This window comes from Anoplopoma fimbria, chromosome 15 (assembly GCF_027596085.1).
Source record: "Anoplopoma fimbria isolate UVic2021 breed Golden Eagle Sablefish chromosome 15, Afim_UVic_2022, whole genome shotgun sequence".
NCBI classification, from domain to species: Eukaryota; Metazoa; Chordata; class Actinopteri; order Perciformes; family Anoplopomatidae; genus Anoplopoma; species Anoplopoma fimbria.
Genome location: NC_072463.1, coordinates 5,410,068 through 5,514,221, shown reverse-complemented (window position 1 = coordinate 5,514,221; position 104,154 = coordinate 5,410,068). Strand labels below are relative to the sequence as shown.

At 38.7% G+C, this 104,154-nt stretch overlaps 10 protein-coding genes across 11 annotated transcripts; 7 read left to right on the top strand and 3 right to left on the bottom strand.

Annotated features, from left to right (window-relative positions):
- Window positions 1-6,078: 6,078 nt before the first annotated feature.
- On the bottom strand, window positions 6,079-8,404 carry oip5 (opa interacting protein 5). The gene is made up of 5 exons (XM_054613516.1): window positions 8,157-8,404; window positions 7,498-7,564; window positions 6,853-6,975; window positions 6,510-6,591; window positions 6,079-6,304 (listed from the first exon to the last, which is right to left on the bottom strand). The coding sequence occupies exons 1-5, from the start codon at window positions 8,326-8,328 to the stop codon at window positions 6,212-6,214; spliced, it is 537 nt and encodes a 178-aa protein (XP_054469491.1). The 5' UTR covers window positions 8,329-8,404; the 3' UTR covers window positions 6,079-6,211.
- A 636-nt stretch (window positions 8,405-9,040) lies between these two features.
- On the top strand, window positions 9,041-12,628 carry nusap1 (nucleolar and spindle associated protein 1). The gene is made up of 12 exons (XM_054613496.1): window positions 9,041-9,204; window positions 9,322-9,390; window positions 9,503-9,718; window positions 9,816-9,996; window positions 10,155-10,259; window positions 10,414-10,526; window positions 10,652-10,702; window positions 10,785-10,936; window positions 11,294-11,457; window positions 11,555-11,668; window positions 11,754-11,859; window positions 11,963-12,628. The coding sequence occupies exons 1-12, from the start codon at window positions 9,130-9,132 to the stop codon at window positions 12,048-12,050; spliced, it is 1,434 nt and encodes a 477-aa protein (XP_054469471.1). The 5' UTR covers window positions 9,041-9,129; the 3' UTR covers window positions 12,051-12,628.
- Window positions 12,629-12,729: 101 nt separating this feature from the next.
- Window positions 12,730-15,637, bottom strand: ndufaf1 (NADH:ubiquinone oxidoreductase complex assembly factor 1). Of its 2 annotated transcripts, none has more exons than XM_054613509.1 (5): window positions 15,431-15,637; window positions 14,301-14,843; window positions 13,415-13,600; window positions 13,162-13,236; window positions 12,730-12,987 (listed from the first exon to the last, which is right to left on the bottom strand). In XM_054613509.1, the coding sequence occupies exons 2-5, from the start codon at window positions 14,817-14,819 to the stop codon at window positions 12,847-12,849; spliced, it is 921 nt and encodes a 306-aa protein (XP_054469484.1). In that variant the 5' UTR covers window positions 14,820-14,843; window positions 15,431-15,637; the 3' UTR covers window positions 12,730-12,846. The 2 variants fall into 2 exon arrangements, with proteins under 2 accessions (XP_054469484.1, XP_054469483.1); XM_054613508.1 differs by having other exon boundaries at window positions 14,301-14,846; window positions 15,431-15,633.
- A 239-nt stretch (window positions 15,638-15,876) lies between these two features.
- Window positions 15,877-25,262, top strand: rtf1 (RTF1 homolog, Paf1/RNA polymerase II complex component). Its single transcript, XM_054613492.1, has 18 exons — window positions 15,877-16,042; window positions 18,206-18,316; window positions 18,425-18,575; window positions 19,457-19,658; window positions 19,836-19,953; window positions 20,184-20,295; window positions 20,382-20,520; window positions 20,616-20,793; window positions 20,962-21,044; window positions 21,151-21,238; window positions 21,381-21,488; window positions 21,581-21,658; window positions 21,784-21,905; window positions 22,244-22,301; window positions 22,871-22,948; window positions 23,065-23,166; window positions 23,599-23,713; window positions 24,170-25,262. Exons 1-18 carry the CDS (start codon window positions 15,959-15,961, stop codon window positions 24,274-24,276), a joined length of 2,034 nt encoding a protein of 677 aa, XP_054469467.1. The 5' UTR covers window positions 15,877-15,958; the 3' UTR covers window positions 24,277-25,262.
- Window positions 25,263-26,451: 1,189 nt separating this feature from the next.
- On the top strand, window positions 26,452-33,262 carry golga5 (golgin A5). Its single transcript, XM_054613483.1, has 13 exons — window positions 26,452-26,600; window positions 28,463-29,119; window positions 29,499-29,720; window positions 29,810-30,029; window positions 30,123-30,246; window positions 30,348-30,551; window positions 30,727-30,897; window positions 31,145-31,273; window positions 31,426-31,524; window positions 31,623-31,845; window positions 32,483-32,582; window positions 32,696-32,759; window positions 32,835-33,262. The coding sequence occupies exons 2-13, from the start codon at window positions 28,471-28,473 to the stop codon at window positions 32,913-32,915; spliced, it is 2,286 nt and encodes a 761-aa protein (XP_054469458.1). The 5' UTR covers window positions 26,452-26,600; window positions 28,463-28,470; the 3' UTR covers window positions 32,916-33,262.
- Window positions 33,263-35,748: 2,486 nt separating this feature from the next.
- trip11 (thyroid hormone receptor interactor 11) lies at window positions 35,749-57,976 on the top strand. The gene is made up of 21 exons (XM_054614057.1): window positions 35,749-36,292; window positions 39,374-39,450; window positions 40,195-40,305; window positions 41,173-41,475; window positions 42,253-42,321; window positions 42,636-42,801; window positions 43,072-43,398; window positions 44,125-44,165; window positions 44,263-44,361; window positions 44,570-44,773; window positions 44,918-47,959; window positions 48,460-48,600; window positions 49,272-49,465; window positions 50,512-50,675; window positions 50,815-50,918; window positions 51,033-51,132; window positions 52,411-52,492; window positions 53,263-53,377; window positions 54,931-55,053; window positions 56,160-56,304; window positions 56,474-57,976. The coding sequence occupies exons 1-21, from the start codon at window positions 36,154-36,156 to the stop codon at window positions 56,683-56,685; spliced, it is 5,958 nt and encodes a 1,985-aa protein (XP_054470032.1). The 5' UTR covers window positions 35,749-36,153; the 3' UTR covers window positions 56,686-57,976.
- A 369-nt stretch (window positions 57,977-58,345) lies between these two features.
- fbln5 (fibulin 5) lies at window positions 58,346-71,195 on the top strand. Its single transcript, XM_054613928.1, has 11 exons — window positions 58,346-58,687; window positions 58,823-58,877; window positions 59,084-59,132; window positions 59,940-60,221; window positions 65,252-65,374; window positions 66,006-66,122; window positions 66,394-66,510; window positions 67,036-67,158; window positions 67,682-67,808; window positions 67,914-68,109; window positions 70,332-71,195. The coding sequence occupies exons 1-11, from the start codon at window positions 58,644-58,646 to the stop codon at window positions 70,491-70,493; spliced, it is 1,395 nt and encodes a 464-aa protein (XP_054469903.1). The 5' UTR covers window positions 58,346-58,643; the 3' UTR covers window positions 70,494-71,195.
- A 1,170-nt stretch (window positions 71,196-72,365) lies between these two features.
- LOC129103592 (tandem C2 domains nuclear protein) lies at window positions 72,366-86,033 on the top strand. Its single transcript, XM_054614128.1, has 12 exons — window positions 72,366-72,425; window positions 73,546-73,620; window positions 73,706-73,900; window positions 75,032-75,202; window positions 75,877-75,956; window positions 77,898-77,967; window positions 78,658-78,758; window positions 79,573-79,689; window positions 79,907-80,098; window positions 83,088-83,202; window positions 83,308-83,507; window positions 84,400-86,033. The coding sequence occupies exons 2-12, from the start codon at window positions 73,554-73,556 to the stop codon at window positions 84,508-84,510; spliced, it is 1,419 nt and encodes a 472-aa protein (XP_054470103.1). The 5' UTR covers window positions 72,366-72,425; window positions 73,546-73,553; the 3' UTR covers window positions 84,511-86,033.
- A 4,277-nt stretch (window positions 86,034-90,310) lies between these two features.
- On the top strand, window positions 90,311-95,598 carry plek2 (pleckstrin 2). The gene is made up of 9 exons (XM_054614627.1): window positions 90,311-90,364; window positions 90,514-90,678; window positions 91,662-91,846; window positions 91,967-92,058; window positions 92,987-93,174; window positions 93,328-93,429; window positions 93,937-94,020; window positions 94,541-94,619; window positions 95,471-95,598. Exons 1-9 carry the CDS (start codon window positions 90,311-90,313, stop codon window positions 95,596-95,598), a joined length of 1,077 nt encoding a protein of 358 aa, XP_054470602.1.
- Window positions 95,599-97,755: 2,157 nt separating this feature from the next.
- si:ch211-10a23.2 (Galectin-related protein A-like) lies at window positions 97,756-101,575 on the bottom strand. The gene is made up of 4 exons (XM_054614618.1): window positions 101,549-101,575; window positions 101,172-101,257; window positions 98,953-99,133; window positions 97,756-97,899 (listed from the first exon to the last, which is right to left on the bottom strand). The coding sequence occupies exons 1-4, from the start codon at window positions 101,573-101,575 to the stop codon at window positions 97,756-97,758; spliced, it is 438 nt and encodes a 145-aa protein (XP_054470593.1).
- Window positions 101,576-104,154: the final 2,579 nt, after the last annotated feature.

Genomic DNA, 104,154 nt, shown 5'->3' with positions numbered 1-104,154 from the left:
GTGCTGTACTACTTACTAATTTAACTGCTACTTGTAACAACTGGGGTAAACTAGTTCACTAAGCCAATGCATGAAGTAAACTTAAATAATTAGTTATATATATATATAGTTATATAATTATTATATATATAGTTATATAATTATTATATATATATATATATATATATATATATATATATATATATATATATATATATATATATATATATATATATATATATATATAATAATTAGTTGACTAATCGAGTTGTCAAATGACAGAAAAAAACATTTTGTATACAGTACCAGTCAAAAGTTTGGACACACCTTCTCATTCAATGGTTTTTATTTTATTTATTTTTTTCTATATATATATATATATATATATATATATATATATTATATATATATATTTTTTTATATATATATATATATATATATATATATATATAATAATGATATGATGCTACTAGACGGCTTACTTAAACACTAACCTACAGTTGAAATAATTATTATATGCCTTTTATATTTGTCTGGTCATTGATGTCATATGAAGGCAGTAAACGCACCACAAAGGGATAAATGTCAGAAGTACATCCGGGGCGGGCCTTCAGTTTGATTGACAGGTCATCGCAACAATCGGAACGCTCCTCCGTTGGCTGGTAGTAGCAGAGCGAAAATGGCGTAGAGCGGAGGGGCGTGCGGAGACGGGGACGAGGGGACCTTCTCCTTTCCGGGACGCAGGGGAGGAGAAACAAGGGCCCCTTGTTGGTGGGTTATCGGTTTATCTTTCTATCAATGTGTTCTGCTCCCCCCAGCCCTCCACGGAACCTGGCGTACGAGCACTTTGGGAGACCTGAATTGTCACCGTAGAAGAAGAAACCCCTCTGGCTTTTGTTTACCACTGTGAGCTGCAGCAGCTTGAACCCCAGTGGAAATACCTCTGCATCATTTCAGACCAAGGTCAGTGCATAGACGGATCCTTTATGCACATCTTTTCTCGTTTCTGGGAATTGACAATGCATTTAAAAAGGAGAATGTACTACTATATGAAAAAACAGACAATGAATCCACAAATAATGTTTTGCATGATAAAATCCTTTAATTTAAAAAGGAAGGATTTCATTCACAGTTGTGGTCCTATTTTGCATACTATATGAAATATAGTAGTACATCTATAGTAAATCTATCTTTATTTTGTTGTATAGTATGTGTATTTATTGTCTGTGTAGTTGTATAGTATGTGTATTTATTGTCTGTGTAGTTGTATAGTATGTGTATTTATTGTCTGTGTAGTTGTATAGTATGTGTATTTATTGTCTGTGTAGTTGTATAGTATGTGTATTTATTGTCTGTGTAGTTGTATAGTATGTGTATTTATTGTCTGTGTAGTTGAGCTGCTGCAACACTTGAATTTCCCCCATGGGGATCAATAAAGGAATATAATAATAATATAATAATATAATAATATACATTTTGCTTACTCAAATGATAATTCATCACTGCAATCAGTATCTGCAAAATCAGACAACTCTGTCTTTTAGCTGGACGTCAGAGCACTTCGATGGATTTATTGACCCATTGATAATCAATTTACAACATCTTCTTGTTGTTTTAAGGATATAGATTAGAGCTGGGGCACTTAGTTGATAGATTGATTAGTCGATCAACACAAAAGGAATCTGCAGCAATTGTGATAATCTGTTTAGTCCTTTATGTTTGGGTTTTGGGTTGTTGTTTAAATGAATAAAGACATTTGAAGATGTCCCATCGGGTTTAAGGAAACTGTAACATCTGTTTTTTTTTTTACTATTTCCTTACATTTTTATAAACAATCAATCAGTTTATTGAGAAATAATCATCAGATTTTCTAGACAATATTATTAATGAATTGTTTTGTCTTTGAGATGCTTAAGCTTTAGAAGAGACTAAATTGTATAACAAAGAAATTAAATGTACATTTTTACATTTAGGATGGCTTTTCCAGTCCACGCAGTTGTGAAACCAGCCAAAGCCCGGACTGGAGGAACATCTACCCTTCAAATCAGCACCATCGACCGGTCACCTCCACGACCACCCGGACCTGTGGAGGTAAAGGACGAAGAGTCATTGTGAGGATGACCTCTTCTGGGATTTTGGGACACGGGTGCCCTCCTTCCTGCTGTTGCTGGGACATTGGCCCTCTCTCCTCCACAGCATCCCCCCCCTGTTGTGACCTGTTTCTGCCACATGATCATCAGTCAGGACATCTGCCAAGGTTGTGGGCTAGTCTGACTTCCATCACGCACACTCTGACTACGTCTACATGCAGCCAAATGTCTGAAAGTCTCCATTATTTGGGCATTTTCAGTCAGATCTGGGTTGGACTGTAATCCTGCTGAATGTTGACGTAGTCACTGATGCTTCCTAAACAAGTAAACTGTAATTAGGTCAAAGCAGTTTGATAATGAACAAACTGCTCTGTTTTCCCTTGGAAAAGAGTAAAGACACGAGATACTGTAGCATAGATCAAGGCCTGTGATTAACTTAAACTCATAGGGTGTTTTCTGTTTGTTTTTTGCACTACCTCATTGCCATAACAAGCGTGATCAGTACAAGTAACTTAATGGTTGTCAAGCGCCACAGCAGTTAAATGTTGTTCCTGGATTCATTTAGTGTTGGAGGGTTTAATAAGTGAGGTTGTTGACGGGTGAATAGGAGAAGGCCAGAAGCACATAATGCACACTGTCATTTACTGTAACTACAACCATTTTGAGGGAAATTGAATCACTCAAACTGTGGTGTCCTATGCATCTGTTCTAAAGGCAGGTCACAATGTATTTTTATTCGATGCTCTCATTTTTGCACTTCGGTGCTCTCCTTTGTCAAGTCTGCAGGTTTATTCAAAAATGTAAGGTAGAGACAGAATTGGCAATATTCCCCTTGCGACTTTATCCTTGATATCCCTAAAATACGGCAATTTGCAGTGTTTGAAGTTAGTCTTTCGTCCCTTTTTTGTTGTCTTCATTTTGTCTTTGACTTACTTTTATGTTGATTCTCTCCGTGCATATGTTCTCATTTAGGCCTTTCCCTCCTTAACATGATCTCTCCTATAAGAGATGTAGAAATAGAACATTATTTACACACTGCAGGTAGAGACAGAACTGACAGTTTGATTCCTTTTGTGTAGGTAAATCAATGTAATATATTGTTTTTCGTGATGACATAATTTGTCATGATACACAAGAATGTCTAAATTTATAACAACAAGCACATGTTAAATTCAATTTCTCAGAAAATCTGATTATTTGCACTACAGTTCTTAATTGGATCAATAAATAGTCATTTTTCATAATAGTATACAAAACAATGTGGTCATTTAATAAACACTATTTATTTATTGAATTACCAGAGAACATACTTAATCGTGATAATCCTCGTCTTCATGATATGAAATGACTATTATCAGGGTAGAGGATTTTTTGCCGTGCCCTACTTTTGTGCCATTAACCGTGAGACAAAATAACTCAAAAGTAAGTGAATCTGTCGTATCAAACATCATTCTTTGTCTCTGCCTGCAGTTTTTTTATGTGTCCAGTAAGATGAGAGATACCAGTGCTGAAATAGCAGCTCCTTTGTTCCTTGGATTTGTCCTTACTGAAAGGAAACCCTGGTCTCATTCCTTCAACTTTTATTTTCCCCTTAATTTTTATATGAAAAAAAAGAGAGGAGAAGAAAAAAATCACATTTACCGGGATTTGTGCAATATTTGATCTTAACTGTCATGTTGTTGACCAAACTGTATATTGTATAAACAAGTGACAAGTTGTTTGAAAGCAACAAAATCACCAATGTCTTCCATTAAGATATGTATAGACTCATGTGCATTAGCTTATTTAGCGGGACTGTGGTGCCAGCATCACAGTAGCCATGCATGACCAGTAGTGATGCTTGCTTCATGAAGAATAGTGAAAAATCGATTTCTAGACTTAGCTGGAGCTCAAAACTTCGGAAACCATTTCAGTCAATTAAAGGGTAGATTGACGTAATATGCCTTTTTGATTAAACCACATATAGATACAGCTTTGTTCTACAATTTTAAACTAATGCAAGATCTCCCTTTTATTCCATGTTTAGGGTGTAGAATAAGTAGCGTAGTGAAAAAAATAGAATAAAGCATGACTCAATCAGGATATGCAGTTAATACGTATTAATTCAAGTTTATATATGCGCAATATGAGTAAGTGCTTTCTAAAAGAACTGCTGTAGGATTCTTATCTGGAAAGAAGCTTCAGAGATATCCTAAATTGTATTTCTAAACTCTCAAGTACTAAAATAATTCGATAGTTATTATGCGGCAAAATAGCTCCCCCACAAAAAACAGTCTCAAATTTGACATTGAAACCTTTTATAGAAATGTTCTATTATATAAGAGTAGTGATTTAACCTTAGATTTGGTTATATATTTGGTTTGGGTCCGACGTTATGTTTTAGCCTTAGAATTAAGATCTCATCATGGCATTGTATTGTACATAATACCTCATAGTTTTGAGATTCAGAGCGAGATATTTTAATCCATAAAATTGTATTTGATTATAGTTTTAGAAGCAATAACCTACAATAATGCATGAGTTTAGTGCCAGGGGTGTAAGTGTTTAAAGGAGTCTGTAATGTCCCCCCTCTCTCTCTTTTTTATGCATAAGTACGGTAGCTATCTTTTAGTCACTTTTTGTGGGAGCCGTATAATATTTGGCTTTAGAATACAGTATGACTGATGAAGGGTTTGGGATACTTCCTGAAGAACAAAGTGTTTGTGAGGACAGCCGTAGCATCGTGTATTTCACAGACAGATCAAAGTCAATACTTACATGTTTCCCTGCCTTGTATTCTTTCAACACCAAAAAACAATAACGTAAACCAACCGGTACATGAGACGCTTTAAAGATTTAAATCCTTGTAGCATTTTTACGTCCACAAAGCCCACCCCGTTCCTTGTAGACTTTCAGTAACTCTGTGGCTGCAAAGGACTTACTGAATGAACTTGACACTTGTTTGAAAAGCACTTTCTCTCGATGTACTAACTTGCACTGTCATCATCACCATCCTGTCTTTAATACTGTGTTCTAAAAAAAACCTGTAACGCTCTTTTGTGGGGATTTATAATCACAATTTATAAACAAGTAGCCGTCTCGCAACATGAATATATGGGGTTTAAAAAAAAAAAATATGCATGATTTAGCGGAAAAACGAATGATTTGTATTGCATGCAATAATCCAACTTTGTAATGTGACTGAGTGTAACTAGGCTGTTGAAATGTTCATATCAGATGTTCTGTGACAAGGTGACAACCTGGGGACGGGCGTTTGACACAACAGCAAGCATGTTGAAGTAGCTTTGATCACCACTTGTGGTTTTTACAGAGTAAATTGCACCAAAAAAAAGAAGTAACGGAGAGTAGTTTTACATGTTTCTGCTCTCTCTCTCCGTTGTGTCGAACATGAACATGGCAGAACAGCCACAGTGCAGCTGAAAAACACTGATCAGCCTTCGTTCCCATGACAAAAAAAACTAAACTAAACAAAAGCTTCAGTTAAATGATTAATGACATTACTTTCTTGGTCATCTTTTTCCACTGAGGAGGTGGACTGTGTAGAAACTATGCACTCCAGAGGGAGGAAATGGGCATGCTTATTACGTGTGAGCCTCTTGTCTGGTTTTGTATTAACAAAAAAAAAAAAAAAAAGAATCTGTATCAGAAATTGAGCAATAAAATGCAGCATGGTGCCAATTGGATGACTGCGTGTTGAATGTTTTTTTTGTTTCAGTTGCAGGTTTGCATTTTACATTTCCCAGAAATCTAAAGCAGGTACACAATGTAGAAAGTCTTTGAAATCGTCCTTCTCAACTCCAACGGAACAAATGTTTATTTAAAAGTTAACAGTTTTACGCCTTTGAAGAAAATCCATCATGTCATTACAAAATATTTAAGCTTAAAGTCCCAAAACGGATTCAATTCAGTTTAAACATCAGTCAGAAGGAGTGTGTTTATACTTCACCACAATAACGCTGCAGGCATTGATCAAAACTAATGAATGAGACCCAAAGAGCCGTTCTTTGCATCATCAAAAAACGTTTAATGGAAACGCAAAACACGGAGAAGAAACTATTTACAACGCAAACTAGTCAACAAGAGGGATTTAAGAACAGAGTAGAGAACACATTGACGAGGTAAAGGCCAGTTGCCTCTGCACACTACTTGACAAATTCACTGTTAACACTCCTGTCAGCCAGTCTGCTCTTAATGCGTGACATCTGATCCAACTGCGCTTCAAACTGCTGCCTCACCTGCAAAGAAAAAAAAAAGAGTTTCTTACATACAGTCTATGGAAAAGACCCAAAGCATCCATCACACCAAGTAAATTAAACCATCACAGAACAAGTGAGTGCTTATCATATGAAATGATGAGATTATTATGAGAGTATTAGATCAAAGTGAAGCACTGCAGTTGTACATAAAAGGTATTAACAGTATAAGATCTGGTTGTGTCACCTTATTCATGCTTTCTCTGAGGGGCTTCAGTTCAAATGACAGTGAGGACGCTGTCACCATTGAGCTGCGGTTGAGGATATAACTGTGGAGAAAAAAAAGGAAAGAGGTTTTTTTGAAAGATTGAGGATGTAGCCGAAAATATTTTCATACTAACAATATGCATAAAATAAATCAGTCACTAATGTAATGTCTAATAAACATGACTTGGCTGTTTCATCTCTAACCTGAGCTTTAAAAAGACAATTAATGCACCTGTTTACTTTAGCCATCTAGACAGCCATTTATTAAACCTGCACACAGGAAGTCAATATGCTTTTATGCTCACAGAGGCAGCACAGCTTACCAACTGATGTTTGCTTTGTGGAGGAGAAACATGGAGCGAACCGTGGACAAACGCGACGGGGCAGAGTGAATGACTTTCCCCACAGCACAGCGGCAGGCGCGACATTTTAGAGAACTGTAGATGCTGAAAGGAAACAAAAGGACACTGACAGAAACCTTTTAAGTCACCACAGTGGAAACAAGTTCCGTGATCACAGTCGACAGCATGAAGGTGACGGTGAATAGAGGTTTTATGTGGGACTCCTTATAACCAGAGTCATATGTGCTTATTGAAACAAACAAAAAAATGTTTATGCTCCCCATCCAGAATTTAGATCATCATTTCAACATTTTAAATATAAATCTGATATTATTTTATGCTGTATGGGGATGTAATGTTATGTGCATTACTTTATTGTTTAAAAATATGTGTGTTTCCTACAAATGTTGAATTCAACAATGTTCTTAAGACGTAAATGCTAATTAATAGCATTAACAGAACTGTTTAGTGAGTAAGGTTAAGACAGGAAAACTATAATAATAATAATAAATTAGTATTGTTTAACATTATTTAACTTTCCCCACATGAGTTGGGAAGTTGTCTACTAAAACTGTGTTTTTAAGCCATATTTTGGAGCCAAACACACACTTGTTTTTTTTCACTCACCAACTAGCCATTTCCCCTTTATGTCCTGACTCCATGGCATCACTGATGACCACATCATCGGTTACTCCTGAGAGGAGACAAGCAGCAAAGTATTGATTAATGTCGTATTGGGATAAAGCATGCCATCATCAGATGTGGGAAGGGTACAAGTAGCCCTGCAAACACACAAACTAGAAGTCTTACCAGGAAACAAACTGGCAGAGATAAAGCCAGAATTACATTTCTGCGAGAATGCAACATGTTTTTTAACATTTAAAAAATAAAAATAAATCCTAAAAACATATACAGTACCAGTCAAAAGTTTGGACACACCTTCTCATTCAACTACTTTGAAGAATCTAAAATATAAAACATATTCTGGTTTGTTGAGCATTTGTTTGTTTACCACATAATTCCATATGTGTTCCTTCATAGTTTGGATGTCTTCAATATTAATCTACAATGTAGAAAAAATAAATAAAAATAAATAAAAAACCACTGAATGAGAAGGTGTGTCCAAACTTTTGACTGGTACTTTATATATATATAAAATTAAAAAATATATAAAATAAAAATAAAGAAAAACTTTTGACTGGTACTGTACTACTTACTAATTTAACTGCTACTTGTAACAACTGGGGTAAACTAGTTCACTAAGCCAATGCATGAAGTAAACCTACTTATACACACGATAGAGTCCAGACTTTTAATTTCCCCACATATGCCGAGGGAGTCCCCCAGGACAGCGTTGCACTGCTGACAGTGGAGAGTCATGCGCTGCTTGTGTTCCGTCTCTGAGGCCATCTTTGCAGCGTGTGCAAGTTGGATTATGAGGCTCTCGTCAAACTCCATGTTAAAGTAGTTTTACAGAGGAAAGGTGGCTGTCCCGCTGGAGGGTTTGAATTACGTCACGCACCAGAGAGAGTGACGTCACTTCCGTGTATTTTGTATTTGCTCGGTGTGACACTGCCGCCACCTGGTGAGACGCAGGGAAACTCCGATAACATCCGTTTAAAAAAAAAATATATAATAATTATATTTAATAAAAATTAAAGGAAAATTGTTTTATGCTCAAAATACATTTTTGTTTTAATTATATTAGGCGTCGAAAGTCAAGGGAAAACGCCAAAAATCTATCTTCGCTCTGATTGGCTGAGAGGTACATCCGGTCTCGCACAGGAGCCAATCACACGGCTCCCGCTGCTGTGTTATAAAAATTAAAGGAAAATACTTTTATGCAGAAACAACATTTTGTTTTAATTAGGCGTCGAAAGTCAAGGGAAAACGTTAATCGGTCAATATAAAAGTCTCAAACGAAAAATAAATAAATAAAAATAAATAAAAAAAATAAATAAATAAATAAATAAATAAATAAATAAATAAATAAATAAATAAATAAATAAATAAATAAATAAAAAAGGCTCGTTGACGATGACGATGTCGATTGGCCGAACGCCAAAAAACTATCTTCGCTCTGATTGGCTGAGAGGTACATCCGGTCTCGCACAGGAGCCAATCACACGGCTCCCGCTGCTGTGTTTTGAATCGGAGCGCTTTTAACCGTCAGACGACCACAGCTCGCTTTGAATGAGAAAGTAAACGTGTGTGTGCGCTGATTTCTCCCCACGAAACGGAGTAAACTATCACTGAGACATGGATGTGGACTCCATGAAATATGCAGAGCTGAGAAGCCTCGCTAAGGAGCTCGGGCTAAAAGGGAATATGAAGGTAACGTTAGTAGAGGTTTCACTTTGTTTTGCTGTTTTCATAAATACTTGCGGGCTTTACGTTAACGGCTCCAGTAATCAGTGTAAGTCACGTTTGAATTGTTTACTTCAAAAACAGGCCGATAAGCTCCTGAAAGCGATCAAGCAGCAATATCAACGAGAACAGGACAATCAGGAGGAAGGACAGGTAACTTAAGCATGGCCAGTGATGCTCTTTTACCTCAAAATCTGTTTTAAATGATACTGTTTTTGTTAATACCTGATGTGTAAATGCGTTATATTATTGTGTTGTTTTCCAGGGACAAGATAACCATGATACTAGCGTTCAAAAGGACGAAACTGGGACACAAGACAGTGCTCAGGAGACTAAAGAGGCCCCCTGCATGGAGGACGTTTTCAGCCCCGCTGTGTTTGTGAACACACGCAGAGGCAAAAGAAACGGTACCAAGAGGAAGATCTCTGATACTGCAGCAGTGACTGAGTGTGATGACAAGCCTCCTCCAAGTGCTACAGAGGTACAGCAACACATAACATCCCCATGCACGGGGTTCCTTTGCTGCAGGGTCAATGCTTTGATTAAAGACTGTTAAACAACTGTTGTTCCCTTTTAAGGTTGACACTGAAGTGGCTGCAATTAGTCCACCCTGTGATGCAAGGGGTGCTAAGAAGAGACGAGTGTCCTCTACCAAGGATTCTGACAAAAGGGAAACTGAGCCTCCTCAGGAGACTGGCAGTGAGCAGCAGCAGCAGCAGCCTGACATTAAGGATGAAGCACCTGTGCAGGATGACAAAGGTCAGTAGTAAGAATGTGTAAATATTAATTTCTTCTGCTTTGAATAGCCTGTTCCTTCTGGAGCCTTATGTGTTGCTGCAGCCGTTTTTAACATATTATTGGCTTCAACAAGAAGTCGTGATCACGTGTTAATCCTAACTTTGACATGCATTTTAAAGGTCTGTTTCCAGAAAAACCACCCAAAGTGGCCAGAGCCGGTAAAATCCCTCGTTACCAAGGACGCCAGCAGAAGAACAAGCCGGTGTTGAACCCTGTCACCCCGAGTAAGTTCTTCTTTTTTGTTGTTGTTGTTGTTGTTGTTGTTGCTCACTCCCAATCTTAAACCAAAGATTCAGAGGATCACATAACAGTAAGGCAGTGGTTCTCCAACACAAACTAATCAAAATCATTTTTGTAAATGATTTCTCCTTTTTATAGACTTCAAAAAACTACATGAGGCGCATTTTAACAAGATGGAGTCGATTGACACTTATGTCCAGCGAAAGACCAAGCAGATGGAGACTTCCAGAAGTGCAGTTAAAGAACTGAAGGTACTAAAAGCTTAAAGACAGCCTCAGTTGACTTTATCAAAAAAATATTTTAGTTCTCTTTTGAACTTGGGGTTTTGGTTTGTTTGTTTTTTAATTTATGTTCCATCTGATCTTTTTTTTTTAAGAAGCTTTCAGCCAAAACTAAACTGCCGCAAGTTGAAGCCAAAGCTCAAACGGTAGGTATCCTCACCTGTTTCAGTATATTGACCACATCCAGAGTGCAGTGAAGGTGACGGACTGAATTCATGTGTTCTACAGAAGGCAAATGGGAGTCGTGTTTCCTTGTTCAGCCCTGTCACGCTGAACAAGAGAGCAGCTGAGGACAGCAAAGCTCCTCCAAAAAAACCTGCAGGGAAGGAAGATGCTCTGTTCAGACCGTCTGTCCTTTCCACTCGCAGGATCAATGTTCGGTGAGTCGCTTTACCCTCAGTCAGTTGTATTGATTTATTGTTTAACAACATTGCTTCAAAGGGCACGTGGCTTTTTTGACCCTAATCAACAGAAAAGTACCCTTTGATTTAGATTACTTTGTAGAGATCTATTGTCACTGACATTAATTTGAAAAATAAAAATACATGTTTGCATAGGACACCGCCCACTACTTCTATCTGTATTAGTTAAAACATCGTAAACATTCACTCCCTTTTCATTTTGCCATTAAAGGATCTTTTTCTTATGATCGCTGTCAGAAGAGAAACATTAAATCTCCTTTTTGATTCAATGTTGTAAAGCATGAAAACGCTTTAACAGCCACATGTGTTTTCTAGGTTTTCAGAAGCCACTCGTGACAACGAGCACAAGAAGTCTTTGGTGAAGACGCCGGCGCGCATGTCGCTCTGTGTGACCTCCAGCACCCCAAAAAAACAGACCGCCAATGGAGAAAAGCCCAAAAATGTCAAGACTTCAACTTTCTCTGCCACAAAAACTCCAGGTACCTTTGCCGTTTAATCTTTGGAAATATATATTTATTTGCCTAATGAGATGCGTAGAGTGTGATTTTAATTTCCCCCCACTTAATTCCAAATTAGCATTTGTTTTCACCGGCAACACAAGTACTTCAACGACCCCCGGAACACAAAAGAAGTCAAACTTTGATCTGAAAGCGAGCCTCTCTCGTCCCCTCGGCTACAAGCCTCACGCAGGTACAACACCAGGTTTTAATTTCTCTGCTTCACTGAAATATAGAATCACTAGACGTACCCTGATTATTCTTTTTATGTTTTATAGGTAAACTCAAGCCGTTTGCAGACAACCAAGAAAACGTGGCAGCAAACAAGTCACTGATTGTTAACTCCCATCAGAAGAATTACAAACAGCACCAAGTCCAGACAAGGTATGTTTGAACTGAAAGCACACACTGGCTGCAATAGATTAGTTTACCATTACGAATGACTCTTACATTATTCTTTTAATGATGTTTCTGTATCTTATTTTAGGGGAGAGAGGAGAGCAAAACAGGTTGAAGACCGGAAGCAGAAGAAAGAGAGTATTCTTGGGGCAAGAAGAGGTCTCGTTTTGATGTAAACAATATCGTGCTTGTTTGTAGACGTTTTGTACAGCCTGTTTCGCGCAGTGTAAATATTTTGTCGTCTGCAGCTTACCCTTTCATTTCTGCAGTCTCTTTTAGTCTGTTAGGAAGCTTTCATTTTCTGCTACTATCTAACCTACCGTACTGTGTCTTTAAGATTTGACCCATGGTGTAGTGTTCACACCTTACAGCTCTGAATGCTTTTTATGTGTTTTTATAGAGAATCAATCTCCTGTTATGCTGCATTTGAAACTTTCATTTTGTTCTTATAATTTGATGTGCTTTGTTTTTACCCTTTTGGAAAGACCGATAAAATAATCCCGTGTCTACATTGTCTATTTTGTAGTTAAAATTGCTATCGCAGTTTAGTCTTTATAATATAACGAAATCTGTTTCACAAAAAAAATGTTTAAAGTCACATGAGAAGCATTTTATTCTCAATTGTTCTGGTTTTAGATCTGGTTGGTTGACATGAACTGTTGGAGGAAAATACATACAGGACTTGAAACTTTTTTTGAAAAAGCAGCAAGATGGTCTCAGTTAATGTCCTGTTATTAAAAGATTTTAGATGTCACCTGCTCCCATTGTGTTTAATCTCATTCAAAAAGTCCTGAATTGGCCACGTGTTGGATGCTTTCATAACCAGTAACATACTTCTTCCTGCAGCTGGCACACAGTTACTGAAGTATTCCGGTCCATGTACTAGAATCCAAATATATATATATTTTTTTTAATGATAGTTTCCGTATAACCTCAATAACAGTTTTATCTGCAGTGTTTTAGCAGTTGCTCTCAAATTTCAGGATTCCTCTTGTACACCTCATAGGCAAACTCCTCAGTGTGAGCATAGTCTTTACAGACGGCAACGAAATCAATCTCCAGCTGGAACGGACCGTCTGCTTTATCCCCCAAGGTAAATCCAATGGTGTTAATCTGCAAATACAATACAAAAAAAGAGAAGGTTAATATTAACTAATTGGCACATAAAGTGAGCACTAGACTTCTACCGTCACAGGTTTAAAAAATATCTTTAGGCAGTTGTTACTTTATGGCTTCCCTTATTTCTGTATTTGATGCCATGTCGGTATGACTTTAACTTTGCTCTACCTTATCCAGCCAGAGAGGATGCTGGTCGTCTTGTATCCTCCCACGATGTGTTAGGAAGAACTTGGAGAAAGGTATCTGTAGATGAGTAACACATGAGTGTTAGAATGACTGCTTATATTTCATATTAGACGAAAGAAAACCCATCAAACAGCTATTCCTGAAAGCAACATTGCTGTTTCCTTCTGACATTAACATATATCATGGCACTCCTCAGTAGAACCCTCATGGAGGGTTTTAATTAGGATTTGCTCACCTTGACATCTTGCCAGTAGGGTCCTCCCCTGGTGTACAGGAAATAATTGTATATGTCGTCTTTCTGGTGGGAGTAGTATGTATCTGTGGCAATGTTGATCATCCACGGACGGCCATCACCGCGTATCCGCAAATGCAGGGTGTTGAAACTGGACCAATCATAGGGCTTTTTTCTATCGAATGAAGCCTAGGAGAGACAAAACGTTTAGGGGTTAAGTGCAGGTCTAGAGCAGCTGTATCAGTCAGCTAACGGTCACTTATAAATGGGAATTAATAATGATGGCAGTTGGTGCACAGATTTCTGGCTCCCTGCCAAAGTGGCTGGCGGTGGATCTATCCGCATGCCACATAAAAGTTTCACATTTATCAATCAATTATCCAAATATATCTGTTTACTTGGAGAAAATGACCTGTTACATTATCTTGAGTGTGAATTCACTTCCACTCACACTAAAACAGAATAAAACATATCATAGATTCATAATATTAAAAATGTTGACGATCAATGAAAAACACATTTCCTGGCCCTTTCTGCTAGAGCAAAAAAAGAAAAAAAAAACAGCTGCAGGCAAATGCAGCATAATCTAATTACATTATCTGTATATTTTATTTTCCAAAGCCTGTTTTCAAAGACTTCTCCTCAAAGGCCAAGAATACAATTCTGGTTGGGAAATACCTGAGCCTATATTTATGTATTTATTGGGCTAAAGAAGGCATATTTAAATGTATATTGATTTGTGAAATAGAGACACTTCCAGAGGAAAATACTGAGGACATGACCTCAGTGTCCTCGATTGTCCAGGATTCTATTACAGTAACACCCGACCAATTAAAAGTGAATGTATGATTCCACAAACATCTGGAGGAAAAAACAGCAGGACACTAACCAGGGGTTGCTGTGAGCGCATGGTGCAGTAGCCACTGTAGCGTGTTTCTCCATCCCGTGGAGGAGTAGAGCTCAGATTCCCGTACAGAAAAGAGGTATTATTGTTTCTGCCGAGCTTCAGGTGAGCTTCACTTTGGCCTCCTATCTCACTGTCTGAGGACACCGTCCACTGCTCCAGGCTCTCTGGGCCTCTGAACTCCCAAATCACTCGGTTTTGCTCCAACATGTGCTCAAGGAGCGGTTTGCCCTCTGGACCAACCCAGCGGTCAGAAAACTCCTTCTTCAGCAGTTTGAAATGCTTCTTTATCCCCTCCAAACCCTTTGAGAAGCCAAAGTTAACCGGCTGCAATGGGAACTTGACATTTTTGGGCTGGCCGGGTCGTCTGTATTCACCCTGACTCACAGCTCTTCTGGACACAGTGAGAGGAGTGATGGAGGGGAGCAGTAGCTGCTGGTGGTGGTGGTGGATGGAGCTCAGCAGCCTCACTGAGGGGAGACGTGTGATCTTTTGCAGAGACATTTCAGTAGTGAAATGGACGGTTCACTGCTGGAATACATCACACAGAAAAATTGTGTAATTTAGACCTGAGTTACAGAGAGGTTATGGATTATCAAGGTTAAGTATCTTGAATTTACAAAATAATAAAATGTATAAGAATATGTCATTTTCAACTGGCTTGACAGGTTGCAATCAACATGTATGTTCTTTAAATAATTATTTGGTTTAGGGAAAAACATTTCAGACTAGTGCTGGATCATTTCCTAACAATGTTTTGCTTATCTTATTGGTTCTGTTACAGAACGTGGATTGGATTAGTAGTAACTCATTTAATTGCATTTACTGTCTCACTTTTTGGACTTTCTACACTAATGCACACACTTATGTCCTCTTGGCATATATGTTCATAATAGTAGCCACATGGCTTTATAGTGCAAACCAGTTTCCGCAATGGTAATAAATAAAAACTATATGTATTTGCTGAAAAAACTGATGACACTTTATAATCTATTGCAGTTTTTTTTACCTAATCAATAGTTAAATTACATACAGTATAAAGACATACAAAACATTGTCTGGTCTGAGCTTGGGTTAGTGAATGAATGTTTATCATAATATCTGTTTCTACTTACTGTGATCATGCTGCACCAAAAGGTGACGGATGGATATTTCACCGACTGTCTGACAAAACCATCAAGTTATCTCTTTAAAACACTTATGGATTGACTGGTCGTGTTTTTCTCATTTACAAAACCCCCAAAAATGCAACTCAACTCCCAGAACTACCGATTTAGCTCCACCAGTAAAAGGTGTATTTATCGCAGACCTTGAACACAGCGTAGTGCACCAAAGAATTCCGTCCTGACTGACACACTCACTATCAACACATAGTTCCATTCTCAGCTAACCCTCAATGTCCTCGTATCACGGCCCCACGTTGTATTTATATAAACTCTATATAATAATTAACATAATAAGTGAAAGCATGTTTTTATATCACTGTCAGGGCCATAAACCCAAACAGAAACTATGGTACAAGAGCGAGCGCGCATGCTCAGTGCTGCCTTTGTGTGTCGGACCGCAGAGTTAGCAGCAGCGGCTAGCCTCTAACATTTAGACGACACAGCGGGTAGCTAGCAGGGTTAGCCGCGCAGCTAATCATGGTGAATGTAAAGAAGCGGAAAGGTCGAGTCGTGATTGACTCTGACTCTGAGGACAGTGCTAGTGATGATAACTTAGATCAGGTAGGTCCGCGTTTTTTATTTTTTACCACTATTTAGCCAAGTTGTGAGCACTTTGAGGCGAAGCTAACGTGTGCTAGCCGCTAGCTGCTAGCTGCTAGCAGACTGCGGTGCGGTGTGCCTCGCTTGGACAAGCTGAGCGTGGGCCTGTGTTATGTGCAGCCTTTGCTACCTTTCTCAGTAAACACTCTCTCCCAATGACAAATAAATGTTGGCTTTCCCCACCACAAAAAAATGTGTATTTATGCATGCAGCATGGACGAAAGTGTGCAGGGTCTCTGCAGGCAGCTAAGAGGTGCTAACGTTAAGGTTACACTCCGAGAGATGGGCCTTTTTAATGGTTTCTAGTTGTAATCTGCTTGACTACGACAGTGCACTGTGTGTGTGGGGCGGGGGCAGGATGTGTTTGTTTAGACGTGTGTTTGTGTACACACTGTAGTGGAGAGGAGAGGAGTCACACTGTGAATTAGCCAGAAGGAACCCCAAGAACCTTATCTGCCCAATGACGTCATGGGCGCAGAGCTCCAGGTCTATTTCGGTGTTGTTGTCAAACAAGCTTTCTGGCAAGCTGGCTGAGAGCTCTCCTGTGTGAGTCTGAGGAGCTGTACAGGACTCTGGGATCTACATTAAACCCCCACACATGTACAATACCTCCACTCTATCAAAGACAGACACAGGTAGTGAGTTGGGAGAACTTTAGTAAGCCTTGTTTCCTCAGTTGCCCAAATAATCAGGATTTTATTTGAGTGTGTTTATGCACTGGTTAATGGTCGACATTTGTGTTTAAAGAATACCTTGATGAAGACAGCTAATGCAGAGGAAACGTTTGCAGTATTTAATACACCCTCTCGTACTATTGATTATGATACTTCTTCAAATGATACAAAGAACGAGGGTTGCTTTTATACACCGTCTCTCCCACTATTGATTCTGATACTTCAACTTACTTCAACAGGTACAAAGAACTGATTCGATACGAGACGCGTTGCTTTTAAAACTGCAAACCTCTATGCACGAAAGCCATTTGAATATTATTTATGTAATGTATCGTGAGGTCGGGGATTTCTTTGCCAGTATAAACAGAGTCTTTTTGCCATCAGCCCGTTGTGACTGATGGCAGAAACACTGTATTCTATAATAACACAGAAGAGGTAATGTGTATCGGTCACCGATGCACTCCACTGGATCAGTGCATCCCTACTTTGGTGCCATCTCTACAGACTGCAGCGTTTCCACAATCTTACAGCAGAGAAGGAATTCAGATATTGGCACATACATTTGCAGGGTTTTGTTATTTTGCTTCACAGTCTTGCTTCAGTGAATGATCTTGCTCGAAGATGTATTCAGGTCCTGTTTAGAGAACTAGAATCCGAATTTAGACAAATCGCTGCTCACTTCTCCCATCAGAATGTGTTTTAATGACAACTTGTGACTGGATTTTGCTTCTTTGCTCACTTGTGTTGGGGCGGCTGTGGCGTAGTGGAGAGCAAGGTAGTTCTCCAATCAGAGCGTCGGTGGTTCGATACCCAGCTTTGGCAGTCGATGTGTCCTTGGGCAAGACACTTAACCCCAAGTTGCTCCTGAAGGCTTGCCATCGGTGTGGACTGGATGTTGCATGAATGTTAGTTAGAGTCTGATGGTGGCACCTTGCATGGTAGCCTGTCATCAGTGTGTGAATGGGTGAATGATATGTAATATACTACTGATTGTAAGTCGCTTTGGATAAAAGTGACTGTAAATGACTGTAATGTAATGTTATTTCACCTGTTGGGAAACTGATCAATGCTAAATAATTTGATCCTGCCCCCTCAGCTTGTCAGTAAGCTTTAAAACCCTTGGCTTGGCAAATGAACTGTATTTGGGAGGTTTGTCCTGCAATATGCTTATCAAAAAGTAGACTATTCAGTCCTTAAATATAACCAAGGGCCATATGCATCTAACCTCTGCATCGGTCTTAAAAATTGGATCCCAATGCATCCTCCATGCAGTTATGGTTTATTTACACCTGTATTTAAGATGTTCACTCAGGATTAGATCCAAGACACATTTAATGCCAAGTACGAGCAGGGCTTTACTTGCTGGAGACATTTTCCCACTTTATCTTCGTGTGATTGTGATTTAACTGGGTGCTCTTTCTGAACCACATCACTGCATTCTCATTTTCAGGAGCTCTTGTCTTTGGCAAAGAGGAAGAGGGTTGATTCGGGTGATCAGGAGGAGCCGGTCAGCAAACCTGCAGCTTCTACAGACTCTGAGACATCCGATAGTGATGATGAGGTATGGGAGGCGTCGTAGTAGTCACCTTTCTGTTTGGGACATAACATTATGTTGGATAGTTACAGCTGTTCGATAAATTTAACAGAGTTTTTCCCTCCTTTTGTCTAGTGGACTGTGGGTGGCACCAAAGGCAAAAAGAAGGTTAAGCCAGGGAAAGGGTCTGAGAAGAAGAATGCTACAAAGAAGAAGGTTAATAAAGCAACGGCGTCCGGCAGCTCCGATGGAGGCAGCTCAGCCGAGAGCTCTGCACCAGAGGAGGGTACGTCTTCAGCTTTAATATGGGGGAAATGATCTGCTCGACAAACAGACTTACTCTATTTTATGGGTGTAAAACCATAAACGTTTCAGTAACCATGTATGATAAGAGTCAAGGAACTCGCTGTGGTGGCAGTTGTACAGGTGTGAACAAACAGCTCAGCAAATTGACACACACGTCCTCAGGTTAATGGCATCTTACATAAAGGTCAAAGCGGAGTGGCGAGACATATTCTGAACTGTAGATTACACACATCACCAGGGTGCCATGTCCACGGGTATCAGGTGGCCTGGATTAGGTGACTCACTCACTCATCCCTTTCATCCGAGCCGGCACACAATGTAACATCTAAACTGTTATTTGTTAATTTGTGTTAGATTGTCAAGCTTTATACTGGGTCCACGTGTTTATGGAAAACGTGGAAATGTCTTTGAGACATAGTATCCAAGATGATTTAAGATATGCATGACACAAAAAATGTCCTGCATCAAAACCTCTCTTTAATTGCTTCCATTCAATTTAATAAAAAAGCAAAGTAAACATTGTATAAATAGCTCTGAAAAGTATTACTAACTTTAAAATCAATTAAGATGTGTCCTTTATATTAGTACCATGTCATTTTGAAAAAATCTCTGACTTTAGGCATCATAACCTTCACAAGTAGCACTTAGACTGCCTTCATTTTTCAGATGAAACACAGTTTGAGTTCATCCACTTTTTAAAATACATGTCTCACTGCGACGAGCTGTATGCAAAATATTTTAGGAAACATCTTAAATTGGTGTAGACGGAGCACATGGGGGTTAAGCACGTCAGTAGAATTCGGTCTGTACTGAACTCCGCTGAATGATTGCTGTTCGTGCCAACGACTCTCTCTTCATCAGGTGAGGTGTCTGATTCCGAGAGCAACAGCTCGTCCTCCAGCTCCGACTCGGACTCCTCTGAGGACGATGTGTTCAGGGACGGTTACGACGACGACTTGATGGGAGACGCGGAGGACAGAGCTCGCCTGGAGCAGATGACAGAGAAGGAGAGAGAGCAGGAGCTGTTCAACAGAATTGAGAAGAGAGAGGTGCTAAAGAGACGGTGAGTGGGAAAGAATATTACATTTGTTTGAAGACAGCAGGGGTTCTGCTTTTACTCAAATGTTCCTAAATCCTCAACAACATACCTGCAATAAGAATAAGAAAACATTCATGCATAAGGCAGAGTCTGGCATTGTAACAGTGCTCGCATTATTCAAGACGATGTTTGTTTTGACAGTTTTGAAATCAAGAAAAAGCTGAAGACGGCAAAGAAAAAAGAGAAAGAGGAGAAGAAAAAGAAGCAGGAGGAAGAGCAAGAAAAGAGGAAGCTATCTCAGGTTCAAGACACACAAGTGGTGAGTCCAGTTTCAGAGATATTTAAATATTATACAGATATTGTATGACAAAAATGTGTTTAACCGTGCTCCACTTTTAAGAATCATGCTGGAGACACTGAACTTGTTTAAAAATCAAAAGAAACAAGAACTTCAAACTATTTTGTCAATATTTTTATAGATTATTAAAGTTAAAGTAAAGCTAATGCAGTGTGTGAGTGTGTCTGATTGTTATATCCACCCGTCTCTAGGTTATGTCACACAACAAGGAGAGACGATCCAAACGTGACGAAAAACTTGACAAAAAGTCCCAGGCCATGGAAGAGCTGAAAGCTGAGCGCGAGAAGAAGAAAAACAAAACAGGTTGGTTTGATTTTCACTTCTTTGTGTTTTGTTGTGACAATTCAGTCCGTTCGAAAAGATGACCTTTTTGTCTCTTTGGTGAGCAGCGGAACTGCTGGCCAAACGTCAGCCCCTGAAGACCAGCGAAGTTTACTCCGACGATGAGGAGGAAGAAGAGGAAGACGATGACAAGTCATCAGTAAAAAGCGATCGGAGTTCCCGTTCATCGTCTTATGACGACGACGAGTATGTTTTTCTTCTGCTTCTGTTGATTTAAGCATTACACAACCACAGTTTTTTCTTGAATTTAAAGTAACGTCTTGGCTGTGTTCTGCTCACAGAAAAGAAGAAACTCCACCGAAGTCACAACCTGTTTCACTACCAGATGAGCTCAACAGGGTCCGCCTGTCCAGACACAAGCTGGAGCGCTGGTGCCACATGCCCTTCTTTGCTAAGACTGTGACCGGCTGCTTTGTGAGGATAGGGATTGGGAACAGCAGCAGCAAACCAGTTTATAGGGTAAGCTTGGGCTCTAGGGAACGTTTCTAGTAGGGTGTTCAATATCAGATGATGTGCTCTTTTATAGTGGTGATAGTGAAGATCCTGGGAGTCTTAATATATAGATTTAGTTCAATAAAGTGATTGGTGAAGTTTCATTTAACTTAAGTCCTCCCTTGTTGTTGAAAGGTTGCTGAAATTGTGGATGTGGTAGAGACGGCGAAGGTTTACCAACTTGGAACAACGCGAACGAACAAAGGATTACAATTAAGGTTGGTATACTTTATTCACATTAATATTAATGTAGGCTATCAAGAATCTTTTCTATCATCCCTGCTTGCCAAAAATGTGACCTTTTTGATCGTCTGTCTCCCTCAGGCATGGCGGCGACACGCGGGTGTTCAGGCTCGAGTTTGTATCAAATCAGGAGTTTATGGAGAGCGAGTTCATGAAGTGGAAAGAGGCGGTAAGTGTGTTTTTTGAAAAAGCAAAAATATGAGTGGGATCTTCAATTTGTGTGTGTCAAAGAGACACACGACGAGCCATATGTTCAGCCTGTGAAGAAAGATATCAAGTTTGGAGTTTTGATTTTTGTTCTGTTTTCCCAGATGGTTGTTGCTGGAATGCAAGTTCCGACTCTCGACGAAATCACCAAAAAGGAGCAGTCCATCAAAGAAGCTCTGAATTATAAGTTCAATGACAAAGACATAGAGGATGTGAGTCTTTTTCTCTAGAAGTTTATTGATTTATCTGTCCTTGTGCATTATGCAGTGGAACTAAAATATTTTTTTCTCTTTACTCGCTGCAGATTGTTAAAGAGAAGGACAGATTCCGAAAAGCGCCGCCGAATTATGCAATGAAGAAAACGCAGCTACTCAAAGATAAGGTAAAATAAATGACTGTGCTAGTGCTGAAACAACTCTCATAGATCCGTCCGAGAATGTGTAGTCACCCTAAATCTATAATTATCAGTCTCTTACTTACTAATATTTACTGTACTTTTGATTGAAGGCCATGGCAGAAGAGAGCGGAGACGCCGACAAAGTGAAAGCGATCCAGGATGAGTTGAACGAGCTCGAGGAAAGAGCAGAGGCACTCGACAGACAAAGGACCAAGAGCATCTCTGCCATCAGGTACACAAGCAAAATCTTTTGGTAAAAAAAAAACGGGTTTGATTTTAATGGCTTCAGAAACATGGTTGTTTTTTCCATAGCTGCAAAAGCTTAACCTAAAATTGTTCTTGCTTTCATTGGTTGAAAAAAACATCACAGGTTGCTAGGAAGGAAATAATGGAAATTACAACTTTTATTTAACATTAGGTCCACAGCTTCAACAATCAAACCATACAAAGCAAAGAACGCAGGAGTGTTTATGTCATATTTCTAGAAAACACACTTCTTAACATGATGAATCTTTATTTGTAGCTGATTATGTTTTAAGACCTTAATGTTTTTTATTTTTTATCATCCAGCTACATCAACCAGAGGAACAGAAGCTGGAACATCGTTGAATCTGAGAAAGCGCTTGTGGTGAGTGTGTTTCTCCTGAAGCACCACCTTCATAAATATGCTTCTCTGACTGAAATGATTATTGATATTAAGGCTGGTATGGTGAAATGTGTGTCGGAATTGTGCTCTTAAATACAAGATGTGAATATGGAAGTGCTTAAGAATGTATTTGTTTGAAACATCCATGTTGCATCCTGTTCACATCCTGTAGTCCTGTTTGCACAGAAGGAGTGTGACACAATCACAAAAAAAATGTTACTGAAAAAAATGTTACTGAAGAATTGGAAGGGATGGTTCCTTCTTAACAAATAAATTGTGTTTTCTGAATAGGTTTTTTTTAAGGTATTTACTACCCACCAAGATCTTGAAACATTACGCAGATGTTAACTCAAGCACACTAACAGCAGTGTTTGTGAGGAGGCCGGACTTCTGTGTGTCTCATACTGCTGTAACATAAAACCCCCAAATCTCCCATAAGATTGTGTCTATTTTACTGAGTTTTTTATCATTACAGATCAGTCAGTGGTCCACGCTATACTGCTGTTAAAACAATCTATTTTTATTTACTTTTTTTTTTTTTTTCCTCACAGGCTGAAGGACAAAATGCCAAAAACCAACAAATGGACCCTTTCACACGAAGACAATGCAAACCCACCATGGTGTCTAATGTAAGATTTCTATGATTATTTCATGTAACATTTCCACAATGTACAAATTAATAAACACCGATGACCAATTCATTTTTTTTTTAAAATCTCTAAACCTGCTCGTTTCGGTTCTGCAGGCCAGAGACCCGTCAGTCCATGCAGCTATTCTTGCTCACCTGAACCAGAAGTACGGCTCTGGATCAGCATCAGATGCTGCCGGCATGGAACTGAGCATACAGGTAAGAGACACTCCCAGTGCTTTCATATAAAAGATGTTTGGATCCAGATTGTTATGTTCCAATGCAAACGGGAAGCTGCATGCTTGTTGCACCATCTTTGTGCTGATGCTCTGGTTGTGGCACGTTTGGTTTTTCCGTCACCTTTTAAATCTTTTGTTGATGGATTTGATAGTTTTTCGGTGAAATGTTATCAAGAATACTTTGTTAAATAGTAGGCACAAGACTTCACCGTAGTCATTAGCTGAACTAAGTGCCATTTTTTTTTTTAATTACTTGATGTACACCAAGAATTTATCTATCTTTTTTTCGTTGTTTGATATGTGAAGTAAAGAGGATACGAAGTGAAAAATAACTTTACTTTTGCAGGAAGGTAATAATATTTTATTTAAAGAATCTAAATGTCTAATCTTTCCTCTGTTTGTTGTATTACAGGGTCAAGTAAACCAAAAAGACAAGGATGGCCCCAAACCGAACACTGACCTCTCAGAGGACTTGTTTAAAGTTCATGATTTTGACGTTAAAATTGACCTACAGGTTCCCAATGCAGGTGAGATTATCTTTTACCAATGTTTTTATTTTTTTTACTTGCTTATATTTATTTTATCAGGGCTGGGCAATATGGAGAATACCCCTTTTTCTTGATATTGTGACGATACTGTAGGGTTCACCTTTCACAAAATATTCACACAATGAATTTTTTTATAAATAACCATAAGTGATGTGGATAAATTGACTAAGAGGGCAAAGGCAAATGATAGAACAGCTTGAAAAGTCTGGTCATTTCAGAAAATTACATCACTTTACTGTAATGCATCCTTTATAATCAAGGAAAGAACTTATTCAATATTAAAATATTCAAAATCTAAGACGATATCTAGTATCGTGATCTAGATATATTTCCCAGCCCCGTTCTTTACTCGGCTACAGCACGAAGTTGGTTGTGGTATTTTAAAGACAGCACTTTAGAAACGAGACGTAATAATATTGTTCTTGTGTTCTGCAGAGGCAAAGTCTTTGTCCGTGAGCTCCAACGCTCTGCCGGTGAAGGACGGCGCCCCCCGCAGGTCCCTCAACCTGGAAGACTACAAGAAGAGGAGGGGGCTGATCTGATGTGGTAGTCCATCACTCAGTAACCACATTGCATGTGTAATTGACTGTGCAGGAGAGAGAGAGAGAGAGAGAGAGAGAGACAGCGAATGTGTGTGTGTGTGTGTGTGTGTGTGTGTGTGTGCGTGTGTGTATATGTGTGTGGATGAGAGAGTGAGTGGGTGAGTGAGTGACTCCCAGAGGACGTATGTTTGAATGTCGATACAGACTGTTCATCTGAACACAGAGGAAATACTGATTGAGCAAAAGACAACATTTTTCTCAAAGGATCTCTCTCGGAGGAAAACTTGTCCAGATATTTGTTTTTTTTTTGCATTATCACACACAATCTTGTATATTGAGTTGTGTTTTTTTAATGTATTTAACGTCTTTCCCCCTTCTTTTGGATCTTCTGGCGCCCACTCCATTTTTTTATTTTTTTTTGTCTTTTTTTCTGAAAGGACACAGCTCTTGTGGATTATTACCTTGAACAAGGACACTATGTTAGAAGACTTAGATTGTTGAGGTATTTTATTGGACTGGTTACCTAATGGAGCTGATCAGCGTGTCCTCCTCAACCATGAATTACTGTCCAAAATCGTCTCCCCCTACATGTGTGATCATCTCCTCTGCCCTTCCATCCTGAATTTTAACAGCCTTGTGGGTATTTTTTTGCAGAGTTTAGATGATCACCATCTCTGACCCCGACCGTGTCTCTGGCCCTCCATGACAAATGTGAAAAGTTCTGGACATATATCACTTTTTAAGTCTTTGAAAACAACTCAATTTCAGAGGAACCCTTTTCTATGACTGGTTATAAAAGTGTTGCTTCATTTCTGTTATCTCTTTGTTGGTTGTTTATGGGATAAGTCCCCTGCCCTTAACTCCCAGAGCAGATTCTCTGTGTTATCGATTGTGTCCATAGTCAGTTCCTGTATTGATGTGGCATGCCATGTAAATATGCATTTTGGAGTGAGTGCGGAAAAAATAAAAGAGGCACTGTTTCATAACTTTTGCGTCAGTTTGTCTATTTTCCAATATAAAGTCACCAGCTGAGGTTGTTATTTTATCATTATAACATGCAAGCATTGAACTTATTTAACCAGACTGAAATAACCTAATTTAATTTGACTGTTGTTGCTGTAATTTCTTACCTTTTTTAGTGTATGTTTCTGTTTAAATGTGGGATTATTTGGTTACTCAAGTTCAATTTAACTGAGCCTAACTACAGTTAACATGACATCCATTATTACACCAGAAATGTTGGATCTCACAAGCATCAGATATCGGATATGTGGAAACATTTACTTTATCAGTAAAGAAAAGAAAGCGCTCTGACCTTTGTGTGCCTTATTTTGCAATTTCCACTGAAAAAGATGAAATCTGAACTTTATTTTTAAGGGCTACAATATTCCTATTCAATTTTAAGTATTTTATTTGTTTTTACTCCTGCAATAGAAGTGAAGAATATTATTACACCAAGTCTTGTTCTTGTTCTACCACTGTTAACTCCATTTAAAAACTCTTAATATAATCAACAGTTTTTGTTTAGGTGTAAATTTGGTGAATAAAGTGTCATATCTAAATATATATCAGCTGTTTCTACCATTGTTTATATATGTACAGTACCAGTCAAAAGTTTGGACACACCTTCTCATTCAACTACTTTGAAGAATCTAAAATATAAAACATATTCTGGTTTGTTGAGCATTTGTTTGTTTACCACATAATTCCATATGTGTTCCTTCATAGTTTGGATGTCTTCAGTATTAATCTACAATGTAGAAAAAAATAATAATAATAAAATAAAGAAAAACCATTGAATGAGAAGGTGTGTCCAAACTTTTTAGACTTCTCATTCATCTACTTTGTACTATTTGTTTGTTTATAGAAACATACTCCATTGGTATGTTGTTGATACATTTGTAATAAAAAGGTTATAGCTCTTAAATAGTTTTCATAGTTTGGATGTCTTCAATATTAACCTACAATGTAGAAAAAAAATAAAAAATAAAGAAAAAACATAAACACTTCAATATAAAATATCTAAATATACATCAGCTGTTTCTACCATTGTTTATATCTGCATATCCAGGAGTCCACAAACATACATGAGGTCTGTGTTGTGTATTTTAACTCTCATTGGTTCATTTCTGATCAGGCGCCTCCTGGTCGCTCTGTTGTTGGGTCCTTCCGTGCAGCGCTTCCTGCTCCACGTATTGAGAACATCACCAATATCGTCTGTGACAGATAATGACATATAATCGTGTATATATAAACGACATTTCTCTTGCATGTCTAGCCAGCTGACCTGAGACGTTTTGGACATCTGGACGTCGTTTCTCTCGGTACGTTAAAGCCTTTCTTCTTAAGTAGCCTGCTAGCATGTTAGCTTTAGCATTGCTGGAGTTCATCCTGTACCAACTGTGTTTACTTTATGATAACGTCATCCCAGCTGCTGACGACTCCTGTAATAACTCCTGTGTAGACATATATGTGTACCAGAAACAATGCTGTGTTGTTATTGGAAGTATCCATCCAGCTTTGGAGGTTTAGTTTGTGAGCTAACATGCTAGCTGTGCAGACATGGTGCATCCACTGGGGAGTCTGAGTCCAGAGTCTCTGAGGCAGCTAATCCTGATGATTATGACCATAACAACATCATCTTTGCAATAACTATCCATCAGCTGTTGTTGTCATCATCCTGTTCAATCAAAGGATGTTGCACCATCATTGTTAGATTATTTAACTCTTGCTCCTAAAGTAAGTGTTATAAATGCACCTGCTGCAAGTTGCATTGGACTAATTTTACAATGTAATGGTATATAACTTTATAGCCACATACAGTACCAGTCAAAAGTTTGGACACACCTTCTCATTCAATGTTTTTTCTTTATTTTTATTTTTATTCTACATTGTAGATTAATACTGAAGACATCCAAACTATGAAGGAACACATATGGAATTATGTGGTAAACAAACAAATGCTCAACAAACCAGAATATGTTTTATATTTTAGATTCTTCAAAGTAGTTGAATGAGAAGGTGTATCCACACTTTAGACTGGTACTGTGTAGAACTTGTTATGTTGAACCCCAATAACCTGGTTGTTAGGATCATCTGTGGAACAAGTTGTTGTTCTTGACAATTCCCATGACAGAGGTAACGTCATGCCAGAAATAAGAATAACATGTCCGGTAGAAGAACAAGATGTGTTACCAACAAAGGTTATCATGACATTTAAGAACAGGATTCAAGTGGAAAGCTGGATGTGTTTTGTTCTGGTCCACTTGACAAGATGTGATTGGCTGGTGGGATGACCACAAAAGTATATAAGATATGATGAAGGGACGAACGTGTTGAATTTAGTTGTAAGCTCGTCTGCAATAAAATATCCCCACTGGTTGCAAACTCCAAGAACTGAGTCTCTTCATTGGTTTTCTGCCACAACATTAGATGCAGGGAATATATCTATGATGAAGTATATATATGACACAGATTGGCAAATGTTATTTAATAAGGCTCAGACACAGTCAAGAAATACAAAATAATCACAAATGGTTATTTCACACCAGTCTTGCAAAAGTTTCCTGATTTTCCATATAACTCACCTGTGTTTTAAGACATGGACAAAAGACCAGACTGTCTGTGTGTACTGTATATTTACCAAGAAGACAATGTTGTGACTATATGGACAATACCAAATATTTAGAGAGGTGTGTGGGTTTTGTTCAGCTTGTTTTGGAGATATTGATTACATCATTTATTTATTCTAAGTATTGTCACTGAACCACAATCTGATCAGTTGGCTACTGAACAGGTCCTTCTGGTTGAGGGCCTTGCTAAAGGGCACTTCCGTGAAGTTAATGAGGGGGGGGAAGAGATAATCTTTCAGTTTACCTGTCCAGATTTATTCAGCTAGTCCTGGGGTGAAATTGGTAACCCTTTGGTCATTTCTCTGACCTGAAGGCCACCACTGCCCTTAGTCATACTGTTAAAAGGAGAGGAAATAACTTCTTTGTTGAGCCCTTGCATCACACTTGAAATAACACTCTGCTGTTTTTTTTTTCATCCTTTCAGAGGGCAGATGTGTTGATACTTATTTTATATGCTAAAACTAAAACCATAGCATGTTGGTAGCTGTTGGGACACACTCGGCAAAAATGCCCATTTCATCCTCAGACTGTGCTGTTATCGTTTCTGTCAATAGGATACAAAATGTCCTGGTTTACTGACTTGGCTGGGAAAGCTGAAGACTTCCTGAATAAAGTGGACCAGGGAGCTGCCACTGCCCTGACCAAAGAGAGAACCTCTTCCTTTTCTTCGTCCTATGGAGAGGAATCCATTGTCAAACCTGAATACAACGCTGCAGAATACAAGACCCATGCAGCTGCGACGCATCACGCCTATGCATCCTCTGATGATGCACCCAGCTTTGTCACTGCAGCGGCTGCCAACATCAAGAGATCCGGTGCTAACCTGCTGGGTAGTTCTGCCAACGCGGCCAGTATTCCCTCTGTTTCTAGCAGCAGTGCCCCCAACTCTGCCAAGACCTCGTCTGGCTTCGTGAGGCCCAAAAAGAGCGAGCAGGATGTGGACGACGACATGCTCTTTGACTTTCTGAACAGCTCCGACCCTCCAGACAGCAACAGGAGGGATTCAAGGAGAGAACTTGTGAAAGTGGCAGTTCCGGTGACTGAGGCCCAAAACCCGACACCTCCTCCTTCCACCACCCCTCATACCATCCCCTCGGCCCCGTCGACGCCCCCCTCAACCCGGGCTGTATCCAGGGCCTCCAGCATGAGCTCACTGTCCGCTCACAGCATTAAAACATCAGAGGAGAGCTCTGCTAGAGAACACAGCCATGGTATGATTTTCAGTCGGAGTTGGAAAAAGTGTTAGGTTTCCTCATTCATAATTCCAAGATGAATATTACTCTGGTAATAATAAAAATGTAACTAGGTGTTTGACATCTGTAATTCATTTTGTAATACACTAGATCTAAAGTTCTCGTTGCTCATGAAAGATACTGAAATGAGAAATGTATTTTGATCTCTTTATACTGCCATCTTATTGTGATATCAATATCAAAATAATATTTTAAAGACATTTAGAAAGTATGAATGTGTAATTGGTACTATTTATTATTTTCTAGCAGTAGATGGACAGTGGTACAACACAATTTATTGTTTATATTCTAAATGTATTTCTGTGTTTTTCTCTTAACCCCCACCCGGCCACCACAGACACACCTGAGAGTTCAGACTCGGGCTTGGCTGTCCCGCTAGAGTCCAGCAGGCAGGAGCCTCCTCCTCTTCCTCTTCCTCGTCCTCCTCCTCCCATAGAGGAGCCACAGAGCCACATCCTGTCCAGTTTGCGTCTGGAGAACCAGCTGCTGCGCAGTGAGGTGGCCTCCCTCAACCAGGAGATGGCTTCTGTCATCCAGAGGGCAAAAGACTTACAAGACGGTAAGAGATGAGACAAAAACAAGAACAAAGACGACCTACAGTTCTGCACCCGTCCCTCTGAATGATTAAGTGTTTTTCTACTCGTGTAGAGTTGAACCAGGCTCGTCTACGTGCAGACAGATGGAACTCTGAGCAGTCTCAGACCGACCGGATGGTACGGGAACTTCGGTCAAAGGTCGATGACCTTACAGAAGCCCTGTCTGCCAAAGACGGTCAACTTGCAGTCCTGAAAATCAGACTTGATGAAGCCGATCAGATGCTGAAGTCCCGCTGTGCAGCGTTAGAAGAGGCACAGGTGGAACGATCAAGGTGCAATATTCTAACCACCTTTTGAAATGAAGATCAGATTCAGCTTTTCATGAATTGGGTTGGATATTATTTTCCTTGTCTGTTTTTTTTTAGAATTATGCTAGACCAAACAGAGGGAAACAGCATGCAGTCCCAAGCTCTTGAAACGATACAGGATAGACTGCGAGAGGCTGAACTGGCCCTCAGGAGGGAACAGGACAGCTACCGGCAGATGCAGGTGCACATGAAGCTTTTCATCCTCATTTTTATATATGACATTTAAGTCTAGACTGAACACGTGGGAATGATTAGACTTCTTAATTCTGTGTTCTTGTGTAGAGTGAGTTTGCCGGCCGCCTGTCCAAAGTGGAGGCTGAGAGGCAGATCCTGGCAGAGACGGTGACTGCAGCAGAGCGGCGAGCTGCAGAGGAGAAGCTTCGGGTCGATGACGTCCAACTGCAATTTAAAAGTGTCAAAGCTGCAGCTGAGTCCGCTAAACAGGAGTTACAAGACTACAAGCATAAAGCTTCACGCATCCTACAAGTAAGACTCCATTTATTCAAGCTGTTACATACAATCATTGTTTTTTTTAAACATACAGATTTAGAATTATTTTAGGATTGCTTTTCTGTCCATTTGCAATTCAGTTTTTTTTATGTTATTAGGCTTTTCTGCTAAGCATAAACTGTTGTTGATAATGCCTTAAATGGTCCTGTAGTCCAAAGAGAAGCTGATCAGCAGTCTGAAGGAGGGATCTGGTCTGGACACCCTGGACGGCAGCGGGGCCATCGCTCTGGAGATGGAGGACCTGCGTCACGAGAAGGAAATGCAGAAGGAGGACATCCAAAAACTACAGGGGCAAGTGCACACACTTCGGATAGAAATACAGGTGAGACGCGAAAATATTACCAAAAAAAAGTGTAAATTCAAATGAATGTGATACTGTGTTGGTCCATGTGTGGTTGACATTTACGCTGGGAGGTTTGTAAATGTTATTGTCTAAATGATGTGAGGCGCGTTTATGATTTCTGTCTAAATTTGGTTTGAGGTTGTTGATTGTATACGATTGCATCATTTTCTGCAGTTGAGACATTGTTATTGCAGCTGTACAAGTGAGACGTGTTTTTATTGGGCAGGATTTGGAGAATCAGGCCCTGACGGAGGCAGAGACATGGCGGGAGCAGCAGATGCAGTTAGAGGAGCAACAAGCCTTACAGAACAGGGCGAAGCAGGAGATGGAGGCTGAGGTCGAGCGCTACAAACAGGTACGGAGGGTGATGATTGCCTAAAATGGCAGATATAGAAAATTGCAAAATGTCGCAGATTTATTAATCCCGAAACCTCCGGCATAATTTGAACATATCTGATCAAACACCTAATTTATGTGGGATCTTTCTGTATTTTTCTTTGATTATAGGAGCTTCACTACCTAGAGGAAGAGAACCATCGAGCTAAAACAACTCTGCAGAGCAGAGTCAAGGACAGAGAAGATGAAATCCAAAAACTCAGGAACCAGGTCAGTCACTTTATAATTACACAATGCATGTAAATGGGCTTCATGACAAACAGAAGCATGGTCAATTTCGACAAACGGTGTTGATGATGTACTTCCAGTTGACCAACAAGAGTCTCAGCAGCAGCAGCCAGACAGAGCTGGAGAATCGTCTCCACCAGCTGACGGAGACGTTGATCCAGAAGCAGACGATGCTGGAGGCTCTGGGCACAGAAAAGAGCTCCCTGGTGTTTCAGCTGGAGCGTCTGGAACAGCAGCTGAAGAGCAGCCAGGGAGGACAGAGCGGAGGGCCGTCCATCAACATGAGCGGTCTGGAGGGACCAGGTATGAGGTTTACATGATGATCAAAGCAGCAAAACGTATCTAAGCCCCCGCTGTCTGCTGTAGGTAATAAACTCTACATCACCACTTCAGAACACCTGAACTATCCCTTTAAGGGGCAGTGATAAGGATTTTTATTTTTTCAATACTAATTTGATATTTAAATGTTCAATACCTGTATGAAACAGGAGAGCGAAGAAGAAAAAACATCAAGCAAGATGGTTGAAGATGATAGTTCAACATATAGAACACATTTGATTTAAAAAAAAAAAAAAAATTTACTTCAGGAATTCAGAGTTGAAATCAGTCTTTTGAAGATAATTTGTTACCATAGCAACATCAGATGATTTACCATGTTGATCCACTTTCCTTGTTTCTTGTTTTTGTCTTTTATTTCTGCCATTTTTTAAATTTATGTCTCTGTTTCAGCTGTCACTTTTTTTTTTGGTCGGCTTAATATAGATATATGTAATTAATAGAATATAACAGCACATACATTTAAAACTGGATATGTGCTTTCTTGTTTTGTCAAACGTTGGTTCACTCTGTGTTTTATTTGGATGAGAAGCTCAGCAGATTTCCTTCTCCACTGGTAACTTCTTTACTCATGGAGTCGTTCTTTGTGTGTGTGTATTTGCAGTCGCACGACAAAGAAACACGCCGGTCCTGTTCAGTGATCAGGACAGTCCAGGAGTTTATGGCAAAGTACGCAAGGCAGCTAGCACCATCGACCGTTTCAGGTAACATTTCATATTAGTGTTTTTTTTCTCCTTACCATTACTGCATTTGGATTCCAGTGTTTCCTGTGTAAGATATGATCCCCAGTAATAGATGGAATATGTTTTCATTTCAGCATCAGACTGGGTATCTTCTTGAGGCGCTACCCTATTGCCAGAGTTTTCGTTATACTGTACATTGTGAGTATTTAAAATTTGATGTGCCGTTTTTTCCATCTTGATGAACTCTTAATCTCAATTTTTTTTTTTTTACAGGCGCTACTGCACCTGTGGGTCATGATTGTTCTCCTGACATACACACCAGAAATGCACAGTGTTCATCCTGATGGAAGATAGAAGGCTTGAATTTTAGAGTTGGGTGTTTAAAATGTGTTTGTTCTACAGCCTTCAATGTAAGGATGGTACTAGCTGCTGGAATATGGGCTCTGGGTCCTCACTCTCCCTGTTTTGCACAGAAATGCTATGAATTAAAGACATTTCCATTGATTTATTCTTTATTTTTACAACTTAAGATTGATATCTGACAACTACATTGAGTTTTAAAATAGTTACAGAGTGATATATTATGTCAGATGTATTGGTGGTCTGCTCAAAGGACATTAAATCAAACATTATCTCACATCTGTTCTTCTTTTCATCTGCTTTAGACCTCTGGTCTATTAAGAGATTGTATTTAACACTATGTAAAAAAAAAAAAAAAAAAAAAAGAATCTTTTAATAAACAAGTTAGAAGAAACAACACAGCCTGGCACTTTTCTAATAGATTATGTTTGTTTTGTGGATCAGTTTAAGTTGACCTTCAAAGTTGAAGTCAGTTTACTGGTCAAGAGGAGTATGACTCAGGTGAATAATGTCTTCTGTGGTTCTCATGCAAACATGCTATTGTTGCATTAAGGGAAATGTAAAATCCATAATTTGGTGCTTGACCCACAGTAGAAACTAAATGTCAGGATATATCTGCCACTACTAGTTTGATTTGTACAATTCTTTCTCTTTTTTGGGTCCCCAAAATTAATGGAAGTGCAGTACTAAATGTCTTGCATACTCCTTTAATGAATATGTATTTATATTAAACCTATTATTATACCATTTTGGATAATGTCTGTGTCTAGAAAGTCAGAATTTATATCTTTAACCGAACTTAGGACACTCAGAGCTGCCAAAGTAGACAAAGCTGACATGCTTTCATGCGGTAAATATGTTAAAGTTCATGTTAAAACAGAAGAGGCATGTACGGACTGAAAAGGTGTGTAAGATTTGTTCAGTGGAGCAATCACTAAGCATTAATATGAGGACTGCTGGTCCTGTTCTCTACTTGTACCTATTTATATACCTTGTCACCTGTATTTATGATCAGATTTCACTGTTAATATATTATTTCATTACAGGACCAGTGATCTATAGCTAAACCAATATGTTGCAGTAGGTCAATTGCGTATTGGAGAATCATGGTTCTAAGTAAAGTAAATGTAATATGATATAATAAAACATTTTATTTGTGCAGCAAAATAAAAAATGGAATCCAATTATATGAAATAATAGCATTATAAAAATAAAGTAAATAAGTATTAAATGTTAGTATTATACAATAAGATATTAAATTAACAAAACAATAGACATTTATTATTTTCCATACACAAAAAGCAAAAGTGCATTTAAAAAAAATGTTTTAAGGTGATTTAAAAGAGAACAAAGATGGTTCTTACCTGAGATAAATATGAGGAAAGATTTACACATATATGAAGAAACATACTCCATTTTTTTTTGTATTTTTGTATGTTGTTGATACATTTGTAATAAAAAAGGTTATAGCTCTTAAATATTGCATTAAGGTGTAATGGGGTGTATGCATAAACATTTTTTTCATTAGTCATCTTACTTAAGCATAAGTATTAAATATTAGTAATTAAACAAATAAATATTGCATTAAGGTTTAATGGGGTGTATGCATAATATTCAATTTTTAGTTTAATTTACACATATTTTACATTTGTCATCTTACTTAAGCATAAGTATTAAATATTAGTAATTAAACAAATAAATATTGCATTAAGGTTTAATGGGGTGTATGCATAATATTCAATTTTTAGTTTAATTTACACATATTTTACATTAGTCATTTTACTTAAGCATAAGTATTAAATATTAGTAATTAAACAAATAAATATTGCATTAAGGTTTAATGGGTTATGCATAATATTCCATTTTTAGTTTAATTTACACATATTTTACATTAGTCATTTATTAAAGTTTAGGTATGCATAAACTTTAATTTTTAGTTTAATTTACACATATTTTACATTAGTCATCTTACTTAAGCATAAGTATTAAATATTAGTAATTAAACAAATAAATATTGCATTAAGGTTTAATGGGGTGTATGCATAAACATTTTTTTCATTAGTCATCTTACTTAAGCATAAGTATTAAATATTAGTAATTAAACAAATAAATATTGCATTAAGGTTTTAATTATAATGGGTTTGTATGCATAAATTCAATTTTTTTAATTTTTAGTTTAATTTACACATATTTTACATTAGTCATCTTACTTAAGCATAAGTATTAAATATTAGTAATTAAACAAATAAATATTGCATTAAGGTTTAATGGGGTGTATGCATAAACATTTTTTTTTAGTCATCTTACTTAAGCATAAGTATTAAATATTAGTAATTAAAAACAAATAAATATTGCATTAAGGTTTTAAATATTGCATTAAGGTTTAATGGGGTGTATGCATAAACATTTTTTTCATTAGTCATTTACTTAAGCATAAGTTTAAATATTAGTTTAAACAAATAAATATTGCATTAAGGTTTAAAGGGTTTTAAATTCATTAGTTTAATCTTACTATTTTAAGCATCTTAAGTATTAAATATTAGTAATTAAACAAATAAATATTGCATTAAGGTTTTAAGGGGTGTATGCATAATATTCAATTTTTAGTTTAATTTACACATATTTTACATTAGTCATCTTCCTAACCTTCCAATATGCATCATATGACCATCCTCTATACTATTTTTTTGTCAAAGACGACACTTGGCTTTCAGTGGCGTCCTCTTGGTCCTTGAACGCACCTCGAGTATCCCACAATGCACCGCTCCCTGTTCCGTGTCCACGTCAAACCTGACAGCCATCGCCGCAGCCGAGCCGATATGGCTGCAGTCGAGGTGGCACTTTCTGGACTCTGTGTTGTTTAAAACCGAACAAATACCAACTTTAAACGACGCAGACCTCGACGTGAGGACGTAATCTGAGGTTGTAGCTGTTTGAATGGGATATAGCGTCGTTAGCTTAGCTTAGCTTCACACATTCCTCAAGGCAAGCGATCAGCTGTTATTAGCCGGACCTGGGGGTCTGTCAGCCGGGGGAAAGCGACTTTTATTCCGGGAGATTGAAGTGGATTTTGAAGCTAATAAAGCCCCAGTGGTGTAGAGTTTACAGCTCAGCTTTATGAGCAAGTTTACTGGATAATCTCTGGAGTTTAAGATAGACTAGTCCTCCTCTTCCTCCTCCTCCTCCTCCTCGGCCCTGCTTTGTTGTTGTTTGGTTTGCAGCCCCCTCCAGGATGTCCTCTTGGCTGGGTGGGATCGGCTCCGGCCTCGGTCAGTCTCTGGGCCAGGTCGGGGGCAGCCTGTCCTCCTTCACCGGGCAGATATCAACCTTCACCAAAGACATGCTCCTGGAAGGGGTGGAAGAAGTGGGAGGTAAGTTTGTGTTCCTGTGTTTTATTGTTTCTCTTTGTTTAAGTATTACATTTTTTTTACATTACAGTCATTTGGATTCAATTCAATCAGTAGTATATTACATATCATTCACCCATTCACACACTGATGACAGGCTACCATGCAAGGTGCCACCATCAGACTCTAACTAACATTCATGCATCCAGTCCACGCCGATGGCAAGCCTTCAGGAGCAACTTGGGGTTAAGTGTCTTGCCCAAAGCCGGGTATCGAACCACCGACCCTCTGATTGGAGAACTACCTTGCTCTCCACTACGCCACAGCCGCCCCATCAGTAGCCACATCATCAGACTCAATGTTTTGAATGACACATCTGGTGCAAAGAGTGTTTTGGACACATATGCATGAGCTGGTAGTGTATCAACCTTTAATGAAACACCCACAGGTCCCAGGTCCTGACATTCAATTCAATTCAGTTTATTTTGTATAGCCCAGAATCACAAATTTGCCTCAGAGGGCTTTACAATCTGTGCACATGCGAGATCCTCTGTCCTTCCCTCACATCTGCACAGGAAAAACTCCCCTAAAAAAACCCTTTAACAGGGAGAAAAAAGGAAGAAACCTCTGGGAGAACGACAGAGGAGGGATCCTTCTCCCAGGATGGACAGAATGCAATAGATGTCATGTGTACAGAATGAGCAGCATAACAGAGATACAACACATTCAATGTATATGACATAAATGATTCATATAATAAGACTACTTATAATAACAGCAGCAATTATTACAGTAGAATTATAGTTATGAAAATAGGGATAGTAATGTGATTAATAATAATAATCGAAGACATGACAACCTGCTGGTCCTAAAACACAAAAGATTTAGGTCTTTAGTAAGATTGTAAACATATCTTGCCTCTCTTAGGAAGCATTGGAGACAAATAAAGCCATGACATTGATTAGTAGAAGATTTCTTGCAACAAAAAAAAAAAGACAGAGACATTAACTGAAAACTATCTAAAATAACTATTGCTGACATCATCAAAAAGTAACCGGCGACTGGAAAACTACCATCAAGGTTTTGCTGATTTGCTGTATGAGATGTGAAGAAACAAGTAGACAGTCTAGACACACGTGTATATTGGGTTGTTGGTGTTTTAGTGTAGCTGCCAATTAGTCTTAAATAACATTGTAACACACTAAGCTGTCATCATCAAAAGCAAATGTCAGCTCATGTGAGTTTCTTGACCCAGTGCAGCACTACCTTATTTTTTCATATTTATTATTGATGCACCAAATTGGTTTTATGTATTTAGCTGCTTTGTTTGTCTTATGTTTTAAAGATAATTTTGTTCTCATGAGGAAAGCGGATAAATGTAAACAGACCTCCCTTTTCTATTGCTGCTCTGTTGACACTGAATGAGAGTTGGACTATTTGCAAGACAATAGAGAGCTGCAGGGATGACTTATTTTTGTAGGCAAACCAAGAAAGCCAACGGTATTTTTCCGATGGACTAAAGCGTTAAATCTTTTAAACTTCTTTTAACCACATCCTTATTTCAGGCATTAAACCAAAAACATATTGACTTTGAGACGAAGGAGCTGGAAGTGCAAAAATGCTAACTCGTTTTCTGGTCCTAAGTGTTTCACTCTTAGTTTTTTCTCTTGCTGCACTTTCTAGCTTGTTAAAGTTTGAGACAGTGGGTCGTGTCTTTTAAATACTCCACCTTTCCACATCACCACTGCACAGCATTTTTGTGTCAGTCTTGAATGCACCATTCCGATGTGTAGATAAGACAAACACTAATTCACAGTTAGTTATACTTCTGAGCTTCAAGCCAACTGAACAAACAGGATTATACGTCGTTCTTTGTTAAACACGTGGGAGAGTCCCACTTAAATTAAGCCTGTTCAACCACACAACGGTCTAACTTTTTCCAGTCAGGATCACATTATAGTGTGAGAATGAACTTGGAAAACAGATTGAAGACCTCTAGAAAAACTGTTTCCTGTTATCCTAATGGATGTGCAGCTACCTGTAACGTGGGTAAAATACCTGTTTCTTACAGTCTTAAATGTAACCCCCAAATTTATTTTGATAGATGATGGTGAAAGATCTTTTCATACATGCAGACATTTTCCTCTTTTGCAAAATCAACCAAAGTTTAAGTTTAATGTAAGAGTTATTTGGGTGTAAAATCTCAGGCAGACATTCCCAGTCGATGCCGTCACCCCCTCATTCATCGTCAGTGGAGCCTAATGGAAACACAGATTACAGGGTTCATGATCAAATCACATTCTAGTGATGCTCCCTTTTGAAATGTTGATACCAGATTCTAAATGTAATGCTTTTAATGTTACCACCAGGTCTATACCTTAATCCGGGCTCAGCAGTATTTTATGACGACAGCAATGCGATAATTATGGAGTTTCTATCAAAAGGGCTCCATCTCATTTGGCCAGTTGAACCCCAAAGTACCATCACTCTGCAGCAAACAGACAACAAGTGATAAAGCAGTGACTCAAAGAGAACTTTGACCGCAGATCTCCAACTCACAGCTCTAATCAAACACCAAAAATTCTTATCACTTAGTACTGAGCACAGCTGTTAAAGCTCTCTGCATCTCAGGCCTTACATCTTTCTTTAGATTTGCTTGTAGGCTTCAGTCTAGTTTGTGTAGTAATGTTTTGTGTTGGCTGAGCTTCGTCCAGCTGTTAAGGTCACATAACTCCGATACGATCTCCAGAAATGTCGGCCTGCTCAGCCTTGCGTGTTGTTTGTCATGTGAGCCGGGTAAAGCAGATCTGTGTGGGTGACTAAGATGGAGAAGGAAAAAAAAGTCACCAGTTGATATGTCTTGAGTGTGGTGCTAGATTAACCTGAAGAACATTTATCTCATTTTGAAATTCTTTTTTATCAGAAAACTGATAAAATCCCATATGTTTCTTTTTCTGTGTACATGGAAAAAACATGAAGCTATATTTATGGATTATACTCACATTTAACTCATGCTGCCTGTTTTTTTTTGTATTTTTTTTTACTGTAAACTGCCTTATGTATATTGTGATATATTCAACGTTATTATTTTCCATGTAACTGCAGATGCTGCCACAGAACTGCAGGTGTCCAATACCAAGTTGGCTGACATTGAGGCTTCATTCTCCTCTCAGAAATCTGAGGTGAGTTTCTTTGTGCATTTTTTCCAGAGTCAAGGGGTAAAACTGTAACGCCTTCTCACCATAGACGTGTTGACTTGTCATAACAGGAAAAGAACAGCGATAACTTATAACATGGACTATGGATTTGTTCAGTTTGTCCCAGTAAGCCAGCATGCACTACACTAGGCGGAGTTAATGTTTTTTTTTAACTAGCCTGGTTTGGCATATTGGTCAGAAGTCTACTTACCTGGATTACATGTTACATGTTGTTTTATTTATTGGCAGTTATCAAATAACAAAAAAGACTAAAAGTTCATTATTATGTTTTATCCGCCTTGCTCTCAAATTTGCATAAAACTGCGCAACACATAAATATTTTCGTTGTTTTTATTTTTACCTGTGCTTGAAGTCAAATGTCTCCAGTGAGAAAGGTCTATAAACCCCAGCCTCAGGAATGCACACTATGGTCCTGATCTTCAGTACTTCAGGATGCTAGAAAATGCCAGTGTTGGAAAGTGCACTCACCATACAAATGTTTGCACTGACAACTGTGTCTGCAGAGGAAAACTTTAAAGCTATAGAATCCTGTTAATGAGCAAGAAGATGAGCTAGCAAGATGTTTTTCTTTTCGTCATCATATCCTTTTAAAAGACTAAAACCAAATATTAATTGAACCTACGTAAAGCTGACAAGATAAATGTTATTTTAATGCATATATATTTGATGTGTGACTGACTCCCTCCCTTCTCTCTCTTTTTGTTGCAGTACGACAGACTAAGAAAGCTCCATGCAGAGCTTGAGGAGAAGCTGGAGGCAGCAGAGATCCAGATTAAAGGGCAGTCCACAGAGTACAGAACCCTCCTGCAACAGAAAGATGTATGTACATTTGTATTCATAATTAAAGCATTTGCATAATATTTGTGTTAAAATATATCCTCCAAGAGAGAAACGTAGAAATCATATCCCCATAACCTATTTTTAGATAACTAAATGACAGATGACACATGATCCATTGTGTCAAATTGTGTTTTTGAATGTGAGAATGCCCCTTCATATATATACGATCATACTGCAGCCTGAATTAAAGCATGAAGCAAGTATTAACCATTTAGTTTTGTAGTTTGCTCTGTCAATACGTATTTTAGGTCATTATATATGGAAGTTTTAGGCTGCCATTATTCAAATAAAATAATTTAAGATATTACAATTATAAAAACTTATAATATGTAAAACTAAAATGAAAAACTGAAAAAGATGAAACAAAATTATTTAGTATTAACTTAATCCGACATTATGCAGAATCACATATTGCAAATAAAATTCTGATTTGATTAAATGCTTGATTGCTCTTAATAAAGACATTTTTATGTTTTTTTTTATACACCATTATAAGAGTGTATATGGGTAGATGAATATCAGATTTCCATTTTTCCTGATTTTCTCCAAAGGCAGTTAGGAACAGTGTTTCAAATCCTCATGTAAATGTACATTAATTGAATGATCTTAATCTTAATAACTGTCAGAAATCATCCGAAATAAAAATTTTAAAAATAAAATAAAAAAGGCAAAAAAAATATCGCTTTTAAAGAACTTTGTGTTTTGGAGAGGTTCTGACAAAGAGCAGACCAGTATCACTTTTAATAGTGTAACATACAGATCAGTCTTGTCAAGCCATAATATGGATGTGGAGCTCATGTCACTGCTTTGTTTAAAATAATCCTACTGTTTGTTTGTGTCTTCCAGGTGGAGATCAGTCACCTTAAAGCTCGGCAGAGTGGACTCCAGGAGGAAGTCCAGAACCTGCATCAGTCGGCTCAGTCCTCCTCCGTCGGTCCGGCCATGCTGCCTGTCACCACGTCTTCCTCCACCACTACCTCCTCTTCTGTTTCCTCCTACATGTCACGGCCCTCAGGGTCCCACCAGGGTTTCCAAGGCGATGACATGGACCTCAGCGACGTCATCTGGTCGCAGCAGGAGATCAACAGACTGTCGACTGAAGTCATGCGTCTGGAGGCAGAGGTGGCACACTGGAGGAGAATGTCTCAGGTGAAGATGATGACAATATGATGATGTAGCAGGACAGATTGAAACTGGGTCATCCAGTTAAAGGAATAGTTCCATTTCCATTGTAGATAATCCCTTGGAAAACCACAACTGTTTATACTTTTAGATATTCACAGTTATTATATGGATTTTTTCGGATTAAACAAACAATATAAAATGTTTCATCTTGAGTAATGACTAGACTATAGAGGTGCAGGTAGAGAGATTATTACAGAACCAGGCTAGCTGTTTCCCCTTGTTTCCAGTCTTTATGCTAAGCTAAGCTAAGCTAAATGTCTGCTGGCTGTAGCTTCGTATAAACTGCGAACATATGAGAGTAGCATCGATCTTCTCATCTAACTCTCAGCAATAAAGTAACTAACTGTTTTCCCAGAATATCAAACTATTCCTGAACTAAGTGTTGTCTCTCTCATAGCTAAATCAACTTTATGACCTGCAAGCATGGCTATTAAAAAAGGCTTTGGTTTTATTTTAGCAGCTTTTGGTTGCACATGAATGAGGGTTGCTACATAAAACAATGTGCCAGACACCAAAAAGGAACATGAAACGTTTTACATTTATTTTAGTTCATTTGTTTTCATCGTAGTTGTTTTTATTTGTTCAACACCTTTCTGGCCCACCATAAAACATATGCTATTTGAAGAAATGCTAATGCAAATCCATGCAGTTTCCATAAAAATCAATAAATATATAAATAAATAAACTAAACATTTTCTGTGTTTGTTTCTGAGGAGATCTAATTCATTATTTTTATTTCAGGCATCAACAGCAGCAGCATCTGGTAACGGCGACCAGGGAGACATTCTCAAACTTCAAAGAACTATTAAGGTGAATTTATCATTTTTGCTGAAATAAATTATATTATATGGTAGAATCTACATCTTTAAACAGCTGTTATTAATAGTTTGTATCTACATAGTTTAAATGACATTGTAGTGTATGTGAAAGGTGTTGCTAGTATTACCCAACTCTGAAGTTCCTCTTAGCTTTAAGGAGTGTTTTAACAGTCAGTGTTGTTTGTTTTTGCACTCTCCATGTGGCCAAAATTTCAATGAATGCAAATTTAAATAATTCATAACAACTTGCACAGAGCGCAGTGAAACTGAAACTCTAACCTGGATGTTATTGCTGCTTTGGAACAGGAGCTTCGTGAGGAGATGAGCCGTGAGGTGGATGAACACCAGCATGAACTGGCAGCTCTGCAGGACGCCCAGCGGCAGAAGATGGCCGACATCACACGGCGCCATAGAGAGGAGCTAGCAGAGTACGAGGAGAGGATAGAGGAGCTGGAGGAGCAGAATCAGAGTGGTAAGCCTAACTTTGGTATCTGATATTGTAACTTGTGGAAGGGATAGGAAATCAGAGATCTTACTGAGGAGATTATAGTTTTATATCAAAAATGTTAATGGCTTTTATTTCAGCAGAGGTCAACTGTTACCAAAATTGATAAACAAAATGTGTTAGCAAAGCACCTTTGCCAAATTCAATATTGTAATTGTGATAAATCACTTCAACTCATTGGTTCTTCTCAAACACAAAACACAAAATGAACTCCCTCCTCTGAATCTTTCTCGCTAGGCGCTGGTCCAGCCACTTCCCCATCAGATGCCTCTAAACTGCCTGAACTTCAGAAAACCATAAGCTCCCTGCAGGAAGAGGCAGATCAGCGGGAGAAGCAGCTGGCCGAGCTTTCTGCCAGTCTGGAGGAGGCCCAGACGAAACAGGCGTCACTGCAGCTGGAGAAAGACGAGGCTCAGGAGGAAAACACCGGGCTGCTGGAGAACTACACGCGGCTGCAGGACTCCGTCACCGAGCTTCAGACACGGGTGCAAGAGCAGGAGGGGAAGTCTCTGCAAAAAGCCCAGCTGGACCACGAGATCCAAGCGCTAAAACAAAACCTTGCAGGTATATTGAATTAATATTGTTTTAATTAAAGCCCCTCAGTGCTGTCAGAAACTCACTTTGATAATGCTGATTATGTCTCCTTTTTTAATGTGATACTTGTTTTTATTGTTGTAACCTCATATATTGAATAGACACAGAATATTGACATGGACTCCTCACTTAAAGCCATATACGGAAGCCTTGAAAGGAAAGCTAGGAAAACAATTCTGGTGATCCATTTACTAGGTCTGATCTCAATTGCTTTCTTTATTGTGTTTAAGACATAAGAAAAGATAAAAAAAAAAGGTTTTGCCAGGATCATTTTTCAGAGGTTTTTTCCCCCATATATGAAAACACTTTAAAACCAAAAAATGTTTTCCCCCAGGGGAGTTCTTAAATGTACTTTTACCAAGTTATGTAAATTAAACCTAGAAGAAAACAAGAATGTTTTTATTGTTATTTAGATCATTTGTAAGTGATGCACTTTGGCCTCTTGTGGATGAAATTAGTATTACAACAACAAACACTTATCTTGACAACTACAAATAAATTTCCCTTGCCAAAATGTTTTTGAAAAAAACAAAACCTTTTTCACCTGTCCTTAAGTCACAAATACAGGACACAAAACAATTGAGATAAGACCTAAAAAACTGATCCCCAGAATTTTTTTCTTAATTTCCTCTCAGGGCTTCCGTATCCATAGGTTGTTTTCCTTCATAATTAACCTGCATATTTACTGCTTTTCAGCTGCAGAAAAAGAAATAGAAGGACTAAAAAGCCTGGCTGAGGTTAGTATGATTATAAATCATTAACCAGACATCATAGTATTTATGTATATTTATAATGTATGTAGTTTAATGACTCTAACTCTTTTTTTATAATTAGGATGAACCAAAGGAAGAAGTTGAACATGCCGACATCTTAGAACTGAACACCATTATTGGGACTCTGAGACAAGAAAAGGAAGTCCTAGAACAAGAAAAGGTTTGTTTATCGGTGCAATCTGATTAAATTCACCAGCCTGCTCATAATATCTATAATATCTTTATTTACATATTAACTGTATGTGTCTTTGTTAAGGTTGTTGGTATGACAGAAACAGTCAGAACTTGGATGGAGAAAATAGATCTCAAGTGTAGCAAACTTGCAGTTTATAATAATAATAATGGGATATTTATTTGTCTTTTCACAGCTCAATTTGCAAGAAAAACTAAAAATGGCAGAGGAACAAAAAGTTAGCAATAATGAAGCTGAGTCTTGTGACTCAGAGTCACTGGAGGATCTGCAGGCAGAGCTGGAGAGGAGAGAAAAGGCCCTGAGAAACACTGAGGAGGAACGAGACACCCTGATGTCTGAGCTGGAGGAACTAGACCGGCAAAACCAGGAAGCAACACAGGTCTGACTGATCATGATGACCCGCTTTCTTTCTTATCATATAATAGTAATGATAACACAATAAAAAAATGCTGAGAATATATTTGTACAATTGACTAGGATTTATTAAAAATGACGTTGTTTCTTCTTTTTTTTTTGTCTGTAGCACATGATCTCAGTGAAGGAGCAGCTCTCAGGACAGCTGAGGGAGGCCGAGGCAGAACTCACTGGACTGACTGCAGAGCTGAACACAACCAAAGACCAGAAAAGGGCACTGGAGCAAGAGCTGGAGACCGAAAAAGAGAAAGCGAGCCAGAGTGCTTTCACCCTCAACGACCTGCATATGGGCAAACAGGAGCTGGAACGGACAGTGAAGGAGGTGAAGGACAAACTGGGACATGCACAGGAGCAGAGGAGGGAGGCACGGAGAGAAATCACAGAGCTGAAGAAGGCTTTTCAGGAACGGGAGGAGCAGTTATCTGCTGCCAGAGCAGAGCTGGGTCAGGCAGGGGAGAGAAGAACTGACATAGAGGGAACTGAGGAGAAGATAGCAGGAAAGGAGAGGGAGTTGTCGGAGCTCAGGAGAGAATTGGATGAGATGAGGAGCTCTCAGGAGAAGGCGCTGTCTGAGGACTATGAGTTGAAGATGGAGAACAGGAGGTTGAAGGCGGAGAGTGAGCAGGCTGCGGGTAAAGCTGAGGACCAAACCAAGCAGATGAAGGAAGGCCAGGCGGCTCTGAACAGGACGGTACGGGAGAAGGACACTCGTATCGAAGCTCTGAAGCTGGAGAAAAGTCAACTGGAGGCTGAATTGGAGCAGACTGAGAGGACGCTAGCAGAGCAGGGAAAACAGTTCCAGCAGACCATCGAGGAGTTGACTCGAGCCCGCTCCATGGACGCCTCCGCTCTCCAGACGGATCACGAGCGAGCCATCAAACTCAACCAGGAGAAAGACATGGAGATAGCTCAGCTGAAGAGAGACGTGGAGCAGCTGGCGTCCGACCACAGAGACACCAACGAGATGCTCTCCATCACGGTCGCTGGGCAGAAGCAGCTGACGGACTTGCTGCAGGAGAAGGACGTCTTCATGGACACGCTGAAACAAAACGCTTCGGATTTGCAGAAGGAGATGGAGAACAGTATTTTAGTCGTGACAAAGGAAGCGGATTCTCTCAAACAGGCGCTAGAGGAGAAGGATAGACAGTTGGGGGGGATGAAGGAGGAGAACAGTCATCTGAAAGAAGAGATCGACCGAATCAGGGATCAGCAGAGCCGACCTCAATCTCTGTCTGAGCCGAGGACCTTGGACATCATCACAGAGCTGGAGACAGAGATCACCCAGCTCAAGTCCTCCAGGAACGGTCGGGAAGAGGAGGTCCAGACTCTGAGGAGAACCATGGAGGAGCTGCAGGCCTCTCTCCTTCTGTCGCAGCAGTCCCTGCAGGCTCAGCAGACTGAGCTTGAGCAGGCTCACGCTCGCCATCAGCAGACCACACTGAACTATGACCGGCTCATCCATGCCAGAGATGAAGAGATATCCTGCCTCCAGCAGACGGTAGATCAGCTCAGTGAGGGTCGAGTGCGTGACTCCCCACCTGTGCAGGGAGATGTCATCCTGCAGGAGGAGAAGACCCAGACTCTAAATCAGGAGTACGGCAACGAGAAACACGACCTGTCCAAGGTCGAAATAGAAAGGCTGGTGAGAGGCATCAAGGAGAAAGAGACGGAGATCAGCCTGCTGAACGAGAAGAACCTCTCACTGACCAGACAGCTGGATCAGCTGGCGGTGTCTCGTGATGAGGTGGGCAAACTGTCCCAGATGATCCTGCAGAAGGATCTGGAGATCCAGGCGCTTCACGCCAGACTGTCCATGGTCGGAGGTGGCGGACACAGCCAGGATGTCATGTTCCTACAGCAGCAGCTGCAGGCGTACGCCGTGGAGAGAGAGCAAGTGCTGGCGGTGCTCAACGAGAAGGCCAGAGAGAACAGCCAGCTTCGCTCCGACTACCACCGTCTCATGGATATCATGTCGGGGAAAGAGGCGGCCCTGTTGAAGCTTCAGCAGGAGAACCAACGCCTCTCCAACATGAGCGACCCCTCGGGAAGCCAAGAGATGTTCAAGGAGACCATCCAGAACTTGTCCCGCATCATCAGGGAGAAGGACATTGAGATCGATGCTTTGACCCAGAAGTGCCAGACCCTGGTGGCCGTGCTGCAGTCCTCGGGAGGAGAGCCTGGCGGCGGCTCCGGAGGCGTCAGCAGCAACCAGTTCGAGGAGCTGCTGCAGGAGAGGGACACGCTGAAACAGCAGGTGAAGAAGATGGAGGAGTGGAAGCAGCAGGTGATCACCACGGTCAAGAACATGCAGCACGAGTCGGCTCAGCTGCAGGAGGAGCTGATCAAACTGCAGGGTCAGGTCTCCGCCGACAGCGACTGCAGCTCCAAGCTGTCGGTGGACTACGCCGGACTGATCCACAGCTACGAGCAGAAGGAAAGGAGGCTGGGAGGTCTGAGTCAGGAACTCGCTCAGGTCCAGCAGACCATCACCCAGCTCAGCACCACCAAGGATGTCCTGCTGGGTAAACTGGACAGCGTGGGACAGACTCCTGAGGTCGTAGCTGCTCAGGCTAGTGGAGCTTCTCTAAGAGCTGATGCTCCAAGTCACCAGACGTCTCCAACAGCAAACAATGAGAATCACCGGGAAGAAGTTGTCCAACTGCGAATTCAGTTGGCTGAGAAGGAAAACATAATCAAGACCCTTCAGGAGAACAACCACCGGCTCTCCAACTCAGCATCTGCCACAGAGAGCGAGCAGAGAGGTCAGGCCGAGGAGACTCGGCTGGTCCGAGAGAAGCTGGAGGCCCTGCAGAGGTCCGTGAGGGAGAAAGACCTGCTCATCAAGACCAAAGGCGACCAGCTGGGTCACGTCAGCGAGTCACTACGGAACCGCGAGAACGACAACGAGGTGCTGAAGCAGGCCGTGACCAACCTGAAGGAGCGCGCTCTCATTCTGGAGATGGATTCGAGGAAGCTGAAGGAGGAGAACGAGCTGGTAGCTTCACGCTCGCGGGAGAAAGAGTCCGAGTTCAGAGCGCTGCAGGAAACCAACATGCAGGTTTCCCTCCTGCTGAGAGAGAAGGAGTTTGAGCTGAGTGCAGTGAGCGAGAAGTCGGCGACAGTGGAGAGGATGCTAAAGGACAAAGAGCAGGTCAGACACTAATTTTATTGTATTGTTACCATTGAAAGACATTTTGATGGTAACAATACAATAGGGAGAGGGTCTTCCAATTAAATTATTATTTGTAATTTACCTGTCTTGTTAAGCTTGAAGGAATATTTAACCGCCAAAATGACCATGTGTATGAAGTATTAATTACTCAACCAGTGTTACTTTAATTATTGATGAAAACCTAGTTTTTCTCACACGCCTCCGCGGTGAAAGAAGAATCGGAACAGAGAAAAGTCTTGATGAATTTAAAGCCACATTAACAACAGCAGAACTATGTTAAAAAATGTCATTTTGGGGGCTAAAATATTCCTTAGCTGAAAGATACCAAGTTTATAGTGTTAGTGGATTTATTAGTACCTTTCTGATGAAAAAGAATGTATCCATCGAAGTCATTTTAGAGAAGAAACAGTGGTTTTCTTTTCTCTTTTATTCTTTAAAAAGTCTCATACCTGATTTACTCTGCTAATAATGTGCTGCAGGGTAAGTCCGGTGAGCTGAATCAACTCCTGAATGAACTGAAGTCCATGCAGGAGAAAGCTTTTGCGTTCCAGCATGAGAGGGATCAGGTGATGATGGCGCTCAAGCAAAAACAAATGGAGACCACTGCAGTACAAACTGAGGTAGGAGGACGGATGATATTCAGTCACTAGCCTTTAAGAACTGTGGACCTGTGTTTACTCTCTGTGTTTACTCACACCTTTTCTTGCTTGGCTAACAATTTTGTACACATCCGAATGAACATTCAGCCACAAAGTAGTAATGCTTTACTCCATGTTACATTTGAATTGTTTTTACATGGTAAAGTCCATCGAAACACAAGTTGCACTGCATTTCTAAGAAGAATTACATTTTCAGTTGATCTATTTTGCACACTGTACATCAGTTGAGCATCAAAATAGATTAAAAACAGCCAATTTGGATTGATTTTCCCATCATCGGGTTAATCACATTTTATTGTGTGATATAACTTAAGACACATTGCTTTCAAGTAGACTCAAACAAATAGGCTTTACCTTTTGACAGATTTTTTGCATAATTCTAGGAACAATATGGATGATTTTAATATATAACTGTATACTGTAAAACTTCCTTAACTACAGTATAGCCCCCTCATTGTGTTCACCAGTCATAAAAACATGCTGTCATCAATGATGTTGTCTATTGTTTCAAAACTTTAAAATCAATAGAATAGATTAAAGTGTGTAGAAACAGTTACAATGGAGGATCCAACATTACTGTGGTATATTCTGGTAGCTTTAAACGTGTAACAATGTTTCTGTTTCATTCACAGCTTCAGCATGTGAGGGACAAAGAACAGCGTCTCAACTTGGAGCTGGAAAGGTTACGTAATCACCTCTTGGATATTGAGGACTCGTACACCAGAGAAGCTGTCGCTGCAGAAGACAGAGAGACTGAACTACGCAGGAGGGTGGCACAGCTGGACGAGAAACTGGCCACGTCCTCCAGTGCTGTGGAGAATGCCAGGTTAGCAATAACTTAAACTGCATTGTGTGAGACATAACAAAGTAAATTGTCGGGGACATCAATTCTCATTTTCACGATGGTTTAGATATTGAACAGTAATAGCATGCCACATTTAATTGAGAATATGTGTCATTGGTGGCTGTATAGCAAGGAAAAAATAAGTGAAAATACCGTAACAATAATCACTACATAACACTTGACTTAACGACTTGAGTTTGTTGCAGTCCTAAAACCCGTTAGGATCCCAATTTTCCCCCAACACAAATTTAATCTGTGACCACTGGTGAGATATATTCTCTGCTCAATTGGGCAGATCTTTTTGAATAAGTTGTCATCACTGATTTTATTTCTGCATTGGTTTAGTTCATATCTCTCAACTAGGGTTAACTTTGGTGTCCCACTTTCTAGTGGGATCCCTCAAGGCTTTATCTTAGGTCCTCTAACCTTTTCCCCTTATATGCTCCCGATGGGGCATATGAATTCAAAATTGAAATCCATTGTTAGATACCATATGGCTGTATGTCCTGAGATAGACTGGTGATACAGATGTGTCATGGATAAGTTTGTGTTTGGGACATTTAAGGAATACTTCACCCACAAGATTACTCACTCCTTGTTTCCTCAAATTCTTGAAGAAAACTTTGGTCTTCCCGCATGCCTCCACGGTGATCCAAGAACATTTAAATTCCTTTTGCATAGCACCTGTGAAATCTTGAGACTGTTAACATGGAAGTGTTGTTAAACGTGGCCCCACCTCCACCCAGACTTTACTCCCATTTCTTGATTATCCGTTCACTGTGGAGGCATAGAAATGAAAGGTAACACAGGATGAGTAATTGATGAACAATGGTCATCTTGTGGGTTAAGTATTTACTTAATTACTTTCAAGTACTGAAAGTCCAAAAAGTATCGTACAGTTGAGTAAGAGATCCTTACATTCCATTGGCTGTTGGGTAATTTTTTTAATGGATTTTAATGTCCACGAAATCACCTGATTAAATTAAGTTTATATAAAAATGTCTACTCACTGGCCCCTGTGATTCCAGCCAACAGGCCAGCATGCAGGTGGAGTCTCTGCAGGAGCAGCTGACCGGAGTGGTGAAGCAGAGGGACGAGGCACTCATCCATCTCAGAACCTCCCAGGAGCAGGTCAACCAGTATGCAGTGTCGCTCTCCAACCTGCAGATGGTGCTAGAGCAGTTTCAACAAGGCAAGTCATCCGCTTCTCCATGAAGACTCAGGTGGTAGTAGTATCTACCCTGGTGGTACTGATGAGGCCGTTTGTGCCTGCAGTTTTGCAATTAAATATCCATATAGCCTGTAGTAATTAAAGCTCTTTCCCCCATCAGAGGAGAAAGCCATGTACTCTGCAGAGCTCGATAGGCTCAAGAAGGAGAAGGACGAGTGGAAAAGGAAAGCACTGAGGCTGGAAGACCAAGCATCTGCCCTCCAGGTAAACCAGCAATCAATAACATTTCAAAATATCCATTCACTTTATTTATATACAACGAATACCGCCAACAGCAAGGCCACAAAGCGAACAATAACTGGTAATGCTCTCTGTCAGATTAACCTCGATGAAGCCAACGCTGCTCTAGAATCAGCGTCTCGCCTCACCGATCAGCTCGATCTAAAGGAGGAGCAACTTGATGAGCTGAAGAAACAAGGTGAGCTGCAGCAGAGTGTCTTCACCTGCAAACTTCTATCACACGGATTCTGAGGAAATGATGGGAATGTCAGAGAAAAACTCCATATAAACTTCTTCCTTCCATGTTTACAGCAAAATGAAAGTATCTTCACAAAGTTGCAATAAAAAGAAAGTATTTTTAAACTGTTTAACTGCTGCTTGGTTCAAAGACCTCGAATGTTTATTTGAGATGTTGTGGAATGCAACTGCTGTCCTCTGCTAACTTTTTCTGGCACAGGCAGCCTCTGGATGTCAACTTTTTCTTTTCTTCTGCCAGGCTCATGTTTTTATTTAAGCGTGCACATGTCCTTATCATAATCTGAATAACAGAGCAAGTGAGACTCTGGTTCTGCTGTACACACTCAGCAGATTTCACTCTTATCTCTCTCATATTTAGCCAGCAAATTCTCAGACTATCATTTTTCAAACCTCTATGGCTGTTCAGACATTGTATTCGTTCAGACCTGATATGAGGCCATATATTTACTTAACAAATCAGTCACCTATGGAAAAATGACATTGGGTCTATTAATAGTCGGTTAGCCGTGAGAATATGTCTCCAACGTGAGGGTGACGTTATTATGTGCATCACAGCACCAGTTTGTGCCTCTCATGGATTAACACTGAATTCAAGCCACAGCACAAAGAATCCGATATTTTGATGAATAAATATCCAATGTTCTTTGAAAACCCCAGAAGGTATTTACAAAAGTATTTCCAGATTCCTCAAAGACTCTTCAAACCAACTGGAAGAAAAAACATTCAGTCCGCAGCACAGTATGTTTACATTGGTAAATACTGATGTCACTTTCTATTATTTTGTATTTCCATTCAAGGTAGAGCGTTCACATTTTGCTCGTGTTTTACATTAAGAGGAAGGTTTTTTACGACTATGTGCTAGGAAATATAATCGTAATATGTAAAGGGTTAAAGATCTTCTTTATCAAATTTATTATATAACCATCCAGATGGTTCAGAAGAGTCTTTGATGCTTCCGAAATACCTTCAGGACAGCAGTAAGTCTTGTTTCTGGTTTATTCAAAGATCGTCAGTTATTTATTTCACTTGCGATCGGCTGCTTAGCGCTGTGACTTTAATGTCATGTTAATACATGAAAGCACAAACTGGGATTATGTGCAACAAGGTAATGACTTTTAAACAATTAAAAAAACATCTCTTCACTGTCTGTGTCTGTGTGTGTGTGTCTGTGTGTGTGTGTCTGTGTCTGTGTGTGTCTGTCTGTGTGTGTGTGTTACAGTGGAAGTGAGACAGGAAATGTTGGAGGAGGCGCAGAGGAAACTGATGACCCTTCTAAACAGCACAGAGGGGAAGATAGACAAGTAAGTTTGATTCTGTCTGGGTTAAATATGACATTAATTTATTTATCTAAATGAGATTATGATAAGAAACACATATGGTTTTCATTATTACTCTCCCACAGTTTCATGGAGTTGTAGAAAGTCACACTGCTGTGAAAGAATGTGATAAGGTCTAATATTTAAAATCATTATGACACTGAGAAGATCGTCCGTGTGACTGCAGCAATCTGAAGCCTTGTTCACACGGGACCAGTTTTACCAGGGACGTCGTGATGAAATTAACCCCCAAGTCTGTGTCACATTTGCATGGGATCAGTCTGTGTTTTACTCAAGTTTACTGCTTAGCCCCTGATATGATGTCCAGACTCATCCGCTTAAATGAAACTATACTAAATGAATAATTATTTGTATATTATACAGGCCTACTTATGTTTATATAATATTCACAAAGACGTCTTGCTTAAGTTATACTAGTCCTGTGTGAATGGGGCTCTAGGCAAAGAAAATGATCTCCAAATTGGGAGTTATCATTTTTTTTAGATCAAATAAATAAATGATGTTTCTTTGGCTACCAAACATGTTTAAAAAGCCATTGAATTCCTACAAAAATGCAATGTCCCAAAACTGAAAATAAAGCTCTTTTAGCGCAACAAATCTACAATTATGGGCAAAAAAGTATTCCCCGTCCTGTATAGTGATTGAATTGATATAAATAAATCTTTTATACTGTTGTATAAAAATGTGATTGAATTACCTCATGCCTTATTATTATTATTATGTTCTGTCTCCAGAGTTCTGATGCGTAACCTGTTCTTGGGATACTTCCACACACCTAAAACCAAGCGTGCCGATGTGCTGAGGCTCATGGGAAGTGTTCTAGGATTGAGCAGAGAAGACGTTGACAAGGTGAGAGATTCCTTGACTCATATTAAAAGTATTTACTTCAGCAAACACATATTCACATAATCGCATTTCTTGGCAAGTATTGGTATTAATACAACATTTTATTACTGTATAATGACGTTAACAGTCATTGTGCCTTATTGGGAATAAATGCATGCACATCTCCACACTGATTAATTGGATGTATATATTGAGCTCATTTAATTGTGTATCTTTTTACACATTTCTCAAATACATTAACGGTAGAAAGATTTATTTTGGTGTGATTAACTCGGCACTTAGAGTATCTGCAAGCCGCAGTTCCACTTAAAAGTAACTGAATCACAATTACTCAGAGCTGCCTATTTTTAGCAGTAGGTGTCAGCTACAGAAGAAGTCTTACTTTCATTTTCCAAAACAACACGAGTTAAGAGAGCTTCATAGTCGGTATCCGAATTAGTTGGTTTTTTTGGACAAAAAGAGCAGCATGGAGAAACCGGACGATAAAGAGAAACAGTGTTGGTAGGTTAACGCCTGGGAGATAGACAGTTACCATGACTAGTATATCCAGTATTAGCATGCTGTCATCCTCCCAGGTCACTCTGACTGATTAGTTTAACACGTCCTTGAAAGAATCAATCCCTAAAACTTGCTGTTCAACTGTGACTCATAACTCCAGCAGCCCCTGAAAATCCTCAGTCTTCAGCCCTTAAAAATAAAGCATTTCCTGACACAGATCTTCTGGCATGAGCCCTGTGGGACTCCATCCAACAGTTGCAAAGTATATTACCCAATACTCCTACAGTAAAACAGATAGGGTGTGGGGCAAATGCGATTAAGACTCCTCAGAAGACCGATTTTTATTGTGTTGGAGGTCGTTCTACTTAGTTTTTTTCCATCTCCTGTTAATGCAATTTAAATTTTCCACTCAACTCATGTTAACGGCAGCCAAGTGTCCCACAAAACCAGACAACTTTTAAGAATTGGCCTCAGTGGGTCAGCTAGTATCCTCCCCTCTGCTGCCTTATTTATCCCAAAGCTGTGATCCATACACTCTCTCTCTATATATATATATATATATATATATATATATATATATATATATATATATATATATATATATATATATATAATATATATTGGGGTCCAACAAGCTGGATCCTTCCAGGCAAACCACTTTGATTATTAGGCAGAAGGATTGACGGTGAATTATAAATGTGTTTCCTGTAGGAGTGTGGGCTGTCAGTAAAGTAAAGTGTCTGTATATGAGCTTAACTAGGGATTGGATCCACAAAATACTTTTCCAGAAAGTGGTGGCAGGCAGAAAGAACGCCAAGAACAATTAAAACTGAAATAATCTGACCGCTGATTTGAAATAGGACAAAAAATGACTTTTCAAAAATAGCCTTAATGAACTGTATAAGACTGTAACGATGACTGTACCTGCACTCTTCATCCAAGGTTTAAGAACTTATTCAATTTACTTGATCCTGAAATATTAGGTGTCTGTGATGATTTGGAGACTTTGTTCCTTGTAAAACAGCATTTGTCTGCACTTCCTCCCCTCCCCTCTGCAGATGTTGGAGGAGGACGGACGGCACGGTGTTACTGGATGGATGTCCAACTTGCTGGGAGGCAGAGGAGCACAGAGCGTCCCAAACACTCCCCAGAGGCCCACCAGTGGCCAAGGGCTCGACTCGGTAAGAAACGCCACACTTAGTTCCTTTAACACAGACACACACGCAGTTTATATTTTATACAGTATGCTATAGAGACAGAGCACAAAGTGTCAATCATGAAAACCACGCCCACAGGAAGGGAAATCAATATCCAACCAAGGGCTGAAACGCTAACAGAATGCCTGTAGCTACAGTATAGTGAGCCTAAAACTGACATCTGGTCAGGTGTGTCAAGACCCCACAGTTTCCCCATTGTTCCTGCTGATGCCTTACTTTTTTTTCAGTGTATCCTCTGTTTTTTGGTTCAGCAACTTGTAAAAATTGTGTTCTGGGTTCTTCACCCTGTTGGTAATGCGTCCCACCACACAGCAGCTTTTAGGCATTTTTCAGTTGTTTGCTAGTTGACAAAAGGGACGAGGAGGTGCCTTCAAACAATACTGTGTTGTATAACGGAAAAGGACTACATTTCCCAGGACTGTCTTTCAGCAAGTTGTCACAAGGCACCAGACTTGGCATGAGCGTAACTTCCCTGCAATCAGAGAGAAGCAAAGCCGTCACTGTGTCTCAACGTTTACCAAAAACATGAAATAATGAAATAAATTATTTTTGATAAATACAGCAACAAAAAATAGCAGACACATACCTGCACTTGAGAAGTATTCAAATGTAAAATGTAAGAATATCACTATATTCACTTTAAACTTGTTTAAAGCGTTACCTATACTGAAAAACACTGAAAGTTCACAAAGACTGAAAGTAGACAAAGGGAAGAAAATTAAGTAAATCTAAAGTTAATCTAATTTCAATTTAAGTGGTTGTAAAATACAAATATTATTTTATTTTTGTCAAAACATTGAATGTTTCAATTTATAGGAAAAGCTAACAAAAAAAGCATAGAACTTGTACATTACAACATATTTTTCCATAAAATATATTTTTCAGGCAGCAGAGTAGGTGGTTAAGAAAAGGCATGTGCTCTGCTGAAGTGCCCATGTGCAAGACATTTATGCCTTACCAGGATGCTTTTCTCAAGCTCACTCTTCATTTTGGACCCCTGTTTTAGGATGTAGTATACATCAGTAATTCAGCAGCACTGCTCACTGTTCTTGTGTCCTCTGTCGTTGCAGTCCTTCTCAGGGATGTTTGTGAAGTTCCTGGAGACCGAGTCGACCCCTTCGCTGCCCGCAGCAAAGCTTGCAGCCCATGACATGAAGGCTCTGAGCGCTCCGCCTCAGAGACGAACCGGCGGTGCAGCTTCCAGCGCCGCTGCAGGTAAACGACCCCTTTGGGAGAAACCGCCGCCGGGACGTTTATACCTCCCGTGCTGCTTAATGAGTCCTGTCAGACGGGAGGCGTTGTTCTTTGTCTGACGTCCTTAAACACATCAAACTTATTTAAATCTGACGCCTCTCTCTCTCTGTCTCTCTCTCTCCCTCCACAGGAGCTGCACAACACGGCAAGCGACCCGGCGAGTCCAACCCTTTCCTGGCCCCTCGCTCTGCCGCGGTTCCCCTGCTGGCCGGTTCCAGCTCTGGCGGCTCAGGAGGTCACCTGCTGATGAAGCCCATCTCACATGACCTGCCCACCTTCACACCTGTGCCGGTCTCTGAGTCCAGCGGAGGAGCTGTGCTCAAGGACCTGTTAAAGCAGTGACCTGTCCCATAAAGAGTGTCAGACACACATATTAATTCATTCAACATGAGATCTACACTACACAGACTGAGATATTTTGAAGTTCTGCTACTTATTGCTGCTCTTTTTATTTTTAATATCCTGCAAAAATAAATATCAGAGAAGTCTTTCCCTTTTTTTGTGAGACGACAGAGACAAAAAAAATGTTTGCGATCACTGTTCTATGCAACAGAATTTCCCTTTACACATCAGTCTCAACATTATTGTTCCGTGTTGACGCCCAAGTTGAAGATGATCCAGAAGTGACTCCACATGCAAAAACGGATGCAGGATGAGAACATTTTCAACTTCATAGTTCAGAGATCAACATGGTCTATTCTCAAAGGAAGTGTCTTATGAGTTACGTCTTACATTTCCATTTTTCTTCATCGCACAAGTTCTGAACACAAGTGACCTTGTAAACTCACTGTGTGCAGGTCAATCCATGCGGGTTGAGTCTAATCATCGCCTCTGTTTGCAAGAGGAAACATCTCATGTCCTTCAGTTTTCATCCTTCGATTTGCTGGATAACTGTTATTTTCTTGTCTTCTGGGTATTTTCTTTTTCTTTTCAATGGTGCAGTGAGTTTTTCTGATCCAGAACTTGCCTAAAAACTCTGGCAGCAGTAGTCTGCTTAGAGATTTATGTGGTTCAGTACATCTGTTCAAACCATAAAGACATTTTTTTGCTAAATCTTGTCTTTTCCAGACGGCTAGGCTGCGATATGCAACAAGCGTAGTTATTATGGCCATAAATGCGGACTGTGGTTGATCAGAGGCTGGAGGCTGCTCGTATGTTAAAGTACAGTACTATTATATAGTTATATGTATGTAAACGGGTGGTTGTTTTCCTATTTATAGGCACTAAGGACGTTTTTGAAGTAAAGTGCCTGCATTTTTGCTAATTAGATAGTTGTATAATCAGGATTGTAAATGGTTAATATAAATATATATATTTACAAAATGTAAAAAAAAAATGCACATTTAAAAAGTTTTACCTGACCAGAGCTGGCCAGCGCATAACTGAGCTGCTCTACGTTTTTGTATAGAAATCAGTCAGCCGCTGCAGAGTATTACAGGGTTTCTCCAGGTGTTTTGTTGAAGTGTAAAAAGCTGTAAATCCTCCTTGTAAAATAATTTTTGTGGATGTCAAATCTGAAACTAGGACGTGTCAAAAAAGGAGTTGGATGACATTGAACTTGGATGATCTTTACCCCGATGTAAGTACCCGTGATTTAATTGGAATTTCAAATCAAATAAAGATACTGCTGTGCTGGCCCTTTACTGCTGTGCATTTTTTTTTTTTTTTTTTTTTTTTTAATATATCTCATGCAGACCAGATGTTGCTACTACAGCATGGATACCCAGAGTTGGCTGCTGCCAGATGTGCAGTGTCATTCAGCTGTAGTAGTATGGACTGTGAGGGGGGGCTTTTTTTTTTATAACTTTGGAAAACAGACACCCACTGTGTATGCTTTATGTCTAGATGTTATGCCCCCACCCCACACCCCAAAACACAGCAGTAAGCAGCTCGTTGGAGTGAGGAGAGAGAGCCGGAGGGGGCTGGCTCTCCGTGATTGAATCCAGCTGTGGTGGCAGCAGCTCTGAGGGGGCCAGTCAATTTGCATTGCTAAATAATCTGTGGAGGCTGACAGAGCGGAGCAGAGCAGAGCAGAGCAGGGACAGTCCATTTTTGGGAAAAAGGGCATTCCTTCAACTCTTGGTCAATGCACCGAAGCTCCAGCGCGACCAGACAACGGTCCATGAACACCGGGGGTCGGCTTTCGCGTAAAGGCGCAATAGTTTGGCGCATAGTTTGGCACATAGTTTGGCGCATAGTTTTGGAGGTGGTGGTGTGAGACCCTGCTGGGTAGAGGTGAGGGCATTTAGGGGGAGATTTCACTGGACGTCCACATCTTTCCTTTGAGAAAACCATAAACCATGCTTCATGAAATGCGTGGCTTCAGGGTTTGCTCCTCCGCCAGGTCAGTGCTCTACTTTTTCCCCCTCTTTGCGTAAAAGGACCAAGTGGAGTTGGATGGATGCGTGACGGGATGCTCGCTCCTTATTTACTGTTTTATTTAAAGTTTTACAAACTTGATATGTTCCTTCTTTTGCAGGATGTTGGCAGCTCTGGTATTTCTTGTGCTTTGCATCCAGCCTGGCCACGCACAGGTAACACAGCAGGACTTCCCTTCACTGTTTTCATTCATTTCAAAAAACCACAAGTCATGGTCTTGCAAACGTTGCGTCATCTCAATGTGATGCATTTAACGTGTCAGTGTGTAAAGAATGCAATGCATGGCAAACTATAACAGATGCAACTTCTTATTAAAACCGTGTCTGATGAGTGGTTCTGTCTCTGGGTCATCTCTCCTCAGACCTGCACAGAGGGGTTTGCTTATGACCGCAGGTCGAGAGTGTGTATAGGTGAGTGACATGACTTCTGCTCCCACATTGGATAAGTTAGTTAGTAGACCACATGACACTAATACAATGTCACTAATACACTGTGCAATACAATAGTTATAATAGTTTATGTCTGGATATATAATATTTCAGTTACTGTGGATTCTTTACTGTTTTTTACTGGGTTTTTTTATTGCTCATTTGCTTATTTATAATACTTATTTTTGATCTTGTTTTTATTTTATTTTTTACTATGTCTCTTGTTTGCACGATCCTCTATGCCAGTGGTTCTCAAATGGGGGTACGTGAAGGCACTCCAGGGGGTACTTGAGATTTTTAAAGAATATATTTAAAATTAGCATCCATTCAAAAATCCTTTCAAAATAGTTATTTAATAAATATTCAATAAAATATAAGTGTAAGTTCATGAACTGAATTCAATACCACAATGCAATCTTCAGTGTTGACAGTTTAATAATCAGACACTGATGGCAGAGTGCTGTGTATTACATCTTTATTTCAACCAAAAATGCTTTGCGCTGGTTAGGGGGTACTTGGCTGAAAAAATATTTCACAGGAGGTACATCACTGAAAAAAGGTTGAGAACCACTGCTCTATGCTGCTGTAATCCTGTAAATGTCCCCGCTGCAGGAACAATAAATGATTATCTTATCTTATCTTAAATTATGGGCATGTCAGTAAGACCCGTATGTAGAGTGTGAAGGAGAATAAGTTCCCAAACTAACATATGAGAGCTGATCACAAGCCCGCAGATGTCCTTCCTGGGCTGCAGGAATGGTCTTACCAGTGCACCGCTCTGTATTCCAGATGTGGATGAGTGCCGTACCCAGCCAGATGTTTGCCGAGGAGACATGCGCTGTGTCAACCAGAACGGAGGCTACCTGTGCCTGCCGAGGAGCTTGTACAACCAGCCGTACCGACCGGAGATCCCGGCCGTGCCCGAGCCCGAGGCCGCGTACCCGGACTCATCGGTTGGATTTGCAGAGCCCTTCAACCCGCCGAGATCCGTGGAGCCCAGCTACCCCAGAGTGAGGACCACAGCGCAGTGCATCCTGGGATATAGTCCTGCGGAGGATGGCACCTGTAATGGTGAGTCACTGGTCTGCGGACACTGATATTAGTGGTGGAAGAGTTGTAAGTAAAAGTACCATTACAACAATGTAGAAATACTCCACTATGAGTCATAAAACCCAAAGGTTAAAGAACAGAAGTATCATCAGAAACCTGACACCTGTGACTGTAATATTATAATATGACATCATTTGATTGACAATATTGATGAATAAATGTGTAGACAGTACTTTTGATTACTTTATACAGTTCGGTAGTTTAGTCCAGGGGTTATAAACCTGGGGTGTGTGGCCCCTTCAGTCGGCCACAAGACAAATCTAAGGGGCCCTGATATAGTTTTTGGGGCAGCAAAGAAGAAAAAGTTTGCAATCCTTCTCCGTGAGTTCAAGCTGAAACATTCTGTCTGGACAAAAAACCGCTTCAAAACTAATTGGTTAGATTTGGATAAAAAACATAATGGTTTGGCTTCAAATGAGAATTTGAAACCAAACAAAAAGTAAAATGCCCGTACTTAGTTATGTTTAGGTAAGTAAACTAGTTTTAGAAGACAGGGCTCCAACCTTCATGTCTTTGGAACTGCTTTCATTGTGTCTTAAAGGTGACGTGTAATAGGTGTTCACATCATGTTTTAAGGATCATTACTGCATTATTTTCTGCAAGAGTGGATGGTGTCAGTCTCTTGGTGAAGCTGTTTGCAGTTTCCCGTCCCTTTGCTGAATATCTTCAATGACTGCACGACAGATGTGAATGTTTTGAGAACGACAGGCCCGGCATCTGCCACCTCCCACTGTGTATCAGATGTTAGAGTGAAACTATAGCCGAGGTGACACGAGGGACATGATAGAGGCCAGAGATTCATCGCACGTCATCAGAGATTACGGTTAAGCTCCAGAGGGAATGCATGAATCGGTCAGATCACAGGGACAGATGTTGTTTGATGCTCGGTGCGGCGTCATTTCTGCCGTCACCCGGCCGAAGCAGAGGGGCATTCAACTCCTCTCAGTGAGGACATCTCTGCTTTCTGATTGATTCTGATTCTTATGAATTTCACAACCGCAAGAAAACGCAGCTGTTGGATAAACACTAAATGTGTGATGCTCAATGCATCCAAACATAATTGTCCAGCCAGGACAAGCTGTTGAAATGGCCTCCTTAGAGTCCATTTGTGGTGTTTTGGATAAATCAGCCATGACTCTGTAATGAGTGGAAAATGTACACATATAGAAGAGTTTTTCTCTGCAGAGAGCTTTGGAGTTTAGCTCATGCACAAATACGGACTGTTTTCTCTTTGTAGGGGAGAGGGCCTGTCAGGGATTCGGCTCACAACCTTGTTTGGGTAAACTACACCATCATAGCGTCAAACATGAGGTCATGTGTTGCCAAATCTGTTCCTGGAGAACAGGCATACCTCTGTTGGGACCAGTCCTCACACCCTGGTGTGTGTGTGTGTGTGTGTGTGTGTGTGTGTGTGTGTGTGTGTGTGTGTGTGTGTGTGTGTGTGTGTGTGTGTGTGTGTGTGTGTGTGTGTGTGTGTGTGTGTGTGTGTGTGTGTGTGTGTGTGTGTGTGTGTGTGTGTGTGTGTGTGTGTGTGTGTGTGTGTGTGTGTGTGTGTGTGATGTAATGGGTTATTGATTGATGCTGCTGTGGGGCAGAAATTACACAGACTGTGACGACCCGTCTGAACCTGCAACAAACATTGCTTTGTCTTTAAGCACCAGTGTGGGAGAACAGTTGAACAAATTAGGCCTCGCTTTCATGCATATGTTAGTTTTGTTTTTCCAAGGTCAGATAAAACTACAAAGGCCTTTTACAAGCAGACTTATGGTGTGTTATAGTCGTATCTGTCTCTTGGCTGGTTTCTGGAACCCATCCTTGCATCAGGTTATACACTTTAAAAAAAAGTCTGTTATTAATCTACCCCTTTTGGTAACTAGCCAAGCAAATACTCATGGATTCCTGATTGTTGAACCTCTGATTCCAGAACCGTTAGCATTACCAGCCACCATGCATCTGTAAAAAAAAACTGATGAAAGTTGGCCACTAATGTTGAGTGTTAAGGTTTTGCTTGCAGTCGGCATATAGAGTTCACCCCAAAGGTGTGGGACGGGTTCTATGCGGGCCTGTCAAGTTCTTCAACACAAATCATTTCTTTGCAGACATGGCTTTGTGAACAGGGGCATTGCCGTGTTGAAACAGGAAGGGCTTTCCCAAAACTATTGACTAAAAGTTGGCAGCAGAAGTATATTTTCTTAAATGGAGTGGTTTTGTTTTTCTTGCAGAACATTAGATGAGAAGATTGATAACGCCATGGTTAATATGAAACGACACCCAGAAGCCAATTAGTTTAGCATAAAGACAGGAAACAAGGGGAAACAGCTAGCCATAACACGCTGTATCTCGTTTGTTTAATCCAAACAAAAACAAAAGTATGAAAAACCCCAAAATAGTCTGGCACAATTTGCGACCGCGACTGGTTTTTGTATGGATTAAACCAACAAGATAAAGAGGTGATGCTAAGAGGATTTAGTTTTTCTTTAGATAGAACCAGACTAGCTGGGTGCCCTCTGTTTTCAGTCTTTACGCTAAGCTAATGTAATCGTCTCATGGCTCCAGCTTCATATTGAACAGATCAATCTTCTCATCAGACTCTCGTCAAGAAAGTGAATAAGTGTGTTTCACAAAAAAGTTGAACTATTCCTTTAACTGGAAACAAACAAGGGCATCACCCAAACCAAAATGAAAGCCTGCAAAAGTGGACAGGAGTGTCCCAAGACAACACAGACTTCACTGCTAATAGTTTTCAATATGGAACTACTTTTTCACAAAAATACACTAATTACAGCAAAGTTTGTAGACCATCCAGAATAATGAAGAATGACATGTTGCTGTTGGGTTTTTCAGACATCACTTTTCAGTGCTCTGTGGCGAATAAATTAAATAATATTTCAGTTTTGTTTTTCTTCAGCACACTTTGACACACATATGAAAATCAAATGACCAGCAGCCGAGAGCGTTGGAAGTCAAATGATGACACCTCACATGGGACTGTGGTGTTCCTTTCCGCTCGTAACTCCTGGTTTTGGGGATTTTTCATGTTTTTACTTGATTTGAAGGATTAAATACTCCTTTGTGACTTGAGAAAAAAAAAAAACCCAAAATGCACTATAGCAGATCTGAAAACAAGAAATCTGCATTTTACAGTTAAACTCTGACTTAAGATCATATGATGAACACAGCTGACATGGAAATCTTCGTAGCAGAGAGTAACAGCCACTCTGGGTTGTTTTGAAACAGCTTATGTACAAATATGTTGTCAACTGATCCAGGTTTTCTTGGTTTTCCTACATGTGACATTTCAAACAAATCCCATCGGTCTTGTCTTCCCTGAAGCCAATCAGGGTTGTCAGCGGTAACCACAGAACTTGTGGACAGCTCATGAGACAGTCTATATAAGGAGCTGAACTGAAATGCTCCTGCAGCTCGTGCGTGTGTGCGCGTGTGCATGTGCGTGCGCGTGTGTGTGTGTGTGTGTGTGTGTGTGTGTGTGTTGTGTGTGTGTGTGTGTTGGAGATCTGCAGTAATGCTACACATGGGGTGCAGATGACGACCATTCAGAGAGGTTTTGACTGGTAACTGCAAGCAGGTGACAGAGTGGGGGGGGTTGTGTAGCTGTTGGCCGGCGGCCTCCTCCACCCCCGTGAAGGGCCAGCGGTCCAAGTTGGCACAAAGGTCAGCGGTCCCCTCCACAGACGTTATCGCTTATCAAAGCTGCCTGTGCAAACAAACCGCTGGCCTCTCACCCATTTTCCCCCAACGCTTTTCTAGAGATCGGTGACTTCATGGTCTGAGAAGCATTAACAGAGGTTCGGAATTTCGGATTTGTCACATCCTCATAAGGAAATATGGCTATTATGATGTAAGTGTATGAGCTGCTCCAGGGGCGTCAAAGGAATTCAGATTGCAATCTGAGAAATCTTTATTCTTGTGCAAAAACAACTTTAAATTGATGCTCTATTGAAATGTTAACTGTTGTGTTAAGAGGTTGTTTTTCAAACACAGGGTGGTGAAACATGAGTGTTGGAGAAACAAACTTTTGAGCAACCTGTCAGCAAGCACTCTAGTGGACAGGCTTTGAGCAAGGCATGTAACCCTCAAAAGCTGCAGTAGAGTTAGCATCAGTCCGCTCTCTAGCTTTTGGGTAGCTTTTATGACTTGCAATTTATATTTTTTGAAATTTAACTTCAGTAGTGTGAATCAAAAATAGGATTAATGCTTTTAAAAGTTATATATATATTTTATTTGACCTTTATTTAACCAGATAAGTCAATCCAGAACCAGTTCTAATTCACAATGACGACATGTCCAAAAAGGCATCAACAGGAGGCAAGTCGTTACAAAAATGAAACATCTCAAACAATCTCTTATAATAATAACAAAAATGACAACATCATATTATCATTAATGTGCTTTGACTTTATCCTTTCACTCATTAATAAAATAAATTCACATGATCCACCGGAGGAAATGCCTTTCTGTTGTGTTTTTACATCTTATATAAAAAAAATTCATATGCAGCAACTTTTCCAAACCCTGTCAATCTTAAAAGAGGCTCTCTGGTTTAACTTTTGAGTTGTTTAAGGACTAACTGCCAAACTGAATCACAATAAACATTTATGCAATTTAATATAATCGTACTGAAGGGTAGAAGATTATTATAATACGCTAAGAAATGTTAAAGAGTTAATGTGCTGAACCTCTATTTGATACATTTTCATAACTTTTACCATAGAAACCATGTACAGAATATTACCAGGCACTACCAATGTATATATTTAGAGTATCCAGAGATAATTTTACTTGTTTATATTTTTATTGCACACAAAAGTCCTTGTTTTCATGACTCTTCAATGTGATTTGACTGCTGTCACAGTGTATTTTTCCTTTAGGGTGAATAAACTATTCTCTCCACATATACATCGATCTAGCCAGGAAATAAACTGTCAATAATAACTCCCCTCTCTCTCCTCCTCTGCTTCTCTCTGTTCCAGACATTGATGAATGTGAGACAAACTCTCACCACTGTAACCCCACCCAGGTCTGCATCAATACAGCAGGTGGCTACACCTGTTCCTGCACTGAAGGATACTGGCTCATTGGTGGACAGTGTCAGGGTGAGCGAACATCAGCATACCATAAGATAAATGTAGAGTGAAGTGGTTTCACATATACTTCACATTAGTGCTTAACGTTATCAAAAGTATAACGGTCAGTTTATTAAAGTTTTGGAAAATCAACTAGCAGAGATGTAAAATTAGTTTGAACATTGTTGGTGTGAATTCATTTTATGCATTCAAAATAAATACTGTAATGAATGTTATGGAAGCCTTGAAGGTACAAAATTGATTTGGCAGTAAAGTAGGTTGCACATAATCTCGGTGTAGTTGTGTTGTGTTGGTCATTAGTGTCTCTTTGTAGTCTTTTTGTGTCTCTTTGTATTCATTTTAAGTTTCTTTGTGGTCATTTTTAATCACCTCTTTACTTATAAGACTATTGGAGAATGTAGAAAAGACAATTCTGCTTCTTTTCTTCGATTACAAAATGCCATCACAACCTCTAAAAAGCTTTAACCTTCCTCTTGAACAACAGCGCCCTCTTCATGTTATGTGCAGATCAATTAATCATGAAGAAGCAGTTTATTATGAAGCTGTGTTTTAATTTATTTGTTATTTAACACAGTAAACAGACCTACAGTATGTATATATTATGATTCATAACCAGTTTGTCTCTCTCCTTTCTGACCAGATATTGATGAATGTCGCTATGGTTACTGCCAACAGCTGTGTGCCAACGTCCCCGGCTCTTATTCCTGCTCCTGTAACCCCGGCTTCATCCTTAACCCAGACAGCAGGACCTGTCAAGGTACACATGCACACACACACACACACACACACACACACACACACACACACACACACACACACACACACACACACAAACACAACCACAAACACACAACCATACAAATACACACAGGGGCATAACAAATGCTCTTTGCAAATAAACATGTGCAAATAAACACATGCACAATGTTTCTTTTCCTACTTTGCTTTCACATTGATAGACATGCATGCACGCCTCCATGCTGTGCACAGATGTTGTGTTAAACTCTCATCCACTGTTGTTCCTCCAGATGTGGATGAGTGTGAAGAGGAGCCCTGTAGTCACGGCTGCTTCAACACCTACGGCTCCTACATGTGCAACTGTGACGAGGGATTTGAGTTGGCGGCCGACGGGACTTCTTGCATTGGTGAGACGAGCTGGTTGTCGTTTTTGTACTTTAATGGTGTCTAATCAGTGATTGGTGATCAATTTATATATCTAAAAAACAAGATTTTATGACTTTAAAGCCTGTCTGTAGAGCATTAAAGTTTTAAATCCTACAGAGTAAAACTGATACTAGACCTTTAACAGCTGATAAACGTGGTAAAATATGACTCTAAATGAGCTAATGTATAATACTATACATTAACTTTACACTTTGGATTTACACTTTGGATTTAATATAGATTTTCTTAGATGATGTAAAATAACATTAACATGCATGCATCTATTTTCTATAACTGCTTATCCAGTGCAGCATCACAGGAAGATGGAGCCGATTCCAGTTGGGTATCACAGGGTGACATCTTTACTGTAAACAGACAAACATATTCAAACATAAATCCTCTTTAATCCACAGAACTGGTGGAGTTTGAACCCAAGACCTTGTCGTTAGGCTTTAGTTCTGACCGCTTTTTTGATAATTATTAATTCTTTGTTTTATTCCCTGTAGACTTGGATGAGTGCAGCTTCTCTGAGTTTCTGTGTCAGCACAGATGTGTGAATACGCCCGGCTCTTTCTCCTGTGTCTGTCCGCCCGGATATTATGTATTTGAGGACGGCAGGAGTTGTGAAGGTAAAGTTCAGGGCAGAGGACAACTGAATAAATGTTTAATTTTTACGTCTTTTTGGCAGGAAGTTCAGCTGATGTGAATTGTCTTGTTGTGTGTTATCTCTTTTTTTATCAAGAAAGTTTTGAATGTTATTTAATCCTGCTTTCTTTGATCACATTTTGCTTGGAATATTTTTCATCTGTCACCTAAAATGTGTTTTATTTGAGGTTTTCTTTTGGTTAAAATGACCTACAATGCCACACTGAAGATATTCAAAGAAAATAAGCCAGAATTTAGACAAGTTGCACATGTGTATCAGCTAATGTTAAAAATGTGTCACTTTACTTAGTATTATTATGTGCTCGCTTTGTTCTTTGTACCATTTCCAGTCATTCTCAGTAACCGTATTGTTGATGCTCTTTATATGTTGTTTCTCTGATGATGATGATGATGATGATGATGATGATGATGATGATGATGATGATGATGATGATGATGATGACGATGTTCTAACTGACTCTGATTGTTGTGTGTTTGATTTTGAAGATATCAATGAATGTGACACTGGTAACAACACCTGTACAACAGCACAAGTATGTTTCAATTTCCAGGGAGGCAATACATGCCTGGATGCTTTACAGTGTCACTCTCCTTACATCGAAGTTAGTGACAAGTGAGTATTTCTACCGTTACATTTATGCTCGGAGCCATACCTAACACAGAAGTTACATTTATACATTGCATTCAATCTTAAACTGCCTTTCTTTATCCTCTGCAGTCAGTGCATGTGTTCAGCTGAGAACCCAGCCTGCAGGGACAAACCCTTCACTATTCTGTACCGACACATGGACCTGTCGTCGGGGCGCAGTGTGCCTGCAGACATCTTCCAGATGCAGGCCACCACGCGTTACCCCGGCGCCTTCTACATATTTCAGATAAAGTCGGGCAACGAGGGACGAGAGTTTTACATGAGGGTGAGTATGTCAGAGATCCACAAACTGAAGACACCGAGCATCAACATTTTAAAACGCTTTAAAGTGGAAATCTCGAAGATTTTCATTGAAATAAATGTCTGTTAAGTCACTATCGTTAAAGGAGGTAACACAATGGTGATTTGAGCCTATGGTCCACTGATGAAAGTATTGCAATATTTATATTTTAGCAGTATTTTGTACTTGGTTTCTGTGGCAACATTCCTGAAGAACAGTTTTTCTCTATTGTATAATCACAAAAAATGGAACTATGCACACAATTATGAATAATTTAGGGTCATGTATCAACAAGACCCCAGACTGCTAAACTAGAAGTAGAAATAGAATTATTATTATTTTTTTTTTTCTATTTATGGCTTAACTATGACCACAATTCCACTGTTTTGTCTCGAATAGAAATTCTAAATCAACCAGGGCTTGTCTCCTTAAAGGAATAAAATGAGACGTTATCATATATGGTTTTAAATACATTTTCATTTGCTGTTTTAAGCAGATCCTCTGGCTAACTAAAAAACAAGTTTAACAGGTTGTATGTTACAGACAGGAACAAGGAAACAATCATTTATTTACAATATAGAGAGCAAAACCTGGTAGTAAGGATGAGCTACCACAGAGTTAACAGTCAAAGAAAACATTTCCACCTACAGAAACTGAAACTCCGTCACCAGACGATCCAATGAAAACAGAATTGAGCAGGAGAGGAAATTGCAGAAGTGTTTTATTGAGACACCACAGCTGTAACTGTTTAGTTACCAAAGAAATGTTGCCAAAGTAATAATAAAACATTCTTGGTCTGATGTGACCATGGTGCTCATTTATCAGAATCACTATACAAATCTGATTATTCTGCATAAGCATCAGACTGAATTGGCATTAAAGAAAAAAAACATGAAGTCCTTTATTAGTTTTTGTCATCATTTAAAGACCCCTCCTGTTATAATAGTGTTTATTGTGCTTTCAAATCTCTTACTATCCTCAAAGTTAATAACAAATGATAATATGTTGTGGACTTGAATTTCTTTTTACAAATTTGTTGATTACAGTAAGCAACATACTTCGGGATTAGACCAAAAGGCTCTTTAAGTTTCTACACCAATTCTTTGTGATTTGGAAGCTCCGTCCATTGATACATGTGGGGCACTACAGGAAACTGTGATTTTATCAAATGATAAGATGTGATTTGGGGATGATAAGACATTTTTGTATTCCTACAGTTTGCCACATTTGGGGGCACTTTGAATAAAATTGGGTTTACATGAAATTACAAATTTTAGGGGTGCAATGCCAAATTAAAGGGGTTATGGTGGCCAGCCTTGTTGTAAAATGTTTGGTCTTTTTTTCTTTCAGTCACAAAAGAATGATAATCGCGCCAAACACCTTGGAGTATGTTTAAATTTAGAATTTAAGGTCATGTCTTTGATCCCATTCTCACTTTCTTTTATATAAACATGTGGGTTTGCATTTAAAAAGCTCACGCTGCTTCAAAAAAAGTTTTGAGCCTTTTGTTTTAGGTGTGATTCTGAGCAAATTCTGAATACAAACCATGTAAATATAAATTATTCAGCTCTAATATAATTTGTTTACAAACCAAGAAGTCTTTTCAACAAAATATATCTTGACATGTTGCAGTAGGGAAAGCACAGGTATGAAAAATAAAATGAATAACGGCTGAATAAACAGAGACATTGTTATTTTTATTATTAACACCTGTGCTTTTTCACACTAGTAAAAGTCTCCTGTGAAAAAGGGACTATTCACTAAGTAAACACATACATAATGTAGGGCATAATGTGTGTAAAGAAAGGGGAAGATGAAGCACCTTAACTTGTCCAGTAGGTGGAGCAATAAGTGTGTGTTTGATAGAAAAGGGTGATATTTTTTAAAGATAAACAGTCTTAAAACGGATTTTTAGGAGGATTTCAAAGTATAAAGATTCTCTACAGCATGATTAAATGACCACATTAGCTTTTACAATATCCTTCTTAAGTTACCTTCACTTGTCCTTGTTTAAACAAACCCTAGTCGGGCCTTTATGCATGATGGAAAACATATTGACTTTCCTTGACTTTGTGCCTGTGTTTGCTCGTTGTAAATTATACTACGAAGCCCTGAGACTTGGATTTCCTCGTGTGCAGCTGTCAGATTCGAAGCGTTTCCTGCACTTCATTCCTCACATTCCTCTCCTGTCTTTCTGAATCTTTCAGCAAACCAGTAATGTGAGCGCCACACTGGTCCTGTCGCGGCCCATCAAGGGGCCCAGAGAGATGGTGCTGGACTTGGAGATGGTCACGGTCAACAACGTCATCAACTTCCGAGGCAGCTCCATCATTCGTCTGACGGTGTTCGTCTCAGAGCATCCGTTCTGAGCATCCCACAATGAACTTTGACGCCCCCTCCAAAAGAATCGAGCTGCTCTCATCTGCAGCTGATGCCATGGTTTGTTTGAGACAGCGCGTCACCTTTTCTTTTAAATCATTTTGTCATCCTCAATAAAGACATGTCCGATAAAGACTCGGCTGATGGGAAAAGCATCCCGGTGCTCGAATCCCCACCCTGGTTTAATGGACACTGAGCTTTTATGGCTGCGATATGGACTATCGACACAGAGGGATATTTATGGTGTACAATTTCTGACATCCTCTATCTAGAAAATTATGGGAATTACCCTTTCGAGTACCAGCGTAAACACAATACAGTCTTGTTTTTCACGAGTTACCCCAGTTGTCATCCCTTCAGATAAGCTGTGAAAGTACCTTTTATATGCCTGAATTCAAGAGCCGTCACTGCATCATCGTGAGCGCCATCAGATCATTGTCCTGTTCTTTTATTATGAGACGGTAATCTGAGCTGAAGTGTAATTGTGCCTTTGCAGTGGCAATATTTGAAATTATGTAACAACCAGTCATTAACTGAATTATTGATCACAGTTTATTTTAGACCAATAAATGTCTTCACCACACAACTGTCCCTGACAGCATACTTTATTTTAGGATAATAAGGTCATATTTTCAGGAGGATTTTAGAATTGTGTGATTATGAATATCAAATGTAGGGACACAAATGTGGGGGTGCTGTATCAAATTTGTGGATTACATGAAATTAGCAATAAAAATGTTTTAAAAATCAGTGGGTTGAACCAAGACAAAATTTGGGATTATATAAATTATCAGATTTTTTTGGTGCTACACCAAATTTGTGAGATTTGGGAACACAATAATAAGACACAACTGTCCCTGGCATGAGCAGGCTCTTAAACTCCTGAAACTACAGCAACATGTGGAATTACAATGTAATGTTTTTATTTTGGGACTATTCATAACAATTGTTGGGGACACACATTTTGAGAATTCTTGGGCAGATTCACAAATTTGCAGATTAAAATGATACATTTTGAAATTTGAGGGAGTTAGAAGAACATTTTTAAAGATTATTTCAACGTCTTATTAATATATTTTTTGGGAATGTAGGAGCGCTTTAACCAAACCTTTGGATTTTATCAGTTTACATATATTGACGCTTGGGAGATTTGGACGCTCAATAACAATGTCTTTGTGTCCTCATGACACAACCGTCCCTGGCATGAGCAGGCTCCTAAACTCCTTGATCAGCAAATTCTTGGATTATAATATAATATAATATTGTGGGGAGATCAAATAACAAAAATAAAGGGGTTATATTAAATATGAGATTTTAATGTCATATTTGTGGGGAGCTATTCCAAATACAGGGGATTTGTTGCACCATGTCAGTGTTTGCAATGTTGAAGCACTATAACAAAATTTGGGATTATATTATATCAGTTAACACAATTTGGTGGTGCTTTACCAAATGTGGAGGATTTAGGGACCAAAAAACATCACAATCTTTGGGGGTATTACATGAAGTTTGGGGGATTTGGATGCACATTAAGACTTTTTAGCATTATAACAAGAAATAAACTTTATTTGGAGCATCATACCGTATTTTATCAATGGGAGATTTGACATTAAAAAGAATAACTAGTCTGTAAATAAAGACATACTGGACCTGGATGGGGAAGACCGTGTTGATATACGGTTGAGTACAGCTCATGAGGCTGTTCGGGGAAGGAAGTGCGAACACACAGTGGCAATCCGGGAAGAGAAAGAGAGGAGGGAGAGTAGGGAGAGAGGGAGAGAGAGGGAGAGAGAGGAGGGAGAGTAGGAGAGAGAGAGAGAGACACCTGCACAGCTCACTGGCATTTCTCTCCAGTCGGCCCTGAGACAACTGCACTGCCGGATGTGCAAAGTTTATCCTCTGAAAGTGAAAACATCACACGGGTAAGTTTCCATTTGTACTGCTTTTGTTATGTGTAATCAAGTAATAGTTGATGATTTGCAATTTGATGTAATTAGTAAAATGCCCTCATATGTCCGCAGCACAGAGCAGTGTTTGTTGACTGTTGGTTGTGAGGAAATGAAATAGTTCAAACTCAGTTTACTTTTTGTTAGTTTGACAGGTATTCCTCAAACAGAATTAAAATATTCTACTTTTAGCTTTGTATTGAAGAAGTTTTATTATAACCCAAAAATATCCTCCCAGCCATGACAGAGAAATAAAGTATTTCTGAGATAATAAGGCATTTTAAGATTATAACAATACCTTTATGGGATTCAAAACCATGATTGTTGGGGTACTATAACTAATAATGTGATATAATGAACGCATTTTGTGAACTCAATAGCTATTTTGGGGGGATTTGGGAGGAATTAAAACTATTTTGAGGAATATATCAAATTTTGAACAACTACATTTGAAGGTGCTCTTCCAATTTTTGATATTTAGAACAAATTTGGGGAATATATGAACACATTTTTGATCGCCATACCACATTTTAGCAATGGGGGAGCACTATAACAAAATTTTGGATTATAAAAATTTTTGGTCTGTGCATATTTTGGAGATTTTGGTGACCTCTAAAAGACTTGGCGATCATAGAAATCAACAAATAGGGGGAATTATAGTGGGGCATTTTACAACATTTGTGGGTTTTATGAAATTATATATTATTGGGGTGCAATGCATTGAACTAGATAAAAATTGGGATCATGACAACAGATGTTTGGTACACTTTGCTAAATCTGATAGAGCCACTCTACTACAAAAAATGGGATTATGTCAAATTGAATGCCAAATTTGGTTGATTTGGGGTTCTATGACAAAATTTGGTACTAAAAAAAAACATGTTTAGGGTCAATATAACAGAAGGTGGGATAATATCAAAAAGTTCATTTATGGACTTTTGCTCACCATTGGAGGCAACATAACACATTTTAGTATTTTGAGTGTTATCAACTCCTGATTAGATTCCCAAAAAAGGTTTCCAACCCTTCTGGTATCAGTGTTTACTGTGTAAACTCTAAACCTCCACTTACTCTTTTATTATGGAAATATTTCCAGTTGCAGCCATGGAGTGCCTCAAAGACTGCTGCAAGAAGTTCACGAAGAAGAAGGGGAGGGAGCAGGACACCCAAGGTAGACTGGCGTCCTGCACAGCTGCTTGTTAGACAGCTCTGATATGTGAGTGTTTTGTTTCTGATTGTGTGATTTTTCTTTTAAGTGATCGCGCTGAAGATGCCTCCTAAGGCGTCAGGATGGGAGCCGGATGGGGGGAGAAAGGGGGTCTCAGAAGACTACCTCCTGTCCAAGCTGCCTCCGGATGGCAAAGAGGTGCCGTTCGTCCTGCCGACCTTTAAGGCCTCATACATCCAACCAAGAGGCTCACGCTTCCCCAATTTACAGTCTGGGCCGCAGAGTAGGTACCCACTGAAAAATAACATCAGCTGGCTGTTCAAATTAACTGCAATGAGCACTGATGTAGAAACCTGTCTTAGATGTTGCTGTTGACTTAAAGGTTGGGCTCGCAATTTATGTCATACCCATCATCACAGTGTCTCTAACCACATTGAACACACAACATGTAAGTTCTGTGGTTTTGCTACTGCTTCATTTGGTACATTAGGGCTGCCAGGATTGGCTGGATTTTGAGGGTGTGGACTTCAGTGTGAAAATCAGTTTAGCAGCATCCAGTCAGATGAGCTTTGGGCTTATGTGCATATCGAGAATCGGACATTTTGGCTCATATCTGGCAAATTGAATGGCTGAAAACGGCTTCTTTTTTGTTTCTCTGGTGCTTTATAGAAGAAAAATAAATCACATAATATTCAAATGTTTTCTGAAGTGTCTTAGACAACTCTGTCTACTTTTGTAGATTTCAAAGCTGACTGCTTTTCTTGTGAAGCCTTAGTTAGCTAACATTTGCTCTTCCAATGCCAGAACAAACCTGACACTGTAGATACTCATTTGCAGTTGGTTGGTTCTCTGCTGCCTAATTTCTGTCTATTTCTTGAAGTTTTTTTACCTGAAATTTTCCCAGATGTCTGATAGCTTGATGAGTCAAAGGTCTAAATACACAAAATAACTTTGTGCGATATTTTTTCACTTTAACAGCGCCCCCATCAGGCCATTTATCGGCAGGATGTGTGTAGAAAGTTCCCCATCCAATGTAAGATATAGGTATTTTTAAAACATTTAATTCCTATACAACTAGTCAGTGGGCAAGTTGTCCCGCCTGCTGAAGCCTGGAGTACAAATACATATGGTGGAAGAACACGTGTAATCTTTCCTCAACATAGGGTTAGGTTAATGTAAAGTTTGTACTGGCTGACACATTTTACTCCACCCAAAGCCAAGTGCCATAATGCCTCATGCATCGAAGTTTCATTAAAATCAGCTCAAAGGGTTACTGCCGTATGACGTTTGATTACACAAGAACCAGGATATCCTGTTTCTAAGTGAATGGCTGCAGTCTTTTAGTTTACTGAAAAAGAATCATTTGGTCAAAAGGAAAAGCATGTTGACCTCCAGCCCTGCTCTCTGTCTGCAGGTTCAGCCCGTTGCACGTATGCAGAGAGGAAAGCAGAGCTGCTGGGCTCCAGTCAGTTCACCTACAGCCCCGAGTCCAGCTTCCATCAGGGTCAGCTGACCGAGTACTTCTCCCCCGGATCGACCCGCCGAGACACACTGAAGAACAGAGACACCGGTCCACAAAGTCCAGGTAGCAGACACCTCCATCCACGCAAAAATTTTTTCAAATACAAAAACAAGTTAAATTGAGAATCAAAAACGGGAATCACTGATGTTTCATTCAAATAATGTCAAAATCCGACAAGTGATGAGCAGATATTCATAATGTGCAGTTATGTAATCTGAAAGAAATAATGTTGATAAACACGTTTGTCTAGATATCTAGGTGCATATGCATCATTATATACCTATTCCTAGATATAAAATGAACACCAATCTGTGATATAGTATAGAAAATATTTGTGATGGAAAAAAGGACTACTTCTTTAAAAGTGAAAGAAGATGAGGTTAACGGAAAATGTGAAAAATGTATTAGGTTTAGGAGTAAAGACATAGACACTGTTTAATCCTATTGACAGTAATTTAGATTATTGTATAAAAGTTTTTATAAACAAATAGTACTGTATACTGCATCAGTAGTTGTAATCTTTATCCTTCTCTTTGCAGTTGTAGGTTTCTGTTATATTTATGTTTTACTTGCGTATGTATTACTGCAATAAAGAAAACAAATATTTAAAAAAAGAATAGACAACTATTCAGAAATAATAGTGTTGTAAATATAAGGATACAGAATGTTTTAATGCCAGACACCTACAGACAAACTTAATTGAACCGTCTAATTGTGGGTCAATGTTTTGTTTCCAGGTTGGCCTCTGAAGGTTGGCGCCGAGCAGCGACTCAGCAGCTCCATGTTTGATCTGTCCAGCCCTCAGATTCACATGCAGGTGAGACTGTTCACTATCTAATCTGTATTCAGTCAGCGTTTCTCACCCTGTGTCAACCCAAGACTAAATATAGATTTATAGTTTCCACTGTCCTCAGCAGCACAGAGGAACATACGACAAACTAGCCTCACAAGCTGGCGTTTGGATTTAAGGTGCAAAGTTAGTCTTTCCATCCTGAAGAGTAGAAAATGGGAGATGAATAATATTTAAAGGGACAGTTCATCCCAAAATCCCAAAATATAATCATTACATACAAATCTTACTAGAGCCAGTGTTTGGTTTGTCCGTCGTGGGCTACAGTAGAAACATGGCGATGCAACGTGGTGGACTCCATGAAGAGGAACAGCTCCCTATGTAGATATGAAGAGCTCATTCTAAGCCAATGAAAACAAAGATTCTTAGTCTCAGGTGGTTATACTATATTCAAAACATAGTTATGAATATTATATTCCATTTCGGCTAGTAGATCCTGCAAAATCCTAAACACAGGTCCTTAAAGATAACTAGATAAGTGAAATAAATTACGTTTTAATTTTTTTCTTCAGCTGATAAATGGTAAAGAAAAAAAATGTATGTGTGTAAATGGTTTTTTTTGTATACTAATTCATCTTAGGTTGAGGGTAAAGTATATTGCCATTACATGTTTTTTTAGACTCGAATGTATTATTTATAACTTTATTAAACTAAGTGCCTTACTGAAATTAAAATCTCTTTAACTGTGTATTTTATTGATTATGTCTCACTTGGGCCTCCAAATAAGTTGTTTGAGTCATTAAAATAACAAAAAACACTTCTCAAGAGATGTCTGAAGTCATTGTGACTCATTCTGAAAATGATCTGACAGGTATTTGAAATCTTAAAGTGATGGTAAAATCACAGGAGATACATTTCAGCTTCAGCACTCATTCCTCCAGCTGTCCCTGAATGTATCTCTGTTTGCTGCATATGATTAATCCATTGATTGGTTTGGACTGAGTGCTATTTGCTCAGTAATACAATAAGAAAAAGAATGAGTAAGTTGGGGCGTATTTCTTTGTTCTATAAAGGATGTGGTGTAGTGTGCCAGTCAACAGGCTGCGTTACTGACTAACACCTCGCCCAAAACCTTGATAAACATTTTAATGTCTCATTCTGGACACACACAAAAGAGCAACGTTAAAGCAACACACTCGTTGTTTTGCTTGTTGTGAAACAACACGGATACATTTCTACTCACCTTTCATTTCTGTTGACATCTTTATTATCCATAGCAACATGCAGTGGGTGTACTGTTGGATGTCAAGTAGCCCAAATGTTTAGCTTGGCAGCATTATGAGCAAACAGCATTTAGAAATGAAAGCATGAAAGGCACAGCACCTTTGCTTAAAGATGTGACGGTAAACAAATAAAACCGGGGTTTCCTGAATGAAGGTGTGAAATAAAAAGTTGTAGGTTAAAGAAATAAGAACCAGACAGTCTTTTCAAACTCAGGAGTTGAGAGAATCTTATGTGTGTTTTATTACAGATGGCAACATTGGTTGGTCTGTCACTTTTTGTCACTTTTTGTCACTTTTACAAAAACTTTTTTACAATAAAATAGTCCTCTAGCGACACAAGGAGGTTGACATTTGTGGTTATGAGTGAAAATTCTCAACAATTACCGGATGGATTGGCATGACATTTGGTACAGACATTCATGTTCCCCAGAGGATGCATTAAAATAACCTTGATCCCCTGTACTTTAGTTTTATGCAAATTAGCAATTGTTAGCAATTTTACACAAGATAAACATAGTTAACATTACACCTACTTAACATCATTAGCATTTAGCTACAGCCTCACAAAGTCGAAAGCGTGTTTGTACTATTGTTAAATGATGAAGTTTTGCGATTCGATGGAAAATAATAATGAATCTGTCATGCCATGCTGACTATCTTTATGTGTGTTATGATTTTCCTGCAGCGCTTTGACTCCGTCTCCAGCGTCCTCAGCAGCACATCCTCCATGATTGGCTCCATTGAAAGCAGCCTGGGTAACTTTAAAAAACATTTGTCTCTGTCTACAAACAATTTCCCATTTTTTATACTTTCTAGTAAGTCTGATTAAGATCACTCTGCATTGTACAGTCATGAAAGTGCAGACACAATAATGACTTGCAAATGTTATCACTAAGGTCTACCATTGAGCTTCAGAGATAAACCTTGTTACATTAAGATTGTATTATTCCACAAGGAGAAGCAGCTTAGTAATAATACGAGATAAATCAAAAGTGTTTCTCTTATGTTGACTTTTTTATGTTAAGATGTCGGCCATATTGCCCAGAGAATTGTTTTTATGCCGCTGTTTATGTTCCTTCTGCTGCAAATTCAGGAATGCACTACTGTTTTGTTTGTCATGTTTTGTTCCCTAGCAAATGGACTGAAACTGCCTTTTGTTGTTATCTGGGCATAAAGCATAACTAAAGTAGATTTAATAGATAACAAGAGTAGATTGGGTAAAATTCTATCTACTTTATAATACCTCTAAACTTATTGGCATATGAATGCTTTGGTATTCACAAAAAAAGAACCAAAATAAATAAGAAAAATCTTTGATTATGGAATTAATTTGGTGCAAAAGTGTATAAATTTCCATCTATGTCAGCTTTTAACACTCGTATAGCTTCACCATTACATCCAATAACATCCAATAATATGTTTCTGTTGTGCTGGTGATTTTACAGACTCCATCACCCTGTCCGGGGACGAGCGTGAGTTGGGGAAGGTGTGCGTACGAGTGAACTACCAGGAGGCTCTGGAGCAGGTGTGGATCACCATGGTTCAGGTAAGGTTACATGCTGTGAGGAGGAGGAGAGCCATGAACACAAGCAGTTCCATTGTGCTCCTCTGCAGCATTTCTCAATGGACCCTCTGTGTGACCAGAACACAGATCTCTGTTAGCTCCTCTCAGCGCTCTATTAACTTTGGCTCCGACACTCAGGAGAGAAAGGTTGTTTTTTGAAGACACAGAACTTTACTCATTGGTGCCGAAACACAGTGATCAGTGAAACTGCACTCATGCAAAAGGCAACATCTACAGTGTGTTTGTTTTGTACAATCACTCTTTTTGTTATATACATTTTTTTTGTTTCACATTTATAAGGCTTTAATGCAGAGACGTGCACTAATTCCTCGATGATCAGGGGCAAATATGAAAAATTGGGGCACCTTTTTCCCCACCTAATAATCAGGTTTTGGTTATTTTTGGCAGTGCTGCACTTGAACTATCCATAGGGACATTCAGATGGACAAGTAGCACACTGGGGTCACACAAATATTCTTGCTGTGTGACATTATGTCAAAAATTCATTTTTTCCCAGGCGCATAAATGGAGCATATTATGCTTTAATAAAGGTTGTAAAAAAAAAAAAATAGAAAAGAGTAAACAATAAACAGTCTCTAGAAATATATAAAAAAAGCAATTGAAATAAAAACATGACCTCATACATACAGGATTGATACATCAGAGGTTTTGGATTCTCTTGTTTTGTATTTATGTCCTTTTTATGCCAAGTAGAACAGTTTGACCCAAACCTGTGGCCTAAAAATAGATTTGACCTGCCTCAACTCAAATGTTCTTTTCCATCTTTCGTTATCAGTGTTCGGACCTCAACCTTGTTCCAGACGGAGTGGAACAACAAAAGATTGGATTTAAAGGGATCATCACCATCCCTAAACCGATACAGTTCAAAAGCTCAATCAAGGACTACTGTCAGGTAATAACCGCTGTCTAAAACCTGATATTTTAACGTTCATGTTTACAAATTCGTAGCTCAGATTTCATTCTGCACTTTAAGTGAAGGACTATTAATAAAACAACTTTTGTATACAGAGTTGAACTATTCTTTGCAGAGTTTTTATTCCAGATGGACAGTTTGCATCAGAGTTGTGGAAAAACATCCAATTTTACTGTCTGCTCCGTCTGCTCTTTAGGATGTTTCCTTCATGGAGACCTTCGTGTTTGCGCTGCGTCTCCAGCAGTTGCGCTGCAGTGCTTTGGTGTTGCGACTTCAGACACACAGCTCAAAGAAACGTACGGTGGCTGAGTGCGTCCTCTCCCTACGACAGCTCGGCCCTGATGAGGCAGAGCACTGGCTCGAGCTCAACCCTCCGTCCAAATCCTCTGTGAGTGTTCACTTCACGTGTTATGAGTCAGGCCTATGGTCAGGAATTAAAGAATTATTATCTCAAACCAGAAGCAACTCGTAGAATGTATTTTTTTGTATTTTTTATTAGTATAATCATTAGCACCGTTTAGCAATTGCAGTAATCTAAATCAAATGGAAAACTGCCATTGGCTTTTTGTTGGTGGAACCAGCACGATGCTCACTTCCTGTTTGGCCTACAAAAACATTACATCCCTACAGCACTCTATTTGGTCATTCAGGAATTTTTATCTAATGATTATTGCTTGGTGAAAAGTCAAAGGATCAGCGAAGTGATTACAATGAATGTCTGTCCTAAATGTTAAGACAATCAAAGTCAGCAGTGTTAGCTGAGTGTGTCTTACCTGCTGTCCAGTTGTTGTGGCCAAGAGGAATGACTTGCAGTGTGGAGATATCCAGGACTTCTATTACTTATTCTCCACCGTTTCCTCTGTTGGCTGCCGTCTTTTATCACCCCTTTGTATGTGCACAGTCGGGACAAAGCACTGTGTGTGCTTCATAAAACTGTCCCCATGAAGCATTGTAGCCCACTGGCATGTACCGTACTCTTGGCCCTAACAGGGGAATGTTGAGGCAGACATTATGTTCATGCATAATCTCAGGAAAAAGAGAAAGGGGATTCATTATTAAGGGAAATTTGGGAAACATGCTTTTTGTTTGAGAGAAGAAAGCAGAGTGCTGACATGGAAAGTAGGTCAAACCTCAAACCATTTCAACATCTGAGAGCGGTCTTCCTGATAAATGGATGCATGTCTGGCCAGTGACGGTAAACTGTTTCTGCACTTAGTGGTACCGACGGTGACTCATCTCTCAGACGGTCGATTTGATTCAGTGAGTGAGTTATCCATCTTGTGGACACTAAAGGCACAAATTGTCCAAATCACTGTCAGTCATTTGAAGCTCTTAAGGGTCAAGACAGCTGAACTCTTCGAAGTCTTGAACAAGAAAAATATCAGCAGCATTTCGAGAAGAAGCAGAGCAGCTGGTTATCCAAGATGAATCGTACATATAACAATCGCAGCTCTGTGAGGCTGGACTTGATGCTTCGAGCTAAATGCTACCATCAGCGTGCTAACATGCTCACAATAACAATGCTAACAAGCTTCTATAATGTTAAACATATTTACCAATATAGTTTAGCGTGTTAGGGTTAAGCATTTAGCTCTGAACACAAAGTGAAGCTGAGGCTGATGTCAATTCCATTCATTTGTCAGGTATTTGTTCACCTGATGGTTTGTTCAGCGCTAGAGGAAATGTCATGGGGTTGACAAATTTTATGGTGACCCATCCCATATTTCTTGATAGTTCACTGAAAGGCTCAGATTTCAAACTCATGGTTATGCTAAAGGGAAGTCAAGGAATCCCTAAATTCATAGAGTGCTACAGGGAATATGTATTTTTGTAGTCCAACCAAAAAGTTAGCATCGCACTGGTTCCCTCAACAAAAAGCCAGATGGAATTTTCCCTTGGACTTTAGATTATTGCAGAAAATAAGCTTTGTGACTAACAAATGTTTAATATACATGTTTTTTTTCCAGCAAGATATCTTCACAAAGGAATGCCATTTACATTTCAAACGAGTATAAACACAATGAGGCTGTAAAGGCGGATGTGTTTGGCGTGATGGAGGTTTATGTTCCCAACCTCTGTTGTCTCACTTAGCAACTTGTTAGCAACCACTTACTAACTTACAAAACGTTCAAATCTCTTAAGCTTGTGTTAACCACAGACCTTCTTTCAGTCATCTAACCATAAACCTATTAATACTACCATTGACTTCAAGACGAGAAACCAAGAGTTACTAAAGTGAAGACTTGTTTCCGTTTTTTAGGACTCATTCCATGCAGCACTTTTTGAGAGTTCCTCTGGGGACCATGAACAAAATCCCCAATGCTACGACACACAGAAATCAACATTAGAAGGATGACACAGTGTTTATCTGCTCTGTATTATATGTCTATGTGCGCAACACACAAAAAAGGTTTAGTCATTTTTTAGAAGTGAATTTAATAAGAAAAATGTTGAAGAATGTAAGAATTGCTACCTTAATAAATGACTGTACAGTGTAATTATCAACCTTTTCAAGTCAAATGTAATATCTCTGACTTGTTGAAGGAACACAGTTCTCCACTTTGTTCTGTTGTCGAGGAGACGAAAATAATTGACTTGGTGGAGCGCCGTATCTAAAGGTCAAAATATTAAGCACTTCAAACTAGTGGTTCGATGTCATAACCTGGACGTTCAAGCTTTTTTCTTATTTTTTACATCTTTTTGGCCAATAATTAAAGGTCAAACTGTTGTAGCTTTAAAGTCAGTGGACAAAATGTCAAACTCTGAAAGCCTTCAGCTGCTGCAAACTTGATGGTGTATGATGCATCTTCAACAACAACATGTTTACTTATTGCTGGCGATGTCTTTAGTGCTCAATGGCCACTGAGAAATCTGTTCCAAAAACAAAACATGCAGAGAGCAGTGCCCTGCTTGCTATGTGCAAAAGGGAAACAAACATAATAAATGACACATATGTTCATATCGTGTCGTACATTTTTCTTGTACAATCAGTGGATGATTGGGGTCACAAAAATGTAATCTTCATTCATTATTAGGAGACTGGGTACTTCAGGTTTAGTTTGACAGCCTACTTACCTATATAATCTTGTTTGGCAAATCAAGAACTATAACAAACATGCATAAAGAAATCATATTTAGTGATTTTTTCACAAAGAACACTAAAATGAAATGCATTTTTTAGGAGAAACACCAATGAGGACATGAAAATAGATTTTCGTGTTAAAAGTTCGAAGAGTCTTAGTTTATATATGTAAAATACACTATTATGGCCCCACGTTGGGCGCATAACTTTTGCAAATTTCCCCGCTGCGGGACTAATAAAGGATTATCTTATCTTATCTTAATTATTAATATGTAATTGAATATTTATCTTTCAGGTGTGCCACGCTGAGCTGCATCTCACAACCTGTTTTCAACCAGTCAACGGACGCATCCAGCTCCAGGTCCTCGCCGCCCAAAACCTCCCAAAATCCTCCTCACCGCTCACCCAAGGTAGGTGTGACTGGAAAAAAAAAGGTCTAATGTGAAATGCTTTACAACAAAAAGTAAAAGATTGACTTCTGTGTGACTGACATACTGTCGTCTCCATCTCTGAAGCCTTCTTCGTCAAAGTGGAGATGCAGCAGTTGGGGCGGGTGGTGATGAAGAAGAAGACTCGCATCCTGAAGTCCTCGGGGGGGCAGTGTAAGTGGGCGGAGACTTTTCACTTCCTCTTGGCCTCGTTAGACCACGCCTGCTCGCTGACGGTCAAACTCTACAGCCGGAGCTCGGTCAGGAGGAAACAGTGTCTTGGACAGGTGAGTTGTCCTGACACCAAGTTTTATATTTGACTTTTCCTTTAATCATTAATTCTGAAGGAATTTTTTTCCCTACTCTTTTATTATTGTTTGTAATATTTCCCAGTGTAGGCCTCATTGATAGAGGGCTGTCATTTCTCACCTAAAGGTCTATTAAGTAGTTCTCCTTCAATCATAGTGTCACATGATCTCTATCAAAAGAGGAAGTTTTCCAAGTTGTCATTTATTGTCCATGTTGGATTAAGAGTCAAATAAAGTAAATGTACAATTTATAAACCAGTCTGTACATCTGCAATTTAAGTTTTCTTTTTCTTTTTACTTATTTATCTAACTGTTTAAATATTTCTTTGGTAAATCGATTCTTTATATGCCATTTTTTTCTGCTATAAGGAGCTGCTAACACAACCAAATCATCCCATTATCTTAATCCGTTTCAGAGGCTTTCCCATCCAAGAATGGATAAAATACTCCTAAAGCAAACTGATTAACTTCCTGGCATTAAAAACTGAAGGATGTTAAGATATTTAATACCTGCGCAAAGCATCAGCTGCATAATTTATATCAATATATATTGACAAAAGGGAAATGATCTGCCTTAAAGACTTACTAATTGCAGGATATTGGCACACTTTTCCCTTTATTTTGTGATAATCATAAAATCAGTAAAATCTTTAATTTTAGTGATAAAATAAGTTCTAACTGAAGTTTGCTACCATGAGTTAATCACTAAGCTACTGGTCACACCAGACCAAGTAAGGATAGAGAAAAACATGAAGCTTTAAAAGGACACTCCAGGTATAATCTCCATACACAAGCATGTTGTGTAGTAGACTTTAAAAAAGATTGAATGCAACAAACTGAGGAATTATTGCCTTCCCAATGTTTCTTGCAGGTTCAGCTGGGATTCGACAGCCTTGTCCCCGAAGCAGTGGAGCTGTGGAAGGACATGATGGCTCACCCAGAGAAAGTTGTGTCTGCGTGGCATCGGCTGAGCACTGTCTGAACCTTCTCTCCGAACGTCTTCTCTACATTACATTACATTACATTACATTACAGTCATTTAGCAGACTTACAATCAGTAGTATGTTACATATCATTCACCCATTCACACACTGATGACAGTGCCACCATCAGACTCTAACTAACATTCATGCAACATCCAGTCCACACCGATGGCAAGCCTTCGGGAGCAACTCTACACTCTACGGACGTGATGCTCTCGTGATGCAGGTCCAGCTGTGCCCGCTTTCCTCTCCACAGCCGGACACAGTCGCCTCCGACAGACCGGACTTTAAACTACTGAACGTGCTCTGAACGCCCTCAGACGCCAGATTCCCACTGTTCAGGTGCTCGGTTGTAAATAGGGGTTTCGAACAAAGTCTAATCGCTGGAAGTTTCTGGGGTGGTTTTTTGTGTGTAGATAGAATTAAGAAAAAACTGTAGAGCATTTTGCTTAACTGACAACAAAGTCAGCTTCATAGCATTTAGTTGTATATAATGCTGTATATGTAGCTCAGATGCCTTTTTAGGGAAAAACTTGTCACTCTGTTTCAGTTAGATAGAAGGTTTACAAGCAGAGATAGTCACCATAAAGCCAAAATCACTGTATGTTATCAGTCTGTAAATAAGCCCCATTTTAAAGGATAAGCCTGACGATATTCTATACTTTTCTTATTGTCAACAAACTTATAAACAGATCAAAACTAACACTCAGTAAGTCCATTTCTGTGAACTTTTTCAGCCTCATTGGTTCCTACTGAAGACATAAAAATCTTTGAATACTAGTCATAACAACTGTTTCATTTTTTTTTAAAAGGCTCTGTAATTTCCTAAAACAGCTAAGCACTATTGTTCAGCAAACATTACTTAAACCTGCAATAACTGAATGTTTTGGCCACTTGTTTGCTGTTGTGAACCAATATTATCATCATCTTTTAAGTTGATATTGCAACTTGTCAGCAAACAGTTGTGAACATAAATCCAATATTCAATCTCTTTTTTAGCTTTGTTTTGGTCTCCACCAACTCCTGAGGGATAAATTTGACTCTTAACCTGCCAAATACTCCGCTATGTTTGCCAGCTAGTTGCTAACTGCGTCTGTCTGCTGTCTAGTGCTAAGAAGATAGGTACAGTGGGTTATCTGAAGACAGTCGATTTACCATTTTTAGCCGCTTTAAACAGGAGTAAATAGTGTTTTCAGGGACTATTTTTAGATGAGGATTAATAGACATTTGGTCTGTTTAGGGAGTGATATGTTTAAATAGTTTTTGGACAACAATGAATTGAGAAATCAGCGATATATGACTTTGTAGTAGAATCAATTCACTATTGGTTTTGGTCCTTTCATGGTATTTGTTGACATTAAGAGAAATATAAGTATCACCCAATTCTTACTTTAGTTCACTTCATGTTACTGTACAATACAACAATATCAAACCTTAGCTGTACGCTTTTGATGAAAGCACTTTATTTTTTTATGTATTTAATGTATTAATGTTGAAAGTTTAGTGATTAAAAGTAGATGTTGTCTGGAAATGTCAAGTTAGTGTGTTTATTGAAAGAATAATGAATAATAAAATGCTACATAAGGTGACATTTTGTCTCAGGAGAATCCAATATAAGACAAAGATCACTTTAAGTTTGTCAGATAATTCTGTGATTTTATGTGAATGATGAGTAGTCACAAGAAACAGACCGTGGTTTTGAACATGTACGTTACACTCAGTGCAGCGCCTGTGAAATAGGTCAACAGCCATAAACCACAGTGTCACCGTGTCACTTTTTATTGAAGAGGCCACTGTTTGAGAATCTGCCACGGTGCTTCTTCTCCTCCTCCTCCTGGCTCTGGAACATCCTGTTTTTCAATTTCATCCTTTTATTATAAAGGCAATTAAACTTCAACATTTGTAAAGTAACTATAGAAAAGTTCAGCATTTATGTGGAGAAATCTAAACAATTTCCTTTTAGCTGCAGCACTTTGAAAAGTTTCAGTGCCAACACTTAAAAATACAATTTCCTACAAAGATAAAGAATTGTTACAAGTTATTGCATTGAATGTGTGAAAGTTTATGGGGTTGTGAACATCATAACTTTTTAAATAATCATTTTGAACACAAAGTAACATTTTTCTTCAGGCAGAAGGGAATAAAACCCTAAGGTTTATCCTCCCAGAGGGAATCCTGACTCCATTTCAGTCTCGTAAAGCATGAGATTGACTGGCGTTGCGGTTTGTGTAACCAGCTGTAGACGTGGACACGCAAACACACACACACCCAGTGAACAATAAGTCTGTGGACCAAGAAAACAGTGTCCGGCGGGTGTTTGTGTTTAAAGTGTGTGTGACCAGGACAACCGAGCGCACCACGTGAGCAGGCCTGCGTCAGAGCTCTTCATATCCTGGCGTGCCAAAACACCATCATCTTTCTTTTACGTAATTAATGTTTGATTTATGGTTAATGTTAAACAGAGGGCATTCCAGACACACCTTAACCTGACTTGACTTAACACTCAGCTCAGAGGAGCTTGTTTGACTTTGACTCAGGAAAGGTCCTTGAGTCTCACAAACAGGATTTGAGGGTTTATTGTTCCTCTATATGCTGAACAGATTATTTTGCCGACACACATATTTGGCCGGTTGCCACGCTGCATCTGCTGCACATTCCAGTTTTCTTATAACTGCATGCTTGTTTCTGCAGGGTCCTTCACCTGGGAGACACAATGGAGAGTTTATAGGAGTCCTGCAGCAGAGAGGAGAGCTGTAAGATTCATGATTCTTTCATCGTATAAGAAGGCACTTCTTCTGGTTTCCATTCAAAATAAAGGGTTATGTAACATTACACGACACACGACCCCTTGAGTTATTAAACCTCGCTGACAACCTGTTGGAAAAGAACTCAGATGTCCTTGAAGGAAAATAAAAACGAGACATCTTTTTTGAAGTCCAATAAAAAAAAAAAAAATCCCTTTAGGAAAATAATCCTGTAGGATCTTAAATTAACTTCATTTTGAAGGAATCTTGAAGTATTCCAGCTTTAAAAGTGTTTGTGAGATAAAGATTGTGTGACAGTATGCATTCAGACTGTAAAAACTATTTACATCCTAGCGAGTCGTCGCTGTAGCTCACAACTCCAAAACAACATCAGTGACAATTGTATTTTGTAATGTAAACGTCACATAACGTCATGACTGAAGAAATTATAAATTGATAAGATATTACAGGATAAGTCTGGAGATATACGGTGTATTTCTTATTGTTAACAGATCTCATGAAAAAAGCCAAAACAAGTAGTAGTGTCTTTGTATGCAAAGCATGATATATGTTATTCCTCTGTGAGATCCATTGTTGTCCACAATTATTAAAAACACATCAATGAGCCATACTATGGGAAGAGTTAAAAGTTAGCAACAGTGAAAACACCAGTTTCATAATCTTTATTGGAATGTTAAATTGCATCGCCCCATTTAATACTTTGATCATTTAAAATGTAGTTCATTTAAAGTTAACTCAACATGCAACATCCTGCTGATGGACATACTCACTAAAGCAGCAAATGTGTATTAATCCGCTGTTGAAAAGAAATAGTCCCTAATGAATGTGGTGTTTACTCCTGTTTGAGTAATGATTGCTAAAAACTAGAGTGTCCTATATAATTATTAAGCTCCTTTTCAAAAAAGGAACTTTATATTGACTAACCTTAATCTTATTTTTAAGATTAACATTTTCACAATGAACCAATGGGCACGGGATTACAGGGAAATCAGAAAGTATTGAGATATGTATTAACACAATCTCGGTTTTGGTCTTATCATCGGATTTGTTTTCAACAACAAAAATGTAGACTATTACCAGATTCATACTTTAAGCATGTTATAAAACTGCAGGGTAAAAATATCCCTAGAAAAATACCACCACGTAGACGATAGACATTTTGTTGATGTATGTGATACTGCCACCAAGGGGCGCCAAAGTGAGTACATTTCAAATCCCGCACATGTTGGCAAATCAGAGAAATATTCGTTCTAAAGCAATCAAAAATAATTAAATATAATTCATATTATTGTAATAACCTGTAATCAAATTACTGTGTGTAATTTGAAAGGTGTTGTTCATCTTAAGAAACTCAGAGTCTCATCTGACTCTGCAGTGTTTTAGCATCTCTCAGCTCATTGTTTTGTTTAAGTTGATATTCACTTTCATATAGTAGCGTTTTTTAGCCGCAACGGGTAGCTTCTTTCACCAAAAAAGCTCCCAAAAAATAACCCACTGTAGACTGCTAAACTCTAAATAGCAGACAGGCAAAGTTAGCAACTAGCTGGCAAACATATTGGAGCATTTAGCAGCTCAAGAACCAGATATTTCCCTCAGAAGTTGGTGGAGACCAAAACAGAGCTAAAAGAGAGTTGTACAAAAATCTGCCAGATGAACAGACAAAATGAAAGCTAATGTTGCTCTTTGAGTGCTGGAAGTGGAAATTGGTAGCTGAATGCTAACATGTTATCTTAGGAGGAGCTACTGAATGTCAGTTTTGTTTTCACAGGTTGTATCAGTGGCCAAAATAAACTCTTCGTTGAACTTGAGGGTAAATGTAAAGTTACCAAAGCACCAGAAGATGATTTTTTTTTTTTTTACAACAATGTAAACTGAAAGAATGAATTAGAGAGGGAGAGCAGTGGAGAGGTTCATTTTTAAAGCAGCTATCCTCTCATTCGTGTTCTTTCAGGAGAGGAAGACGGAGCAGAATAATGTCCTGCAGGGTCTCATGTGGTCGCAGGATCAGGATTCTCAGTAACAATAGTGCACCAACCACTCTACTCACATTAACCAGTAATATGTGCACTTTGTCCTGCTACTGGGTGCAGCTGCTACAAAGCTGATTAGCTGTGGTCGACCACCAGCTGCTGGTTCTTCATCAAAATGGGATTTTAAAAGAGTCTTTCATCTGTCAGGAGGATGTTTCCTACAGGTTCATCTCCTGGATTTGAATTCTTCACATACTGAATTTGATGGAGAAAAGATGTTCTTTTGAGTTTTGGGTTTAGAAAGCTTTCCTTTTTTACACACACACACACACACACACACACACACACACACACACACACACACACACACACACACACACACACACACACACACACACACAAACTGTAATTACAATCACACATCCTGTTCCTTTGGACGGATCATTACGGACATTTTTTTATTTACATTTATATACTTTTACTTACTGTTTTAATTACTGATTTTCAATGTACCTCTCATTATACATATCCCTATTTACATTACAGTTTAATCATTTGCATTACTGTCAACCACAAATATACATCATATTTTATAATAATAATAATAATAATAATAATAAATAATAATTAAATTGTAACTTCTCCATTACCTTTTTTACGTGCATGCTTTTTCTTTTTATGCCCATTGTTAAAGTTAGTCTTTGATCTCATATCTTCATTACCAGTACTGCTTTACTGTAATTGTTATAATAATAATAATAATAATAATAATAATAATAATAATAATAATAATAATAATAATAATAATAACTTGAAACTTGAGCCTTCACTAAACCTGTGCTAAACCTCTGAAGGAGTCAGAGCGCCCTCCTGTGGTAATTGGCAGAAAGTGCAGGATTGATTTGTCCTCCCAGTGTTGAGCAAGGTATGAGTGAGTGAGTGAATGAGTGTGTGTGGATGTGTGGGTGGGGGTGTGGGTGTGAATAAGGTGACGCACTCTCCTTTACATTTAAAACTGTGAGCAGGCTCAAACAAGCTCAATTGCCAAGATCACACTGAACAGAATGGATACAGACAAGAAAAACATGACTCTAAGAGAAGGATTCCTGGTGAAAAGGGTAAGTCATTTTACATAAATACATATAATGAAGTACATAAACATATCCATATTTGTTTTTATTTGTGGAAGAGTTTTGGCTTAAACTAATATAGTTAATATAATATACTAATGTAAGACATATGATCATTTTTGATAATGTGATTTCAGGGTCATCTTGTTCACAACTGGAAGGCACGCTGGTTTGTGTTGATGTCAGACAAGCTGCTGTATTACAAGTATGAAGGAGGCAAAAGGGACTCATGTCAGCGAGGGAAGATCCTTCTGAAGGACTGTGTGATAACTTGTCCTTTTCTGGAGCACGAAAACCGACCTGTGAGTTTACAGACTGCAGTGTTTTTCTTCTTTTTCTTATCAAGAAGTTTCAAAGTTCGACTGTCACGATATCAGATTTTCACTGCATGATTATCGAGGCCAAGATAGCTCACGATAACGATATTATCGCGATATCTTTAGAAAATGTTATATTTTATTTGTTTATTGTGCATTTTGTCTCTTTTTTTTTTAGTGACATAACTCATTTGTGTGGGGGGTGTTTGGGGAGGGAGACAAAGGAGCAAGAATGGAAAGAAAAGTAAATGATGAAGAGGTGCTGGATTATTTACACGATATCATTAACATGATATCCATATTTCACTTTTTAAATATTGCGGTTATCTTTAATACCGGTATATTGTGCCAGCCCTCATTGAAACCTGGATGAAAGGATCAGTGTATTCTTAGTTTATGTGAAGTCTGTCCTCTTTAAGTGATGGTAACTTTCCCCTTGTGAGTTATATGGATTAAAATTAAATCGTTAAGTTTATTTTATCATTTAAAACATTTCATAACAGACAGTTTTCTGTTTATTGTCACTATTTCTGAAAGAAATTGATCGAGTTCAATAAATTATTAAAGGGGAGAAAATAACAAAAAAACTGAGAAAAAGAAAAATATTCTATAAAAACACTAAAAAGCAATTAATTAATTTGGTTTGATTCCGTCATAAATAAAAATGTTTGCAGGAATATACAAAAGACACAATAAGATTACACATGTGTAGACAACAGCTGTCTGTAACATGGCTGTACTACTTTTTCCTTTCAGAGTTTTCCTTTGTTTATGTTTTTATTGCTAGTAACCACATTGAAGGTGTGTCTTTAAGAGCTGAGGATCAGTGTTGCCTCGGGTTACTGTTTCGTCAGGACCTGATCTCATCATCTACCAGCTCTTAGAAACAATTTGCTATCCGTTTGGTTTTTTATCTGAATTTGTCAACAGAACTGAACATTAATCTCCTCTATGTTCATGTTTCCTAGTTGGTGTTCAAGCTCCAGACAAAGAACGGGGTGGATCATTTTTTGGAGGCTTGTTCCCGGGAGGAGAGGGATGACTGGGCAGGTGACATCACCACTGCGGTCGAAAAGCTGCAGACGTCTGAAGGCGTGAAGGTGACAAAGCAGCAAGACCCTGATGGATCCCAGTTACACGACATCAATCTCAGGTAAGTCGATATTTCACCCACAACAACTTTCACCAGATGTTACAGGTGTTTTCACTGTCTCATCCTGCAGACATCTTACTTCTGTCTCAGCTTGTTTACATCTCTTTGTCTCTTTTAAAGCAAAGTGTTGGACTCCATGTACGACGTCCACAGCGGTATCACCATGACCAACCACGTGGAGCAGGGCAACACTTACAGCAACTGTTTCTCAGGTGAGCCTTTTACAACACCTTTAGTCTTCTGCATCATCTCAAGGGATGTCTGCTTGGAAACATTTGAAATGCACCTTTATAATAGTTCAGTTTAGTTGTGATCTCTACATGATGGTCATTAAATCAATGAGGATGAAATAACAATAATAAATGCTCTTCTGTAAGCTAGGCTGCATCTTTAGCTATAATTATTAATTAAATGTTATTTTAAATTTTGTACCTGTGCTTTTAGTCGAGCTGCTTAGTCTTTTTTAATGCTTTTTTCCTGCTGAGTTACTTATTTCCAAGAAACTTATGAGTACGTCTCTGGTAAACTCAAGATTTAAAGTGGTGCTTTTTTGTGATTCTTTTAGCAAAAACTCAGTTTTATAGATCTGTCAACACAATTGTATGAGTGTAAGTGGACTAATAATTTATGTGGTCGAGGACAGTTTGTAGGCATTGTCAGTAAATATGTACACAATTTAAAATACATGAACATAACAATGTTTAATGCAATATTTAAAAACACGTTGTAAAGGAAAATACAGTCAATTTAAGCAATATAATTGAATGAAATACAAATGGGATACAGTTTTAGTGCAGTGATATCTTTTTTTACCATGGTACTTTGGGCAATTCTTCTTTAATGTTAATGTCCTCTTTGTTTTGTGCATATACTATATTTATCTCTACATGTGTTTTTCTTAATGTCTATATGAATATATTGCATGTTTATATGCAATAACCCGTTAAAACCTCTTATCAAGACCTGGCAATACTTTTATGTACATTAAGCTATTTTCTCTCTATGCAGATGTCCATTTCTGTATATGTACAGTATTTGAAATGTCCAAACCTATTGCATTATTTCCATCTATCTGCTGTATCAATGTGTACATGGATCCAGTGTCACATACAGACTTGTCCATGTGTGATGCCTCTGCAGGTTCAGCGGTGGTGGACTGGCTGGTGTTCATGCAGCTGACTCTGAACCGTGTGGAGGCCATGACGCTGGCCTCGGCCCTGCTGGAGGAGGGCTTCCTGCGGACCGTCGGCCTGAAGAGTGTGGAGGCTCTCCGCACCGCCGGCCTCAGTGAGCAGTTCATGGACGACTCCACCGCGCTGTACAGCTTTGTGAGTACCAGGACGTCTCTGCATACTGAAGAGTGTGCACGTTATTGCTGCATGATGACACTCTGAAGATATCTACATACGTTATGGACAGATTTTTCAATGTCAAAGGTCGGAGTAGTATTTAATCAACAGCATGTTTGTGTTTAATCAAAGTCTGACAACTTAAAGAAGAGAGGAAGTGTGAAGGCAGAGTCTTCACGGTCTGCAGTGGAGCTGAGTGGAAAAGTGATCAAGAGAGGATATCTACTTAAACAGGTAAGCCCACTGAATTATTATTATTATTATTATTATTATTATTATTATTATTATTATTATTATTATTATTATTATTATTATTATTATTATATAAAGCAAAAGCCCTGACAATAAATTCATGAGTAAATAAGTAAATAAATAATATTTAGCACCAATCAGGCAATCTTATGCCTAATTTCTTATTGTATTAAACCTTCCATTGATGAAGTGCATTAATGGTTGATTTAATACATTAAAGAAATAATTATTGATGAGTGAAGGGTTGTAAAAAATCTGATACAAACTTTTTTTATTAACAACTTATTAAAATGTATAACATTCACAACATTCACAACCTGGCAACCCCAAAAGTGTTGTTATTTGTACTACAACTTAGAAGCCTTTTATATCCATTGCCTTTTATGAAGTGGAACTATTAATGTCTTAATATTTTAACGAATTAATTCATACGTGATGTGATCAAATAAAGACTCCTCAAACTAACCCTTTGTCCTCCTTCAAACACAGGGACACAGAAGGAAGAACTGGAAGGTGCGACTGTTTGTGCTGCGTTCAGAGCCTGCTTACCTTCATTATTATGATCCAACCAAGGTGGGTGTACAAAAGCCAATGCTACAGATGCCCGACACAGGCCAATAAACAGCTTAAAATCACTAAAGATAAGATAAGATAAGATAAGATAAAATAATCCTTTATTAGTCCCACAGCGGGGAAATTAGCAGGATTTCAGCAGCAGAGAGGATAGTGCAAACAAGATAAATAAGTAAAAAACAAGATAAAAAAAACAGTATTATAAATAAGTTCATAAGTAATCACACAGTAAAGAAAAATAAATAAGGAAAGAGGAAAGTAATCAAATTACCTGATAGCAACTAAAAGAAATCGGATACATGTATTAAAAACACACACTAAAGTGTACACACTAAAAACATGGTTACATAACCTAAATAAATGCTTCAGTGGTGAAAAGAGGAGAAGCAAAACAAAGCAGTTGTTGTCTTTGCCTGAGCCTCTGGCCGGTTATGACTCTGAAGCTGTCATTACTTTAAATTCTCTGTAATTTACTTCAACAAATCTGACTCAGCCTTTCCCACTTCCTGTCACTCCTCAGGATGACATCAGCCCCGCTGGCGGCTTCTCTCTGCGATCCTGTCTGGTGTCTTCTCTGGAAGATAACGGGGTTCCCTCAGGTGAGTCACTGTCTGCAACTCCAGAGACCTCAGACGCTTGAACAGTTCTAAACAAAGTTATCCAAGCAGATAATTACAAGATTGTAAGAGCAATGAGAGGAAATGGTTTTGTTTTCTTCTTTTTTTGACTGATGGTTTTAGGATTCTGCCTCCTTATTTAGTTTAGAAAATTACACTGTGTGATGAAGTGAACACCAAGACAGTTTCACTACTGAAAACTGTGTGTATATCCAAAGCCATATATCTGTTTCTTTTTTCCTGATGAACATGGGCACTGTAGTTTAATTTGATTTAATACAACATACAAAGTTATGCAGCTGTAAATATATACTAAGAAAGCAAACCTGCAAATGGAATTTCCCCCAACAAATGCACTATTTACTCCAGTCTGAGTAATGTTTACTAAAAACTACAATGGACAGCAGTTTTAGGAAATGTATTTGCCTTTAATTTGTTCAGGGAAAGTACCCTTTTTAACCCTGACAGTCACAGACAGGGAGGGGAAGTCAGAAAGTATTGAGAAACAAAATAACACATTGTTAGTTTTTGTCTTTTTGTGAGATAGAGATTTAGAAAATGACAGAATAAAGCCAGACTTGTATTTTTATTTTGTGTTCCTAATGAAATGTGAGCTTTATTTTGAGGTATTTAACACTAAAGTTTATTTTTGATTTGTCATTCATTTATTTTTACTTTGTCTTGTATTTTAGATTTGTTAACTTCCACTGCAAAAATGGTTAATTGTATATTTATATTGATTTGTAACTGCAGTATTTCTGCTTTAATCTGTATGTTTAGGTCAATCCTAATGCCGTACTACTTTACTGACTCTGATCTTTCCTCCCACACAGGTGTGAAAGGCAACATTCAAGGCAACTTGTTTAAAATCATCACTCAGTGCGACACTCATTACTTCATGCAGGCTCCGACCCACCAGCAGAAGATGGACTGGATAGAGGCCATCAGACAGCATACGTAGAGCCGTTAACATATTAACTAGTTTATTTATCCAGCTATGACAAAACATTTACACATTCCATGAATGTGTTCTGTAGCAGCAAACTGGGATCATGCAATTTAAATGAAAGTGTTAATGGTCACAAAACATTTCCGATCATGTAGCTCTAAAATACCATTTCTTACAGTTTGATTATTCTGTATTTTTAAGTTTGTGTACGAGGATTTAAAGACCAATTAGCTTAACGTTTTTCATGTGTTTTACCAGGAATTTTATCATTATTAAACCATTAATCATTTTGACTTTACTCTTCACATCTGTTACTCCAGACACCATCAGTGAAAGGACATTTACTCAAGTATACTTAAGCACAATTTTTAGGTACTTGTACTTTACTTGAGTATTACATTTTTCTGCTGCTTTATACTACTACTCTACTACATTTCAGAGATTTAAATATATCGCTGTTTGCTCCATTACTTTTATATGATAGCTGTAGTTACTAATATGCAGATGAACATTTGACCTAAAACAACACATTACAGGCTTGTAAAATATGTAAATGAATGATTAGACATATTCCAAACAGTTTAGTCTTATGACTCATTTATCATCTTCCAGATGTCTGTGAGATACATTTTACTCTAAACATACGATAATACTTATGTACTTTTACTTTTAACATTTTGAACAGGATGTTTACTTGTAGTTGACAGCATTTGTGCAGGTCTTTAAGAGTTGTAACAGGCTCTTCAATCATTTTTTCAAAAGTTTCAGTCAGCACCATCAGACCTGCAGAAAGCACTGACACTACGCTCGCTGTATTGAATTAACTTAAATGAATTAATCCTCTTTCATTGGTTGATCCATCTATCAATTTTCCTCCACTTATCTGCTTAGGAATTCTTATATACTACTGGGAAGTCCTGGAAAAAATTTGATAAATGAATAACTAAGTTTAGGCTTTTTAGTTTTCCATCATAGTTTCATATTTTGTCCAGTATGACTGTGAAACAGGTATAAAATTGTATTCTATGTGGTATAAAAAGGTCTTAAAAAGTATTTTACTTAGTGATCGCTGCAGAAACTCTGAGTGGAATATTTCTTTATGACTGTATGTGATACTTTAACTTAGTAAAAGGGTCTGACACTAGGGGGAAGTACAAGTAGAGACAAGAAAAAGGCCTCAGATGGTATTTATCCCAACCATCAAGTTTTAGTTCAGAACAGCTGCTCCCAGCAATCACAGCCCGGCACTCCCACTCTGCAAGCTGAGTCGAGCCTTTATCAGCTGAATGACTCAAACGGAGCTGTTGTTGGTTTATAGGCTTGTTCCAGGGGAAAAATGAGTGATGCAACACCTCAGTGATCTAAGATGCTGTACAGTCAGTCTTAGGGTAAATCCAAGGAGAAGTTAATCGACCACAAAGTAAAGTCAAACAGCAGAACAAATAACAACAAAAGGGATTTATTGCAGTGAAGTAAAGTCAATATGAAAAGTTCACGTAAAAAGTGCTCGGGGGAAAAGAAAAGTACATGAACCACATGAACCAATGAGCGTTAGTGGCTTTTTAAAGTTGATAATGGTACAGGAACAAAAAGTGTGACATAACCTCTGCAGCTTTGTGTTTAATCTGGAGGCTAACTGAGAGGAAAGAAACAAACAGTGTGTGTTACTGACATGCGCTAATCGCTTTACATTATGACACCTGTTACAGTACTGAGTCGGGCTCAGAATGACAATCAGTTGATTTCAGAAAACATTCATCTTCATGCAGGCGCTCGTAAACGTAAGTGCTTTCAAAGGTTAACTCCAGAGAGATCAAAGACAGACGTCTGAGATTCGAAATGCACAAAGACGGATGCAGCACTCCTTTTTAAGCAGTGACACATCACGTCTGTGCAAATGTTCACCAGGAAGGGAAAAATATTATCGTTTAGACCACAATTGCTTCAGTTCAAATCACATTCCTCGGTTGATTTAAGACTTTGACGACTGTTACATTCAGTCTTACTTCAAGTCCCCAAACAGGTAATCTAGTGAAGGCACTTAACACGTGATTACGAGGGCAGGTGTCACTTTGTTACCCCACATCCCCATCGTGGGTTCATTCATTTAAAAGTAGCTCTATTCTAACCGTTTGTACTGTTTCTCCCGACAACCTGAGGCGCTGGTTGCTAGGCCACCTTGGTGAGTTGAAGGTCTCCAAAGACCTGTAAGGCAGTGAGGGAGGCGAGCTGGGTGATCCGGTGGGTGAATCCACACAGAGGCTGTCCGTCCACCAGGACGCGAAACTGCTGGTGCTCACAAACTATCTCCATCTAACAGAGAGGAGAAGTAGAGGAGGAGGAGACGGTCAGCGTTTATATTTAATGCAAAACCACACATATTGGATTGGCCTTAGTTGTGAACAGAGAAGTCACAGATTTGTCTGCAGGGTATGAAAAGTTCTTATCTTATATTCATACACTAAAAGTTAATCACACCATGAAAACTTTTGGTTATTTTACTTGAGAGATTTCTGTATTTGTGATATTTTTTTCCTCCTGAACTTTAACTGTTTTTGCAGTTTATTTAATGATGATTATGTGATGTTGTAAAAGAAATGCTTATTTTAAACCATGTTTTTAGTGGCTTTAAGGGCAGAACCTAAAAGCAACTTGAACAGAGCAGTGAGGTAAATACTATAATTGTACTGTTACGTTCTCTGCAGCATGAATTCAATTCACAGTAGGTCTTGTTTTTGATTTCTGGATGTTGAAGCAGCAAAATTTCAAACAGTGTCTGATTATTACTTTGTGTCATTTCGAGCAGATTTGCCTTTAGTGCATGTTTAAAGATGACTTTGTATTTCAGAGAAAATGAGCTTACAGTTACTCCTGAATCACAAATATTACAATCAACAGAAAGACGGTCAGGATCTGTCTCACCTAAACCTGGGGCCCTTTTTTTGTCTTTTTCTTTATTCCGTAATCTGTATTGACATTTGCGTGTTTGTTTGCATTAGTACTGCTTGACTTTTCATTCATTTTCAAAAAGTATTAACTGCATTGCTGACCAGGATTGGAGGGGTAAGGGTGATAGACAGGTGAGGGATGTTGATTGTTCCAATGATAGGAAGAAATAATGTTTAAATGTGAACCTTTCTATTTGTAACTTATCTTACACTAAAATAAATTGCACAGAAGCAAAGGAAAATCTCCAGCAACTCTCCAGAAAAACAAAATCTAAGATCATGCAGATTTTCAGAGTAAGAAAATACAGGCAGGACAGATATTTTTCCTTTTGACCATAACAATTGATTTTTATTTGAAGAATCTCCTGTTCCAAGTTTATTAAACTGTGGCCCTCAATGTCAGAGACTCTAAACGTACCTTGAAGGATTCTCCGGGTGCAAAAGGGAAGTAGGAGAGGGTAGTTTCGGGTCTTCCCCACTTTCCAGCCAGGCGGGCGTTGCGTTGGACGGCTTTATCCGTGAAGTTCACCTTTAACTGAAGTCCCACATCACCGTCTGTGTCCTCCTCCTGAGGCTCAGCGGACAGAATCACATCGATGCTGCTCAGACACACAAGAGACATCAAGGACGGGAATAAAGTTATATAATAAAAATGTAAAAAACTGACATGTAGCTTTACTGCACTACATTTCAGAGGCAAGTATGGTCATTTTTACTCCAGTACATTTATTTAGCAGCTTTAGTTACTGAACAAATAAAAATAAAATTAAAAAAAGTAGAGCTAAAACGATTATTCAATTGACCGATAATTTGTTGTCAACTATGTGGATCATCTTTTAACAAAACATTTTATGATTCCAACTTCTGAAATGCAAAGATTTGCCAATTTCCTTTTGATTATTTCCTTTTATGTTTAATAGTTTTGAGGTTTGGACAAACCCAACATTGTGATGGTGTCACTTTAGGCTCTGAATAATTGTGAATGCATTTCTAACCATTTTACAAATTTTACAAACCAAACAATAATCAGGAATTTATAATGAAAATAATCGTTAGTTGAGTCGAAATATTCCAATATTTATAGGGATATTGATAGTGATATCGTGATCAGCAGTCACTTTAATGCATTGAGTACTTTTACTTTAAATATTTTCATTACATTTTCCTGATTATACTATACATATATTTACTTAAGTAACATTTTCAATGCAGGACTTTTACTTGTAACAGAGTATTTGGTACACTAGTAAAGGCTCTGAATACTTCCTCCACCACAGCTTACATTGTGTAGATTTTCTGTCTGTCTGCCTTTTTTATTTTAGATTATTTTCAATATTTACATCTGATGAAATCAACTGGATTGTAAATCTATGTAGTTTTGTTGGTGAACAGTGACATCTTCTGGTCTTCAACTGTACTGGTGTTGTAATAGATTTAATGAAGAAGAGTTGATTGAAAGTTAAGGCGCACATCTTAATTATGAATGTGTTAAAGGGCAAGTTTGTTTATTCCTGCAGGAAAATGTATCAAACTCCTAATTTATGCAACCAATATGGCAGTGGTTGACAGTGCATTTACTGGAATGCTGTATTTCAATATGACTTTGAGGCACTTTTTTCAAGAATATGACACTGACAGGAGTCATTCTGAATAATGGATACTTTTACCTTTTATACTTTTAGTATATTATGTTGCCATTACTTAAGTGATTTTACTTAACTTTACTTGTATCAGATTATTTTCATTTGATATTACTACTTTTACTTCAGTGAATTATTTTTAAACATTTCTTTTTACAGTCATTTTATACACCGTCTGTCTTTGGCCCTGATTACATGGAAAGCTTAAACATTAAAAACTACAATATTATGTACGAATCTGGCATTTTGTAGGGAATTTTGTATTTTTTGCTGCTGGCATTGCATTTTTATTATATGTTTTATTATAGTATACTGTACTGTTTTATAGTTATATTATATTATACGTTTGATTTGACCTGATCTTGCTGCCAAAATGACAAAGAACAATGCTTTTGGCTGCACATTTTGATAGTATAGTTAGTATCATAACGACCGGAATGAGAAGCTCTGTCATGCTACATGCCTTATTTAGGAAAATGGTCCTTTGAGAACATTTGTCCTTAAAACCTCCCTGATGTGTCTTAAAAAAAGATTTGCATCATACTTTATTTTTTGCACAGTTTATATATTTTTTTGTATGCAGCCTAAATGTCATCTTTTACTGGAACTTGACTGATGACTGGTTGAGTAAATAGCCATCTGATGTTATCAAGAAATCCCATTGGGACTCAGACTTTCAGATTTCATGGGATTTTGCAGCTCTACCCTGCACGTTCACATACCAACCTATAATTAGGAAACGCACTGGCATTACAAAGATATTTTCCCAAAACAGGGACTCCCTGGGTGGTTATGCACTCAAACACAGAAAACACCAGTTTAAAAATCCTGTAATATAACCAGCCAGAAAAAAAAAAAAAAATCCCATAACTTTAACTGGCTGCCACGTCATGTGTGCAACAGTAGGCTACATCAATCATTTATAATCCGCTTTTTATTACAAAATGAGAAAAAAAAAAAAAAAAAAAAAAAAAAAAAAAAAGGTGTGTTCACTTACTTCTTGGGTTTTTTGTTTATAATTCCCATTACAACCAGTTTCATTGAAGGCCGCAGCCCTCCCTTTATCTCCCCGGTGTACTCCCCCTGTGAAACAATAGAGATGTTTCACATACAGATGAGCGCTCACACAGGGTGAGGCCTACTGCTAAAAACACACTAGATCATAAATGCATGATGCTCCTTTATCATGCACCCTGCTGATGTCTGGATCTGCAGTGAGCTGCAACCTATGGCACCGCAGGGAACAATAGCTTTATTGATCCACAGTCCAAACAATCAGTGACTCAGCTGCACAAACATTTCTGCATTTATTTCAGCAAATAGAGATATTTTACACTATATCAGAATTTCAATCATAAATACTCAGCTACATACATTTTCTTTCTTGTCCTTTTCTTCCATTCCACTCAGGGCGTGATGCAGTGTGGAGGTTTTGAGCGGTGATGCCAACCGAGGACTGACTGACTCTGCCTCCAGCCGGCAAACCCCGCCTGTACCACGTTGTCATAGAGACTGCCTCCCAGTTTGGCAATGGTGATGGTGGGAGACAGGCAGAGAGGGAGAGTGTGTGGGGGATATATTACAAGCTGAATATGTCAGTTTAATACAAATAGTTTGGATTATAAATGTTATTACTATTATTATTAGTCACATTACTATCCCTATTTTCATAACTATAATTCTACTGTAATAATTGCTGCTGTTATTATAAGTAGTCTTATTATATGAATCATTTATGTCATATACATTGAATGTGTTGTATCTCTGTTATGCTGTTCATTCTGTACACATGACATCTATTGCATTCTGTCCATCCTGGGAGAAGGATCCCTCCTCTGTCGTTCTCCCAGAGGTTTCTTCCTTTTTTCTCCCTGTTAAAGGGGTTTTTAGGGGAGTTTTTCCTGTGCCGATGTGAGGGAAGGACAGAGGATGTCGCATGTGCACAGATTGTAAAGCCCTCTGAGGCAAATTTGTAATTTGTGATTCTGAGCTATACAAAATAAACTGAATTGAATTGAAAAAAAAAAAGTTAGAGGAAAAAAAAAGGGGGTATGTGGACATTTGGGTTCATGCATTCACATTCCTCTTAATGCTTCTTTCTCTGTTGGTTTGCAGCGCACCTCTCTGTGTGTGCGTCCACCTGATGCTGCCTTCACTGGTCACGGTTCTACTCGTTAAACTGATACCTCATTATTAATAATAATAAGTACAATGCCATTTATAATAGTTTCTGTCTGTATATATAATATTCCAGTTACTGTGGATTCTTTACTGTTTTTTTATTGCTCATTTGCTTATTTATAATACTTATTTTTGATCTTGTTTTTTTTACTATGTCTCTTGTTTGCACTATCCTCTATGCTGCTGTAATCCTGTAAATTTCCCCGCTGCGGGACTAATAAAGGATTATTTTATTTTATGTTATCTTATTTTATTTTATTGTCTTCAGATTATCTCATCTATGTCTACTTTCTTTTGTCTTATTTGTGCTTTAACGTTCCTATTTAATTGTTATAATAATTCTGATAACAATAGTTAACTACTTATACTACTACAAATAATAACAACAACAACAACAATAATAATAATAATAATAATAATAATAATAATAATAATAATAATAATAATAATGGTAATAGTAATAATAGTAATAATAGTAATAATAATATTAGACTCATTTGTAAAAGAAAAGTGAAAAAGAAAATAGATCTTATCTGCTAATTAATTAATAATTAATTGATCTTATCCAGCAACCAGGCTTGGTTAATGGCCTCCTCAATATAACTGTTGCCATTTCCGGGGATATGGTGCTTATGGTCATCAAAATTAATAAAATTATCACAAAATAATTGACAGTGAACCTGGGGCCCTGTAGCATTTACCTGTTTTAAGGTTCACAACACAGCTTTGTTCGGAATACTTTACTAACACTAACCTGAGTCAGTGCCTACTACTGCTAAAAGAGGGGATTGTATTGTATTGTGGGCTGGACTACTGCGTAAACCCCCAATGGTTTATAGCACAAAAGACACAGTATTCCATCTATATTTCCCATAACAAAAATTATAACCACTTTTGAATGACCAATGAATAAAGTTTTTTTTCAACTGTATCATATGATCCTCATCAGCAGATTGAGTTTGCTAAATTGCCATTGGGCCTGTCATCCATGTAAATTTAAAAATCTATACAAAAGCTCCAGAACAAGCAGTTTATTTATGGGTTGAAATTCTGTTACTGTCCTGTCCGAGGTCACAAATGAACTGGTAACTTCCACAACCAGCCTTTTTCTTTATATTCCAGCCTCCAGGTATATATAATTCATGTTAAATAACACTCAGATGTTTCAAAGTAAGTTTCTGGGTAGTTATTGTTGGGCTATACAGTACCAGTCAAAAGTTTGGACACACCTTCTCATTCAACTACTTTGAAGAATCTAAAATATAAAACATATTCTGATTTGTTGAGCATTTGTTTGTTTACCACATAATTCCATATGTGTTCCTTCATAGTTTGGATGTCTTTAATATTAATCTACAATGTAGAAAAAAATTAAAATAAAGAAAAACATTTTATGAGAAGGTGTGTCCAAACTTTTGACTGGTACTGTATATATATATATATTAAAATATATTTTTGATATATATATATATATATATATAAAATTAAAATAAATGAGAAGGTGTGTCCAAACTTTTGACTGGTACTGTATATATATAAAATAAAAATATATATAAAATAAAAATAAAAATAAAGAAAAACCATTGAATGAGAAGGTGTGTCCAAACTTTTGACTGGTACTGTACATATATAAAATAAAAATATATATAAAATAAAAATAAAAATAAAGAAAAACCATTGAATGAGAAGGTGTGTCCAAACTTTTGACTGGTACTGTATATATATAAAATAAAAATATATATAAAATAAAAATAAAAATAAAGAAAAACCATTGAATGAGAAGGTGTGTCCAAACTTTT

Coding starts and splice junctions, on each gene's coding strand:
- oip5 (XM_054613516.1), bottom strand. CDS start 8,328: ATGGAGTTTGACGAGAGCCTCATAATCCAACTTGCACACGCTGCAAAG. Junction 7,565..8,156: donor GGACTCTATCGTGTGTATAA/GTAGGTTTACTT, acceptor GTCTCCTCTCAG/GAGTAACCGATGATGTGGTC. Junction 6,976..7,497: donor AAAGGGGAAATGGCTAGTTG/GTGAGTGAAAAA, acceptor GTTTCCTTTCAG/CATCTACAGTTCTCTAAAAT.
- nusap1 (XM_054613496.1), top strand. CDS start 9,130: ATGGATGTGGACTCCATGAAATATGCAGAGCTGAGAAGCCTCGCTAAG. Junction 9,391..9,502: donor ACAATCAGGAGGAAGGACAG/GTAACTTAAGCA, acceptor GTTGTTTTCCAG/GGACAAGATAACCATGATAC. Junction 10,937..11,293: donor ACTCGCAGGATCAATGTTCG/GTGAGTCGCTTT, acceptor TGTGTTTTCTAG/GTTTTCAGAAGCCACTCGTG.
- ndufaf1 (XM_054613509.1), bottom strand. CDS start 14,819: ATGTCTCTGCAAAAGATCACACGTCTCCCCTCAGTGAGGCTGCTGAGC. Junction 13,237..13,414: donor CCTACTGGCAAGATGTCAAG/GTGAGCAAATCC, acceptor ACTCATCTACAG/ATACCTTTCTCCAAGTTCTT. Junction 12,988..13,161: donor ATCCTCTCTGGCTGGATAAG/GTAGAGCAAAGT, acceptor TTGTATTTGCAG/ATTAACACCATTGGATTTAC.
- rtf1 (XM_054613492.1), top strand. CDS start 15,959: ATGGTGAATGTAAAGAAGCGGAAAGGTCGAGTCGTGATTGACTCTGAC. Junction 16,043..18,205: donor GTGATGATAACTTAGATCAG/GTAGGTCCGCGT, acceptor TCTCATTTTCAG/GAGCTCTTGTCTTTGGCAAA. Junction 19,954..20,183: donor AGGTTCAAGACACACAAGTG/GTGAGTCCAGTT, acceptor ACCCGTCTCTAG/GTTATGTCACACAACAAGGA.
- golga5 (XM_054613483.1), top strand. CDS start 28,471: ATGTCCTGGTTTACTGACTTGGCTGGGAAAGCTGAAGACTTCCTGAAT. Junction 30,030..30,122: donor GCACAGGTGGAACGATCAAG/GTGCAATATTCT, acceptor GTTTTTTTTTAG/AATTATGCTAGACCAAACAG. Junction 32,760..32,834: donor TTTTCGTTATACTGTACATT/GTGAGTATTTAA, acceptor TTTTTTTTACAG/GCGCTACTGCACCTGTGGGT.
- trip11 (XM_054614057.1), top strand. CDS start 36,154: ATGTCCTCTTGGCTGGGTGGGATCGGCTCCGGCCTCGGTCAGTCTCTG. Junction 36,293..39,373: donor AGGGGTGGAAGAAGTGGGAG/GTAAGTTTGTGT, acceptor ATGTAACTGCAG/ATGCTGCCACAGAACTGCAG. Junction 44,362..44,569: donor AAGTCCTAGAACAAGAAAAG/GTTTGTTTATCG, acceptor GTCTTTTCACAG/CTCAATTTGCAAGAAAAACT.
- fbln5 (XM_054613928.1), top strand. CDS start 58,644: ATGCTTCATGAAATGCGTGGCTTCAGGGTTTGCTCCTCCGCCAG. Junction 65,375..66,005: donor CATTGGTGGACAGTGTCAGG/GTGAGCGAACAT, acceptor CTTTCTGACCAG/ATATTGATGAATGTCGCTAT. Junction 67,159..67,681: donor GGACGGCAGGAGTTGTGAAG/GTAAAGTTCAGG, acceptor TTGATTTTGAAG/ATATCAATGAATGTGACACT.
- LOC129103592 (XM_054614128.1), top strand. CDS start 73,554: ATGGAGTGCCTCAAAGACTGCTGCAAGAAGTTCACGAAGAAGAAGGGG. Junction 78,759..79,572: donor TGTGGATCACCATGGTTCAG/GTAAGGTTACAT, acceptor TTTCGTTATCAG/TGTTCGGACCTCAACCTTGT. Junction 83,508..84,399: donor GGAAACAGTGTCTTGGACAG/GTGAGTTGTCCT, acceptor TGTTTCTTGCAG/GTTCAGCTGGGATTCGACAG.
- plek2 (XM_054614627.1), top strand. CDS start 90,311: ATGGATACAGACAAGAAAAACATGACTCTAAGAGAAGGATTCCTGGTG. Junction 90,365..90,513: donor AAGGATTCCTGGTGAAAAGG/GTAAGTCATTTT, acceptor ATGTGATTTCAG/GGTCATCTTGTTCACAACTG. Junction 94,021..94,540: donor ATTATTATGATCCAACCAAG/GTGGGTGTACAA, acceptor GTCACTCCTCAG/GATGACATCAGCCCCGCTGG.
- si:ch211-10a23.2 (XM_054614618.1), bottom strand. CDS start 101,575: ATGGAAGAAAAGGACAAGAAAGAAAAT. Junction 99,134..101,171: donor ATAAACAAAAAACCCAAGAA/GTAAGTGAACAC, acceptor GTGTCTGAGCAG/CATCGATGTGATTCTGTCCG. Junction 97,900..98,952: donor CACCCGGAGAATCCTTCAAG/GTACGTTTAGAG, acceptor CCTCTCTGTTAG/ATGGAGATAGTTTGTGAGCA.